A 121,896-nucleotide genomic window follows, 5' to 3' on the forward strand; every position below is an offset into this window, starting at 1 on the left:
TGGTTTTGGGGCTTCAAGGTCACACAGGTTCCTGTTGGCTGACATCTATAGTTTTGGAGAAATCCTGCAAAGTTTGGAAATGTTGAGGTCAGGATGCCATTGTGGGCCAGTGGGAGTGGCTGCATAGAGAGGCCATTTTCCATGGGAAAAAGAAGTCATTACCCCCGGTTCTGGGGATCTCACGGTGTCATTCTCTGAGGTGACTCTTAGCTCAGCATTGGAGCGAATCAAAACAAGAGACCTGTCCCATAGTGTTCTCCTGGGCTACACCAATTCTGCAACCCTGAAGAAATCCAGCTGTTACTTGAAGGCACGGCCTCACCTTCCTCTACTTCAGCTGCCCCTGCCTTCCCTCCTGGGGCAGGCACAGGCCTCTACATGGACTCTCTTGTGAACCTGACCCGAAGACCAATCCCTCAGAAAATTAATTCAACAGAACAAAAGTGTTGTAAATAGAGATAAGCCAATCTGAATTAATAATTAATAACTAAATTTATTTGCGATCGCTGTGAAAAACGCCAATCACTTGGTTTTAAAAATTTTTAAAGTTTAATAATAATAAAATGGTTATAAAAATAGTAATACAATTGGAGTAATAAAAATTTAGAGTTAGGACAATTACAATACAATAAAAAGCAAAGAATTTCAGACGTCCGGATGCTCTCAGGCACTTAAGCCACAACAAGCATGCCTTGTGAACAAAGGAATAACCTTAAAAGCAATAGCCTGTTGCATATACAAAACACTTCATGATTATGCATATATTTTATTTAAAACAAGAAATTCGTCTGGTACTTGTCAAAAAGTTTCTGTTAATCCCCAGGTGCCTTCGAGCCTAAGTCCGGCTTGAAGAAGTTCGTTTTTATTGATAAGGAAAGCCATAAATTTCCCTCCTCTGGAAAATTTAGGGGTTTCTGTAATTGTTATCATTGTGCGAATAATTCCTTGATTATCTCATCTCTTCCTTGAGCTAGTTAAAAAGTATCTTACATAGTATAGTTTCTATTTTAACATTGTGTTGTAACCTAAAAATACATTCAAAACACTACTTGAGAGAATTAATACAGCATAACTTTCCAACATTACACATATAATATTCATTGTAACATTTGCGAAAAGCCAATCATAAAATATGCATTTTTCACAATCGCGTAACAATTTAAAGTCCGAATTCGCCCACAGTCTACAGAGCAGCTCTGAGTGCAAACTGACAGAGTTAGTGAATCCGTCCGGTTTGTGCACCATTGTATTTTGGCAGAGGGTTTTATATGTTTTATTTTGCCCTCGGCAATAAGCTACTGCATATTCATGCAGTCCTCTCTCAGGAGGAGGTGTCCCCGCCGCTGATGTCTTCTTGGCAGCTGCTTATCTACTCGCGATATTGTCCAGATATCTCCAGGAAGGAGACAATAGTTGCTTATCTCTGGGACTTCATCTCTTTGTCGCTGCTCCTGGGATTGGGTCTGGGTCTGGCTTTGGCCCCATCTGTCTGGGTTTAGCTTGGGTATGACTTGATGGCCCGCTCGTTATTGCTGGCTAGGGCTTTCTAAATGCTAATTAGGTGCCCGGCAACTTAATCTGTGAACTAACTACAGTTTATTACATGCACCCCGAACTGCACGAATTACATATATAACAAAAGCATACCTCCTTCTCAGCTGGCTCAGCTCCCCGGTCCTGCTTTTTATGCAACGGCATGAACCTGTGCTTGGGAGGGACCACAACAAACACCTGATCGGGGAGGAGATGCCTCCTTCTCCTATCTCTGACCTAAGTGTACACAGGATGGAGTGGCCAGGTAACCTTTACCAGAGGTGCAAAATACAGTACTAGCTTCCCACATCTGCTACCTTTTGTGAAAAATGCGTATTTTATGATTGGTTTTCCGTAAATATTAAAATTAATATTATATGTGTTATGTTAGAAAGTTATACTGTATTAATTCTCTTAAGTAGCATGTTAATTATAGTTTTAGGTTATAACATAATGTTAAAATAGAAACTATGTGATGTAAGTTACTTTTTACTAGCTCAAGAAAGAGATGAGATAATCAAGAAATTCTTTGCACAAAGATAACAGCAACAGGAAACATAAAGAGTTACTGCCTCCTTATCAGAAAAGACAAAAAGACATTTTTCCACCTTCTCTCGGTCTTTATGGAACCACCAGGATTCAGGGGAAGAAGTTGACAAAAACCAGAAAAATTCTTAATTTGCAAGGAATTTATGCATCATGTATGAGATATATGAATATGCAACAGGCTATTGCTTTTAAGGGTTATTCCTTTGTTCACAAGGCATGTTTTTGGCAGCTCAGTGCCCAAAAACATCCTGACGTCCGTAATGCTTTGCTTTTTATTGTCTCGTGGTGTCCTAATCCTCATTGTAATAAAAAGGTCTTTGTTCATCAAAACGAACATTGGAAGAAGATAAGAATTTAAACTGAATAGAGAATTTCAGACTGTGAGAAGAGAAAGAGGAGAAAAAAAGGGGGGGGGGGCTTGATAAACAACAAGTATTCTGCTTAAGAATTGTGCAAATGCAGCTAGCATAGAAGACTGTGTAACTAACTATATACAAGCTAACTTTTAGGCCAAGGACAACCGGCAAAGAAGATAAGGAGCCTTCATCCCTATGACCACCAAGGGCAGAGAGAAAAAGGACCCCCTAGCAACCAATTGCACCAGCGCAGAGTACATCGAGAGAAAATATGTCAACCGAAAAGAAAGGGGGGACTATAAAAACAAAAAGGTCAAAGGGGGAAGGTGCGCCGTGGCAGTGGAGACTCCCCGTCCGCCCAGCGCTGTTTTTTTTGCTTAATACCACTTGCTTAATAAATTCTTGTTAATTGATTTATCTATAATTAGCCTCCCCAATTGAATTTGTCCATAACAGGGGGAAACAGTGAGCCGTTTGCGGAGCGCTGACTCCCCGGCTGCACCCAGCGCTGTTTGCTTGCCATTGCTTGCTGTAATCAATAAATTTCTGATTGACTCTCGAAAGGCTGAACAAATTATTCGCCTCAATTTATAACAGGCACCTCCAGCGGCTGCTCTGCCCCGATGCTTTCGCGTTCTCCTGCATTTCCCTGCAGCGGAGGGGGTCCGGGACGGGGGCGGATTGTGTCAGAGTGGAGACGGCGGGGAAGCACGGGGAGGCGGCGGGAACGCGGCGGGACGAGACAGGGACGCGGCGGGACGGGGACGGCTCGCTTGACCTTCCAAAGATGGCGGCAGGAGGGGCGGGGAAAGCCGGGGCCCCGCTCCGCCGCCTGCGCGCCGCCCCGGCGGCATTTTCCAGCACGTGGTCGCTTCCAGCGTCTAGAGAGGGACGCGCGCGGGGATCGGGAAAGGGGAGTGCAGCCCTGTTCCGACGCCGCTCGCCCCCCGCCCCCGGCCCGTGAGCGCTGCGACCGCGCCTCCGCCGCCCGCCGAAAGCGGCCCCGCCGGGCCGCCCTCGCCGCTGCCGTTCTTCTCGGTCATCGGGTCCCTTTGTTCTCCCGAATCTCCTTCACCCCTCCCCTCTATTTACAGACACCGCCCCGCTTGCCGCTCGCTCCCGCGCCTCGCCCTTCCCACGCTCGGCAGCCGTCCTTCCCCCCTCAGCCGGCACCCAGCGGCGAGGGGCAGGGCGCTGGCTGGGGGGGGCTGCAGTACCGCTCTCTGTCCACAAGGCGGCAGCACCGCCACCGGCCACAGCCGGGGGCTGCCGCTCGCCCGGAGGGAAGGGAGGCAGAAAAGAACAGGGGCGATCCCCTTGGAAAAATCCTGAAAAATAAATGGCCCGAAACCACCCGCACACAAACTAAAACACACTGCCTCTAACCAAATAAAACCCATCTGAAATCCTTTTCTTTTAAACTCTCTATAACTATCTTTTCTATTTATACTTTTCACATTCACATTTATCATGTCTATTGATGCATAATGTTATTTCAATTCTATGTTAAATCTCTTCCTATTACTTCTATTTATTTATATTTTATTTTTATATATGTCTATATATTATACTTTTCTATATCTGTATTCCAAAAATAGTTCTATGATTTAAAATAAAAGCCCTGCCTGTAACCGAATTCTATTTCTATAATATTAATGATAACTATCTCTTATTTAAAATAAAAATGCTGCCTGAAACCCTCCCTCCCGCGGCGCAAGTGTGGCAACAGCCCGTGCGCGCAGTACTGGCAAGGCCGCGGGAAATCCCGGCGGGGCGGCGCCTGCGTGGCGCGCGGGCAGTGCAGCATGCGAACCACGCGCCGCGATTTTCCCGCCTTTTAAATTTTTTTCCCTCGCCATTTTGAGAAGGTCAAAAGCGTCCCAGCCGAGCCACTCCCAAAATGGCGGCCGCGGGAGGACCTCGGTGGGGGGCTTCAGTACCGCACTCTGGCCACAAGGCGGCAGCACAGCCGCCTGCCTCAGCCGGGCGCCGCCGCCCGCCCTGGGGCTGCAGGCGGGGAAGGCGGGCAAAGAAGAACAGGTGCGACCCCCTTCAAAACATCCTCTGCAATAAATGCCCCAGAACATCCCGCACGAAAAAAAACACCAACAAAAAAAAAAAAACCCTGCCTCTAACCCAGTAAGAACCGAAATAAAAAACCTTTTCTTTTAGACTATAATTAAATCAATTTTATTTTTATATTTTTCATATTTATATTCACATTTTGATTTAGAATGTATATTGATGTACAACGATAATTTTATAATTTCTTACATTCATTCCTATTACTTATAATTTATTTTATTTTATATCTTCATACATATCTTAATATATTGATTACATATTTCTATATTTAGATTGATATTTCTAAAAGGTTCATATTGTTTATAACAAAACCCCTGCCTCTACCCAAGTCAAAACCTAAAAAACCCCCTTTCTTTTAAACTGTGTTTAAATTTTTCCATGTTTTTCGCATTTATATTGAAATTTGCATTGTAAATGTAGATTGATGTATGGTGTTATTTATAGTCTATCTTTTCCTATTACTTATTTTTATTTACACTTTATATTTTTATATCTATCTTTATACATTGATTATCTATTTCTATATTTAGAATTATATCAAAATAAAATGTATATTCATATTTGTTAAAATAAAAACCCTGCCTCTAACCAAATAAAAACCAAAAAAAGCCCTATTTTATTTATACTTATAATTTTTATAATAAAAACCCTGCCTACTACCAAACAGGAAATAAAAAATACCTTTATTTTAAACTATATTTGATTATTTCTATATTTATGCTTTTGATTTTTACATTTATAGGTTCTTACATATTATATTACAGTATATTGATGTACTAGATTTGGATATATAAAATATATGACATGTAATGTGGTATAATAAGACATATACGGTATAATATCCATTACACATATTGCATTGATTTCTATCATTTTGTAATTTTTTGTATTTTATATTTATATCTATCTACATATGTTAATTATACATTTCTATATTGATATCTTATATGGATTTGGTTTATATTTATAATCTATATTTTTATGTATTTATATAAACATACTCTAAAACACTCTATATCAAACATTATAATATCTTATGGTACTAGATAATATTATTTATGTAACATGTTCTATTTATATGTATTCCCTTTATATTTAAAATGGAAGTTTTATATTCCCATTTTTATATTTCCATATTTTCTTTCTTACATTGTAGTTATAGTTATAATTTTGCATTTAAAGTCCAATACCTAAATCTAAAATGCCAATACAAACAGCACCAAATTCCCATCAACACCGTCCAAAAATATTAGAATGGCTCCACCAGCCAACCAACTACCAGCAAAGAAAACCCACACTACACTCTTTCCACTAACAGTTCTTATCATATCACAAAAATGAAACAAAAATTTAAAAAAAACCTATAGAAACTCACACAGCAAATCACAAAAAAAGAAAAAAAAAATCCAACTGACTAAACTCCAAACCCTACAACAGACCCTGAACGTTACTAAAAAAAAAAAAAATTACCAAAACTCTACCGCTACCCTAACTCATTAAGAGAACCCAATACTCTATAAAATAAACACCAAACCAATTACCGATATAAAAAAATCTAAACCACTAAGAAACAAAAAAATCACCACCCAAATGAAGTAACTACCTAAAAAAATCCACCATATGAACACCCATGTTCCCAAAAATAAAACAAATAAAAACCAGCAACCAAATACATCAAACTACAAAAAATATAAAAACTTAAATTAACAACAAAAAAATATTCCTAACTTAATAAACCCATAATGCCTCAAACCATCAAAACTAAAATACCACCTGGAAATAATCACGAAGCCAAAAGATAAATGTAACCATACCCAATATCTCCCAAATTCTCTGCAACAACAAAACATACACGACAATCAAACACACTAAATGAATAAAACCTCTATAATACAATAAACACTAATGCAATTATCAATATTATAAGAACCTCACTAATTAACTACAGGACACTACCTCAAGCCCAACAAAACAAACACTACATACTCATGCTAATAAAAGCCACCACAATCGAATTAAAAACCTACTCTCTACTTCATGGTATGACCCATAAAAACCATTGTAAATCTTAAAACATATAACCTTTAATTACATTTTTACAACATAAAAATAGTCTTTAAAAATCCAACCAAAAAAATCCAACAAATCCCACCAAAAAAAAAAAAAAAAAACAAAAAAAACCCAAAAAACTACAACAAAACCCAATCCAAATAAACCCTTGTCATCAGCACCTGAACCAAGAACCATAACATTCAAGAAGTACACCATGTCCCTTAGCATACACTAACTACGAACAAAATAAAACGATACAATAAATTCCTAAGAACCACCTCAAAACCACTACATCAGGGAACTTTGGAAAATTAAAAGTCGCGCTCCTGGCACCGGGCGGAGCGCGGCCCCCGGCAGGAAAGCGGCTCCTGCGGCAGGCAGAGGCGGCGCCGCGCCGGGAGCCCCCCGCCCGCTCCCCCTGCCCGGCGGGGCCGGCACCGGGCCCAGGGGGCCCCAGCGGCGCCCGAGCCCCGCGCCCGGAGCGGCCGGCACCGGCCGGCACCGGCGCAGCGCCCGCGCCGCCTCTCCCGCCCGCCGGCCCGGCAAAGCTCCCCTCGGCTCCGCACGCCTCGCTCCGGCGCGGCTCCGGCAGTCCCGCGCCAGCCCGGCCGCGCCCAAGTCCCCTTCCACCTCGGCAGCTCCCCAGGCAACGCCAGCAGCTCCCGCGCCACAGCCTTGGCTGCCGGGCCAGGGGCAGAAGAAGCGCCCTCCAATGCAGCGGCACACCCCGATTCCAACCCTTCAAACGCTGCGAGAGCTGCAGCCTCCTTCAATTCAACCCCCGGAACTTACGCCACACTCAGGTGCTCGCCTCACTTCAACAAGGGCAAATAAATGTGTTCTCCCCTTCAGTTTCATCCCCTATAAGAGCAGAAAATAAGGGGTTTTCCTCAAATGATGGTAAAAGGGGGATTTTTACCGCAATCCAAACCCTTTACAAGGGGGGACAACACGACTACCCCCTCCATTTAAACCTTAGGATGATGAAAATGGGGGGACTACCCTCAAGTCAAAACCCAGCATACGACAACAGTATTTTCCCCCTTCCATTTAAAATAGAACACAGGGATTCCCTGTCACCTCGGGATACCCCTAACACACTGGAAAAGGCAGGTTTTCCTTCAATCAATACCCTCAAAACCACAAGTGAAAGGGGGTCCCTCCCAGTTCAAACACAGACAATAATAGAAGAGAAGTTGCTTCCCTCATTTTAAATTTCTTTTGTCCTCATAACCTTTTTTTTTTTTTTTTTTTTTTTTTTTCCTGGGAGCACCGGGGAGGGATTGGCAAGATGAAATTTAAAAGGGAAAGGAGAAATGGCCCCGCTACAAAGGCACACCGTCTCAGCTGTTTGGGTGCCGCTACCCGGCACAAAGGTTTGTCCCTCGGCACCTCCTTTGAACAATGCTCCAGGTATCCAAGTGCGTATCCAGGTGACCCCCCAGACCCTATCCGAAACTCTCACCGCCCTTCCATGAGACAACCCCGGGAGCCCCTCTCCCCCCAAACTCCTCTTCTCCAGCAGCTCCGTGCAAGAGTGAGCTGAGGCAAACTCCCTAAAACAGCCCCCGGCAGGAGCCGCCCCCTCATCATCCTCACAGCTCACACCTGGGGCTGCTCTGAGCCCTCATCATCCTCACAGCTCACACCTGGCGCTGTTGCCACTCTCCAACAGCGCCTCTCCCTGTCCAGCACACAGCCCACTTCTCACAGACACACACCAAGCAGAAATCCACTAGGGGTGTTGGCTTTTCTTAGTCCGTCTGGTTAGACGATTAAAACACGCACATGCATTGATGGTCATTGAGGGAAAGCTTTCCAGTGGACAAAATAGTCATTTTGGAAGCACACTTTGATACACCTTCAGAAAAAGCAGAATCAGCACCAGCTCCTAAGTCCCCTGCTGAGGAACCCAGCCCTCCTTGGGACATCCAAAGCAGCATACCTCGAAAAAGGAGCGGAAAAGTCAAGCTTGGAGCGGAAAAAGAGAACATAAGTACACCAGCCTTTCAAAATGCCTGCACACAGCAATAGTGGGAACCAGTCACATTTCTTCTTTCCTTGCATTCTGTGATGACATAAATATGAAGTACAATCACGTTAAACAAAAGGCAGAGCTAGGATTTTACAGGTCTTCATTTTGGCAGTCTGGATGACAAACACCTCTTCCAGGACTGCAACACGTTTTGGGGACTTGCAGAGAATGGAGGCAAAAGGTGCCAGAGAGCCCTTTCTATTCCCTTCAGCCCCTGCAGCTGTTCTGATGGTTTCAGGGCACTTGCTTGGTTCATTCCTAGATCAAAACGTTATGGCATTATTTTCAAAACTACTATCCATCCCCAGTCAGAGTTTCCTACATTCCTGGATACAAATGAGTGAATAGAGAGAGGGTTTATTTCCAAATGAATTTAACAATACATTCCTATTTTTACCAATACCTATAAAAACGAAACACTTGACAGGATTTAGTGTTCTACACACACCCCTCCCTGTGCATTTTGGGGCAGCTTTGGGTCCCTCTGGGGGACGGCACCCGGCATGACCCCCCTCATTTGCCACCCACCTGTTCCTCCACCGCAGGGTGCCTCCCTCTCCTAGGGACCTTGGGGTGCCCCAAATGACACCAGAGCCCCGAGTCTTCACACCCTTTTCCTGGCTTCCAAAGAAGGCACAGAACGAGTCAAACTGCCCTGGACAGCAGCCCAGCACTTGCTTCCATCCCTTTCCACATGTACATCCCCCCCGAAAGGGACTCTGCCGCAACAAGAAAGGGGAGCAGCCCCCAGAAGGGTTGAAGCTCCTGCCCAGCCTCGCTGTCACGGGCGAGGGGCAGAGAGAGGGAGCGGCAGAGACGGCGGGGACGCGGCACGGACGGCACGGCACAGAGCGGGGGCCGCTCTCAGCGCGATGCCGGCAAAGCCGCAGGTCCGGCGGGGCCGGGCGGGGTTTGACCGGCACGGGGGGATCCGCCGAGAGCCTCCGGCCCCGTGCGGGGACTCCCGCAAAGGCCCAGGGGCGCCGGGCTCCGGCCCTCTGGGCTTTATTCTCCGGCGCCCCGAGCACCGCGGCTGCGGGGAAAGAAGGAACGGGGCGACGGGAAGAGAGGAGGGACAGCAGGGCATGAGAAAGGGTAGGGAGGGAGGTCGGGCTGTGGAGGAAAGCGGGAGGGCAAGGGAAAGGCCGGGAGCGGGGAAGAGGGACAGAAGGGGAATAGAACGGAGGAGCTGGGGAGGGACAGGGCAGGAAGGAGCCGGGTTTGGGGGGGAGACGGAAATGGGGGAGACATAACCAAGGGGAATACAGGGAGGAGGAAGGAGGGGTAGGGAGAGGGACAGGAGGGGGAGCCTCAGAGAGCGCCGGCTCCACCCCGAGCCCGCCCCGGCGGCCCGCCCTGCCCGGCGTGCTGCGCTCGGCGGAGCTCGGCTCGGTTCGGCTAAACTCGGCTAGACCCGGCTCCTCGGTTAGATTCGGCTGTTTACGGCTAAACTCGGCTATTATCGGCTAGATTCGCCTTTTCGGCGCAGCTCGGCTCGGCTTGGCTGGAGTCCGAGCCGCTCGCTCCGTTCGGCAGAGCTCAGCTCGGCTCAACTGAACTCGGAGCCGCTCGCTCCGTTCGGCACGGCTCGGCGCGGCTCGGCCGAACTCGGAGCCGCTCGCTCCGTTCGGCGCAGCTCGGCTCGGCTCGGCCGGGCTCAGCTGGATTCGGCTCACAAATTTCCTCAGGGCAGCTCATTCTACATGAGACAAATTGCTGCCTCTAAAAGGCTCACAGGTCTTTAAAGAAATATAATTTTAACTCAACTCTCGGGACAGAGCTGATGGCTCCTTTAGGACAAGAATATTTACATGTAGAAGCAATTCCCTCCTTTGCATCTCGTTTTTATTTAACCCCCTCAAAATTCCATACATATCACAAGGAATGTGCAGTTCTGGTTTTCCTCCCATACACTATTTGTACAAAGGACCTGGACGCAGCACACAGTCATGATTCAATTTTTAAAAAAGGGTAATAAAAATAAACCAGGTCTGACATAAATGTCTTGAAGTGCCATTCAAGCTTTTTAAACCCAAAAAGACCGTCCTGATTCCTGAGTCCAGTCTTCTATTCATACTGGTTTTGGTATCATGAAACCATCCAGGCTCTCCAAGAAACATTAAATCATGGTGACTAAACCTCTGTCTTCTGGTTCTTTGCACTTATACCCCAGTGTAGGAAGCTCTGCAGCCTTTTTTTCCCGTCCTGTATTAGAGAGAGGATAGATATTAAGGGCAGACACATGCACCAACAGTCTCTCTGGTTCTTCAAAAAGATAAAAATGCCTGTAATAAAAATTACATAAGTAATATTGTCTCTCAAACTGTTCAAGAAAAGGGAAATTGGAGCTTTAATGGCCCACTGAGACATGTTGCATAAAATCTTCCCCCTGAGTTTGCACTCAGTAATAAAATACTGATTTTTTTGACCAAACAAGGTAGGTCTATATGAGAACAGCTCAGGAGGCTTTCACAGCTCACGGTGATGAGGACGGAGCAGAGAAGAACGTTAAAGATGAATTAATGCCCTGATGTAGCCAAATTTCTTTGCAGAGAGACATAACAGTTTCTTCCCTTTGTCTCCGAGTGTCTGAGTCATCCTGTAATTCATAATCTGCACTAGTGCAGATCAATCTGACAAGGCTAAGTAACATATCCGGCTCCTGTGCTCCAAGCCACATGTCTCCAATGTAAATGGAAGTCAGGAATACAGAAACAGATGTGGAAATAAAATGGGAGAAAAATCAGAACAGATATTCTTCTATTTCCCCACAGGATTACCAAGCCAAGCTGCTTGGTACCTCCAGGACTATGTTTTAAAAGAGTTCCCTAACTCTTTTCCTAGCTGGAAAATCTGCAGTGGCTTTGCCCATGCAAAGGCAATGATCCTACTCACAAGAAGGAACAAACCAGTTTCCTGTTAAATAAAACAGCTGGAAATCTGACCTGTCATGCTCTCACTGACCAGCAATAGGGATCAGCATCCAGGCCCACGTGGAGTTGGGTTTGGCAGACCATTTTCCCTCTTGGAATTATATTTCTTTTACACCTTTTGTTCTGTTTTAGTACCTGAAAGGGAAGTTTCTTGGAGGGAGTGGGAGTGATGTAGTGTCAGAAAACCTCAGTGTGACCACGCTCTGTTCTGCCCACCCCTGCCCCCATCCCACCAAAGACACAGCTTCTGTTTTGGGAAGCCATGAGCCTGGGTGGATATGGGAGAACTGATTTAATGGATTAAAAAAGTCATGGAATTTCCTAGTTTCTCCCACCACTGCCTCATAACTTGAGCGATAAGAACAAGACAAGTCACCTGTCTTGTCTGTATCCTCTTCCACCGTTGCTGATAGGCACAGAGATTTCACAAGCTCGTGGAAGGTGCTGGACAGGCCCTGCGCCTCCATGAGCTGGAGCATGATGGAACTGAGCCCACCGAGCTGCCTGGAGAGCCCAGCTGAGGTGCTGCTGGCCTGGCAGAGCCAGGTGTAAAGCTTGAAGAGGCTGTTCCTCAGTGTCTCATCCCTGAGCATCTCCTGCACGGCCGCCAGGTGTGGTAGGACGCGGTTCCGCAGCCACCTTGGCACTGGTGACACGTCCTGCTCCCCCAAGGGGGCTCTGCCCAGCCAGGGACCTCACCAGCCACTCAGTGACAAGATGAATGGATGCACAGGTGACAGCCACTGCCTCACCCCCAGGTTCACCGGCTCTGAGGGTCTCCCCTCCCTGTGTGGGGGGTGGTGCTGGGAAAACAGGGTCCCAGTGGGCAAGTATGGAATTCAGATGTTCTCTGCATTTCTCCAGCTCAGACACTTCCAGGTCTGCAGCAGTGTCATCTTCTTCCACCTCGTTCTTTTTCCAAGTGTGACGATACAAATGAGATGAGGTTTGTTGAGGTTTGTCCTTGTCTTTAATATTTTCTGTAAGAAGATAACCACCATCAAAACAAACATCATATACTCCAAAGGATTTTCCTAGAACAAAATTGTGCAAGCAAGGTGCTCTCCTGTGTTGATTCAGTCGTTAAAATGGCAAGTACCAGCCTCATTTAGCAGCCTCATGGAGCCTGCACTGTTCAAAGGGGCTCCAGGAGCTTCCAGAGACTCCAGGCTGGAACCCTGTTCCAAACTGGATCGCCCAGCCTGGGGACGAGAGAAGCTCCTGAAGCCTGCAGCAACACAACCCACACAGGCAGTAAATTACAGGCATCACTCCAAAAACCCTCTTCATGTCTTCCAGAGGAGTTTTAAAGGGTGAAAAAACTGTAGAAAAGCTAAAGCTTTTACAGAATCCCTTAAATACATGATACTTTCTTAACTGATACAGAACATTTAAACAGACCTACAGAAGCTTTAATGTGTGCCAAAAGCAGCTGCTGCTGCAGGAAACCAGCGTTGTTTTAAGACCTCCCACTCCCAAGTTCCTTGCACTTTTTGTTCACAAAGAGAATAAGAGAAGTCACACAAGTTCTGGGTTTTTTTCCTTTCTTTAAAACTGGTGACAACAAGAGACACCAACTATTAACTTTCACTTGCTTTACTTATTTATTGTTTTTACTTACACACACCTCTTTCAGATCCCCATTCACAGCTTTGAGCACAAAGCCTCCAGGCACTGCTTCTTCTCTTAAGATTTCATTAAAAATACCCTTTTTCAAAGCCTGACTCAAGATTTGCCACTACATTTCATTTTAAAGCTCTTTCCCTTCATAAACTGTGTTTCTGCAAAGCTTCCAAATTGTGTTAAGGTTCAAAATCACCACAAGGAAGATCTGAAAAATGCCTTTCCATTTCCTTTCCTTCTCCCTCAAGGTACATCAGTCTGACAGAAGGTATTAGTACTACTTCCACAGAGGTTTGCCTCATTTGAACTGCTGGTCTCTAACAGCTACAACAAAATATGCCTTCCTTGAAGTATTTCAGCACTTACTGAGCAATTCTTTGTTTCAGTACTTCTGAGCCAGGGCCTGCAGGTCCTCCTGCAGCTGCAGGTCTTTGCTGACAAGGCTCCACTTGTGCAGCAGCAGCTCCCTGCTGGAGAGGACGCTGTCGTTGACCGTGAAACGCCTCATCTCCCTAAAAGCCTCCACAACAACAGCATGTTATTCCAGCACAGGGCTGAGGGTGCCAACAACTCACTCAGCTTGGCCAGATCTACATTAGTCCTGTCAAAGGAAAACACAAGTGCCATGCATGCAAATTCATCACTACAGCTCTTAATCCCTACTCTCAGAATGGCCAGGAATTAGGGACGAAGGACTTGACAGCAACTGTGCATCACATTTTACTTTATTCCCCGTGTATTCAAACACCTAAATCCTCCTGTCAAAGAAATCTCATCCAAATTCACTACTCAACACACCAACTGAAGGTGAAAAAAGCCATCCATCTAGCAGAGATAAAGAAAGCCTCCTGGCCTTAATAAAGTTCAAACTGGACAGAGGATGAAATACAAACCAACTAAAATAAAAAACAAAACAAAGGACTTACCGAATATGGTTGATTAATGTGACCAAAACACACAGAAATTCATTTACAAGCTGAATTGGAAGAAGTTTCCTATTCTTCTGGGATTGATTCTTGTTTTCTCGATGTTGGGGAAGATGATATAGCAAAGCCCTATAAATATGATGGCCTGGCAAAAGAGTCAGAAAATACAGATATTGAGATGAGAACAAGATTTGAACTATCAAACCCTAATTACTAAGCAACCTGAAAACAATAATACAGCCAAGTTGAAAGCAATCCCCCCTTCTGATTAAACAATGCCCTTTACCTACAGGTAGGTCCATAGGTCAAATGGAATGTTCTGTCTCACCCCTCAATGTATGGTTCATCCCACACCTGTAACCCTCCCCTGAAGTATCAGGTATCTGTTGTAGGAGGAGGGGTTGGGGAAGGCAGTCTAGGGTTGCCATGGGAAACAGCAGTTGTATGAGTTCCCCACCCCCTTTGTAAGAGAATTGTACCCTCCCCCTGTCCTGTCAGTTATTGTTCAAGTCTGCCCCTTAGCCTAGAATCTTCTCTGTTCCATGTTTCCCCTTTGGTTCCTCCACCAAGAACACTCCTTTCCCTTTTTCCCACTGGTTAATGTTATATCTCCCCTCCCTTTAGCCCTTTCCCGATTGTCCCCTTGTACGCTGGACCCTCCTACCCTTATACAGTTAAAAGATCCCTCACCCCCCACCTCGGGGCTCTCGGAATCTGCCTCCCTTCTGCTTCGTGGTCTCCCTGTCTGACCCTTCTGCGATCCTTCAATAAACGAGCAGGATTTCAGCAGCCCGAGTGTCCCTCCCGTTCTTCTGGTGGATCCTCAGATGCACCAGCTATCCGAGCTTCATGCCGAGAGGCTACAAGCCCCCGCGGCTCGGCAATCTGTAACCCCATTGGCCCAAGTCCTGTCCCAGCCCACCTTGAAGCCCCCTGATAAGGTGCGGCCGAGGGACCGGACGCTCTCTTGGACCTTCCTCTTGGGACGCCCACCCTCTCTCTCTCTCTCCCGCCGCTTTCCCTGGGCCTGCCACGAGTTGCGGCTAGCAAGTCCAAGCAGGGCCCTTCACCCCTTATAATAAACCACATGTTCTAAAGACCTGGCTTCAGAGATCCTTCATCACCACCCATCCAAACCGTCCTGGAGCCCAGCAGTCCCCGCAGATTGGCGCCCAACGCGGAAGACCGACCCCCACAGACTGGCAACCACACGCGTCTGAAGGCCTCTTCAGCTTTTCTACCTGTGGGAGACTTCTCCATGGACGGTAACTAAATAACCAGTTGTAGCCTCCTAATCGGTGTCGTGAGCACGGCGTATCATTGCTGGGCAGCGTGAAAGCCGGAGCTCTATAACTTTGCCGAGGCAATCCTCGAGCACGGGGATTCGTTACCACGTAGCGAGTACCTGGAGCTCTTGGAGGAATTCGCCTGGCAATCCTCGAGCACCGGCGGCCGCTGCTGCGCGGCAGCTACCTGGAGCTCTCTGAGGAACCTCGCCGTGGCACCCTGCCACGTGCACCGAGCACAGGCGAGCACTGCTCTGCACTGCTCTGCACTGCCCGCACTGAAGCTCTGAGTGGAGTCTGGAGGTCCCGAGCACGGAAAGACGTTCCTGAGCGACGCCTGAAACCGGAGCTCTGAGGGGGACCTCAAGCAGAGTCCTGAGCCCCGACTGGAGTGCCTGGCCAGCCCCCCACGTCGGAGTTCTGACTGAGGACCCTGCCCCTGCGATATCGAGGTGAGCTACACTGGTGTAAAAATGGGACAATCCCACTCTGCCCCTGATTGGGAACTTAAGCATTCTTTACGCTGCAGTAACAGTGCGTTACCTAAGCAAGAGCTAAAAAACCTTTTAGAATGGACTCTAGTTAACTTCCCGAATGCGGACCGTTCAGCCGTCTTTACCAGAGACTTTTGGGACTCAGTTGGAAATAGACTCTTTAATAATATTTCACGCCGGGATTTGACTGGCGTTGACCTTCTCCCGGCGTGCAGAGCCTTGGTTGAGCTGTTCGCTGCACAGCAGAAGCCCGCGGCAGCCGCTCAGCCTGGCCACACTGTCCCTGAAAATCCCCTCCACACTGCCGCGAGTCCGAAGCGGGGCACGCCCCCCACCTCCCCCCCGCACCACGCGGCTGCGGCGTCCGCAGCCCCTACCCCCGCCCTCGTGGTCGCGGCACCCGTTGCCCCAGCCCCCCCACCGGACCCCGCGGCCCCTTCCGCCGCTCCCTCCATCCCCGCCCCCTCTATTCTGTTCACCCCTGCCGTTCCGGTTGCCGCGGTTCGCCCCACCCCGCTCCAGAGCCATCATGTCGGGCCCCTCCACTGCCTCCGCCCCAGTGAGCCCGCCCAGCAATGTAATCGCAGTAACATCTCCTGCTACTGACACTGCACCGGCCCCGCCCCCCCCTCCCTCCGCGACCCCGGCTGTACCCCCCTTCCCCCCCGCGAGTCCCGCCGCTCCTCCAGCCATGTGTTGTGCGGCTGTGGCCACTGCCATTGCCGGCCTCCTGCAGAGCCAGGTGGCCACACTTTTGCAAGCAGCGCGGGTCCCCCTTGCCGCCGCGGCGCTGGCGGTGCCTGGCATCCTGCCTGCACCCACCACTCCTTCGCTGCCGCTGCCTTTCGCTGACTCCGGATCTCTGGTGCTGACCACGACAGCAGCATCCACTCTAGAGTCATCAGATTTTGCCCCTGCCGACACGCCAGCAGGATGCCGCAACCCCGCCACAGCGTCCCTTTGCGCCGCGGGACGGAGCGGTCCAGCCCACCAAGTCGCCCCGTGCCTCCCGCGCTGTGGCTTCCCCACTGTTGTCACCGCCCCCCTCCGACATCCCCACTGCAACGGTCCCGTGCCCGGCCCCTGCCCCAGCCCAGCTTGCGAGCTACCAGTGGCTGAGTTCCGCGGCACAGACGCCGGCTGGCCCTCCGCGCCCTGTCCCCGCTCCGTGGCGATCCCTAGCCAGCCCTCCCGTTCCTGCCACCGCTGCGGCTATGCCAGGGACCACGGCCACCACCGGGATTGCGACAGCGGCCCAGCCCTCTGCCCCTGCACCTCCCAGTGCACCCCTGTCTGCAGCGCTGCTGCCGGCTCGGAGCACCGCGGCACTGCCACAGCCCGACCTGTCCCCATCGCGCAATGACGCCCCGGGGCTCCACAGTGCAGCACTGCCAACCCCTGCAGCCAGCGACGCCCTGGCATTCCCTTCTACGGCCACAGCCGTGGTCCCTGATGCGCTCCCCGAGGCGGCTGCCATGATGCCTCACCACGTGGATCTCGTGACACGCCCCCCGCATGCGCAGTCCCTGCGATCATTGGAAAACCTGCCTCACACCGCGACCCCGCCGCCACCCCACGCCGCCTCCACCATGCCTTTGATCCAGCCTCCCAGTTCCCACACGCTCCATGCTGCAGTCTACCCCCAGCCGACATCACTGTGCCCTCCCACACCAGCACCACCGCTCCCAATTCCAGCCGCAGGACACCAGCCCGCGCCGCCACAACTTCCGGGTTTACCAAATCTACAAGTGTATCCGCCCACACCACCAGCCCAGCCGGATCCTGTTACAGCCTCATCACAATTAGCCCCCACTGCAGCGCGCCTCGCACAGCCTCTGGAAACCCCAACGCTACAGCCACCATTAGTTCCTGCGCAACCGCAGCCTCCAGCTGCCCTTCACCTGCCTCCATCGCCACCGGGTACCGTGCCTCCTCCCCCCACGTCCCTGCCACTGCCACCGCATCCTGCACCTGACCCAAGCAGGACTGGACCACAACCAAGCACACAAACCGTGCAACGAGAAGGGGGAGGGTCGAATGTGACAGCCACTTTGACAAATACAGGACAGACAGAGAACTGTTTTGCATTTGCAAATGCCAACCCTCTTAATGCTGAAAAGTCACCACCATCAATCGCAAATTTAGAAAATCCCCAGAAAAGTTTTGATAATCTTCAACTGACAGAGTGGCATGAAATCACACGTGATGTTTGCAAAGAGGAAAGTCTAAACCCTATAGCAATGCCTGTGATATTCAGCCAGCAAGCCGGTGGTCCCAGAACATGGACACCTATCCCATCTCATGAGGTGAAAGAATTGCGAAAAGCAACAAAGGACAATGGTATCTGCTCTCCATATTTTAGACAACTGCTGAAAAGTACCTTGGAAGGACATACACTCACACCAAATGACTGTAAAAATCTTGCTGGTATAATTCTTACAGACTCACAGTATATACTATGGGAACTTAAATGGAAGAGACTGCTTACAGGGGTACTAAACACATATAGACAATGTACAGATGCAGACCTTTGTGCCCTCACCTTGTCTAAGCTAATAGGTGACCCACCTGATGACCAGAATGAAAATCAAGTGAATTTACCCAGAATGGTGTTAGATGACATCAAAAAGATGGCTCGCAAAGGTTTTTTGCAAGTTCAGCCTGCAGGAAGTTTTGAAAAAGCCTACAATCTAATTAGTCAAGAGTCATCTGAACCATTCACCTCATTTGTGGACTGGGTGATCCAAGCAGCAGAAAGACAATGTGGCGATGATATAGCCCGTCCAATAGTGATACGGGACATCATTGAAAATAATGCAAACGCGGAATGCAAGAGAGTCATCAAAGCCCTGGGAAAAGAAAGACCTACAGTGCCTGAAATGATTGATGCCTGCAACAAAATTGGGAGCCCACAGCACGTAGCAACAGTTTGAGTAAATGAACATGGAGAAACTCTAGGAGAGAAAATTGAAAGGGTTCTTACAGCACAGGTAGTGCAAGCAGAAGCACAGGCAGCACAAGCAGAAGCACGAGACCAAAAACTTACTGAAATCCTAACTCCCCTGCATCTAAGTTTTCAGCAAAGAGACAACACTGTGGCTGTCATGCAAGCTGCTGTACCTCCAGGACCTTGCTACTTCTGTAAAAAACCTGGCCACATCATGAGGGATTGCCCAGAGGTCACACGAAGTGCACAAGCCACCAAGCACTGCTCTATCTGCAAGAAGGGAAAGCATCTTGCCTGGCAGTGTCAATCCAGACAAAATATAAGTAGGAAATATAATCCAAAAAACTCCAAGGTGAGCGTGCAGCACCATCGCGCGATGAAACAAGTAGTGGCACCCCAAGCTCCCGAGGCAAAATTTGTGAATACCCTGACCCAGAAGCTCTTCGTTTCATCACCAGCACATTCCCAAGTTATGACCCAAGCCTATTACCCCCAGGGACATGGTGCACTCTGGCAACCTCCAAGCCAACAACCTTTTTAAAGGATGATGGCTATGATTATATTTCAACAGGATTACTGGGCCTTCACAACAAAGACAAGACTTTTTAGTTGTTGGTAAAGAAAGGAATAGCATCTTGGGACTGCTTGTTTTGCCTTGTGTAATGTCTGTTAACTGCAATGAAGAATTACTGGTGCTAGCCAATGCCTGCTACCCCCCATTGCATATTCCACCTAGAACCCCTATAGCTATTGCTATAGCACTGCCTATGGGGGACTATGGATCAAATGCCACCACGCTGTTTCCCAATTGCTTCTGAAAATCCTGAAGTTCTATGGGTTCAACACATAAGTCAGCAACGACCAATGCTAACTTGTGAATTGTCAAATGGTGGGGTTTGAGTTTACATCAAGGGCATGATTGATACGGGGGCAGATGTTTCTGTGATCTCTTCTTACTGTTGGCCAACAGACTGGAAGTTGGTCATTCCCCCAGGTACTCTCGCAGGCATTGGAGGTGTCACTCCATGCTTGCAAAGTGAATCTGTAATCAACATTACAGGACCTGACAAGAAGAGAGCATCGATCCGTCCCTATGTAGTGCAGAAACCCATCACAGTGTGGGGAAGGGACTTACTTTCTGAATGGGGAGCAAAAGTTGAACTGGGTTTTTCGTAGGGGCCACTAAAGCACTCAGCACCCTGAAACTGACCTGGAAAACTGACACCCCTGTCTGGGTCGACCAGTGGCCCCTGCCAGACAATAAGCTGAGTACCCTCAAGAATCTAGTGGCCGAACAACTGCAAAAAGGCCACATTAAGCCCACTAACAGCCCATGGAATTCACCTGTGTTTGTGATCCATAAGAAAACTTCTGACACTTGGCGATTGTTACATGATCTCAGAAAGATCAACGCAGTGATTGAGAATATGGGGCCTCTCCAACCTGGCCTGCCCAACCTTTCCATGATCCCGAGAAACTGGCCACTTGTAATCATTGACCTAAAAGACTGTTTCTTCAACATCCCACTGCATCCAGATGACGCTCCTCGTTTTGCCTTTTCCGTTCCAAGCACAAATTTACAAGAACCACTCCAAAGATATCATTGGCTAGTTTTGCCACAAGGAATGAAAAATTCGCCGACTATCTGCCAATATTTTGTGGCCTGGGTGCTGCCTCCAGTTCGTGAACACTTCCCACAGTCAGTTATTCTCCACTACATGGACGATTTGCTCATTGCAGCACCAACACAAAAACAAATGGAAGAGACCCGTAATTGTATTGTTGCTGAAATCAAAAAGGCTGGACTGGTGATATCCGAATCAAAAATAAAAGAGACTGCTCCCTGGAAATATTTAGGTTGGAAACTAACAGAACAGTCTATTACTCCTCAAAAGATACAAATCCGAACTGATGTTTGCACCTTGCAGGACTTATAACAGCTTTTAGGGGAAATTAATTGGGTTAGACCTGTCCTTGGAATCACTGCTGATGAACTTTCTCCATTTTTTGATTTGTTGAAAGGGGACAATGACATCAGATCCCCTAGATCTCTCACTCCAGAGGCTTACAAGGCCCTGGAAGACATTACTGATGCTCTGCAGAACAGGCAGGCGCATCGCTGTGCTCCTGATAAACCCTTTTTCCTTGCGATTTTAGGAGAAAAGCTGAGACTGTGCGGTCTCATTTTTCAATGGGATTCTTCTCACAAAGATCCATTGCTAATAATTGAATGGGTTTTTATTTCTTACAGGTCGCCAAAGACAATCCTCACACCTCTAGAAATGATGTCTCAAACCATCATCAAAGGCAGAGCAAGGCTTCTTTCTATAGCAGGTCATGAATTTGCAATTATCTATTTGCCCATGAAGAAAGCCTATTTTGACTGGGCAATGCAAAAATCAGAAGATCTGCTGTATGCCTTGCTCGATTTCCCAGGCACTTGCTCTATTCATTATCCAGCACACAAAATGATCAAAGCTAAATTATGTTACAAAGCCAAACCCCTGATCAGTGAAGAACCTTTAGATGCAGTCACTATCTTCACTGATGGGTCAGGGCGAACGCACAATTCGGTTGTTACATGGCAAAACAAAAATACTAAATCCTGGGAACAGGATGTTCAAAATTTGAAGGTTCCCCTCAGATTGTCGAATTGGCAGCAGTTGTAAGAGCATTTCAGCTCTTTCCAGAACCTTTCAACTTGATCACTGATTCGGCATACGTTACTAATATTATTAAGAGAATTGAAGGATCTGTTCTAAAGGATGTGAACAACGACAAGTTGTGTCTTTGGCTCACCTGTCTCTATCAAACTTTATCACACAGAATTAATCCTTATTTTGTTTCTCACATCAGAGCTCATTCTGGTCTTCCAGGATTCATGGCAGAGGGAAATGCATGAGCTGATGCATTGGCATCAGCAACGTCTGATGAGGAAGGTGCAGCAGGCATTGAAAATTCCCCCTCGGTGCTTGCTGCAACCACCTTACCTAACATTATTGAACAAGCCAAATTGAGTCATGCATTTTTGCACCAAAATGCACAGGCAATCAAACGAGATTTTTGCATTACCCTAGAGCAAGCACAAAACATTGTACGGGCTTGCCCAAACTGTCAGCATGTTCAGCCTCTCCCTTCTTCAGGAGCCACCAACCCACGAGGGTTGGAGAGCTTACAGAAATGGCAAACAGATGTTACTAAGTACCCCTCTTTCAGCAAAATTAAAAATATCCATGTCTCCATTGATACATTTTCAAATGCAGTTTTTGCCTCCGTACATACAGGAGAAACAGCTAAGCTTGTCTGCCAGCATTTTTCAGAAGCTTTCTCCTATTTGGGTGTCCCCCAAGAAATTAAAACAGATAATGGTCCTTCATATGCCTCACAAGAATTAGCTGTGTTCCTGAATGACTGGGGTGTTCGCCATAATTTGGCATTCCTTACTCTCCCACGAGTCAAGGTATAATAGAAAGAACACATCAAACCTTGAAACGCATTTTAGATCAACAGAAAGGGGGAGAAGACCAGGCTGCACATCAAAGGAGGTTCAATAAGGCTCTGTATGTTTACAATTTTCTAAATAGCTCTGCAGAAGAGCCTGACCACCCCCCCCCCCATTTACAGACATTTTTTTGAACAACAAAAAAGCAAAACTAAAAGAGCACCCCCCAGTTTTGATTAAAAATTTAGATTCAGGACAAATAGAAGGACCATAAAATCTTATAACATGGGGAAAGGGGTTTGCGTGTGTTTCCACAGGTGGAGGACTTAATTGGGTCCCAGCAAAGAACTTGAAGCCCTACCACATATCAAAGCCCGCTGACACCCTCACATCAGCCAGTACTTCCACAAGTACAAGCCGAGAAGCAAGCACCCAGACTTGAGCTGCGCAGAATCATCAGGAGAAAGTGATCTGCCAGGAACAGCTCAAGAAAAGAATGAAGTTTTATAGTTTGTGCGCGTGCATGTTGCTTTTGTTCTTTTGTTTTAGTTTTTGTAGTGAAGCTTTACCTGTAAGTCAACCAAAGACGAATGTCTGGGTTGCTTTAGCCAAGTCTGCAGGCTCTGATACCATCTGTCTTTCGGACACAAGCCCTGACAAACCTTTTTCAACCTGTTTAGTTGGAGTACCTCTTCCAGAAGGTTTTGATAATGTTACTCTTGACAAATACTGGCCATATGATGAGCATCATGTATCTCCAACTCCTAGCCAGAGACACCAAACTTATAATTCTAAAATTGATAAATCTGACCTTCAAGAGCTAGAAATTCTAGGCTTGTTAACTATGGACACCTGCTACTTCTTTCATTTTCTAGGTGAAGACGGCCCTTATTTAAACATTACCCCTTACCACCCAGTTTATAGCAATATAACTTCTTGGTGCAATCAAACTAAGCTTCTCATATATGATGAGCCTCACGCAGATCGTTTTAACAAACTTCCTATTTGATTTCCTAAAGGAATTTGGCTCATCTGTGGAGACAGGGCCTGGCAAGGTATACCTTCAAAAATAGATGGTGGCCCTTGTGCCATGGGGCAACTTACAATAATTGCTCCTAGTGTAAAAAGGGTAGTCAAAAAGAAAAGCAGGAGGATTAGATCCTCCTGGGGACATCAATATGAGAGCGACTGTGATAGTGATTTTCACCCTTGGAACTCAGGAAAATCAACTCTTATAAGTGTTTTTCTACCTCAGATAAGTTCCTCGATTGCATTGAAACAGTTAAACAAGTTAGGGTGTTGGCTCAGTAAAGAAGTAAATGCTACCTCTACTATAATCAGTGATTTGCTAACAGATGAAGAAGCAATGAAACATGCCACTTTACAAAATAGAGCTGCTATTGACTTTCTTTTACTAGCACATGGACATGGCTGTGAAGATTTTGAAGGATTATGTTGTATGAATTTGCCTGATCATTCTGTTTCCATTCATAAACAGCTACAAAATCTGAGGGAATTAGCTAACCAAATTACAACAGATAACCCATCCTGGCTAGACGATTTGTTTGATGGTTGGGGCTTTGCACCTTGGCTAAAGGAACTCGGTAAAGTAGGTTTGATTATTCTAATAGTGATAATTGTAGTTTTAGTAGCAGTACCCTGTATACTTCAGTGTGTGCAGAAGATAATGAGTAAGACAGTATCTAACATCTTAGTTGTTCATCAGAACAGGGGAGATGTTGGGGAAGATGAAATAGCAAAGCCCTATAAATATGATGGCCTGGCAAAAGAGTCAGAAAATACAGATATTGAGATGAGAACAAGATTTGAAATATCAAACCCTAATTACTGAGCAACTTGAAAACAATAATACAGCCAAGTTGAAAGCAATCCCCCCTTCTGATTAAACAATGCCCTTTACCTACAGGTAGGTCCATAGGTCAAATGGAATGTTCTGTCTCACCCCCCAATGTATGGTTCATCCCATACCTGTAACCCTCCCCTGAAGTATCAGGTATCTGTAACCCCATTGGCCCAAGTCCTGTCCCAGCCCACCTTGAAGCCCCCTGATAAGGTGTGGCCGAGGGACCGGCCGCTCTCTTGGACCTTCCTCTTGGGACGCTCACCTGGAACCCTCTTTCTCTCTCTCTCCCCCTGGGCCTGCCATGAGTTGCGGCTAGCAAGTCCAAGCAGGGCCCTTCACCCCTTATAATAAACCACATGTTCTAAAGACCTGGCTTCAGAGATCCTTCATCACCACCCATCCAAACCGTCCTGGAGCCCAGCAGTCCCCGCACTCTCTTGTTCCCTAAATTTATTAGCCGTAGAGTATGGAGTAAGGAAACATTTTTATTTATCACCTTGTTCTCCAGAAACCTGAAAAACAAAACAAAACAAACAAACAAACACCCCCCCCAAAAAAAAAAAAAAGGAAAAAAAGAAAAGAAAAGAAAAGAAAAGAAAAGAAAAGAAAAGAAAAGAAAAGAAAAGAAAAGAAAAAAAGAAAAGAAAAGAAAAGAAAAGAAAAGAAAAGAAAAGAAAAGAAAAGAAAAGAAAAGAAAAGAAAAAAAAAAAGAAAGAAAACCACATTTGAAAGGCAGATCCTTACCAGCAGCTGGTCTATCTCCTGCAGGGGACTATATTCTAGTGCACTTTTGGTGCACTTGCCTGAACCTGTCAGGTCACTCTGTGCTTGCAGAAGAGATTTTTTTGTCAGGGAGAGGCACGGGGAGGAGAAATAATCTTCTAGGCAGCTCAAATCCATTACTGTGCCACTTCCTGTGCAGCAGGTCCTGTGAAAGGATGGGAACTGAGGGTGCTTGAAATTTAAAAGCTAAAGACACCAGCACAAGGTGTCATTTTGCTTTGTCAAGGAAGTGATTTCCAAATCACAAAGCCCCCCCCACCATCATCTCTCCTACCACCACCTGAAAGCATCTTGATTCTGTTTTCAAAAACACAAGGGACACCTCAGAGTTCAGCAAGTTCTGCCAGTGCAGCCCTCGGTGCCCCTTTCTCCAGGTCTGTCCCCCTTGCTTTCATCCTCAGCCACGTCATTCTTCTACCGTGGACAGGAAATTGTTCCCATTTCTCCTGTACTTCTCTGGTTACCTTTTCTCTAAGCCGTGCAGGACCCACAAGAGGAAGCTGTGATCCTGTATCAGCTCATGGGCAGCTCTGGTGACACTGGCAGCACTTTGTAATATCTCCAGAATACATCTGAAACAGAGAATGCAACTTGTTCTTTTACAGCCAAGATCTTCTTTCTGGAACTCTTTCCTAAAAGTGTTTTCCCAATAACTACCAACACATCAGGATAGTTTGTGTTCAAATCAATCAGCAGCTGCCCCTCCTGTCTGGCCATCCTCATCCTGAAATGATATATTATTAAAAATACTTCATGACTATCACCAAATTCTTAGGATTCAAAATTGAACAGAATTGTTGGGAAAGCTCTCTGAGACCATGGAGTCCAACTTGTCCCATAGTAATGCCAAGGCCACCGCTAACACATGTCCCTCCCTGTATGCCACATCTATACATCTGTTAAATCCCTCCACAGATGGTGATTCCACCACTGGCCTGGGCAGCCTGTGCCAGAGCTGGACAACCCTTTCACTACAGAAACTTTTTGCTGATGTTCAACCTAAATCTCCCCTGAAAAAATTTGAGACTGTTTCCTGTGATAAATGGATGTGATTAATGCTAATAAAATTGTAATTATATCAATAATTTGGGAAAATAATAAGAAAAAATATATGTGATCGGTTATTAATAGAAGGAGGGTTCCCTTAGAGATGATTCTTGTGAGAAACTGGATATAGGATATAATGTTGGAATAAGAAGAATATCCAAAAGGAGAAACGGCCTTGCGGGGGAAAAACTCCCAACACATAATTGGCAGAAGTCAGGACCTGACTCCCAAACCAAAATTGGCACCAACTGAAGTTAAGACAACTCCCAGAGCAGGATCGACCTTGAGTATGAATAAAGTTGGGACCATTCCAGACAGGGAGTCTAAAATAGTGGTCTTATCTATGAAATAAATAAGGTTTAATTGGAACATAGTGCTTACTTATATAACACCAAGCTCAATGTGCATGCGCCACCTGCCAGGTTATCCAAAGGACATGTGAGGAAGACCTTCGGCCTTCCTCCAAGAAGACCCCTGAAGAGACCAGAAGACCCCATAGCAACAATGGGAGCATGTGCTGTGCAGTAGAATGACATAGATTTCAAGAATCGGAAATAGCAGGAAATTTATGGGAAACTATTAATGAATATGTATTATCATACAGTATATAAGTCGTGTTTGGATCCTTTTGCCTTTTGTACATGAGGCAGGATGGGAAGCCCTCCACATACCCCAGTCGATCAGTTTTTGCCTATGCTTTATCAGAAACACTGTCAAATTTCTTTTTGTAACTACTGAATTATATTTGATTGTATTATTTTATCTCAATTAAAACTGCTGCTAGATTTTAAGTTTGTGGTATATTAAATTAGACATATGGGACCTTATTCATAACATTCCCCTCACACCACTCTTTGTCTGTGGGAGCAGAGCCCAACCCTAACCTTACTTGCACCCTCCTGTCAGGGAGTTGTTCAGAGCAAGAAGTTCTCCCTTAAGCCTCCTTTTCTCCAGACTGAGTGTCCCCAGGTTCCTCAGCTGCTCCTTATCAAACATGCTCCAGGACCATTTCCCCAGTTCCGCTGCCTTTCACTGGACATGCAAAGAAGGGCACACACAAGGTATCCGGACCAAGAAAACTTGGGGAAAAAGGAAACATTAGAAAATGAAAGTGAAAATTAAACTCATTTATTGCAAGGGCAGTCAGGTCTCAGCGGGCTTGGTACGGAGGCCGCGGGTTAAACGATGGGAATTGCTTGGGCGCTCTGGCACTGGCCTGAAGTCACGTCCAAAACACATCCCCGCCTAGCGCAGCCGCGGCCAATTTATCCCGGCCCCCGCGGCCCCTGACGGCGAAGCGCCCCGTCCCGCGGGCAGAGTCCCTTGGGTGGGCGGGGGCGGCTGCGGAGCGGGCAGAGCCCCGGGGCCGGGCCGCGGTCGGAGCCGCTGCACGGGGCGGAGGGGCCGCCCCGGGCTCCTCTTCCCTCCCACCCGCCCCGAGCCGGCCCCGCCGGGCGCTGCAGCCGCTTCGTCTCGGGCTCGAGGCCCTCCCCCGCCCGCTCCGGACGGCGCCGGCCACCGGCAGGGAGGAAAGTGTGGAGAACGAGGACGGGGCGCTGACCGAACTTCCCGGGGAATCGGGATCCGGGCCGGCTCCGTGGGCGCGGCGGGCGGCGAGTGCTGGCACTGGGCCCCGTTTAGCAGAAGCTTCCTTTCCCTTCTCTTCCCGCACCGCCCCTCCCCACCCGACCGACATCGTGCTCTGCATCTGTATTTCAAACACTTTAATTTTAAAAATATTCTATTCAGTGCTAAAATAACTTTCCACTTCCACGCGCGGCCGTGCCTCCAGCTTCACCAGGCTCGATCACGGACTCGGCGGGACATGCAGTGGCAGCGGGGGGAGAGCGGGGCCGGGGGGGCAGCGGGTATTGGGGGGCGGCAGAGCCCTAGGGCGGGAGCGCTTCCCTGGGGCTCCAGCACCCTGCTGCTTCCTTCACCACCTCGGGGATAGCAGGTACCTAGGCCGGGGAAGGTCCTCCAGCACAGGGCAGCGGCTCGCCCTGCTCTGCCGGCTCCCGGGGGACTGCAGATTCCACCGGGCTGGAGTTGTGCCCCGAGGCAGAGCCGAGGCCGGTCAGTACCTGCCCTCCAGGAGGGGAAAGTGCTCCCCTCTCTCCCAGCATGAATGGCTTAAACTAGCAGGTTATTGCACAGCGTCCCAGTGGGTCCCTGACGGCTGCCCCTTCACTGCCCCCCACACCCACCGCCACCTGCTCCCACAACCAAGTGAACACATCACCCGGAACAGGTGGAAGGTGGCTCTCCTGTTCCCAGCACCCAGGGGAAGGGCGGGCAGGCAGGGGAGCCACAAGCAGGCAAACAGCATCTGCCAGTGTCCCAGGGACCATGGAGAGCAGGGAGCCCCATGGAGAACTACCCCCACACATGCAACCCACCCAGCGGAGACCCCCAGCTCTAGGGCAGGGAGCAGGGAGAGAAGGAGCCAATAAATAGAGGCAAATTTGCAGGTACTGGCAGCAGCCCCATCCATCGGGCAGGGCAGGGCAGGGTAGGGCAGGACGCACTTGATGCGAGTGGTGGGAGCCCCGACACTGGGGAAGGGGCAGGCTGGAGGGAAGCGCTGGTCCTGGTGGTGCCAGGCAGCTCTGCAAGGGGTTGGCGAAGGTGCCGGGCCAGGCAGGTTAGCTCTCCGAAGCTGTGTGGCACACAGAGTTCTGGTCAGCACAAAATCTCTTCAGAGGTGGCGCACTGGAGTCCTCCTCCTCTTCAGTTACCTGCAAGAGCCAGAGGTCACAGGCAGTGACACCAAGGTACGCACATCTAGATAAGGCTGTGTCACACCATGGGGACAGTCTGGGCTGTCACCTATGCACAGACCCCAGGGCACCAGGAATGGGAACCCACTCCAGCCCTGGAGCCTGCCAGAATCATAGTTTTCCCACACCCCTGTATTCCTTCCCTCACACTTCAACACTTGATCTGAACCACGGGATAAAGACCAAAGCTCAGGAAAACAGGAGATTCTGGAAGTTCCCAGGGGGCATTTTGGGACTGCAGAGCAAGTCCATCCACCAAGATGCTTCTGCTACAAGAAGCAGCAACAATGATCAAAGGGCTAATCTGGATCCATGCACATTTAGAGATGGCTTCAATCCCCCTTCCCTTACCTGAGTCTCAAGGGGGACTGGCTCTTCCTTTGTAAGAGTGGGAGGCTCATCTGCCACTTCTGAGGAAGGCAGGGAGGGCTCTGGGGAGAACAGATGGGTCAACAAAAATGCAGACCCAGCACCAGCTCAGTGCTGAGCCAGGACAGAACGCCTAGCTACAGAAGTCCCCAGTGCCCTGACAGTTTCCAGCAGTGTCAAGGCCACCCACCAGATCACCAACAGCCCTGGAGTGGCCTTTCCTGAGCCCACCCATCTGCCTCCTTTCTTCTTGGTCCAGCACCCACCTTCCAGGGTCTCCTGCCCCAGGGTAGGAGGCTGCGAGTCATCCGTGCGGAAGTCAGACGTGTGGGCAGGACTCATGGACTCACTCTGCTGAGGACTGGGGCTGGAGTTGGGGCTGCTGTCCACCTTGAGCTGATATACATCAGACAGGGAGCTCTGGTTGCTGTTCTCATCTGCAGAAACAGCACCTGGTGAAGAAGAGCACCTTGACACACGGGCACAGGCAGCCCAGGGCAGCACTGCAAGCTAGGGTCTTGCTGAGATGGCAGAGCATGCTCAGAGAGTTCAACAGGAGATTCACTGTTCCCCATCAGCCTAAGGGCTGTCAGACACAGGACTGAGTCCTCCAGAACACAGTGGGAATCATATACATAACTGGCCATGGGAGAGGGAACGTTCCTGCCCTGGGAATGAGAATGAGCACTGCCAAATCCCACATTTTGCATTTTGGGAGGGCCCTGGGCATCCAAGGGCAGGAATCTCCTGCTGTGTATTATGGCTTTGTTCCTCCTCTGTGAAGCAACACAAGGATTAATGCTCAGCACCTGTCTCCCAGTGAGGAAGCAGGCCTGACACACACCTTGCCAAACTGCAGAGCTGCAACATAACCCCGCCGCATCTCCTGGAAGTGCCAGCAAACTCCTGATTTTCCTTAGCCACACACAGAGCAGGGGCTGGGCAGATGTGTACATTCTACTTCAGCAGTGAGTCTGGCACTGCCGGAGCCTCTCCTGGCTGCACCACTGCCTAGACCAAGAGCAAGGCCAGGGACAGCCTTTGCCCCTTCACCCTAAGGTCCATGGAAATAACTGTTGGAAAAGCAAGCTTGGCTGCAGGGGCTACTGGCCTCTCCCCAGCAGAGAATGGAAAGGGGGGATCAGGAAACCCTACTCCTCCAGCTGGCTGTGAAGCTTCCCACAGAAGATACCAGAAACAGCCTATTAAGACACTCTAAGAGCAAAAATGAACAGTTTAGACAGAAACAATCCAGAAGTGGATCACCCCAACACCACAGCCCAACTTCATAGCTCTCTACTCCACGCCGGTGCTCAGAGGCAAGCACTGCTCTTCCCCATACAAGCAGCACACAGAAGCAGCAATGTCCCAGCTGCTGTACAGCCTTGGAGTCTTTCCCCACATTGAAGGGAGCTCAGCCAGACCCACCTTGGAACTCCAGAAGGAGGGAGGAGTTGGCAGAGGTGTCAGCTGGGAAGCCATTGGGTTCTCGGGCCGTGCTGCTACTCGATTTGGATTTCTCTTTCTTGAGGAGAGAAAGAAAAGCACAAATACAATGTCAGAGAAACACATGCTGCTCCAGAGAAGCCATTCCCCTTTCTGTCTCCAGAAGCCCAGAGGGATCTGCTCAAGCCAGCCTTTTCACTTGCCTTTGGGGGCACATTCCTAAGTGAGGGGCAAAACTCAGTCTATGAAGGGACTGGGAATCAGGAAAGAGAGGAGGAGCTGACACCCATCTAGGAAGACACTGAGTAAAGCAAATCCTTGGAGGAGTCAAGCACAGAGTCTTAAGGGAAGCAGGAGGGGGCTCAAGGGAGCTCAGGGGGCTCGACAGTTCAGGGGAGGCTCAGGTGGGCTGAAGGGGCTCGTTGGGGCTGGGGGGGGGCAAGAAGGCTTGACAGGGGCTTATGGGGCTTCAGAAGGGACTCGGTGGAGTTCAGGGTCAGCTTGGGGAGGGATTAGGGGCTTGGGGGCGCTCGGGGGATCTCGACAGGACAGGAGGGGCTCGGTGGGGCCTCAAAGGTGCTCAGCAGGGCTGGGAGGGCTCAGCGGGGCCTCAGGTGCTGGCTTGGGGAGGGCTCAGGGGTCGACTTGGAGGGGACTCAGGTGGGTTTGATGGCTCGGAGGTGGCTCAGGGGGCTTCGGTGGTCGGTAGGGCTGGCTTGGGGAGGCTCAGAGCTCAGCTTAAGTTGTTAAGGGAGCTAGGCTGGCTGTGGGCGGTGGCTGCCGGCTCGTCTCCACGCGCGGTACCCACCTCCTTACTGTCCGCCACTGGTACCCACTTGAATATCCGCAGGGACGTGTCACCCACCGTCACCCACTTCTTCTCCCTGCGAGACACAACGCTGACGGGCCGGACCGGGCCTGAGGCACCATGGCAACAAACCCCGCCATCCCGCCGCGTTCCGGTTGGCCCAGAGGAGCGCCCGTTCAGCACCGCGCAGCACTGCCCCCGCCCCCCGCACTGTGATTGGCTGGACTAACCGCCCATCACAGGCGTTTCTGTCCCCGGCCCGATCCCATTGGCTATCGCCCCCCCGCCCGCACCCGCTGGTTGGGCGCGCAGTCCCGAGTCGCACCCCGCGGTGCGGTGATTGGCTGCGCGCGGGCGGCGCGGCCCTCCCCCCCGCGGGCCCGCCCTCACCATCTGCGGACGCGCTCGATGGCTGCCATCACCTTCTTGATGTCATCCTTGGCGCGGCTGCGGGTCTCGGCCCGCACCGAGCGCCCCGACATGGCGTGCGCAGCCCCGCAGCACCGGTTCCGCCGCACCCGCCGGCGCACCCGGCCCCGCGCACGCGCCCTGCGTGGCCCGCCCGCGCGCTGCGCGTTCTGCGTCACCACGCCCGACACGCCCCGGCTGCTGCGCCTGCGCAGACGCACACGCCATACAGTGGGCACGGAAACGAGGCGCAGGTGCGGCGACGGTGCATCGCCATCTTCCTTTGGGCCAGGTCCCGCTGCACACCACCGTTAGATCACCCTGAGATCTCGGGCCAGGGGAATGGGGCCACGCTAAGTCCGCTGCACCGTTACACCACCGCCCCGTTCCCTACAGCAGAATCCCTACCGTTTTGTATCAACATTGAGCTTTGGCAGCTCTCTTGAAAAAAAAAAAAACAAACAACTAACCAAAAAAACTACCTCAACTCCACACAACTCCCGTTTCTAAGCTCAGGCAAACTCATAGGCATTGCCTTAGCAAATCAATTCCATGGGATACTAATGATCTAAGCCCTGGGGGAAAAACAACACAGGAGTGTGACACTGGGAGATGCCACTGTCCCCAGCCCTGTCCCACCATCACAGAGCACGCAAGGAAGAACCCGGGCACTCTTTTATTATTGCTGTTCACAGTTATTAAAAAAAAACAACATCCCCAAGGCAGAGCGCAGTTGCCTCCTGCTGTACAGGTAGCTTAGTACTTCTTGCCATAGATAGCAGCCAATGCTTTGCGAGCACTGGAGATCTGCTGCTCCAGCCTCTCCTGTGTGGCTTTGTTCCCAGTTTTTTTCAGCATGGCCTCCATCTCCTCCACCACGGCACGGTGCCCAGCAGTGTTGTGGAAGACACGGATAGCGCGGTCCCCACAGGACACGACATAACGGCCGGTGGTGTCAAACGCAAGGTCTGTGATACAGTGGCTGTGCACGCCAAGAAAACGCTCCTCCTCCTCGCCGCGCCGTGTGTTGTACACCACAATGTCTGTGCTGCCCGCCACAGCGACCGTGCGGCTGTCAGGGGACAGGGCAATGCGGCATGGCTCCAGAACTGCACACTGCCCTGTCAGGAGCAGATATGGGTCCTGCTGCTTCTTGTACTCCACATCTGTGTCCCAGAACTTCCATGTGCCATCCTTTGACACGGTTGCCATCCTGCAGCCAAAAGAGAGCACAGTGAGTGCATGGAAAAAGGGCGGCACCTCTTGCTCTGCCCTGCCCATGAACCAGGAATCCTCTGTGGAGAGAGATCTCTTGGGAAGGGTGAGTCTATACACAGATACAATCTGTGTTCTCTTTCCAAAACAAAAGAACCTACTACTACACCAGGCTGCTCCAAGCCTCTTCCAACACAGCCTTGAACACTTCCAGGGATGGGGCAGCCACATCTTCTCTGGGCAACCTGTGCCAGGGCCTCACCACCCTCACAACCAAGGCTTTCTTCCTAATATCCCACCTAACCCACTCTCTGTCGGTCTGAAACCGTTCCCAGGGGAATGGTTTATCTTGTCACTCCAGGCCCCTGTAAATAGTCTTTCTCCCATCTTTCTTGTCAGTTCCCTTCAGGTCCTAGAAAGCCACAATTACATAACCTGAAGCCTTCTATTTTCTAGGCTGAGCAATTCCACTTCTCTCCTCCATTCCTCATACCAGAGCTGCTCCATCCCTCTGATCATGTTGGTGTCTCCTCTAGACTGACTCCAGCAGCTCCATGTCCTTCCTGTGCTGAGACCCCAGAGGTGGAGGCAGCTCTGCAAGTGGGGTCTCACCTGAGTGAGCAGAGGGGCAGAATTCCTCTCCCCCTTGTTACCCACGCACTGTGGGATAAACCCAGCGGAGTTTCTGGGCTGGGTCATGTCCATCTCTCACCCACAAGCACTCCCAGGCTGCTCTCAGTCTGTTCATCCCCAGCCTGGATTGATACCGGGGGTTGCCCTGATCCAGGTGCAGCATCAGCACTTGGTCTTGTTAAACCACATGAGATTCCTATGAGCAGGGAATACACAGGTGGCACAAGCCAGATTTGGCTCCCCAGGGCAGTGTTTTACCCCCCACAGCTCAGTGGTGCAGCTGGTGAACCCTGGAAGAGATGAGCTTACATGTCCTTAGGGTAACTCAGAGCAGGTAACACACACATACCTCCTTGAGTCGTTGGAGAATGAAAAGGATTGTACACCAGCAGTGTGGCCTTTCAACTCAAAAGCCCTGGTCACCTCCCTGAAGTCTCCATTCTTATTAAAATACACCTCCCACACCTTCACATCGGGGGTAAAGCCACAGGATGCCACAAACCTGTGTGAAGAAACAGAAACAGAGACACAGGTTGCCTCTTACAGAGAACCTGAGCAAGGCAGGGCCACAGCTCTGCAAACATGTCCTGACTCCTGCACTCAAGCTGAATTTCCACTTTTCCCTGAAACCTGGCTGGTAAAGGGAACACTAAGGAAGGGCACCAGAACAACTCAGGAATGAGAAGCTCTTCGGTCAAAGTAGAAGAGCTAAATGCTTTTGATCCCCAAACTCCTCACGCCAGGAGCAAGGCAAATCAACCTAAAGCAGCAAGTGATTTTCCCGATAAACAGATTTCCCAGAAATAAAATCTTTATTTTTATAATTAACCTTTAAGAGGTCACAGACAAAATGCTGTTTTCTTTGCAGAGGCCGTTTGCTCTGTCCCACCCCTGCTACCTGAGGCTAAAGCTGTTCTCAGATTACCAGAACAGCAGTGCTGAGGCAGGATAGCCACACAAGAGTGCCTGACCCCACATCAGATCCATCTCGTGGGGGGACAAAATACCTTTTTAAACTGTGGAACCCTCAGAAAATTGCATTACAATAACAATTAACTGCTAATAGTCTGAACTGATGCCATCCTGTGCGAAGGAGCAGCCTGGAATCCTGCCTATCACTCACCTCCCACAGGGTGACACTGCGGCATAGGCATTGTTCATCTGGTTGGTGTTAATGCTGGCCAGGACTTCGCCCTTTAGGCTCCAGATCAGGATGGTGGTGTCACTGGAAGCTGTCATGATAAACTTTCCTGGGGAAAAAAAGGCAAAGATCAGGAAAGCCCTGAGACCTAACACTGCCACAGACTCAATGAAGCCCCAGGATAACCTCTCCCTGCAACTGGAGAAAACCACCAGCAGCACCAAAATCCAAGGAGTGTCAGTCTCCTAGGACAGAGTAAAGAGCAGTATCAGAAGACTCAGCTCTTGGTTATGCCTCAGTACTCCCTTGGCTCCCAAGCAGGCAGCAGGCAGCAGGCACAGAGCCCATGTGTGCCCTGTACTCAGGACCCTGAGCCCCACAAGCAGAGCTGGGAGCCCCATGTGCAGCCCCACCGGGCTGTGCCACAAACAGGAACAAACACTCCACCTGACCTGCATGCCCAAAATCAGCTTGAGGATAAGCACCTTTCAAGCTGTGGATTGCAGGCAAGCAACTGAATCCCAGTCACAACACCACGATCCATGATTGCTGGTTGTGCCCATGCTGGACTCCTGCTTGTTCCCATTTCCCCTTTGCCGCCTCAGCCCAGGCAGGGAGTTGCCTGTTTACCTTCCAGCTACTTGTTGCAAATTTAAGTTTTCACTTTCACAGCTCCAGTCTCAGTTAATATTTTCCCTGCTCCCCTATTACAGAGGTGAACTCACATCCACCTGCTTCCAACTGCCACTGGCACATACCTGACACATTAATCCATCAAGCCGTCACCACTAAAATGTAATTTCCACCCACCCACCCACACCTCTGTTCTAGATGATCCCAGAAGTTCAAGATAGACCATATTAACTCACTAGAGAGATTTCTGACTGGTTAAAGAGAGACTGGCAGCCCAGAGAACAGCGATCCTCTCAATATTGAGACCAGACCTCTTTGCAACAGCATCCCTGAAAACATAAATTAAGAAACTGTGCATAGCGGGGAGCTGGTTACAGGGATATTATTGGTGTGAAAACACCACCTTTTGGTTCAGTTGGTAGCAAATTAAGTAAAAAAAAAACCAAAAAAACAAATAGACTACAGAGTTCAGTACTAGTGCTGTACACAGCCCTGAGAATGCCAAAAACTCCAACACTTTGAATCCAGCAGCTACACAAGGAAATCAAAGCTGATCTGGAGAGGTGAGCAGCTCATTTCCATACCTGTCTCTGCAATCCCTATGTTAATGACAGGAGCCTTGTGCTTCTTTGGGAAGTCCCCAGAAGTCGCAGTGAAGGTGAAGCTGCCATCATCCTTCTTGGTCATCTTGTAGACACGAATAGTCTCAGCATTGGCCAACCAGACAATGAAAGCCCTGTGGAGGGACAGGCTGTGAGCCCCAGCTCAGCCCAGGTCACTCAGGGGCACCTGGGAAGAGGGATATGCTGCCAAGTAAAAATATTTACAAGGGCACCAAGTTCTCTCCCTGTGTTGGTTCAACTGCAACACTGAATGAAAAAGAATGAAATTTATTATCCACAGCAGGAAACAAGATCCCTTCCTCTCTTTCTAAAAGAGACCACTTCAAAAAGCCAAAACACATTCTTCCACCAACTTTCCCACCCAGCAAGACCTCCCCTAACCACCGGAGAGACTCAGCAGCACATTCCAGCTGCAGAGTCAGCTGGCAGTGACCTCAACAGATACCTTTCATGGGGGCAGCAAGCTGGGCACAGGGATATTTGCCCTGAAAACCACATTAACCCACCAGGAGCTGGACTAGATGATCTCCAGAGGTCCCCTCCATCTCGAACTACTGTGATTCTGTGATTAAGTGCCAGCTGCTCTCAGGAAAGGCCATGGATCAGTGATACTGTGATGACCCAGTGAGAGATGCTGCCTCCACCCATCCCAGAGCAACACCACTGATCCCACCACAGCTTGGCTGTGAGACTGGCGGCTCTGCAGGACATCGCAGTGCCAGTACAAGGTCCGGCTGTACCGTGAGTCAGGGCTGAGGCGGACGAGCTCGGCGTGGTCCAGACCTATGTTGGTGCGCAGGCAGCGGTGCTCCCGCCCTGCCAGGTCCCGGGTGCTCCACAGCCGCACCGTGCGGTCTTCAGAGCATGACGCCAGGTACTTGCCGTTGCTGCTGAAGTCCAGGCAGGTGACCGGGCTGCTGTGGCCCTGCAGACAGAGAGTGGTCACGGAGGACGCGGGGGGGATGGGAAGGAGCAGTAGGACACCAGCACCTGGCGGGGGGGAAGAGGGACACCGGCACAAGCGGGACACCAGCATCGAGAGGGACACCTGCACCGACCCCGGCAGGACAATGGCACCGGGGGGGGGGGGGGGGGGGAGAGGGGCACCGGCGGGACACCAATATCGAGGGGGACACCGATGCCGAGGAGCACACTGGCATCAGCACCGGGAAGGCGCCGGCCCCGTGCACACGCGGTACCTTGAGGGCAGCCACCAGTAGCCGGTGTGCGAAGTTGTGCTGGTGCGGCTTCTCCCTGCGAGCCCTCACCGCCAGCTTCGCCTTCCGCGGCTCCTCCGGCCTGGCGTGCCCGTTCGCCCTGGCTCCTGCGGGAGCGGAGGGGTCGGTGGGTACGGTTCAGCTACGCTCCGCTCCGCGCTGCCCGGTGCCCCACTGTCCCCACGGTACTCACCGTCCTGCGGGGCAGTGGGGGTCTCCCGCGGAGCAGAGCGGTACAGCGCGACCGCCAGAAGCAGGACAAGGATGAGGACGATGAGGGCGCCTGGTAGCCCCGAGCCGCCGAGCGCTGCCGCCACCTCCATATTCCCGCCGCCGCGTCAGCGGCCGCTACCGGGGGGGGGGGGGGGATTTCCGTGTGCGTATACGCGGCCCCGGTAATACGCGGAGGGCGGCCCCTGGCGGTGGTACTGCACCCCTCGCCCCGGCCGTCGCCCATTCAGCAGCGGATATCCCTGACCCCCTCCTAGGCCCTGTTCTCAGCCCCTGCCTCCCACAAAGCCCCGTAACCCCCCCCCCCCCACAGACCCTCTTCTAACACACTCCCCCAGCACCTGAGCACCTCAGTCCATGCCTTCCACGAAGCCCGGACTCCTCTCATCCTACCCCCAGCTTCTACGTGCCCCCCCCCCCCCCCCCCCCGGTCCCTGCCCTCATGCTCCCCAACCCCGGCTTCCCTCCAGTCCCTGCTCCCCAAGCCCCGGCCATCACCCCCCGCCTGCTCTTACCTTAACCCCGGCCCCTGCCCCCGCCAGCCCCTGCCCGCACCTCCCTTCACCACCCCTCCCCCCCGCCAGCCCCGGACCATCCCCCCCACAGCCTCTTCCTTCACTTGCCCCCAGCCTCGGTTTCCCTCATCCCTCAGCCCCTGGCCCCCCTCCCAGTCGCGGCTTTCACCCCTTCCGGTATCACCCCACTCAGGTCTCGGCCGTGCCCAAAGCGGCCCCGGGGCTGAAGAGCCACGCGGAGTCCATGGCACAGCAAGTCCTTTATTGTAGACGGACAGGGCGGGACAGCCCTCGTGCAGTCCCGGTTCCCCACGCCGGTGCCCGTGGGACGCCCTGGAGTAGTCAGATGGAGGAGGAGGCGCCGGGACGTCCCAGCGCCGCCACTGCCCGCGCCGCCTGCTCGGGGACACGGGCCGGGTCGCTGAGAATGGCGGTGGAGATGCTCAGCTGCCGCAGGGAGCTCAAGACGGCTGCGGGGATAGGGGACGGGGGCTGGAATGCGTGACTCATCCTGGGGAAGACGGCGCTGCCCGGCCCCGCTCCAGCCCCCGGAGTGGTGGGATTGGTCCCTTCCACAGTCCCAGCAGAAGCGGTGAAGGGAAACCCACCCTCAGGGGCTTTGGGGAGGGCTGAGCCTGCCCTGCCAGGACAAGGGGTTGGGGCACTTCCGGCTCAGCTGGGGCGTGGGTGTGACAGGAGCACGGGAAATCACTGAGCAGGAGCCCCAGGACGTCCCACAGATCAGCCCTGCCATCCCCCAGGACACTCCTGTTCTTTTCCCCTCTGCCTTTCCCTCCGTCCATGCCAACCCAACTTGGTCAGGGTGCCACAGCCAGGCACAGGGCCACCTACTTGGCCGAAGGGCTGGGAGGGAGCAGTGCTGGTCCAGCCAAGCGAGGGATGTTTGGGTGAGGCTCTCCATGCTGGCTGTGGACACCATGCCATTGAAAGACTCGAAGAGGGGCCGGATGATGATACTGAACTGTTGGGATCAGAAGAGTTAAGGACCAGCTTTGCTATGACAATGGTCTCACTCTTCCCAGGTGTGGGTGGGCATCACCCTCCTATCGCAGCAGGGCAGACTTTCTTGTCTGGACATGGAGCAGAACTGCTGGGACAGCAGGACAGGCCATGGAACAGACCTGCTGAGTGCCTTCCCAGCATAGCATCACACCTGGCACTAGCCCAAACTGCTGGGGTCATGGCATAAGTGTCACCTGGGTAGGCAGTGCGAGACATGCAAAACCCCTGTCATGACTGGGGCTACCAGAAAAGGTTGCTGAGACACAAGACGTCCTCCAGAGCAGGTCAGGGAACCAACTAGAAAAGTGCTCAGGGGCAAGGCAGGACACCACTCTGTCCCATAAGCTCCCCTAATGCTTCCAGCCTGCAGGGACCAGCGTGGTGATTTTGTGCAAGTAGTAATCCACAGAGATACCTCCACCACAAGCATGTCCTAGAGCCCATGTTGGCTTTATAATACCCCATGTCCTGAGGAAGGAGCTCAGAAGAATGCATCAGAAGTAACCTCTGCCTTGTCCAGATGCCCTGTGCTGGATGGGACTATGGGCAGCAGTGCCTTTCATCACTCTGCCACTTGGGATTTCACAGACCTCACAGGCTCTGCCAGTGAGTCCCAGTGTGTCTAATCCATGCTCACAGAGGAGCAGATGCAGCCCTTTGCCCACAGGTTCCTTGGCCCTCGATCCTCTCCATCCCTGTGTTCCCAGGGTATGGCATGCAACCACCAAGACCAAGCCATCATGTCCACAGCTTTGTGTCTGGACCTTTCTTAATCCATGGCTGCTGCCTCTCAGAGCCAGTTCCCATGTCATCAGGAGCAATTCCCTCCATAAGCTTAGCTCCACTTCCCTTCTTCTTGATGACCATTTATCCAACTGTTTCTGATCTCTTGGAGCAGAATATCCCTCCTAACCACAGAATACCAGCATGTTCCCACCATGTGACTTTGGCTGGGAAACATCTCCCTGTGGTCCCCAAAGCCTCCCGAGCTTGAGAGACCTCAAAGACCCAGTAGCAGCAGATGAACCAGAGCACCTGGTGTCTAGTGGAGGGTGAGACGGAGCAGCAGGCACTGACCCCAAAGGATACGATCCAGAACTTCCAGTTCTGCAGTGTGGAGGAGCGAACATATTCATCAAACATTCTGCGCAAGTGGTCAAAGCGCTGTCGCGTGATGGGCACCCCTGTGGCTGGCAGCTGCTCCTGGCACAGGCTGCGGGGCACAACCAGTGTTGTGGGGCCATGTTTGGGAGGCTGGGAAGCTCAGCAGGAGTTGCCAGCCAATGTCCCCCTCCCAGGGCAAGTGTGGGACCTGGCCCTACTCTGTCCTGCCTCTTGAGCCTCAGCCCTCCCACAGAGAGGGTTTGAGGAGGGACAGTCAGCTGGGAGGTGCTCCAGGGAGACCAGCCATGTCCTGCTGCTATCCTGGCACTGCTGCTTGCTCTGCCTGGCTACCCCAAAGCAGGCAGTGCTCCCCCATCTTCCCCAGCCATGGCTCCCTTACTTGATGGAGCCATTGAGATCCTCGATCTGCTCCCGCAGACGCTGTGCCTCATCCTGCAGAGCTGCCCGCTCCTGCTGCAGCTTGCAGATGTACTCGGCTGTCTTCTGCAGGGTGGTGGCCTTGCTGACCTGGGGGGCCGTGGGGTGAGAGGGGAAGGGGTCCCAGACTACCCTCACACAGCCTCACTGTGTGCCTGCTGTGTGCTCTAGCCTCCTGCACCACAGGCTGGGGCGCAGGAGAGGACCTCTGTGCTGTGGGTCACAGCAGGGATGCAGTGTCTCTGGGTGACGTGCCGTGTTCCTCCATGCCCAGGGCTGGCCCTGGGTACTCACCTTGATGCTGGGCTGAGCACTCAGTGTGCTCACCAAGCTGTGCAGTGTGGTGAAGCCAAGCTTGATGTTGAAGCGTCTCTTCTGCTCAGCGGAGATGTGTGTGATGCGGCGGCTCTCCAGCTGCAGGTCAGCGCCGTCAGGCACCTCCCAGCAGCAGGGACAGCATGGACCACCAGCCCCACTGGGGACAGGCTGGCCCAAAGCTTGAAGTGAAGGTAGATGGTGTCTTGTGGGGAGGATGAAAGGGGGGTGCATATGAAGCTGGCAGCTCTTGCCATACCTTGCTGGACTCGGGCCTTCCCGGACGGGACACAGGCTGGTGCAGGGAGATGCCAGTGCTCTGCCTTGCAGTGGGTCCTGGGGAAATCTGTCTGGGCTTGGGCCAGTCACTGCCTGAAAAAGGGAAGGTGCTGCTATGAAGAATGTGATAGCAACAGTACTCATGACAAGGTGATGTCTCAGCACCTGGGACGGGCAGAGAGGGGCATCCCACAGTGCTGTCCCCACCCCACAAGCCACCCCACTCAGCTGATGGGGATGCTCCACTTCAGCCTCCAAGCACACATTATCCCAAGTCCCTCTCATTTTACAGCTGTTCAGAAATGAGAACATTTGGGATTTGAGATTTTAAATTCCCAGCATTTCTTGGGGTTGAAATTGCATGGAAAGAGTTGCGAGGGGAGCAAGGTTGTGGTGTGCAGCACCAAACTGGACTGGGAACAACACCAGAGCCTGGTTTCCAGCAGCCGTGCTGGTTACTGTGGGTGAAAGCGGATGCTTCTTGCTCCAAAACCAAGCTCCGGGGTTTCAAAACCACAGTCCGACATTTTGCTCCATTTTTGTCTTTCCCTATTTCTGCTTTTGCTGCTGGAGAAAGAAGCAGGTGAAGGGGCACAGAAGGAATCCTCCATGCTCAGCAGGATAAATGGAAATAGCCAGGATTGTAGCCAAAATGAAAATTCCCACAGCGCTTTGTCCAAGCTCTCTGCAGGAGCCCCAGTGCCCTGTGGAGCTCCTTGGGGTGTTCCAGACTCACCACAAGCTGAGGTAGGGGACAGCTGTTCTGCCTTGGGGACTTGCAGGGGGCCCAGCTGTGTGCCCACTGTGTGCAGCAACACTTGGGAAGGGCTGGAGCCAGGAGCCAGTCCTGGGCTCATCTGGGCCATTCTGGAGAGGAAGGTGGCAGGGACTTTGGGGACAGTGCTCTGCTGTTGGGAGAAGACAGAGGAAGGGGATTTGGGGGATGAGCACCCCATGCACACCAGGTTGCACGAGGATGTGCAGCCCCTGCCACCATCTGCAGGGGCAGCCACAGTGCCCCAGAAAAGGGGCCCTGCAAACGGGATGTCTCTTACCTCTGCCTTGGTTGTTTTACAGGAGAAGAAACTCAGGCAACTCCTGTCATCCCCAGCCACCCAGCCACGTGCCCCCTCCTTCCCTCCATTTCTGTCCAGCCCACACCAAAGTGTGACCTCCAGAGCCCATCTCCACCTCTTCCCCAGCAGCCCGCAGAAGGCAATTCCCAACCCAGGGGTTTTTTGAGTGCTTACCGGGGAGACAGGGGTCGTGGGCATGAGTCCTGCACCCATCGGGCAAGGGGTATCCAGCGCCAGATCCTGCTTGGCTGAGGGGTAGGGAGCAGATGGGCACTGCTGTGTGGGGCTCTTGGGGCTGGGGTGACCTTCCCTGCCCCAGGAGACAGCTAGTCCCTCCCTGCACCAGAACTGCTGCAGCCCCTTCCCTGCTGGATTGCCCCAGAGAACAGGGATGCACCTCTGGAGGAGGAGTCTGTTCTCCTCACAGGGGAGTTCGCAGGAGCTTCAGGCAGGCAGGGAGCCCTAGCCCCTCCTCAAGCAAGCAGAGGGCCATAACTGTGCACAAGGCACCTGTCTTATTACACCCACAGGTAGCATATTAGGCCGGACACCAATGACCCCCCAGCCTGTTGTGCCAACAGGGCCATAGAGACCAAACTAGGGTCACAAGAACTTCCCAGCAGTGCCTGTTGCCCAGTCCTGGGGCCGGGCCACATCTCCCTCTGAGGCCACTGAAGCCAGGGCTGATCCCTCAGGCACCTGGGTTTGGAACTACCCCACTATGCGGACTGCCATGTGCCCTGCCCAGTATTCCCTGTGTTGCAACCCCAGGGAGAAATGGGGTCCCCACTCTGATCCCCACAACAGCATGCCCCCCACCTCACTCCTGTGTCCCCCCACAGCCCCCCAACCCTGTTACCTGTGGTCAGGAGCTGGCTTGGGCAGGGGTTGGGCTCAGGCAGGTGGGACAGGGGGTGTCCTGGCAGCCTTCTTGCCTTGGTGCCACTGGGCTTCACCTTGGGCTGCCCACCCTCACCCTGGGGTGGCCCCTTGGGGGGGGTAAACCTGGGGTTGCCCAGCAGGGCGGGGGGCAGGAGCTGGGAGACAGCAGGGCTGGAGTACCCCTGGGGCCCCATGCCTGTGGCATAGCCCAGCCCTGGGACGTAGGGGGCAAAGCAAGGGCTTGAGAGAGGGGAGGCAGGGTGGGTAGCAAGCGAGGGGTCAGGTGAACTGCTGTAGGGGAGCTTAGAGCGGGGAGCTGAGGCGGGGGAGAAGGGGGGTTCCAGGCTCAGCAGTGGTGCCCGGGGGGATGGGATGGGGGGGACATAGTGGGGTGCTGGTGGCTCCAGGCCAAGGCACTTGCCAGGGAAGTCGTATTGCAGTGTGGGCTTGTGTCGGATCTGGGGGCTGAGGCTGCTGGGTGCCACGTCGGGGGGTTCGGGGGGCAGGGGGGCCAGGGGCAGCTCAGAGCCCAGGAAGGCGCTGTGGAGGCTGAGCTGGGAGGCACCACTGGGCTGCAGAAGACATGACAGGGTCAGGGTGGGTGACTGGTACACCACCAGTAAGCCAAAGGCTGCAGGCTGGGATCCCACTCACCTGGAGGAGGGTGCCGGGTAGGAGTGGGGCCTCGGGGCTCACAGGCAGACCCCGAGCACCCATCAGGGACCCCCCACTGCTGAACAGGGGCTCAACCATGGGCGAGAAGCAGGATGGATCCTGGTAGCCCAGTTGTGTCTGAGATGAGGGTGGCCGGTGGCTGGTGAAGATTTCTGCAGAGTCAAGTAGACACACAGTGACCGGCATAAGTGGACCTGCCCGGAGGGGAGGGGGACACCCTGGGGCATGAGGGGTGGAACCATACCCAGCTACTGGCATTCTGCACTTTTTGGGGCCAGGGCAGCTCCACTCAGGGCTAACAAGTTCTGTGCTGCCCACTCCAGTGCTGCTGTGCATGCAGTCTGTGGCTAACCACATCCCATGGCCTTCCCGAAGCTGAGCCGCGTGACCCTGCCGCGACTCCCGCTCCCTTCCTCTCTCCTTCCCACAACCCTGGTCCTTCCGCAGGCCCAGACACCACAGCACAAAGGGCTGGCCCCACACTTTTGGCAGCTGTCTCTCTGGGCACATCAGCCCCATTAATGCCTTGGCTCAGTGCCTGTGTCAATGCTGGTTCTGGCATCACCACAGGGAGGGTTTTTCATGGAGAGGATGACTGTGGGACACGGGTGGCACTGCTGGATGCTTCCCTGTAGGATGGAGTAGGAGGGTTCCCTAGGTTTGCTGCCTAGCAGCCCCTGGCACAGGTGCAGTGCCTGAGCAGCCACTGGAGACAGGCACTTGCATCTCCTCTGGGAAGCACCCAGCTGTGCTCTCCAGCCCTTGGCTGGCACTGGCAGTGCCAGCTCCAGGCCCTGCTGCTAGTTCTGCCCGCCTGGTGTGTACAGCCATGCTCAGGGCACCATCTGTGGTCCAGGCTCCAGCACCTGGGGTGCCCTGGCTGGGACCCACAAAGGCCTAAGACCCTGCTGAATCTACACCAGAGAGGCAAACATGCCAGCACAGTGGGATGCCAGGGGGCTGGGCATGGTGATGATTCCAGCACGCCATACACTGCCATCTGAGGGGAACGCTGATGTGAGACAGGACAGAGCCACTGCTGAGATGTCCCAGTCAGCTCTCAGACTGCCTCTTACCCCTGCCACAGTCATGGTGAATCCCTGACAGCACATCAGGGCCATCCCTGCCCCTCCACAGTACTTTGTGTGTGCCGCCATGCTGCCAGGCAGGAGCTTGGCCTTCCTGGGATGCAGTCCAGCCCCCACATTGCCCCCACCTCAGCCATGCTCACACCAGGATGTCCCTGCCACCAGCACTGAAGCTCTGCAGGTATTTTTAGGAATTTGCGGTACCCAATCTGCCAGATCCGACTGTGCCTCTCACCGTGCCAGACCCTCTCACTGTGCTACAGGGATGGAAGGTGGCTGGCAGTCCCTGGCAGCCTTGTCCTCCCTTTCCCCTGCCCCTTCCTCACCCCATAGCTCTTGCCCATGCTCTTCCTCACTGTTGTATTGCCCTGTTACACTCTAAGCAGTGCGGCATGGCCAGGGCACAGCCTGCACAAGGGAGAAGAGCCTGCGTGGTCAGCAAGGCTGACCTGGTATCCTGACCTTGGTATCCTGCTCAAACTTGGGGATGCTCTCCAATGTGATTGGGCCTTCCCAACCCAAAGACCCTTCAGCACTTGTCCCAGGCTTTGGGGAGAGCCCTGCAGTGCAGCAGAGCATTGCCACCCCATGGGACGGACAGCCCAGCCCCAGTGCCCAGCACCGATCCTACCTGGAGCACGGTGCCAGCAGGGCACAGGGCCGGACTGCTCCCTCGCCTCTGCCATCAGGACTTGTCCATCTGCCTCACACCGCGCTCCAGCACCCGCTGCAAACACGAGATGCTTCCTCATTTGGGGATTGGTTTGCAGGCACTGACTGACAGGCACTGAGCTCTGCCACACCACCCCACACAATGACAGCCCTGTGATCCCATGGTGCCTACCCCACATGCCTGCCCTGTGTAGCTCTGCACGAGGCTGCAGGGTGATCCTTGCTCCCAAGTTGCCTGCCCTGCTGAAAAAGTGAACTTTTGGGACATAATTGGGTTGGTTGGCTGGCACCCAGCACCCCAATCTCCTCCCCCAGCTCTCCCCACAGTCCCAGGGGTACAAGGCACACACAGTGCTCAGATGTAACATGTTATCGCCCAGGGAGCTGCTCCATCCAGGACAAAACTCCCACCACCAGGTCTCCAAGCACCCTATGGGATGCTGCTCTGTCCCAGGACACACTAGCCTGGCAGACCAGGAGCCACAGCTAGACTTGGGACCCTCCCCAGCTCCAACAGTGTCCCTGGGCTGAGGCACTGGACATGGTCAGAGCAGGAAGGGATGTTTCCTTCTAATGTTGTGGTCTGCAGTAAGACCCATCCCATTGCCAAGAAGCACCCTGAAGTAAAATGCAGGCCTTTTCCCAGGAAAAAAAGCCAACCTAACTGATATATTGGTTCAGAAAGGAATCACTGTGATCCTGCCATCTCCTGCTGAGCTTGAGGCCATGCTGGGCCCTCAGAGAGGTTCTGGAGCTGCTGCTGTGACACCATACGGGACCTCTCAGGATAAGGAACACTTACCAAGTGTCAATTTGACCCACTTGGAGCTGTCAGCTGTCACCTTCTAGCAACTGATGCCCACTTGGAGCACCAGGGGACAGAAGGTGAAGCACCAACCATGGCAACAGACCCTCTTCCCAGCATACCTCACTCTGATGGGATCTGTGGTTGGAATGAGTTGAGAGGGTGCTGGCAGGAGTCTTCCCACCTCATCTATCCCAAGAACATCCATTCCAAGGGCACACATGCCACCACGTGCCCTGGCACATAGATTGCCCATCCTGCTCCCTGCCAGCATCTGGTCTTGCAACACCCCACAGCCATATGGCGCAAGTACCCTTTTTATCTCCTCCTGGAGGAAGTGGAGATGGGCCATGGAGCTCCAGGCTGCTCACACAGTGGTCTGGAGATGCTGGTGCTGCCCAAGGCCACTAGCTATAACTGGGTAGCCAGCAGGCTCCCACATTGTGCACAGGCTACCAGCTCTGGCATGTTAGAGGGCAAAGCTGGTCCCCAACAGTGCCTTGCTCTGGCATTTGGGGACACTGCTGTGACCAAGACATGTCCCAGATGACTGCATGGACATTTCACAGCTCAGAGCCTGCATGGCAGCATGGGGCAGTTTGCCACTGCCCACTTGCTGGTGTTCCCACAGCTGGAAACCAGCGCCAGATTTGTCTTTGGGCAGCCTGGCAGGGACAGTGACTTGTCCCCAGCGGATGTAGCACAGCCCTGTGCAGGGTCCCAGCTCCAAGCCAACCACCCAGGCTGGCTGGACAGTGGGGTGAGGAGGACACTCAGCAGAACTTACTCTCTAGAGGTTTCCTCTTCCTCTGGGGGACAATTGTCTTTCCTCTATCTGCAGCCAAAATGAGGGGCTTTAGCACTCCTAGAAATAACTTCTTTTTGTAGAAATTCCCTCCCACAGCTCCTGGCCAAGCCCTTCCTGACCTTCTGTGGCTCTTTCCAGGGGTAGGTAAGGCACAACAAGGCTCTGCCTTCAGCCTCTGCCCATCCATGCTGCTTTTCCCATGCCATTAGATGTCCAGTGCTTTCTGCCTGTCTCAGCAATTCCCACTACTGCCAGGCCAAACCTGTGACACCCCCCCCCCCCCCCCCAATTTAGGCAGTCACAGCATGCAGGGCTGGGTGGGATGTGGTACTGCATCCAGGCTGCCTCTTACCTGATATGTCCATGTCATCCAGGCTGGGCTGCAGGGGTGCCAAATCCGGCTGTATCATGTCAGCATTCCCAACATACGCTGGAAGAGGACAGAGCTGGAACATCAAAGTCCAGCCACTGCATCCCCGAGACCCACCTTGAGGGCTGCTCCCACCACTGCCTTGACACCTACCTGGCTGCCACACCTCTATGTCACCCCAGAACCACCCTGTGTCACTGCACCCTGCCCTGGGCAGGGAGATAAGTTCCTACCCTGAGGAGAGCCGGGGCCATCCCATCCTATCTCACCACTGTCCATCAGCACCTCTAGGGCCTCATCCAATTCCCAGGAACCCCAGTGAAAGGCTGATCCTTGGCACAGAACCTGGCTGGAGCTGCAGATGCCCGAGGGACATGGCCAGGTAGGGACAGCAAAGAGTGGCCATGGAAGCAGGACCTGCCCTGGGGGCTGGGGCAAAGTCCTTCATGGTGCTGGTGGTCCCTGGGGAGCTCAGCCCAGAGACAGCACATCCTGGTGCATAAGGAACCACAGGAGAAGGAGATGATCCCACCCTGCCCAAACACTCCTTAAGCATCCCCTCCCCTGGTGGATCCTGTTTGGGCAGAACAGGAACATCCCTTCCCCCTGTCCCATCAGGGCAGATGCCAGGGCACCCTGCCTGCCCAAAAGGACATGGCTGGCAGCTCTCAGGGGCTAAGCCAAGAAACAGCACCTGGATTCCTCCTCCACACCCTGCTGAAGCATGGTCTGCAGCACCTACCATCTTCGGGGAGCACCTGGTGGGTGCTGGGCATCTGTGTCATGGTGAAGAGGGTGTCAGATATGTCTGAGAGGAAGGTGTCCAAATCGAAATGCTGCCTGTTCCCACGGTCCTCCTCCTCATCCCCAAGCAGCATGGGCACTACGTTGCAGAAGAGCTGGTTGCACCATTTCTCCGTTGGCCTCCAGACGTCCTCATCCTACATCAGGTAGAGCAAAGGAGCCGAGTGGATGCCTTTCATGGGTAGGGTCCATGTCTGGCTCCCTGGCTGCTCCCCTGGCAGCTCCCATGCTCCCTGCAGTGTTTGCTCCCTCCAAACCTTAACACCTGGCACATTGCTACTTCCAGAGGGTGAATCCAGCATCCCAGGTGCTTAGCATCCCATTCCAATGGGCTTATCATGCCCTGGGGCTTTTCTTTGCCCTTTTGCCCAGTGCAGGGGTCCAAACTGTGTTCCCCTTTCTCCCTCTTCCCACCCTTCCTCAGCAGACTCACCCGCTTTGGACTGGAGATCCCTCCCTCCCGTGTGGCTTTTCGGAGCTGGAAGGAGAAGACAGCCTAGGTCACCCCCCAGGCAGGGAGAGCTCAGGGGGCCAGCCAACATCCCCCTGCCATGCTGGCAAAAGCCTGTCATGTCCTGCCCTGTCAGCCATGGCTCCAGGTTGGTCACACTCTTCCATTCCACTGCTGGCACTGCCACAGGATGGGGAGCAGCACGGGCAGAGCCACTCACCCGCTTCTTATAGTAGATCCTCCATTTGTGGTACTCTCTCATCACCACCTCAATGCGGCGTTTCCAGTAGTTGCCCTCCAGCACGACAGCCTAGGGGGCAGGACAGGGGGTCGTGGCTGAGCTCTCTGGCCCCAGCACCCCACAGCCAGACCTGCCTTCCTTGTGCCTTATCAGAAACACCTCTTCCAGCAAATCTATGAAATGCAACATGTCCCCAGATCCCCACTGTGTCACACAGACCGTCGTGCTGCCCCAGAGAGCTGCAAGGGACCCTGCCCTACCTCTGGTTTTCGGTGCTCATAAGCCTCCATGCCTTCCAGAGGGGTGACGAAGCCGCACACAGGGTTTTTCCTCCGCTCCACATCTGCACAGGGAAGAATACAGCTGGCTGTGTTCCATGCCCCATCCCTATCTCTGCACCTGTACACGGTCATTCCAGTGCCAGCTCCATCCCACTGGCACAGCCTGGCATCTGGCAGACAGAGTGGGGTCCGGTGCCCATACTCACATTGGATGTACCATGCTCTCCAGATCACATTGTTGAGTCGAATTTTATCCCAGCAAAGCAGCCGCAGCCCCTTGAAATTCTTCCACTTTGGCGATACTAGCTTCCCACTGAAACACCAAGCAAAGGGGAGGCTGAGGGGCACCACCTTGAAAGGTGTCCAGGGGCCACCAGCCTGGTGGTAGGTCGGGAGCAGGTACAGCCACATGACTCTGCTGCAGGTGCTTGCCAGGCACCTGTGGGAGCACCCAGTGGAGCATTCCAAGCTCCTGCACACCCTGGGAGCAGCACAGACCTAAACCCTGAGCTTCACAGACCCACAGAAGGCTTCTCAAACCCCTGGATTAAAGCACAGCCCATTGAGGCATTGATTCCTTGATGTTTGAGCCCCAGCTTTGAGGCGGGATCCTGCTGCCCCTGACCAAGCCAACTGTGTCCTGGCTCTGGAGGACAGGAAGGTAAGTCTCCTGCCCAGGTGAGATGCATGGTGACATGTACTGTAGTGGCTCTTGCCTCATCATAGTGTTTGGGCAGCTAATTCTGACCCTTCCTTTAACACCAGGCAAGGCTTGGAAATGCTGCCTTCAGCTGGAGCAGTCAAGGGCAGCCCTTGTGGAGGGTCTGGGAAGGCAGGACAACACTGGAGGATGTTCAGGATGTTAAGGGACACTTGCCTGTGCTCCAAGACAGACACAGAATGACCCCAGCCCTGACCTCTTCTCCACACCGATCCCCACAAACCTAGCCCCCCAGCCTGAGCTGGGCTCCCTGCTTCCCATTTCCTGGTTCCCAGAGGCAGCTGTGTTTGTTCTGCAGCTCATCGTACTGGTGGTGATGTCCCTGATGGGACCCGCAGTGCAGGAAGCCTCATTTCACTCCTCGTCTTGTTTCCATCCAGCTGAGGAAAACAACCCCTCACGTGCAGCCGCCGAGGGGGTCCTGAAGGTCCTGCTGCCCCAGGAGCTCTGAGAGGGAAGCCAGGGTCCCTCTGCCTTACTTTGGGGTCCATTTCACATCTCCAACTCTCCCAGCAACATGGCGTGGCTTCAGGGCAATGCCAGGTGCTCCAGAGGTCCCTTTGAGAGCTGGCTGCAGGCTGCATGGCATTCCTGCCTGGGAAGCCATGTCCCTGTCCAGCAGACAATTTGTACCCTAAATATCTTGGTGCTGCTTTGACTCCTACTTCTCCTTGGTACATGCGTGGAGCAGGAAAGGTGGAAGCTGAGCTGGTGTCAGGGTGCTGTATCCCCTGTTCCCAGCCTCTCCAGGTGCCACCTGGCCGTGCCCCCAGGGAGGTGCTGGGAATGAGAGTGGTGCATGAAGGCTCTGACTTGTTCATTAACCTCTAAGTGCTCTCAAATAATGATTTTGGTGGGTTCTGTTTTGACCTGCCTTATAATCTGCCTCTGACAGAGGGGGAAGACTGGGGACCCCTACAATTCCAGAGCCTGATGCAGGGATGTGTCTAGGAGCAGGTGCAGGAGTGGATGGGGATGGTCTCCCAAGGGAGACCCAGTCTGACACGTGGCCCCCGGGGCTGGGGAAGGACCTGTGACTCCAGCTTGCAGAGAGTTAAGGCTGACACTGACCACTCTGCTATCATCAGGATTTTGAACTTTCCCCAGGCGCACATGGCAAACAGCAAGATGGTGCCAAGTGGAGGAGCCAATGGAAGAGACAGGATTCCTGGGCACATGGCCAGATCATGCTGGTCAAGGCCATGTTCCTCACTCACAGCCAGCTGAAAAGAGCAGCCGAAGCCTGTGGGACACACCTTGGCCTCGTGTGAGGCCAGTGGGCCATGGCTAGGAGTTGCTGTGGGGCCTGGAGGCAGCAGATGCCTTTGAGCTTTACCACCAAATGCCTTTTCCCCCCCCCCTTAATGATCCTTTCAGTTTTGGGGCTTAACAGGCTGATCTTTGCCCCCTGCTATGCCTTGAATAGGGCCCCACCCTTCCCTGCAATTATCTCCCCTGGGGAGATGGATGCAAACTTCCCATTGAACCGTAGGAAGGTTACAAGGTGCCCCAAACAGGTTGGGGGTCCTGCTGCCCTACACTGTCAGAAGGAGGGGGACATAGATCCAGCCACTGGCTACAGCGTGTTTGTGGGATAGGGTGAGGTGGGCTGGCACCCACCAGTGGCAGGTACCACCTGTGGCAACAAGGCTCAGCCTGGGTCCAATACTGGCATGGGTCCAGCAGTACCTTGTTTGGTCTATGACTCATTTACCCATCCAACAGTTTCAGGTGTTGCAGTCTCTGATTTCATGGCAACATGGGTACTTTCCTCTTCATCAACAGCAAGAGGAGCTGCTGTATGAAGAGAGGAGTGATCTGGAGAGATGCAGGGCTGCACCAGCACACCAGCCCGGCCCCTCTGCACAATCCTTGAACAGGATCAAAACCTAGGGGAATGATAGAAGAAAGAAGTGCAACTCCTTGCCATGAATTACAGCAGAACAACAGTGCAGCGTGGGTAGGTTTAGCCCAAGCACAAGACCACTCATCAGACCCCCTAGAATGGAGGTCTTCTGCAAGAAAAAAATAGGGTTGAATGATGAACTCCAGTGAGTGCATCCCTGGAATCTCTGCCTGGTGTTCACTACCCCTGTGTAAGCATTTAGGGCACTGTGAGTTAGAGAATCAATAGCAGCAGTTCCACTTCTCCCAGGGGAGACACAGGCTGACAAGAAGATGAATTAGTAGGGAATTGGCACACAAAATACCTTGTTTTAAATCACAAGAGAGGCTGAGAGTATACTCCAAGTCACTTCCCAGTCTGATATCCCTGCTTGTCAGATCTCCTCTCTGGAGCACAAGACAGATGTTGACAGGTAAGACCATGAATGACTGCAGTTCACATCTCCCAGTCTGCCCCCAGTTTTCCTTCCTTCAGGAGGATGTTCCCCAGATCAGTGATTCCGAACAGTAAGTCACAGGAGGGGGTGTGAGCCCAGCCATGACACTGTGCAGGTCACACTGTGGCGATGTAGAGGATGAGCCTTCTCATACTAAGGCCAAAATGTCAGCAGCTCCTGAAGGAGCTCAGCTCCACCCTCAGATTTTTGGGTAATGAGATGCAGCTAGGTGAGCTGCAGGGAGAAACAACATTCTAGGGAAGGATTCAAGGAATGCAGGATGTTGCAGGAGAAGGAGTGGAAAAGGATCATTAAGCAGGAAGCTGCTCTAAATGTCCTGGAATATAGGTAAAAAGGAACTGCTTCATCCTAGCCTTAGGAGGAAGACCTCAGAGAGGGGAGTTGCCTCTCTTTCGGGGATCTGAGGAAACAAATTACTGCTGGAAGCAAACCTTGATGTGGAGAGAGCATTTCTTTACCAATGAGGGGTGATGCACAGTCCTGCCCATGGAAGGAAGATAAGTCATATCCTCAGAATGATTGCTTAGGCTGAGACAGGACTGCTACAATATCTGTGAAATGCAGAGGAGGAATGCTGGAGAGGGGAAGAATTCCAGCTGTAACCATTGAAAAATATTTAGGGAAAGTTTAGTGAGTTACCTTTGAAATGGTGTGAGCCCAGACAGCAAAGGATGCAGCAGTCACAGCTCACCCAGAGACAGGATAGTTTTCCCCTCTGCTCCACACTGCTATGGCCAAATCTGGACATTGTCACATGTTGGACATCTGTGACATGATTGGACATATGTCCAATCATGGACAGAGAGGGAGGTTTACAAACTGGAGTGATCCTGGAGGAGGATATCAAGGTGATTGGGGACTAGTATATGTGACAGAAGAGGACTGTGAGGGATGTGTTTGTTCAGCCTGAAGAAGGTGAAGAGAGAATTACTGCCATCAGCTGCCCTAAGGAGGAGACTGAGCCAGACAGTTCTCAAACATGCACTGAGAAAGGCCAAGGGGAAACAGACATAAGAATTGGAACAGGTAAACTCCAAACTAGAGCCAGGGACAGCAATTCCCTATGGGAGAGGGGCAGCTCTGAGCAGGCTGCACAGGTGGTGGGGTCACATCCTAGGGCTCCATCTGTCAAAGTGATGGCCCCGAGCAACCTCATCTGGCTTTGGATCTAGTCCTGCCCTGCATGAGAGTTGTATGAGGAACTCCACAGTTGCCTCCCAGGTGACAGCTTACAGTGGTTTCTCCTTGGTTAGGAATTTAGTCTGAGCTTAACTGTGGGTGCTCTCCTGAAAGCTGGAGGATATTGGGCTGGTGACTCCAACTGAGGCTGTGTTGCCTCTGGGAACCTGGCTGGAAGGGGAGGTGTGAAATGGCAGGTGATGTAGAGCAGCATCAAATCAGACAACACTAAATGTAGAAACACACCAAGAACACTTAACTCCATTTTTCCACCCTGATACCTTTCTCCAGCTGCTGCCTGCAAGTGCGTCAAAAATGTATTAGCAAAAGAAAGGCTAAGTGAGCCGGGGTTGTCCAGCCTGGACAACCTTAGAGACCTTAGAGCCCCCCCCCCAGTGCTTAAAGAGGATCCAAGAGAGCTGGAGAGGGATTTTGGTCAAGGGCCTGGAGTGACAGGACAAGGTAGAATGATTTCACAGTGTCAGAGGACAGGGCTAGATGGGATATTGGGAAGAAATTCTTCCCTGTGAGGGTGGTGAGATCCCAGCACAGCTTGCCCAGAGAAGCTGTGGCTGCCCCATCCCTGGAAGTGTCCAAGGCCAGGCTGGACAAGGCTTGGGTGAGCGTCCCATTACATAGGAGCCAGTATCTGCACTTCCATGCTCAGCGCAGGAAGGAAATGAGCCACTGAGAGTCCAGGGAGTGGGGAAAACTGGAGCAATAGAACCCTGACTGCAGTGAAATGGCCAGCCCCCAGTCACACACAGTACTCCAACTGTCAAAGCCCTTGTACCCTGTCTGTTTCCACTCTGCCTGGGAGCTCCAGAGCCCAGGGGCACACTGAAGCTGCCTTGCACCTCATGAGTCTACAGTTTGAGCACCCTGGTGTGACAGTGTCTGTTTTTCCAGCCTCAAAGCTGCAGGGCTCAGGTATGGAAAGAATGGGGCTGGGAGAAGAAAAGACAGCGAGGCCACCAGTGTCTCTATGACCCCTGTTTGTGGCACTCAGGGGTGGCCTGCCCAACCAGGAAGCATGATACTTACCTGGGTCACCCCATGCTGAGGCTCCCTGTGCTCCCAGAGAGCACTGCCTTCCCCAGCCCCTTGGAGCAAAGCTATGCTGTGCTGGCTGCTGGCAAACTGGGATGATCCCATCCACCACTTGGGATATGGTGATGGGTCAGATGTACACAGCTATGTGGGAACTGGTACCTTTGGAGTGCTGTCTCTGTGCCCAGCATCCCCAAGGATGTCCTGGCAGTGACCACATTCCCTATTGCATCGAGCACTCAAGGACTCTAAGGCAAACCTGAGAGCTCAGCCACTGGATGAGATCCTGGATGAGGTAATAGGCACCTCCTTCAAGGCTGCTTTGCTGAGGTTTTGCTTTCACGTGGTAGAACATCATCATCTAGGTTTTCACATTTGGACATTTTGGGAGAGCTATACAAGTGGTTTGACACTGACACCATGCTGATGCCACGCTGGAGAGCACTCAAAACCTTGGGGCTTGGCAAAGGAGGGGAGCTGCCTCCAAGAATGTGGACTGTGGCCATAGGAGACACATTGCAGTCTGTCCTGTTGTCACCAAAGAGCTGTCACTGGTCTTTGGCAATTTGTGTGGCAGAGGAACAATGCAGGCACCCATCTGATTTTGCTGGTGAGAAGCAGGAAAGCTTTCAGGAGACCTTGGACAAAACCCATGCAGCCATCCAGTCCCAAGTGCTACTGCATGTCATGGAATAACCTCAGAACACAGGGACAGAGTCAAGGACGGAAGGCAGGACTCCTGCTCTGGGTTGGATTGCCAAAGAACTGAGCTGTCCACAGGGTCACTGCTGCTCTACAGTGTGCTAGGTCTGGCCATGGGGGAAGTACATCTGGGCACAGTGACACCAGATCTCATGGGAAAATGGAGGAGAGTCAAGATACACATGGAACAGAGAAGCTTCTCACCTGGCTCCACAGCCAACAACCCAGCATCAGCTCTTTCTCCCTGAAACTTTCCAGGATGGCAATTTCTGAGCATATGACACATCACAGCCCATGGAGAAGAGGAGGAGGAGGTCAGATGGAAAAAAATTCCTGGCTGGGGAATGGGGCTCAGCTAGCCTCCTGCCTTCAGCTAGCTGGGGGTGCGTAAGACACACACAAGGGCTCTAGGACTCACCTGTACTCCAGGCTCATGCACTCAAAGAGCCGGGTGAGGGTCGGGTCAATACTCCGGGGATCAGCCAGCTCGGGCTCGGCACGGTGGTGCCGTCGCCGGGGCAGTGAGTCGCTGTGCGGGCACGACACCATGAAGTGGCCACTGTGGATGACCTGGGAGTAGTTCTGTGCTGCAGCATTGGGTCCTGTGCCACCCACAGCTGCGTCCTCTGAGTCAGAGTCAGAGTCGGAGACGGGGCAAGGCCCAACCGGAGGCTCCAGGAAAGGTCCCGGTAGTCCCACCTGAGTTCCTGCCATTCCTGCTGCCTACTGGGGAGCCCTTATGGATCTGACCCAGCACTGTGATCCGTGTCCCGGCTGAGCTGAAGCCCTACAGACACTGCACTGGCATCGAGCACATGCTGAGCTCCCCAGTACAGAACACTGGCACCACGCCTCCTCCTAGGCACCTCCTCCACGCAGCCGACAACACCGTCTGTTCCTTGCTCCAGGGTTCAGCGGTTGGTTCCCCAGGGCGGATTCGCTGCCAGCCTTATTTATAGTGCTGGTGGCTGATCCCGCCCATGGCAGACCATTAGCAGGACACGTCCAGTGGCCACCAAGCACCAGAGCTTCAGCTCCATGCCACTGTCCTGCTCCAGCAGTGTCCTAACAACGCCAGCTTTTACATCCCCCGCACACCTGGGGAGGAGCACTATGGGTCCCCTTCCCCCCCGTTGCTGTGGCCAAGGGTTGGCTGGCAGTCGGCTCTGTTTACCTGGAGTTAATCACTGATCCTGGGTGCTGGTGGAGAGAGGAGCAGGCGGTATTTACCCAGTGCCTCTGCTTTAATGGATCTCCCTGCACTTTCAAGGGAACAAATACAGATTAAGGGACACAAACAGGTAAAATTATAGCAACGGGCACTCAGCTCAGCACGATGCAAGCCAAGGCACTGAGCCAAGTGCTGAGCTGAGAAACAGCCCCAGGAGAGCGTGATCCAAGCTGAGATCCAGCAGGAGAGGGGATACAAACAACAAATGTGAGAGAGAACAGATACAAGTTTGGGTATGGTGGGATTTACACACCTTGTTGTCATGTAATCCTTAAAATCAAAGAATCATCAAATCCTATAATTATTTGTGTTGGAAGGGACCTTAAAACTCACCTCATTCCACTCCCTTTCCACTAGACCAGGGACACCTTCCACAAGAGCAAGTTGCTCAAAGCCCTGTCCAACCTGGCCCAGAGTACTTCCAGGGATGAGGCAGCCACAGCTTTTCTGGGCAACTTGTGCTCAGACCTCACCACCCTCACAGGAAATAATTTTTTCCTAATATCCACTCTAAATCCACCCTGGATTGCCTTCACCTCTGAGGTTTCCTGAGAGAGGTGGGCAGGCAAGGCTTGATGCACCAACCCCTGCTCCATGACAGTGGATCTTTGATAAATACAGGATGTGGAATGTGCCATCCCAGCCAGACCTGTGTTGCAAGCATCTGCTCACTGACCTGAGCCACAGGACACAGCACATATAATTTCAGACTTAAACCACTTCTTTTCTCTCTGGTTTCTGGCAACTTCTTTCCCAGCCCCACATCCTGGAAGGAGCACACATGCCTGGAAAGCACCCAGGCAGAGATCTTAGTACCTCCTCTATGGCCACAGATAGAGTATAAATGGGTGGGATAAACTCAGAATAGACGGCTGCAGGCATTAGAACCCTAATCCAGTTTGTAGATGGAGCTGAATACTTTCCATACCACCCAGGTAAGTCCAAGAAGGGTCAGCAGCTATCCAAAGTATTCTCCAGAGCTAGAAGAAGAATATACACAAAAAGCTGGTTTGGACAGCTTCTACACTGGTTGGTGCAAACTTCCCTTTCAGACCATTTCTTCACTTGAGAACCATGTCTTCATTTCCCAGCCAGATTTCTGTGGGTCTGTAGCTTTCTTTTCTCTCTGTGATCCATTACAACCACCTCAGCCTGTCCCAAGCTGCCTGTCAGGATGTTGAATAGAGAAGTAATTTTAAAAGCACTGTCTGTATATATTTTAAAGCAGTAATGGGCATGTGAATGTCCTGGGAAACTAAGAATTAGGCAAGGCACAAAGAAACAAACATGTCAGAGATACAGAGGCTTTCTGGGCACATTCCACTCATGCTGTGCAAAAGAGACTTCCCAGGATTTTGACCAAAATCATTTGCCATCTGTTCACCAGTCCCAGGCAGACTTCAGTCCTCTGGGATAACATCTGTTTGAGGGAAACAGAGAAGTACATCAGTGAGGCTTTTATGAACATCACAACTCCCTCATTCCTGGTCCAGCAGCTCTCGTGCTGCAGAGAAGGGAAATCCCATGGGTAAAGGGCATCCAGCCTGGGGGAGGAGGTGACAGAACCTTAGTCAACCAGGGAGCAGAGCAGGAGTCCTACACAGGGGCAGGTAGGCTGCAGAGCTGAGGAATTTTGTAAAAGGCTGTTTGGATCCTAAAATGTGTGATGCCATTGGAAATGAGAGTCAGTGTTGATAAGGGTAAAGTGAAGCATATCCCTCACTGTACACTGGGGGACTCTAGATTAATGCCAGTCAAGAGCTAAAGGTAACTGTAAGCAGTTCCCTGAAAACATCAGCTGAAGGTTCATGAGTAATTAAAAAGTAAAAAAGGCTCCAGGTATTGCAAGGAAAATATTGCTTGCCCCTGTATAAAGCAAGCTCACAAGTGTGTGTGGCTTTGGTGCCTGGCTCAGAAAAGATGGAGAAACACTGGAAAAGGTCACAGAGATGAAGAAAATGGGTGGTCAGAAGTGAGAAGGAAAAGGATCAGGACTGTTAGGAAAGAGGTGAACGAGGTGTAGACATGGGTGTATTTGGAACAGGGAATGGTTAGAGGTGGTTCTTCATCACTTTTCAGAGCTGGAGGTTGGAGTGGATGAGCTCCAGAGGTCCCTTTGAACCCTGACTATTCTATGATTCTGTGTTTCTGGGGGCACAAGGCAAAGGAAGTGCTGGCATGTTCATCTCAGGATTTTGTGAAACCAAAAGTCCAATCAGACTTAATAAGGAATTGGATAAACTGATGGAGGACTGGAACCATTAAAATTCTTTGTGTGTCCAAAGCAAAGCTGACTGATGGGAACTCAGAGCTTGGAGCAACCTGGTCTAGTGGAAGGTGTCCCTGCCCATGGTAGAGGGATGGAACCAGATGAGCTTTAAGATCCCAGACAATTCTGTGAGTCCATGATTCAATATCTGTGCAATGAGGTTCTTGATGCTTTTTTCCTTGGATGGCCTCGCTCACATTCCCTGTGTGAACAGCTGGTGCTGACAGGATCTTAACACTCCATGCAGCAGTAGGACAGAGTAAGGAACATAGAAAAGAAAATTGCAGCCTGCAGCTAGATTCCTCATAGAATATTTCTGGGCTCTCCTTGTCTGCCAGACTTCCTTCCCACAGGAAGCTGCCTGGCAAACCCTGGGCAAGAGCACCCTCTGGGGACCAGCAGAAATGTAATGGTGATATTACACTTCTCAAATCCCTTCTTTTCACACTGACGTTGCATTTTATGTGGGTTTCATGATGGTGATGCATGCCGGGTTGTTTGCCCAGAAAGCGGAGCCTGCTGGAGAGGGTGGGCTCACTACACCCCATCTCTGTTACTGTGGGACAAGCTGAACCTCTCTGGAGAGAGCAAGAAAGGCCTGAGGACACACAGCAACCCTGGAGCTTCTAGGAAAAGTGAGGTATGACTTCAAAAAATCATGGAATAGTTTGGGTTGCGAGGGATCTTAAACATATTTCATTCCAACCCTACTGCCACGGCCAGGAACACCTTCCACTAGACCAGGTTGCTCCAAGCCCAGTTCATCCTGGCCTGGAACACTTCCAGGGATGAGGCAGCTTCTCTGGGCACCCTGTGCCAGGGCCTCACCACGCTCACAGTAAAGAACTACTTCTCAATATCCCATCTAACCTGCCCTCTGTCAGTGGGAAGCCATTCCCCCTTGTCCTGTTACTCCAGGGACTTGTCCAAAGTTCCTCTCCATCTCTCCTGGAGCCCCTTTAGGCACTGGAAGGGGCTCAAATGTCTCTTTCCCAGGCTGGACACCCCCAGTTCTCCCTGCCTGTCTCCAGAGTAGAGGGGCTTCAGCCCTTGGAGCATCTCAGTGGCCACCTCTGGACTTGCTTCAACAGCTTCATATCTTTCCTGTGCTAAGGACCCCAGAGCTGGAGGCAGCTCTACAGGTGGGTGATGCTGTTGAGGCAGGGACGGGATGAAAAGACTCCATGGTGTTCAGAAGGCTTAAAGAAGAATAATCTTTATTAGCAGGAAGTAGTGTTCCTTTTATAACCAGGATCGCTAAGGTGAAATATGATTGGTTTCAAAGTGAAAACCTTTCACACCATTGGTGCACTATGAATAGCACACAGTGGTAGAACATATCTATAAATAACATGAACAGAAAGAGAGATAATTGTTTCCATTCCTTCTCCTAACTTTCCCAGGCTAGGCCTGGGAGAATTCTCTCTCTTTTCTCTCTGACTGAACTGAGAACATCTACAGGTGGGGTCTCACAAGGGCAGACAGGGACAATCTCTTCCACCTGACAAATGTCCCCCTGGTTCAAGATAATGAGGGGACATGGTGCAAAAGAGATTTTCCTTGATCTTGCTGAAGAGACTCACCATGAGGATGGAATATCCAATGGAATTGTCTTTCCTGTCATGGAAGGGAATGTGGTGCTGGGAGCCCAACACAGGTGGCTGGCACTGTCCCTGAGCTGCCTCTCACCCTACCTGGATGCACAGTGGGTGCCCAGCCCCGGGGTGGGGGGGAGGCATCAGCAGAGGGTTCCTTTAATCATACATCTCCATGTGTATCTCAAGGCAAGAGAGTTAGCCAAGGAAAAAAACAAAAATATTTCTAAATGCAGCAAGAAATTCCCAAGTTTGACAGCGAAGAACATTTTATGTAAGTTATTGTCTCCTACACTGGGTTTAGTCTCCATTCTGAGCTGACAGATGCCTACTCCCACCTGTCACACACCTCATGACTCACTGCAGAGGAGCAGGAGGCAGTGGGAGGCAGGGAGAGAAATCCCAGGCAGACATGCAGTAAAACGACAGTGTAAAAAAATCACACACAAGCATGACAAAGTAATAGAAGATTTGTTATTGATGATTTTTATTTTCTAGCTCACATCTCTATATTGATTAGGAAACAGCTCTCACCTCCCTGAGCCAAAGGCACTCCAGGACTCACGTGCCACTGGAGGCAATTTTAGTACATAAATACCATGAAGGCTGGAAGCTGGAAAGTGTGGCATCTGCTGAAGGGTTCTGCCCTCAAAGATGAGGATGTGTCATAGAATCACGAGGGCTGGAAAAGCCCTCTACCTCAAGTCCAACTCTTCTACCAGCACTGAAGCCATCGTGGCCCTGGCTCAGGGAAAAGCTGAGCTGCAGTGGTAGAAACCCTCTAATACGTTAACCTCTTAGAGAACTTCAAAGGTCTGAAATAGACTTTCACAATTCAGACAGTTCTTTGAATACCAATTTATTTGACTAATTAACATCGATTAAGCCTTACATGCAGGAAGTTCAGAGTGGGAAGGTACCTGTGCACTTTAGTATCTTGAGCAAGATCTTCAGTAAAAATTAGGTAGTTTTCGTGAAACTGAGGATGCAAATTAACTGACAAAGCCACAGAAGTCTACTGGGTTGACTATTTCATATGTTGTATAAAGCACACTACCGATCTGGAAACTTCTGAGTTTCCAAGAGACTGTTTCTATTATTAATGTAATTAAAATTATCTGACTCTGAACTAGAGGACACAGGCATAGCTGCAAAGTAGAGAAAATCTACAGGAGGAAGAAAAAAATTGAAAATGCCTTATTTTATGCAGTAGTTACATATGACTAACCTCTGCAAAGACCCCGTGGCACACCCAGTTTGGTTTTGCTTTGTTCCAATTCTTTGAAGAGTCAGAATTAGCCCCAGGTTGGACAGTAAGGAAATGTAAATGCAACTAGCAGTAGGTGGTGGGTTTGATGAGGATGGCTGAGGCTCTGCAGTTCCCTGAGCACAGGTTGCCCCATGTCATGGCCCCTTTGAAGTTCAGACGCACAGAGTAACACGCTGAGTACCACCACCCACCCCCGGAGCTGGTGGCACAGTTCCCACTAGAAGTGTCCTGATCCCGATCTTTAGCAGAGAACTTCATGTTGTCGTGCATGGTGGTCGTGCCCTTGGAGGCCATGGCATCCTCCGCTGTCCCCGAGTGCGCTCCCAGCCTCAGCTGGTAGCCCTGGGACTCATCATCCAGGCTGAACAGGTTGTAGTCTGCAAACTTCATGTTATTTGAAGCATCCCAGATGACAAACCTGACCTGGTAGACCTTCTGCCTGGTGATCTGGTGGATGTACTCGGTGCCCAGCCAGAACTCGGTGTGCAGGTTCCCAAAGCCGTGCTTGTAGGTGCTCCAAGACTCATCCCAGCTGATTGGTGTATCTCTGTGGTTCCTCTGGATGACAGTCCAGCCTCCATCCTCCCTGTTCATCTCACAGTAGACCACGATGGTTTGCTGTCCTGTGGGCTGGATGATGTAGATGCCACTGGAGCTGCTAGCAGGGAGCTCACTGCAGTCCTTGGGCCAACCTGGGGCATGAGATGACACTGGAAGACCAACGCACAACATCCCAGTCTGCTGTCCCAGCAACCCTGGCATCCACTGCATCCCTAGGGTTGGGAAGGAGGAAACCTCATTCCCTTAGCATTGGACCCTGTGGATGGCTGTGAAAGCCCAGCTTTGCTGAGAAGAGACATTCTCTGTAGACTTGTGGCAGCAGAGTAACGGTAGCAAAGTAATGGCAGTAGAGTCTTCTGAGATCACAGAATCCCAGAATGGGTTGGCTTGGAAGTGACCTTAAAGCCCATTTTGTTCCACCCCCCCTGCCATGGCCAGGGACACCTTCCACTAAACCAGGTTGCTCCAAGCCCCATCCAACCTGGACTTGGATACTTCCAGGGTTGGGGCAGTCACAGCTTCTTTGGGCAACCTGTGCCAGGTCCTCACCACCCTCATTGTCTGACATTTCTTCCCCATTTGCAAGCTGACCCCACCCTCATTTGGTGGCCTTCAAGTTTGGAGGAGCATTTGGAGTTCTGCTGAAGCGCTGGTCTGGCTGATCCCAGGCTGACTGCCAGCCCACCGCCACTGTGCCTTCATTCCCTACACCCCTCCCTGTTCCCTGGGGCATGTGGGTACTTACTGCTCCGGCCCTGTGCCTGCTGAGGGTCAGCTGCCTGGTTCCGCTGGATGATCCCTCCAGCTTCATCTGCATCAGGAAAACAAGGAGTGAGAAGAGCAGCCCTGTGCCACAGCACAGAGGTAAGTCTACCCCCCACAGGATATTATTTCCAGCACCGACTTTTTTGTAGGGCATTTCAGTGATGCCACTTGGCTCATTTTTCTTCCTGTGTGGTAGTTTTTGGTTGGAAAAACTTCAAAGGCATCAGAGACTAGGAATGGGAATGCTGCAGCCATTAAGCAGCCGCCTATTTGCTCCTCTCAGCAAGGAACAGACAGCATATCCGAGTAGAACCGTGGAATCGTGAATGGTTTAGGTTGGAAGGGACCTTTAAAAGACTACCTAGCCCAACCACCCTGCTATAAGCAGGGACACTTTCCACTTGAACAAGTTGCTCAGGGTAGTAGTGATGAGTAGAAGGATGTACAGAGAGAGAAGGATTGAGAGGGAAATCAGACCATGGGTGGTCTCAGACCAAGATCAAACAGATGGAAGCTGTTGCTGTGAACCTGCTTTTCAGTGATGAAGGACTCATGTGTTCGTTCAATCCATAAAGAGCTCCAGAAACCTTCAGAGTGTGAGGGAGCTCACAGCTATGAGAACGATGCTCTGTTTAAGAGAAATCCCAGCACCCATCTCAGTAAGACTGTTTCTCTGAGAGCCTCTGGAATTGTGACCTCCATCAGTGGTGTGATGAAGTTTTGGGACCATTTAGCCACATGCAAGCTTCAGAAAGCATTTTGGGTTGTCACTTAGACAAAGTCTCTCTGAAGTTTCAGGGCTGTGAATGAACTATACAAATATATATGGGAAGAGAATACATAAAGGAAGAGAAACAGTCTGTCTAGAAAAAGCTGCCACATACAACCTTGTCAATAACAAAGAAGGTTGATTTACCAAATCTGGTGAAGTTTGGTTAATATATTAAGTTAGAGGAAGATTTGATCAGGATCCTTTTATTTCCACAAGACTATTTTCCACCCCTCCCTTTCTGTACAGAGGAGAGGGCTCCTGATATTTGGATGAACAGAGTTCGGGGATGTAAGACAGAGAACACATACCAGGAAGAGGCCCATAGGAACGGATATTAACGATTTCATCTAAATTTACTTTCAATCTCTCCAGGTTTTCAATGTGTAGAGCAAGAAGTGGGGAGAGCAGGGCCAGCATGGAGGTGAAGAACAGAGGACTGTAGTGATGAGCAGCTGGAAAAAGAAGATAAACAGTGAATCTGGGAATGTGAATCCTCTGGAGGAGAACTGACATGTTGGGTTGTGGGTATTACTGGTACCTAAAGATACTCAGGAGCTACTGCAGGAGGGATAAACAAAGCACAGGGACCTAAGACCTTGGAAAGACAGGCTGGGATGCCCAGTTGCACACAGAATTCATCCCACCCCATTCCACCCCATCCCACACTCACCCATGCTGTCTCTGTTGGGACCCTGTGGAGTGAGGAGCTGAGTAGGTCTGGTCTGGTGGCAGCATGACCAACCGTGATGTTATATAGGGCTCCTCGGTGAGGTGAAGCAGCTGATCAAATAGCAGTACTCATCCATTCCTGGAAATTTATGGTCTGTTTGTCCTCTGCAGGTACCTCTGCCCATGCACCATCTGTTGTGTGTCTGTGGTAAGGGTTCCCAGCTGCTAGGGTTCACACAGGATTCCAGGAAACCAAGAAAAGTTTCTGATAACACCTACCAGGACCATGGCCCCTGGGGTCAGCCAGCAGGTCAGTGGAGAGGACTTGCTGGTGCTGCCCAAGCTCTGGATGAAAATGGAGACTGAAAGCAGGGGGGAAGAAAGAAGAGACTCCAGCCTGGTGCTGAGGATTTACCAAAATACCTTGCACAGATGTGACCCAACAGTTGCAGCTGCTGCCTGATGCACTGGCTACGAGAGAATGGAGATGCTCTTTGAGATAGCACCCGGGCTGGGGAGATGCCCACCCACACACAGTGAGGGAGAGCAGGTCAGCAGAGCCCTCCTGAGCTTGTCCCTCAGGACATATGGGATAAGGGCGGGGAGTGTAGGGAAAGAGGCACTGTAAGACTACCAGGTTTTTGTTCAGAGCTGCCACAAAGTATCCAGGAGTCAGGGACCACCCCTGGGAAAGATTGTTGACCTTGGCCCCAGCCTTTGCTGATGGAAGGCACAAGGCATCTCTGCCTGCAGCCCAGCTCTGTTTGTCAGCGAGGTGAAGTAGTCAATCCAAACAGCAGAACTCACCTGTTCCTGGAAATTTATGGTTTGCTTGCCTCCTTCCACAGACACGTTTTCTCACTGAAGCTGTTGTGCTTCAGTGATAAGAGTTCTCAGCTGCTGGTGTTCACACTGAATTCCACAAAACCGACAAAAGCTACTGATAAGGATTTTTCTCAGGGTTGTTAATACTTACAGGGTTTGAAGTCAAGCCCTGTAGGAACAGTCTGTCACCTGGTCATGCCAGAAATCTCTGTTAGACATCCACCAGATCTGTCCACCTTCACCTGGTGCATCACTTGAGGGGATGCTGTGCTCTGACATTTCACATGGGATTCCACACACACTGAGCAGCAAAAGGTCCTCATCTGCAGCCCTGACCCTTGCTTTCAGTGCCATATATAACCAGGGACTGTAGAATTTGTCTTAGACACATTTCTGGCAGCCCAATGTCAAAACAGATGAGAAGGGTCTCCCCAGCCCTTCCAGCAGCACTCCCCATGCCACACAGGAGCAGGGGGAGAGCACTCTCTGCACCCACCTGGGCACCAAGTGCAGCCCCAAAGCCAAAGTGCCAAGCTGTGCCTGACATCCCAACCTGCGGGCATTGGGGTAGCTGTGGCTGCTGTTACCCCTCGTGACATCCTCATCCTACAGCTGTAAGGGAGGTCCCTGCAGCCAGGACCTCATGGTGAGCTCCTCCAGCACTGTGGACCCTTGAAGAAGCAGTGTCAGGGCATGGATGGCCTTGGAAGTGTGAGCCCAGACAGGGTATCTGGAGGTCACAAGGGAAGCTGAATTATGGAAGGAGGGAGAAGGGACTGAGCCTCCCCCAGATGGAGACTTGCAGTTGTCACCTGCTCCTCCCCTGCCCTCACTGTGGGACCTGCTGCTCAAGGAACCATCATCTCCCATCACAGAGAGTGTACTGGAGCCAGATGGACCCTCAGTGCTGGTGACACACAGAGGTACAAACTGTTCCACCAGGACCACAGCAGGAGCTGGAGGTCAGATGGCAGGTCAGGGGAGAGAACCTGCTGGTGCTGCCCAAGCACTGGATGAAAATAGGGACTGAAAGCAGAGGGGAAGAAGGAGGAGACACTGGCCCAGTGCTGAGGGTTTACCAAAACAGCTGGCACAGATGTGACCCAATAGCTGCTGCCTGAGGCACTGGCCATGAGAGAATAGAGATGTTCTCTCAGAGAGCACCTGGGCTGGGGTGATGCCTACCCACACAATGGAGGAGAGCAGGTCAGCAGAGCCCTCCTGAGACTGTTTTTCCCCCTCAGGACATATGGGATAAGGGAGGAATGTAGTGGAAGGGGCACTGTATAACACATCCTGTCAGAGAGCTCAGAGTTGCCACAAAGTATCTAGGCATCAGGGATAGCCCCTGGGAAAGATGGTTGAGCTCAGCCCCGGCCTTTGCTGATGGACAGCACAAGGCATCTGTGTCTGCAGCCCAGCTCTGGGACTGATGTCTAGGTGCTCCAAGACTCATCGCAGGAGATCTCTGAGCTCTACCAGTTCCTCTGGATGACAGTTCAGCCCCTGTCTGCCCCACTCATCTCACAGTACACCATGATGTTTGCAGTCCTGTGGGTTGGATGATGTTAGATGCTACTGGGGCTGCCAGTAGGGACCTCACTGCAGTCGCTGGGCCAACCTGGGGCAGGACAGAGGAGGATTGAACAAACCCAAGGCACAGAGCTGTGGCTGGTTCTGCAAGACAATACTAAGCACTACCTGCCCAAAGAGTACAGATGAGGCAAATCCCATTGTCACCTGAGCACACAATGCCCGCCTCCTTGTCGTGCCCACAGTTGTGCTCTCCCCGCGCCTGTGACGAGCACTCACTGAGGAGCCTCTCCATCCCATTGCAGGTAATGTTGTCCAGCCAGATAGTCCGTCCCAGATCCTGTCCCAAAATAAATGCTGCCCAGGGCTGTACTGCGTTCCCCCAGCCACACTGCCTACACACCACAGACACATCTGTTGTGTCCCAGGAGCCATCACACACCATCCCCTACACGTTGCTGTAGCAAACCTCTATCCATCCCAAGCACTGGTTGGAGCCATTCACAAATCCTGTAAGTCCTTGGAGAAAAAAAGCTCAAGGAGCTGTCAGTGTGTGGACACAGACACCATGAACAGGCTTGAGCAGAGGCAGGTCGGAACATGGCTTTAGAAAGGCAGAGTCAACATCAGATTGAGTGTGACAAGAGCAATTCAAGGAGGTTCTTAACAGGAGTTAAAAACGTTAGCAGAGTTCTCTAACTCTATCCTTTTTTCTCCCTTATATACATATGTAAGCATTGTGATGAGCTTTGTTACTTATCTTCCTGGTGTTGTCAAGATCTGCACATCATTGTTTTTTACCTGTACCTGGCCAGGTTTGTGATGTCACCCCTTGCCACAGAAAGCACAAGGTCACTGCAGGGACACAGGGATGAAACACAAGGACATTTGAGTTTGCCACTAGTAGTGGTAAAATCAAGTTCTCCAGATGAATCCTTGTTATTCCAAACTCAAGGATGGAAAAAACAAGATAATACAGATGCGGTCCCATCATCCTGGAGACATCTCCCAAATAGCCACTTGTAACACCCTTTTACTTTCAAGCCAGTGAATTTTTAATATGAACTCATGGTGAGTGCAGCCCCACAATGCGGATGCTAGGACTCATCAGCTTAGCAGAACAGCATTGGCTTTACAGCGCTGCAACACTCGACAAGAGCATCCTTTTCCCTGTGCTGATAGCTTGGAAATATTTTGAGGTCAAGGCTGCTTGTCTCATGAAATACCTTCCCAGGTGTTAGCCAGCAAAGTGACTTCCCTTCCTACCCCATCCTAATAATTTGTCTATGGCTAGAGGCTTGGCGGGTCTCAGACAGCCACAATAGCACCAATTACTGCCCTTTCCAGTTTCCCACACCACAGGGAAGAGCCTGCAGGTCCTCTCTAAAATTTCCTCAGGGGGAATTCAACAGTGCTGTGGTCCAGCCCCATGGTCCTGCAGTGACAAGTGATGGGTGGCCTAGGAGAGGCTCTGGTTCCTGGGGAATCTGAAGCAATTCTTCAGCAGCAACACAGACACCATGCCAGGAGGAGCGTAGTGATTTTGGTTCGCCAATTTGAGATTTTGCCAATTTTGAGACTTCCCAGCCAATACAGCAATGCATGTGGTGGGTTCAGTGCTGGCCAATCACCATGCACTCACTTCCTGCTGTGAGGTAGGATTAGGAGAAAGGCAAAGCAGGCACAAAACTTTAAAAGGATATAAAGAAAAGTTTATTAACAGTAACTAAAAGAAAGAGGAATAAGAATCAGAACAAACCCTTCAGGACACTTCTCCTCCCACCACAACTTTTTCTTTCCCACTGATAATGTAAAGAAACAAAACCTAAAACTTCAGTCAGTTTACCACCTCTAAAACAGTCTCTTTTCTGTTCACTTAGGGAGAGGAGTCCCTCTTGTTAATGTTGTGGAGGCTTCTCCACAAGAAAACAGTTCTCTCATGGCTTTTAATTTCCATGAATAGCAGCCGCCAGGGGAAATCTGCAATCATGAAATCCCTCCCATTTTAGAAGCTTTTCCCACAGCTGTGCTTATGGGCCATGTCAACTTATGGGGTACTGTTTTAAAGATGAGCTGTTGAAAGGCAAAGGTTCTCATTATCTATCTCTAAAATCATCTTCATCTTTGGGAACAGAGGTTGTCTTCTCTCCCTAGGGGCACAGAGTCTCACTCTTCTCTCTCTCTGTTCAAACTTCTCATAGATTACTACTTTATCATCTGCTTACTTTGGCATAGAGACCTTTGCTCAATATCAATTTGAACTCTTCATATCCCCATGATTTCATGTGTTACAGGGAAACAGAGTCTTTTCTCCATAGCTTTACAAGGGATTTCAGCCCTAAGGTTAAGGTATCTCCTCATCCCTCCCATCTGGGACTTAACTTCTTCACTGACCTCGATGTCTTCATGTTGTTCCTTTATATTGCCTGCATTTTGTTCTTTTCTCTCACTCAAGGGACGATTGAAGCACTGAAAGTTAACATCTTGCCCAAGGCCTGCAGGTGGTCACCTGACCCCAGCCAGGCTGGGTGCTACAGATGGCAGGAACTGTGGCTGGGGGGGTGGCATGGGGGCTAGGATCTAATCAGCCAGGCCAGAACTCAGCAGCAGCACGCTGGGGAAGGGCAGGGGGGGTGGCTTCTCCTTCCCCCTGCCCGGTAGTTGCAGGCAAACTTCTATGGTGGTAAAATCTTGGCCAAACCAGTCCGGCCAGGGCTGCTTCTGGGGGCTGGCGGACTCAGCTTGGCCCCAGGCTAGCAGCAAGATGTTAGAAATCGCAGCCATAGCCCAACCTGGCCCATGGCACTCCCTTCCCTGCCCAGCAGCTGATGGGAGGGGGCTGGCAAGTGCCCTGGGGGAAGGGGCCCAACACGCAGCAGAGGCTGCTCGGCCTTGTCTGGCCGAGATAGAGGGCTGGGCATGTTACCTCTTGTAGTAAAAAAGGCAACCCTGACTCAGGGAAGAAATGACAATGTCTGCCTCCAGATCAGAAGGCTGAAGGATAGCTTTATTAAAACTATACTATATTACATTAATATACTATTTAAAGAGAGACTATCCTATTCTACATACTTACTTTTTACTTACCTATCAACTGACTAACAAACTCATGACTGCCTGCTGACTCTGAGCCACAGCTGGATCCAACTGGTCATTGAACCCAAACAACCTTCACCAGAATCCAATCCAGCAATCACTTCAGGTAAACAATCTCCACACCATATTCCACATGGGGAAAACAAAGAAGCAGAGATAAAGATTGTTTTCTCTTCTTCTCTCTGTGCTTCTCCTGAGAGACAGAATTATGTCTCTCTGTCTAGAGAATGTGAATGCCACAACCTCTTTGCCAGCTGGAAGAGAAAGAGGAAGTTCCTAGGTTTCTTTCATCTTTAACATGTTTTTCACAGAATTGTGTCAAAGTTTCTGGTAACTAAAAGCTTTGCATCACTTCCATAAATGTCTCCCATGCAAAACCAGGACATTGAGGCACCATATCCCTCAGCTGGGGTCACCAAGCTTTCCCAAAAAGGGAAAATTGATGGAATAGCAGCTTGACATTGTCTCCCCATGGCCAGCACTGAGTGCTGCAGGCAGAGCTGTGGGAATGGGCCCTTGGATGGATGCCTCTGGCTTCTCTCAATTCCCCAGTCATGGAAACACAGTGCATGTGAAGGAGCTTCCCTGCCCATTCCCCAGCCTAAAAAAAGTGCTGGTTTTAGGCCAGAGTAATTTCTTACCATGAAGAGGACGGTAGAGAGAGGGGAGAGGACCCTTTCCCAAAGAGATCCTTGGGTACCAAAGGGAAGGTAGTCTGGTCAGACGCAAAGGCCACCCCTAGGCTCAGAAGCCTACAGCACCCTACTTTTTGTCCATATGGGTACAAAGGAGCTCCCAGCACATGCAAGATGCCCCATGGCTGTGATTGACCCAAGGCAGGATTTCCCCTTAAAGACATGCAACTGCGAGCAGGTGTTTCCTACTGGGAATTTGGGAGGATTGGAGTTGAGCTGTTGAGTAGGGTTTGGCTGTTGCACACTCTTGGTGCAGCTGCCTTTGCTGCAGTGCCAGTCCAGAACCCTTGACTCAGGAGCTACCAAAATGTGCTAACAGGGATGGCATTACCGGCTTGTCCTAGGGTGACTTTATTCCCAGTCATCTGTTCTGTTTATGCTGGATATTAAGTTCTGCACCTTTAAGACTGGTTTTGAGAGTGAAGGCGGGGGAAACAAGCACAGTTTGTTTTCAGAAACTGCTCTTGCTTCCCTGCATTCCCTCTCAGGGACTGCATTGTCTGCAGCGTGGACAGACAATTTTACTTTACTCTCCTTTTACTTTTTTTTTTTTTTTTTAGCTAGCTAAGGCAGAAACTGTGGCTTTTCTTTTTCTTGGAATTGATCAGCACTACTTTGGACTAAAAACCCAGAAAAACACCAGGAGATCACAACTGTGGCTCACCAGGGCTGGGATGTGGCATCTTCCAGTGCAGGAGGAACTGTTTAAGAGACTGAGCAAACAGAACTACACCCAAGAAGGAATTTCTGAATTTGCCATATCTTCAGAACAGTGAGAGGTTTTATTGTTTAATATTATTCTTTTTAATTTTTTTTATGCTTGTGAATAATTTGCTTGTTAAAGAAACAGGTTTTTTCCACTTTTCTCCAAGGAAATCTTTTCCCAAAGCAGTAGGGGGAGGGGCCACTTGAATATGCTTTCTAGAGGGACCCCTTTGGAAGTTTCCTCCCAAATTTGCCCTAAATCAGGACAGGCTCTGCTAGTGAAAGATTTTTGTGACCAAAAATATATAAGGATGCATATTTGCACCTGGGATGGCCATCTACTGCCTGAGCAAGACCACCAGCCCAAAAACTTGCTTCAGGCTCACATGTATGGAGTAAAGCCAGAACCTTTTGGTCCAATTCAAATGTTCACTGACATTAGAAAGGAACAAGATTACATCTAGCACCTACAGCAGGAGAGCTGACTCAGACAGACCTGGGATGTCATCACCAGCAGCAAAGAGAAGGAGCGTCTGCAGGTGTCCCATGGAATCTGCATCTCTTGTGTGTGCTATGAGCCAGGAGCCAGGAGCTGGGCGGTGCTCACTGCCTCACTGGGAGAAGGTCAGTGATGCTAGGGATGTTTGGGGACATTCCCTAGAAGCCTGTTGTTTTCCCACACCTGGGAGTTCCTCAGGTGCTGCTCTGCCCACCCCACCAGGAACCTGCCTGCTTGGCACGGACACAATGTCACCTCAGCATCAGGCAGGCAGCCAATTCCATTGGAAGTGATTGACTGAAATCAGCCAAGAAAAACAGTGCCAGAAATTTTATCACAGTCTCCTGGGAATATATCAAAGCAGCACCAGGCTCTTAATAGAATAAGTACCATAAGCTGTCCTGCACATAGAAGTAGTAATGGGGTATGGCTTTCTGCAGGAGATAGTTTGATATATCTGGGCCATTTCTAACTAAATCCTCCCTGAAGTCCCCTCTTTGTGGCTCTTCCAGCTCCTCCAGGATTAATCAGCTCTTTCCTTTTTCTCTGAAAGACACAAGGCTGCTTACAGCTCCAAATGCAAAGCTCTGTGGGAGCTCTCCTCTGGGGAGCATGAGTGGGGACAGCAGGGTGGCAGCCTTGGCTACCCACCCACAGTTGTGTCCTGCTCCCGAGTCCTGTGTTATTTATGGCAGCCCTTGCCAGCACCATGTCCTGGCACCGAGTCTAGTGTTGTGTAGTCCAGAAGGCACTGGGGTGATGGCAATCCCTGATTTTGGATCCTGGCAGCTACCCGGGGTGAGGGGAGAGGCATGTTATGACCCACGTGGCCAAAATCATATTTAGGATCAAACTGACCTTGGAGCACTTGGGGCAGAGTTGGCTTCTGCTGGTTCACAGCCCAGAGGAGCAGTAACTGGTAAGTCTGTATTGCCATGGGAAGGAGGGGAAAACTGAGAAATTGCTTGAAGTTGCAATAACACAAGAGAAAAGAGTTTTCAAGCACAGATCACAAGAACAGCTGACAGATCAGCAGAATGCTGTGCCCAGAGATTAGGCACATTGACTCCCTCCTGTGCTATACAAAGTCCATGACCCAGAGAAGGGGCCTTGCAAACCACTAGGTCAAACACCTCCAAGTGTATTTGGAAGCTGCTAAGAAGAGCATCAATGCAGTACCTCCTCAGGTGCCCTGAGGCCAGGCAACCCAGGGCAAGAGTCAGACTAGCAGCATGGCCAGCCTGGACAGACCCCTGCGTCACCTCTACCACCACTCGCCAGGTCCTCACTCCTCTGGGTCACCAACTCAATCTCGCTCTCTAAACACACGTGTACAAGACTCGCAAATCTGCTTTTGTTTCTGAAGAGGGAAAATCTGAGAACATCCCCAGGGACACAGCTTCACCTCCTACCTGTATTCAACTCATTTGCTCAGATAAATCCACTTAGTTCCACCAGCGTTTAACATGAGTGGAAGGTTATTTCAAGTGAGTCCAAATGCTTTTATTTCTTCTATGTACACTGCTGGTGAAGGTGAGGGAAGATGGGGACTGAGGGGAAGGGCAAGAGCAGTTAAGGGCTGTAAGTGAAGAGCGGGGGTGGGGTCGAATCGTGATTTCCATCATGTGCTCCCTGCTGGAATGCTAAAGGCACCAGCCATGGCTGAGAAGAGGCAGCCAGTAGTAAGGCTTCGTGACAGTGGGCACCATGCTCACAAGGATCCTTTCATCTGGCTGTGATTAAAGGCTTCACACCTAGAGGAGTTGGAGCTGCATGGACCTCACATCTTCAGGTCCTCTATGGTGATAAGTACTTGATAGTGACACCAACCCATTGCTGGACTTTGTGCCATCAATACACATCCAGGAACGCCTGCCTGCTGAGCAGAGACTGTTCTCACAGCTCACCACCCCAGCTTTGGTATCTCCCAGAACAGGACAGATCACCAGACCCTGCAAATGTGGCCACTTCCCTCCCCAGCAGAGCCAAACAGGCATCCCATGATGGGATTTTCCTCTTCAGGCAACCTCTGGTGTGTGTGGAGAACAGCTGCACACTGTCCAAATGCAGGAGTGCCATCTCCTGGGCACTGGGAGACAGTATACAACAGCCTTGGAAAATCATCCTGGAGTAACTCAAGAGCTCCTGAGGCTAAGAAGATGCTGCAATGGGCAGGTACCGCCCATGAAGACAAACCCAACCTTTGTGTGCCTCAGCAAGCAGCTGCAGGGTAAATGAACAGCTCTCTGGTCAGTGCATGATTAACCTGTGCCAGGAACTACATGCAATTTCCCAGCCTGAAAAATGACTGGGAGACACCAGACCTTTACCAGTCCTGTATCAGCACTGGAGGGTTGCCATGCCTCAGATCCCAATGGATTGCTTACGGAGGAACAGGCACATGGCTCCACGGTGGATGTGCAAGGACAGGCAGCTCACCCTCCCATCCCTCCCTGTGGTCCTGCCTCCCTCCGGCTCCCCTGAGGCTTCTCCCTGGCCAAGGACTAGCCCTGTGCCTGCTGTCCCCCTCCCTGCATGCTGCCATTCCCCAGGGTCAGACCCCTGATGTGTCCCCACACTGTCAGAGCTACAGAGTGGCCATATTCACTCAACACCACCTTTCAGGTAAGCATGTTCTTCCCACATTATACTGCTCCACAGGTCTGCTCCCCATTCTCCCTCGGTTCATTACACTCTAGTTTTCCTTCTCCTCCCCACTTTGCGCCACAGCCCAGAGAGGCAGACATACACCATGTAGAATTTCAGCTCAGGTACTCTAATTTCTGACAAAGTAACATGGAATGAAGCCAAGCTCCATGTGAAGTACCACAATAACCTGTTTCACTGGCTGTGAGCTGACTGTGCTTTCAAGCAGCTCTTACAGCCCCTTACAGGGGTAATGGGAATCCTCAGCAACCATTCTTACACTCACTGATGGATTTATGGCATTACATATCTGTTCTGGTAGTAAATAGAATCATAGACTCATGAGATGGGATAGGTTAGAAGGGACCTTGAAGATCATCTTGTTCCATCCAAATAATGGACAGGGACACCTTTCACTAGACCAAGTTGCTTCAAGTCCTGTCCGGCCTAGCCTTGAACACTTCTAGGGATGGAGCATAACTTCACTGTGAGCCTGTTCCATTGCAGAATACTACTACTAGTACCAACAACAATAATGTAAGAGTGAACACTTATGTTGCAGCATTACCCTTCTTTCCTGCCTGTTTACAATGCTGTGGAAAATACACTGGATTTCTGATTCAGGCAGACTCTGTGCTCTGTGTTCCATTATGCAACTGCTGTATTCCAGGGATACTCACAGCACAAACTTCTTCCCAGAATTACACAACATGTCACATGAGTGTGCACCCACGGAAGTTAAATGATTTTAATACTTCACCAGCAGAAATGATGGGATCCTCATTCTTATAAAGCAATCTAGTAAACTAATGATAATCTGATTATTACATCTACAATCTGGAGAATACTGTGTGAGATCCAGTTATTGTCCTGTCTTCTAGGAAAATGAATTACACCATTAATTCTGCTGCTCCAGAGCAGAACTGGTCCCAGTTCATACATCCATGTGGGCCAAATCACCCAGCATAAACAGCCCTTTACATGCAGGACGTAATCTGAGTGTCCATCTGCCTGACACAGTGCATGGTTAGACTGGGTATTGGGAAAAAATTCTTCCCTGTGAGAACGGTGAGGTCCTGGCACAGGTTGCCCAGAGAAGCTGTGGCTGGCCCATCCCTGGAAGCATCCAAGGCAAGGCTGAACAGGACTTGGAGCAACCTGGTGTAGTGGAAGGAATCCCTGCCCATGGCAGGGGTTGGAACAAGATGAGTTTCCCAGCGTTGCTGCTTCTCATCCTGAAGAAGTCACAACAGGGCTGTATAAAGCAGACCCAGTCCTCAGTGCCATGAACAGCACAAACCCAGGATCCCTAGAATGTATTTACACATTAAACACAAATCTGCATTCCAATCCCCGGGAAAGAGCTATGAGATTACAGCTTTTTCTGTGAGTGCTTTAGGCAGGCAGTGCTCGAGCTTCCGCCCCTCCAATCCCCAGTAAATGTTCATGCCACAAAATCCCCCCACACATTTCCTATAAAGAAAAAATAAAACCATAAACCCACAACTCTCGAATTTTTATCTTTCCTTCATTCCCAGGAGCAGCACCCACGTTTTGCTCGGGCCTCCTTCCCCATTGTCCTAACAGCACCCAGGCCGCAGCTCCTGCCTCTTCTTCAACCTCACCCGCCCCGGAGGCCGTCCCGCCGGAGCCGCCGCTCCGCTTCCCCACAGAGCGGAGGGAGCCGGCGCCGAGGGGACGCTGAGAGGCCGCACAGGCGGCGCGGCGCAGCCCAAGGCTTCCGCCGAGAGCGGCTGCGCCCGCCACACAACTCCCCGCACTCCCACAATGCCCCGCGCCAGACGCGGAGGACAAAGCCCGGCTCGCGGCCCCGCGGGGGTACCCGGATGGGCGCGAGGAGGGGCGGTGGCCGGAACGCGCTCTGATTGGTAGCCAGGGGACTGGAGGGGGCGGAGTGCGCTGTGATTGGTCGTCTCGCGGCAGGGGGAGAGGGCGGATAACGGGGGGCGACAAAATGGAGCCGCGCGCTGCGCCGCCACTTACATAACGCGACCTCTCACCCCGCCGCGCCGGCGGGGCGGGGCGAGGCGGCGCGATCGACCGGCTGTGCGACCAATCCGCAGCCGGCGGAGCGGGCGTCTAGCCAATAGACTGTCGGCGCCGCGGCGCAGGGGGTGGGCGCTGCGGGGCGGGGCGGCAGGGTAGGGGCGCGCGCGCGGGGCCGGTCCCGCCGCCCGCCGTGAGGGGGAGCGGAATCTCCCGCCATTTTTCAACCGTCCCGCCCGGGCCCCACCGGCTACCGCCATGGCGCCGCTACTCGGCCGCAAGCCGTTCCCGCTGGCTAAGCCGTTGCCGCCGGGGGAGTCGGGCGAGCTGTTCGTCATCCCCCACACGCAGGAGGCCTTCCGCACTCGCGAGTATCCTCCACACCGGGGCGCGGGGGGGTCGGGGCGGTGGAGCCGAACAAAGCAGTGGCGGGGTAGGGCGGGGAGCGGGACCGTGAGGGCAGCGCGGCGGGCGCTGCCCTGGGCTCGGCGGGGTCGTTGTTCCCTGAGGAGCTCCCGAGCCTGTTCCAGGCGGGCGGAGGAAGTGGGACAGCAACTCCGCGGGACTGGAGCGGGCGGGGAGCGGAGCTAACGGGGACCGTCAAAGCGGGCTATGAGAGCAATTCACGCACTCCTGGAGCTGGGGTCCCGCGGGCCTGGAGCCACTGGCACCGGAGGCTTCCGCAGTCGTTAATTTCTGGAGAATTAAAACAGCGGCAGGAGCTCTCGCTGTGTACATCCCGGGTTTTCGTTCTGAGCGTATCTCTTCCTGGGCTGCTTTTGCATAAAAAACAATTAATTTTTTTTTTTCCCTGCGTGTGACAGTCCTTGATCGCAGGAAGTGGCCCTGGGCCGGGCTGGTGACTGACAGAGCTGCGCGGCGGCAAAATTACTGTCCGGGCCCGCAGCAGGGCTGAAGGGGCAGGATCTCGGCGCTGTAACGTGCAGACTTGCTGCTTCAGAAGGCTGGGTTGGTGTTTGTGTGATAGAAATCAGGATCTGAGTTGCGAACTAAGGATTGGCTCTAAGTGAGAGGTAATGCGTGAATATAGGAAGGAGGTGTTGGCAGTGTGGAAGACAGAGGGGCTCCAGAACTTCCATAGCCCCTGTGTTAAAGAATGTCATGTTTCTGCAGTGAACAGAACAGGTAGAGGAAGCCTCTAGGAAGGATTAGGTGGTTTTTGAAGAGAAAATGCATCTATTGAGTGCAGGTAGGCATTGTTAATACACTCACTCCAGTAAAACAAGATTAGGTGGAGTGTTGGAGACTTGCTTTTTAACTGTGTTTCAAATGAAAACATGCAGTCTGTGATGCCAACCTGCTCTTTTGGTGTGTGCAAACTGAAAGTAGCTCAGTCATCCACCTGATCAGGCAGTTCTTTCTCTTTCCCTGTGAGGAGTGATCAGTGGTCAAAAAGATGAGTTTAAGCCTACATACTACTTTTATAAAAGAAGACATGGCTTTAAGGGCCATCTGCCTTGTCGGAACAGCACAGGGGAGTTCTGAGGCTCCTTCTGAGAGCACCATTTTGTTGAGTGGCTCTTGTGGATCTAGTGAGTAGGTGGAAAACGTGTTTCTGTGAACACTTGGGTGTTATTAAAATTAGGGGGGGGGGGGGAAATGCTAGTTTCTCATCCTCAGAGGGGAGGGTTTTAGCTGTAGGGTTCGAAGGAAAGAAGAAACCAAGACAAGCACTGAGTTTCTGGGGAGATGCTCTTTTCTTGGAGGAAGTATTTAATGGGGTGCTGTGGGAGGCAGCCTAGCATGTTCTAGAAAGTTCATCTTGGCAGACAGACGTCATGAGGCTAAAAAGAGAAACCAAGCAATGCTGGGTTTCTGCTTTGCCTTGTTTACAGTGTATAATATATGCTAGGCCAAAAGTGGAACAGAAAATTGCAAATGAGCCAGTGAGCTGGAGGGAAATGTTACCCAAGGAAGACTTGGAGGGTTTTTTTGGTCACTTCCATTTATCACAGATAGTGCTGAGGAGGAGTGGCTCTGGAAGATGGGAGGGGCCTACTGAGAGTGTGCCAGGAGGTACCTGAGTTTTCACATAGTGTTATTTATGCCAAGACCTGACAGAATATAGTCTCCTGAATTGTTTTCTATCTTTAAAAATTATTCATCAGCTCTTCCCCTAAAGACTGTGTAAGTTCTTGTACTGCACAGCTACAAGAGAGGCATTTGAAGGACATCAAAATTTCTTAAAGCTTTTTTTATTGTTAGGATTTGCAGCTGCTGCAGATTGGGTCACACAAAAAATGGAGACTGTGGTGGTGTGCATGAGGAGAGACATCTTCCCTTTGGGTGTGTGTTGTGGAAGTGTTTGCAGCAGTGGGAGTGGAATATGCTGGTCAGCAGAGTTCAGGTGTTTACTTGGCCTCTTTTTCCTTTGTAGCTTTATGCTGTTTTCTTTGACTGCCAAATCCTGCAAAAACCTTATAAGAGAAGTCCTGCTGTGTTGAACCCTTTGCATCCTGGCAAAGCCTCTGGTCTCGCTAATCTTGTGGGTGTGGGGATGGTGGATCGTGGGGTAGCCAGGGATAGATTCGTCCCTGCAGTAGCTCAGTGGGGTGTGCTCTGAGCTACCTGAAGTGTCAGGAAAATGCTTTGCACATGTACAGTGCTGTCACCAGTGCAGTGGATGCTGAACATCTGCAGTCTCCCAAATACCCAGTGTGTACCCTGGTGGACAGTCAGCTCAGCTGTGGGCATGTGGGTTTGCGCAGCATGGTTTGGAAAACTGGTGCCGGATCAGGAGATATGCTGAGTTCAGAGAGCTCAGCTGCCCTGGGCTGTTCCAGCCAAAGCTTTCCCTCAACTTCCAGTTTTGGGAAGCTGTATTGTCTCCTCTCTGAATAAAAGCCTGCTGTCTTTAGTTCATACTTCTGTATGGTATCAGCGCAGGGAAGAAGAGGAGTTGGGCCGGGTTTGGCAGGTTAAAGGCTGCTGCTCACATCCTCACATGTGATGCTGGCCAGACAAACTCTGCCTGGAAGGTGGCAGCACCAAGGTACTGTTGTGTCACACTCCCAATTGCAGAAGAACTTTGGCACACATCCTTATAAATGTATCCACATTTCTGGGAAGTTTACCTTCTTGGCTAATGTAAGTGCAGACAATTCAGATACAGTAAAACTTTTTTGGAGTTGATATTAGTGCTCTCCCAGAAATTACTAACTGAGGAAGAAGTAAACTTTTTATTCTGTCAGCAGTTGTTTTGTGCAGTGGTTAGCTTGCTAACTTTTAAACCTCTTTCTTTAAAAAGGTCCCTTTTTTCTACTGTAATTTTGTTTGTACTTTAATTTTGCCGTCTTTCAGCATTAGGTGATCTGCAGTGGGATGGAAACAGATGTGATATGTTAGCACCTACAGAGTGGCTAGTCAGTTGCTTCATTTAATATATATGTTATTTGTAGCTTTTTGGGCAATGTTCACAAGTAACTTGCGTCCAGGATTTTTAATTCATTCCTGTGTTGGGAATTTTTGGCAATGGAGGCTCCAGCTGTGTAGAGAGGTGGGTTGATTTTGGCATACCAGGGGCATGATGACTTGCAGTCCTGGATCAGACCTGCTGAACAATCTGAAATTTCTAGGGTTTGTTTCCAGTCTGATTGGAGAAGACAAACAGTATATATGTAGTGGAAAGTTTAAGCTATAGTAAACTTTGAAGAAATATCCTCCTGCATTTTGGCTTTGTGCTGGCCCCAGGAATTCAAAGCAGGACCTGACCTGGAGGTCTTGGCAGAGCACAAAGGTAGGGTCAACACTGTGGGACAAGCCTCGAGCCCTAGGTAAGGGGTGTGTCCAGGGTCAGTGTTAGATGAGCTGACCAGCTGGAGGTGGAATTAAATTACATGGAAGAGGCAGATCTGAGCTGAACAGGGAATGACCCTCTCTGTTACTTCTAAATTCCAGGCTTGTCTGGGAAATGTGAGTCCTGATATGGTAAGGTTAAGCCTGTTTTCATAGGTGTGAACAAGGGAAAAGTTCATAGGGAAAAGTCTCTTGGATCTCCCTACTGATATCAGAAGTTATGTTAGGGGAAAAAAATATGTCATTCAGTTATTCCACAGATACACAGAGGGAAACCAAGGGGAGAATGCAGAAGGATTGCTGGATGAAGCTGGAGGTGACTCCTGCTCCTGCATTTAAGCTCCTGTCTGCTGTGGGGATTGGATTTGGTTTTAATGCTGTTCTTTGTGGGAAAGGCACAGGAATAAATATTATTATGGTTGCAACTTAGTCATTATTAAAGTGATTAATTGAATCATAGAATCTCAGAATGGTTTGGTTTGGAAGGGATCTTAAAGCTTATCTTGTTCCACTCCCTGCTGTGGGCAGGGACACCTTTCACTAGACCAGGTTGCTCCAAGACCTGTCCAACCTGGCCCCAGGGCTGGGACAGCCACAGCTACTCTGGGCAACCTGTTGCAGTCCCAAGTTGCTGTAAATTCAAAGAAGATTCCTTGTTTCTTGTTTGATTTAATTTTTTATATTTCTTTTTCTCTCCTACCTCAGTATCACTACAATAGGCATCACAGTGGCACTCTTGGGCTGGTCAGTGGGACTTTGCAGATAAGCTGTGATTTTTTTTTTTTTTTTTTCCTTGCCTGTGCTCTGTCAGGTTCTCCTCCAGATTGGGGTGACCCCGGGAGGTGGTAAAGTCTCTCTTCTAACTCGTGCCTTCAAAGAAAGACTCAGCAGTCTTGTCCAGTCTTAAGGCAGTTTATTGCATGTTATCTCAAGGCACGCACACTCCTTGGCATTCTCTCTGACTCCTTCTCCCTCTGCGTCTCCCTCCGTCTCCTCTGCCCAAGGGGCTGGTGCCATCTTTTATATCACACATTACGTATTAAATGTTTATAGTTTTTCCCCAATGCCTGTCACCTATATTGAACAGTGACTTTCTACTCTAATCTGTGAGTGTTAACATCACTAAGAATATGAAGGATAGGAAGGAGAAAGAAGGAGGACAGGGCATGCCCAAATCCCTCCATCTTAGAACTTCTGACCCCCATGTACAAAACTCAGACCCCTCTGTACAAGGCTTAAAACCCCCCTGTACAGCACTTAAAAATCCTTCCTTTCACTTTGTGACTACTTCTATTATAATATCTAAACTTTTGTGATTTCTTGTTCTTCCGGCAAGGTTGGTAAGTTGTTCCATGGGTCACGTTCAAAACCACAGGGGTTCCCGGGTGCCTGCCAGGGTCTCAGAGGCTTCTGACCTGGACCTGGAACATCCAAGAGTGTCTGAGGGACACCTTGGGTTCCGACATCTCCCCCTCCTGTTTGTACCAAGAAAACTTGTCTTGCCACTTTGTCCATGACCCGCCGAATGCATAGAAAAATGCACGGCAGAACAAGCAGAAGAACTAGAAATCCTATAAGAATATAAAATGCTATTTTCAAAAGCTTCCTCTACAATGGTGAGAGACTAAAAAAGTTGATGAAATTATCCCACTAGGATCTTGTAACTTCTTGCAATTTGATGATGCTGTTTTGCATTTGTTTTATATTTTCGTGGATAGATTTCGAGTGATAAACAGAAAAGGGGGGAGGCAGGTGCAACACTTTATATGCGGTTGAATAAAGCTCTGTATGTGTTGAATTTTTTAAATGGCTCTTTCTCAGAGCCCACTCCACCAATTACCAGACACTTCACAAACAACACACAAGCAAAACTAAGGGAAAATCCTTTAAACATCCTGGAACATCCAAGAGTGTCTGAGGGACACCTTGGGTTCCGACACTGCTCCACCACAATGATCATGTTTCCTGCCCCTGAACCACAGAACCTCTTGTTTCTGTGAAAAATTTAGCATCTTTTAAACCCCAAGGAGGGTAAGAATGGGCCAGACGGCTTGAATAATAGTGGGGTGATAACTTGTCCGGTCTTTTCTTCTGCTGAGGAGCAGGAGACTCCAAAGCAGGACAAGCTGGGAGGCCATGGGATTTCTGCTGGATTTTGCAGTGTGCTTCAGGAAAAGGGAGTACTGTGGCAGACTCTTCTGGAGTTGACTCTGTTCCTGGTTAATATCCTTGCATAGTGCATGGTTAATATCCTTGCATTGATCACAGGGCAAGATTGCTGTGTCTGCAAGTTACCTGTGCATCAACACCCATAATGCAGCTGCTGTACCTTGTTATGCTTTACCTTGGAGCTGTGAGGAAACATTTAAGGAAATTTGCTTTGCTGGAGTTGTAATTCCTAATAGGAATCTTAAAAAAGATTTCTTGGTCACACTACAGTGTTCTTGAATGGCAAAAGGTGTGAGACACACCGAGTGCTGTGCTGTAGCTGGTGGCTCTGCCTGTGCAAGAGTGTAGAGCAATCTGCTGTTCCCACAAGGCTCTGCGAATCGTTGCTGGTGTGGCAGTGGGCTGAGCTGTGGCTGTACCCAGTGTGCTTTATGGTTCATGCTGGCTTTGCCACTGGAGGTCATATGCAGGAGAAGCAAAAGGTGCTTTTCTTGCTTCTCTTAGAATTTCTCCTCTTCCCATTAGAAGGCATGAGTTATTGATCACAAGGCAATTGATGTGGATTTACACCACACTGATAATTGTGCCTGTGCATGTTCTGTCCATAGTGAGTGTGAAGTAGCTGCTTTCTGTTTACCCTGACTATTAATGGCCACTCAGGTGGAACAGGGAGAGCAGCCAAAGATGCTCACAGCAGAGTAGCTATTGCTCTCTGCACCCCAGTGGCTTGCCCAGGCACCCTTTAATCATGTAATTCCACCTGGAATAACATAACCTTTAGGCAGGTTGTGACACAGGAGTGTCAGCACCTGAAGCGAGCCAACAAGAAAGACAGGGACTTTTTGCAAGATCATAAAGTGACAGGACCAGTGGGTATGGTTTCAAATTAAAAGAGAGTAGGTTTGGATTAGATACTAGGAAGAAGGTCTTTGCTGTGCGGATGGTGAGCTCCTGGCACAAGTTGTCTAGAGAAGCCGTGGAAGTGTTGGAAGGCCAGGTTGGACAGGGCTTGAAGTGACCTAGTGTAGTCCCTGCCCATGACAGGGGGGTGGAACAAGATTGACTTTAATGTCCCTTCTGACCCAAACCATTCTGGGATTCTGGGATTCCATGAAGCAGGTGATGTTGTTGGTGAGAGAGCTCCTCATGTTGGAAACTAAAGGAAAAAATGGCCTTTCTAAGGGTTTCAGTTTCAAATGGTTTAGGTTGTTTTTTGCTTTTGTCAAAAGATTGGGGTGATGGGTAGCCTGGTAATTTGCATCTGGATTTTGTAACACCGCCATAAGGCATTAGTAGTAGCAGTGCCACAACAGTTATTGCCAGGAATTTAGCAGCAATCCATGCTGTACTTCCTGCATGTGCCTGTGACATTGATTGTGCTGTTTCCCAGTATATCAGACTGGAAAAGCTGAAAAGTAAGTTAGCAATGCTGTGAAACCTTCAGCCATCTGTGTTCCCCTTGTGCAGTGCAGCTGAGCTATTGGTGGTGTGGAATCTTCTGTGCCAAGATGAGCAGGACAGGCATTTTGGCCTCAGAAAGCATCAACACATTTGATTTAGCACAGCATCCTCATGGTAGTCACGGGGTCAGACTGTACTGAGGCTCCCCTTAGCCTTTGTACACTCCAGTCATAAGAGTTTAATTAAATTTTACTGTTTTGTGCTATGGTGATTGTGCTTTCCACTGCATAAATCCTGTTTTCCTGAGCTGCCACTCGTACAGAGAGTACGAAGCACGTTTAGAGCGATACAGCGAGCGGATCTGGACGTGCAAGAGCACAGGAAGCAGCCAGCTGACACACAAAGAGGCTTGGGAGGAGGAGCAGGAGGTTGCTGAACTGTAAGTACTGGTGGAGATGTGGGTTTGTGCCTATTTTTAGGTGTTGGGTGTAGGAGTGGGCTTGGGAATGTGTGGCTAGTTTGTGAGGTGAGGTAAGGGGATCCGGGGATTCTGGAGTTGAAAGCAAATTAAGTCCAAATTTTAAACCATCACTAATACAATTGGGTAATTTACTTATTTGGTGCTGTATCTTGGTATTACTTCAACCAAAATAGTTCAGCATATGGCACCTGGCATATTTTAAAGCCCCTGGAGTGTTGGAAATATTTTAGAGGGAAAGATGACAAATCTTGAACAATATACTGTCAAAATAGAATAAAAGGAGTTGGTTGAAGTGTTTGAGATCAGCCAGGTCCGCACCTGTAATTATTTTCTCCAGATCTGCATTAGAGTCGTTGCACTAATTAAAAAAAAATGTAGTGAGATTTTGGGGAATCTGCTCTACTTGAAACAGAGTCCTTGTTCTGTGCAAATTGTGTTCCTCTGGGCTGCTGTGGCCCTGACCTCTTCTTCTAGCCCACAGGAATCCTTGGATGAGATCCAGCATGGCCCTTGTCATAGAAGTGAATTTTCTGTAAAGGTGCAAGTCCTTGCCTCAACCAACACATATAATTTACTGTATGATTACCAAATTGTAGGAATTATGCCAAACAAGTGATGTATTTCTCCATTCTGTCAACTGATGACTTGGACTTCTGTGACTTTTTTTCTCCTGGATATAAACTGTGGAGAATGTCCTAAGACACCTCCTAAGAGGTGGAATTTTCTGCTGCCTCTCTTCATGTTTCTGATCCATTGGCAAAGAGTTCACAGCCTTCTCCTAAGGAGAAATTCACCATCATTTGTGGTTAACCACAACCTTAAAGCCAACAAATAAGAAGCCCATTTCCTAATAGTCCTTGGCTGGTAGTTCTTTGAGTGGTGATGCTCTACTGCCTTCAGGCTTTGCTCCCTGGTGTTGTTGTTTGAGAGGGCAGGGGAAGTGCAGAGGCAGCTCCATAAACTTAAAATCCTGAGTCAAAACTCAGTGGTCTGCTGCTACTTTCTTTTGATTATCCATGTTGGATTGATTGGCCGCTTCTGGAAACATTAAGAAATTTCAATGAAATAGAAATGGGAAATTTCTCAATTAGAAATTTAGCTATAGTCTCTCTAATATGGAGGGGGGGGTGGGGTCTGGGAAGATTCTGTGAAATTAGATTTTGGTCTTGTCTCTTTGAAACGGGATGAAAAGCTTCCCAGGTAGTTTGTCTGCTTTAATACCTGACACTAAGATGGAAAAAAAAGTTCATTTAGACAGGTTGCTAAAGGGATAAATTTATTCATGGCAGTTGTAACACAGCACATACAACTGAGGGCTCTCAGCCACGGATCCTGGAGTTTGGGAAGATGAAAGTGCTTTGGAAAAATGGAGTATTTTTTTCCTCCTTATGGTAACTTGAAATGGACTTTTTAGCCAGAAGGCTTTATGCAACATATGCCTTAGTGTCCCTGCCAGCTTCCTGAGGTCAGCTTTTAGAAGGGGAAGAAGGGAAGTTTAATGTCGCAGTCCTTTCTTTTCTTTGAATGGAAAAGTTTGAAGATCATGACGTGTGAAACACACAAGATATTTTTCTCTAGCAAGATAATATGATTGTGTAAACCTGCCCCTGTCTTTACTGCGCTGGCAGCCTGTTGGGGGAGAAGGAAATACTAAATCTTTATCAGACTCTTGGTGTTACTGGAAACAAGCATTTTAAAGTAAATGAATGAAGCATAAATGAAGTAAGTGAATGAAGCCCCAGGATAATTGTGTCATCTTGATCTATATTTAATATCTAATAGAGAAGCAGTAGTAACCATCATGAAAGGGTTCACACTCAGTGCTGCTCTTCCTCAGTGTTCACAGTATTCCTTCTGGGAAGGACCAGGACAATTGGGATTTTCATGCCAGCTAACACCTGGGGAAGGGGGGGAGCAAAAAGCCCTTGGATGTTTGCCTGCTAATGGAGCATCTGCCTTGAAGGTCCTTGTGGCTGTTAACACAAGGAATTGAGAAATGGGAGGGTACTTTGCACTTGGGCTTTTATTCCCTTGAATAACAAAAACTCCTGTGCTTGCTCAGCTTAAAGGAGGAGTTTCCTATCTGGTATGAGAAACTGGTCCTGGAAATAGTCCACCACAACACTGTGTCGTTGGAAAAGTTGGTGGATGCAGCTTGGTTGGAGATCATGACCAAATTTGCAGTGGGTGAAGAGTGTGACTTTGAGGTAAGGATATGTTTTCCATTTTATCCTGTGCTTCTGCATAGGGCTAATTCCAGATAGCTAAAGGTAAGAGATGGGAAGAATATGTTAGCCGCTCAAGTTATTAGAAGGATGTGAAAATTTATTCTCTATAGAATCCCAGTGACAGGACCTGCTTTTGGATGGAAAGTGGTTCTGTAGTCCATACTTCGTGGAAGGTGTCCCTGTCCATGGCAGAGATTTGGGACTGGATGGTTTTTAGGGGCCCTCCAACTCAAACCATTCCATGATCCTGAAATAATAGCAAGCAAAAAATGACTGATATGTGTGTGCATGGGAAACAGATAAAATTGTTATACTGCTTAAATATGTGATGATCTGTTTATATATAAATGCATGATTTAATTAGAAGAAATTAAAAATTATCATCTGTCATAATCTTTTCACTTGACACACTGCCAGAAGGAACAGTAGTCTGAAACAAATGGAGCCTGAAGTCAAAGCTTAAAAATCTCTAAAAAGACCATAAAGATCTGAAAATTCCCTCTAAAACTGGGAATGTTGATGAAAACTCCAACTTTTTGACAATGGGGAGGAGTTAATGTGTGTGAGCAGTGTTTAAGACATAGTCTCTAAACTGGGGTTGCTGAGAACACACTTGCACGTTGTGCACATACTGTGTCCTTAGGCTGAGGATGCAGCATTGGAAAACACTGTGGGTTGGGAGTTTTGCTTTTAGGTCGTCTTAGCTGGTATTTTTCTCTTCTTCATAGTGTTAAAGCCCTTTAGCTCACCTGTTTTGTTCAAGTTCAATCTTCACCAATATTTCCGTGCAGGTTGGTAAGGAGAAAATGTTGCCAGTAAAAGTTGTGAAAATGCATCCCCTGGAGAAAGTTGATGAAGAGGCCTCGGAAAAAAAATCTGATGGAGCTTGTGATTCTCCGTCCAGTGACAAGGAGAACTCCAGCCGAGCAGCCCAGGACAACCAGAAGGAAGCTATGCTGAAGGAGGATGACAGCAGGAGGGATAGTATGAGTAAGTAGAGAGACAGCATGGCAGTAGGTAGCACCTGGCAGTGAGTGTTGGAGTTTGCTCAGTAATCAAATTTACATCTTGGTGCTGGGCTGTTAATGTCTAAACAGTGTTATATGGTGAAAATCCAGAAGTTATCCTTCTTAGTGGTGAATTTTTGGAGCATCAGTGCTGTTGGCTTTCAGCTCTTCTTGCCTGATTTAAAGGAAAAAAAAATGTGCTGTCATTCTAAGGTGTAATACTAAAAGCAATGCATGAAATGTATAAACATCTAAAGTATAACAAGTGTATTAAAAAAAAAAATAGGGGAGCAGCAAAGGTTCGTTCAGAGTTATAAAATTCTGGCTGCAGTGCTCATCCTCAGTGGAAACCTCCCTGTTTCTAAAGTGTGTTATTTTGGAGTCAGAGACAAACTCTTTGTCTCTGGTTATAATAAAAAATGAGGTTTTTTTACTTTTAGTTTATTCTCTTTCCAGTTTTCATATGTTGAAATAAAATCTTTTTTTTTCCCTAATAATTTGAAATAAAGCATCCTTTAAAACCTTGTTCCTCTTTCATATTCTCTTCTTGGTGCAGAGATAGGTAGTGCTGTCCAAAGCTTTTCTTGACTCTTGAGGAAGTATTGTTGGAAAAAAAACAACAACCTAACCCCCCCCCAAAAAAAAAACCACAAAAACGAAACAACAAAAACCCCACAAAAACAGCAATAACAAAAAAACCAAAACCCAAACAAACACATTAAGTTTGTCCTGTGTAACTTCTTAAAATGGAATTATAAGATTCTTTAAAACAGATCACAAAATGTTTTTTCAAACAAACCTATCCCGATCCCACAACATAGTTCTAACCTGGAGAGCTTTATTTTCAAGTCTCATAAATGAATAAACTGTTGGTGTTTGTAAATAGTGACTCCAGCATTCAGGAAAGTTGTGTAATCCTCTCCAATGTGGGGAAGAGGAAACTTTGAAAATAGGCCAGCAAGAAAATAATGAAGTCAAAAGTGGAAAAGAAGTCATAGCAAGGTCTAGTCCTGAGCTTAAAAATTGTCAGCTGTTTTTGATGGGTACTGTTACGAGCTGTTCTGATTTCATTGTAGTGTTCTGTATAATCAGAAAGCAAAAAAAGGTGTTTCAGAAACAATCTGGCCATATACACATCACTGGAAACAGGGGTTGTGCTTGGAGAGGGGCTAATGATGCTTTATTTATTTATACATGTGTTTTTTATTGAGTGGTGATTCTCTCGAGATGCCACATAAGAGGCATGGGAAGTACCTTTTACTTCAAAAATGCTCAGTGATCAGATTTACAGCAGCAATTTTGGATCTGGATGTTTAAAAAAGATTTACCATGATCCTTTGGGCATTGGTGTGTAGTATTCCAGCAGTTGTGGGCATTGCCAGTGCAGCACTCCAAGATCAGATACTGCATGGAATGAGGGTTCCTGCTCTTGTTTCAGTCCCTGACTCAGTTGGTTCTGGCCTGTATGTAGTCACCTCTGGAAGCTGGGACTGTCCTCCCCTTCCTGGGAAAGATGAACCTCAACATTTTTCACCTCAAGATGCTGGCAGAGTCATAACCTAAGCAGTAAATATGCATTCTTTTCTTTTCCTTGTACATATGCTGTTACTAAAAGGCTATCTTATTGCTAATGCTTTTATATTCTGGGTTATAACAGAACATAGACTCATAGTAACATCACTGACACAAATTCATCCACAGTGTGTTAATATAGTTACGTAGCATTTCTTACAGTTACACAGCAGACTATGGAAGTAGGCAATGTTGAGTTGCATCCACAGAGGCTGGGGGTTTCTGGTGACACTGACCTGGATTTTTTCTCTATAATAATGGTCACATGTGGCCATTGATGTGGGTTGAAGTCACTACACCAGAGTGAGTAACTGGAAGCAGTAACAGGCTCTGTATAACTGTGATTTAAGAGCTCTATGTGCCTGTGCTTGTAAGAGGGGACAGAGCAAACCTTGGCAGTTCTATTAATACTTGTGTCAAACTTGCTGGTTTTGTTGGAAGAGAAATGAAGCAGAGAAAGGTAGTTTCAGTCTCTCTGCTTAGGAGTCTGCTCTGCTTCAGAAACTAAAAATACGGCATTATACCAGCTTTGTTGCATCATATGTGTTTGAAGTAACTTTACATTTTTAGTTGCTTAGGGAATGAACTCTGGAAAATCTGCTGGAGCAAGGAAAGGCTAGATTGTCCTGAAAATTGTGCTGCTGAAGGATGGTTCTGTAGCTTGAGCTGGACTTGGAACCTGTACTACTCTGGACAATCCAAAATAAAGTGAATACAAGAGACAACACAATATAGATGCTTTAGACATACAGAATCAGCTGTGTTGAAAGGGACCTTAAAGATGGTCTCATTCCAGCCTCCCTGCTATGGGCAGGGACACCTTCCACTAGACCATTTTCCTAAGAGCTTCACCCACGTGGCTTTGAACTCTTCCAGTAGGAAGAGTTGTGATAAATGTATGTTTTATTACAATAGAATGCAACAATAAATGAAGTTGGCTTTTTAAAATTAACTTCAGGATGGAATGGATAGTAATTTCTTCCTCACCCAAATACCCAGGTGCTGTTTGATGGAATTCCATATAGCCATCCCTATTTGTGGAATCTAGACAGTAAATCACAAAAGAAGAGGTCACTTGGGTTTATACCATGTTAGGTATAATGATGCTGGAGCTTCAGTGCTTTATTATGTGATTCTGAGATCTATATTCTTAAGTTTTATTTAGGTTTAACATCTACTTTGATTCTCTATGTATTAAGTAGATTATTACTCTCATCCTTCATGCTTGCTTTATTGTTTTCTTTGAATCCTAGGAAGAAATTCTTCCCTGTGAGAGTGGTGAGCCCCTGGCACAGGTTGCCCAGAGTAGCTGTGGCTGCCCAATCCCTAGAAGTGTCCAAGACCAGGTTGGGCAGGGCTTGGAGCATGCTGATCTAGTGGAAAGTGTCTCTGGTCTAATGAAGGGGGGAGTGGAATGAGATGAGCTTTAAGGTCTCTTCCAACTCACACTATTCCATGATTCTGTGGTAGCCACAAACATAAAAACATTTGGAGATTGCTTTCTTCTTAAGACAAACCAAGTCAGTGATTCCTGCCATGGAACTATTTCAAAGAAGCCAGGGCTGTTTGAGGTGTTCCCTTAGCAGGTTTAGTGGTTGGGTTATATCTCCCCTTCATAAATCTTATAGACATTTTCTACCTTTGTGTAGGTGGTTGCAGCTTACTGTCTGCAGAGATGGATTTAAATGAAGATGGTCCTTTGTACTCTTTGAAAATAGGTGTTACCTCCTTAGTTCAGAACTGGTCTGGGCCTCTATTCCCAGCCTGTATCTTCCAGCTATTTCTAAAATCCATTTAGGTTATATTCCTAATGTTCTAGTTTAACCAAACACTGTACAGATAGCAAGAAGTAAGAAGTAGGATGCCCCATCCAGTGGTGGTCTGGATTTTTTTTTTTTTTTTTTTTTTTACTGTAATAATAAGACCGTGTCTCACCTTCTTTTATCAGATGATCGAGCACGTAGGTCTCCTCGAAAGCTTCCCACTTCGTTGAAGAAGGAAGAAAGGAAGTGGGTCCCACCTAAATTCCTGCCACACAAATACGATGTCAAACTGAAGAATGAAGATAAGGTGAGTTGTCTGCTTGCGTCCTTTCTATTATAACATGAATATGCAAGTTTAATTAATCACTGCCGGTGATTATGCAGCACAATGTAGTACTTTCTGTCAGAGTCATGGCACTGGAAGCAGGATAGTTGTCTGAGGCTGACCAGCCTGTTTCTATCTGTAAATTAGATTTTGTGCATTGAAACAGTTGGTACCGCACACACTCAGTCCCATAGCTTTATTGTGGTTGCTTTTAAGTGCCTCATCTCTGGTCTTGCAGTTCATGAAACCAGTGAAATCATAAGTGGCAGTTGTTGCTGTTGTCCTGACCAAGCTGCTCTGAGTTGGAGGTAGCAGTGCTTTGGGAAGCTCTGGGTGGCTGCAGCACTGCTCCGTGCTTTTTGTCTACCCTTTGGTAATTTGACAAGTCAGGCAGTGCTGACCTCAAAGAGTAGTATGTGCAGAGGTGCTCCTTTGGTCTCAGGAAAAAAATCAAACATGAATATGTAAAAGCTTTAAAGTCAGTGGTAAGCACAAGCTAGAGGAACATCAGAGATAAAACAGTGGGCTTTGGGAAAAAATCTGTATCATAAACTCATGGTTTTTACCTGTTTTAGCTATCTGATCCTCCTACCAATCTCTGTGTGTCTCAGTTCTGCAAATTCTGTTTGGTTTGAGTCTTTCCAAGAGAGCTTTGAATGAGCAAAGAGTTTTTGGACACAAAGCAGTACAATGATCATAGCTCCTTATAGGCATATGATCTGTATTTATAATGTGGTTAGAAGTTAGTCATTAACAGTGTGTCTGTTTGTTATCTCCAAGATCATCAGCAACGTTCCAGCAGATAGCTTAGTCCGTACAGAGCGTCCTCCCAACAAGGAGATCCTGAGGTACTTTATCCGTCACAATGCGCTACGTGCTGGCACGTGTGAGAACGCCCCGTGGGTTGTGGAGGATGAGTTAGTGAAGAAGTACTCTCTCCCCAGTAAATTCAGTGACTTCTTGCTTGACCCACATAAGGTAAGAATTCCTAGAAGTACCTGCTTTGCTTTGCCACACATTCCTTGGGTCTTGGCAGAGACCTCAGTGTGCTGGTTGGGTTTTAGAATCACAAAATCATTAGGGTTGGAAAAGCCCCCTAAGATCATCAAGCCTAACTGTACCCAGCACCAAGGCCACCACTAAACCATGTCCCCAAGTGCCAATTCCACACATCTGTTAAATCCAGAGAGAAGCAGAGCAGGAAAACCGACTTTTGAAGGTTGACCTTTTGAGAGGTGACATGGCTTGAACATCTGGAACAGTGGTCTGCTTAGAAAATTTGAGATGCAACTGCCTTTAATTTTTCTAATGGTTTACATTACTTGTCTATGAGTAAAGACATGATTTCCTGGTGTAAGAGAAACGGGAGAGTTACAGTCTTTATGTGGTAGTGTCAGGTATTGGGCCAAAGACCTGGATGCATGTGATTTCATTAGGCCTGGTTCATATACAGGGCTGCATTGAGTGATGGCAGATACTACAAATTTAGTACTGAATACATACATAGCATGAGTGGGTTCTTCCAGCCCTTAGTGCTAACCAGCCAAATATAATATTAACCAACTAAATACCATACCATGAAATGTGCTGTTTTAAAATTATCTTCTGGTGTAGAAAATACTATTTTGTCCATTCAGTAAACTCACTTTTTCATAGACTGTCAAGTGTTGTTCTAAAAGTAGAACATAAATATTTGTTCAGGACAAGGGGGAATGACTTCAAACTCACACAGAGTAGGTTTAAATTGAATATTGGGAAAAAATTCTTCCCTGTGGGGGTGATGAGGCCCTGGCACAAGTTGCCCAGAGAAGCTGTGGCTGCCTCATCCCTGGAAGTGTCCAAGTCCAGGTTGAACAGGGCTTGGAGCAACCTGGTCTAGTGGTAGTTGTTCGTGCCTGTGGCAGGGGTTGGAACAAGATGATCTTTATGGTCCCTCCGAACCCAGGCCATTCTCTGACTCTGATTATGATTGCAGAAGCCTGTTACCCTTAATGCAATGAGCAATTTCATTAGAAACAAACATTAAAACATGGGAAAAAATAATTGACAGAAAGAGATCTAGGTAACTTTTATTTACCTTTCAATATTTATACAAAATAATTCTTTGTTTAATTTAGTATATGGCTCTCAATCCCTCAACCAAGAGGAAGAGCTCTCGGTCGCCTGACAGAAAGCTTCCTAAGAAATCCAAAGCAGACGGATCTTCACTGGGGCAGCCACTGAGTCCAACCCTGTGGTGTCATGTGCATTTGGAAAAGTCTATAATTGGCTCTCCGCTGAAGGTGAAAAACTCTAAGAACTCAAATTGTACTAAAGAGGAGCTGGAAGAGGTGATGAAAATTGTGTCACCTACTAAACTTGGTTCTAACTTTCACATTCCAAAGAGGAGCCGACTAGGAAAGGGCAACAACAAATCCTTGGACAAAAAGCAAAGAGGCAAAAGGGTTCTGAATGGGCAGAAGTCATCAGGGAAGGCAAAGTCTCCCAGGAAAGGTTTGAAGACCCCCAAGATGAAAATGAAACAAATGACACTGCTGGACATGGCTAAAGGTACCACTAAGGTGTCCAGGGCTCCCAGGAATTCTGGAGGCACCCCTGGATCTTCCAGGAAACCCCAGAAACATCTGCCTCCTGCAGCACTCCATCTCATTGCCTATTACAAAGAAAACAAAGACCGGGAAGACAAAAAAAGTGCTCTTTCCTGCATCATCTCCAAAACAGCTCGTCTGCTTTCCAATGAGGACCGTGCCCGTCTCCCTGAGGATTTACGAGGGTTGGTACAGAAACGCTATGAGCTCCTGGAACACAGGAAGAGATGGGCCACCATGACTGAGGAACAACGGAAGGAGTACATGAAGAAGAAAAGGGAAAAGCTGAAAGAGAAACTGAAGGAAAGAGCAAAGGAGCGGAAGGAGAAGGAAATGAAGGAAAAACTGGAAAAACAGAGGAGATTTGAGGACCAAGATCTGAAAGGGAAGACATTGCCTACTTTTAAACTGGTTGATACTCCAGAGGGGCTTCCTAACACACTTTTTGGGGATGTGGCCATGGTGGTGGAGTTCCTGAGCTGTTACTCAGGGTTATTGATGCCAGATGCTCAGTATCCCATCACAGCAGTGTCCCTGATGGAAGCCCTATGTGCAGAAAAGGGAGGCTTCCTGTACTTGAACAGAGTACTGGTCATCCTCTTGCAGACCCTGCTGCAGGATGAAATTGCTGAGGATTATGCTGAGCTGGGAATGAAACTTTCTGAAATCCCACTTACGCTGCATTCCGCTTCCGAGTTGGTTCGCCTGTGCCTCCGCAAGTCAGATGTACAAGAGGAAAGCGAGGTCTCAGATAATGTAGATGAAAGTAAGGATTCAGCAGCTTTCGAGGATAATGAGGTACAGGATGAGTTTTTGGAGAAACTGGAGACATCGGAGTTCTTTGAGCTGACTCCTGAAGAGAAATTACGGATCCTTGGAGCGCTGTGTCACCGGATCCTAATGACGTACTCAGTGCAAGACCATGTGGAGGCCAAGCAGCAGGCCTCGGCTGAGCTGTGGAAAGAGCGCCTGGCTGTCCTGAAGGAGGAGAATGACAAAAAGAGGGCAGAGAAACAGAAGCGAAAAGAAATGGTGGCTAAAACGAAGGAGAACGGGAAAGAAGAGCATATGATGGGAAGAAATGAAAAGAAAAAACACGAAATTATGAAAATAGAGCACCGGATGGAAATCGAAGCCGATGATATGATCAGTGCTGTGAAGAGCAGGCGCCTTCTTGCCATCCAAGCCAAGAAAGAGAGGGAGCAACAAGAAATACAAATGAGAGGTAAGAAAAATTACCTAGTCAGTAGAGTGTTTGTGTGTTGTGGAATAACTTTATGGCAAAAATGACAGCCTGTTTTCAGAAGCTTTGTCTGGTTTTAAGGAATTTGCTCACTGGAGATTTATAATTCATCTTCTGTGGTTCCTGTGACAGCTTAAACTTTGTATATTTAAGAAAAACCAATACCTGCTTCTAGTTTTTTATCTGTGGGTGTCTTTTGTTCAGTACCTTTCTAATTATGGCAGGCCCATAGAGGTTGGGCAACACAGTATTTGTTTTGGGAACAGAAGATAACCAAAAATTTGTCTTATGTCCAAACATCATCTGGTTCTTGGGTACAGAGGAGATATTTCCTGCCTAAAATCAGTTCCTACTGCTGCTGCTGACCCTGCTGCTGTTCCCCTGGTCAGGTTGTTGCCAGCAGCCCTTCTCTCAGATCAGGATTTGGGCAATAAATCTGAGTTTAGTGTTTCTCACTTTAAAGAATTAGTTATGGAGCTGTATAAATATAAACTGTCCACTCAAACCTCTCTAAATCACGAGTTGTGACACCAGACCTTGTCTCTGTGTAAGTAGTGCTACTTGAGGAGTATAGATGTTAAGGGAGAACACTTCAGAATTACAGTTGAGGGGTTTTATTGGTTGTAAATGTGGATGCTGGGCAGACAGAAGTGGACAATGTAGCTCATCTAGGTTGTTATTTTCCTTCTGAAACAGTGAGGGATAAGCATCCCTCACGGAGTGTGGCTTTCGCACCTTAGCTGGAATGTGGGAGTATCTGTTCTGGGAGACCAAGAATCACGGAATGGTTTGGATTGGAGGGGACCTTAAAGTTGATCATGGTCCACCCCCGCTTCATGGGCAAGGACACCTTCCACTAGACCAGATTGCCCCAAGTCCCATCCAACCTTGCCTGGCACAGGTTGGCCAGAGAAGCTGTGGCTGCCCTATCCCTGGAAGTGTCCAAGGCCAGGCTGAACAGTGCTTGGAGCACCCTGATGTAGTGGAAGGTGTCCCTGACCATGGCAGGGTTGGAACAAGATGATCTTTAAGGTGTCTTCCAACCCAAACCATTCCATGATTCTGTGATATGAGAGTTTTTATCCAGGGCTTCTTCAACCCAGTCCATCCTTACAACTTAACTACTACTTCTATATATAGCCATATGGGTGGGGTTTTTTTTTTAGTTTTTGGTTGTTTGTTTTTGGTTGTTTTTTTTTTTTTCTTTGGTGTTTTTTTTTTTTGTTTCTTTGTTTGTTTTGTTGTTTTTTTTTGTTTGTTTTTTTTTTTTTTTTTTGTTTGTTTGTTTTTTTGTTTTGTTTTTGGTGGGGTTTTTTTGGGTTTTTTTTTCTTTGGGTTTTTTTCCTTTTTTTTTTTATGATGGGCAGAAAGTAAACTGAAGAGTGTATGGTCATAAAGAATGTTTAATAAAATCCCCAATAAAACTGCTTTTTTTACTCCCATGGTATAGTAAAATATTGATGTCTGGATACAATAAAGGAAAGCTAATGCTGCTCTTTGCTGATTCTAACAGTGAGGATGGAGAAAGAAGCAGAGGAAGAAAGAATCCGGAGGCATAAAGCTGCTGCTGAGAAAACTTTCCAGGATGGAATTGCCAAAGCCAAACTGGTGATGCGCAGGACCCCAGTTGGCACTGACAGGAATCACAACAGGTGGGAAAGGAAATGACCATGAGCTTCCACCTCTGCCCTGGGAGAAAGACTGTGTCAGATACCATCCTCCAGAAAGGGATTGATAGGAAGGGTGTATGGAATTGCAGAGGAGATAGAAGTGGAAAGTATTTGTGTATGTGGGACGTAGCGGCTGGTTACGTGTCCAGCTTTTTGAAGCCTTCCCATGGAGGTCAGGACCAGTGAAGGTTCAAGTGCTGGCATTGGGTACTCAGCAACCTTGTTACCATCTTTTTTTTTTTTTTTTTTTTTTTCTCCATGGTTGTTGGACAAGCATGCTCTTGGAATGGATTCTAAGCAAAGCTTTCCCTATTTCTCAGCTGGGTTAACATAAAGATATGCATGCATTCAGCTTTTAATGAGTTGAGCACACAAATGTTTCTCCACTCAATACAAATAAAAGTGTATGTATGTATATACAGTATATACTATACATATAGTATGTATATACTAGCCAGAAAAGGAGACAGGTACCTAATAACACACATTTCTTACAGGTACTGGCTGTTTTCAGATGAGGTTCCTGGCTTGTTTATTGAGAAAGGCTGGGTACATGAAAGTATAGACTACAGATTTACCCTTCCTCACCAGAAAAAGGAAGATTCGAAGAAGGACTACAGCCCTGGAGGTATGGTCTCTTGAGGGTATTTCCTCTGTTCTGACAATTCAAATGGAGTCATGAGTGTGAAAGAACTGTCTAGTCCAAGTGTTTTCATGGGGATACTCTGATTTAAGCCTCGTTTTAACTCTAGAAGCCTGCACAAAGGAGGTGCTGGTGATATTTCCATTCTACTGCTGCAGGTCTGGAGACTTGCCTGCAGTGTTCCACCTAAGGACCATGGCATACAGTTTCCTCTCCTTCAAAAAGCATGGTTGATGTCAGTTGGTATCATGCCTCTGGTTCACCCTGACCCTGCTGAGTTGCAGCTGCCAAATTCTTGCACAATTAGTTGTGCTGAAGAGTGAGGATGTCTTTCACAGTGCTGATATTCCGCTGCTGCCAAGAGTCCCAGATCAGCCTGTGGAACTGTTAGATACGCACAGCTTTGCTGATTGAAGTTGTTTTGGCAAACATCCCTCATGCACTTACTCTCAGCCTGCTCTTCACCTTTGCTAAATGTGCAGGTTAGGTGCAAGGGACTTGCTGAACTTCTAGTGCTTCTTCTGTGATTTTGCCTGGCTGACTTGGAGCCTGGGTCCTGGAGCCTTGCAAGCTTAAACAGGACAAAAATCTATCTGTACAGAAGGAAACTTAACAGTTCCGTGTGGAAGTAGTACTTGGGACAGAAGATCCTGCAATAATCTGACTCAACTGAGTTTCAGTCGTGATCATTTCTTGCTTTTGGAACATCACATTCTGGCCCTGAGTCCATCTACAGCAGTCCTGCATGGGAGATCTTATGGAGTTAGATCCAAGCCCTCACCTGCTAGGATTGTCTTAGACAAGGAGGAAACTAGACCTGCAGAGGAATAGAACAGGGCAAACCTACATTGAGATCCTTCATCCAGGTGTACCTTTACAGCCACCTGTGTCTTTAAGACTGACTGAGCCAGAGGTGTATCATTCCAGGCTCCTCTGTGGGTATATTTTCTTGCAAGATCTGTTTCAAATACTGACCAGCTGTGTTCCTGATCAACTCCTTGCTTCCAGCTGTTTTCTTCTCTCAGCTGCTGCTGCAGCCAATGGGCAGGATTTCAGCACATTCCTTTGGAAACTTAACAACTGAAGGCCTGAATGAGCAAAGATTTAAATTTATGTCAGAGTGTTATCTGAGATGCTCAGAAATAAAAATCCATGCTGTTTTTACCTCCTTTGGTTTTCAAAGTGCTTTGTCAGTATACAGCTAAAAAGTTAAACTAGTTTTATGTATTTGGAATAGTAGGAATGCTGTTCAGGAATCTTCCTGAGCCTGTGCTTTTCTTTTGCAGAGAAGCGGAAGAGCACAGGCAGTGATGGCCGAGGGAACAAGCTGCATCGCTCCATGCTCACCACAGACCTGCCTGCTGAGACCACCACTCCCAAGCAGGGCCAGAACTTATGGTAACACACTTTCATGGCTGCAAAGTACTCAAAGTGTAAAGGTCAAGGAGTCTAGACAGATTTCTTTTACTAAACCCTGCTACAAACCTGTTCCTTTTTCAGTGCTGAACAGTTGGGTTGTTTCAGCAGCTCCGCAGGCCTCTGTTGCTGATATTATTCCTGCTGATAGTATTACAGCCAGTCCAAGAGCCAGTGGAACCATCATTCAACCCAATCAATCATACAAAGCCAGTATAAATTAAGCTATTAAAATGCTTCTTTGATGTATTGCCTTTTAAATATTTTATTCTTCCATGTTGACAGCCTCTTATCCCTTTAATGCTTCCCAATGCCGAGCAGTGTCTTCTAAGTGAATCAAATCTACCTTTGAGCATACTTCATTGTAATCTGCTCCAGTAATTGGCCCTATCAGTGTCCTTAAAGAAATTCTCCTCTGTTGGATGTTGCTCTGTGTGGTAAGGAGTGCTCATCAGTTGTCCCCATGCCAGAAAACCCTGGCTAAGCTTCACCTGTTAACTACTGTGGAGCATTGTGTATTCTTTAGATAACCCTGAGGATAACTGTCAAAAAGTATGTGTTCCTGCAGCTCCCCTCTTAACAGTGTCTGTCCCACAGAGCTCCACTGCTGACACACAGAGTGGGGTTCCTTGGTCTTTGATAAATGGAGTTGAACTCATCTCCAAAGACTAGTTGCCAGTCAGAACTACTTTACTAAATGTGTACCTGCTCCCCCACCAGGACCCGTAAGAGAGACTGAAATTGTGGGTGTCTTGATTTGTCTGAACCATCAGCATTGGGTGCTGACTTGGTATTGCCCGGGTGCTTCTCTGTCATGGCAGCAGGTCATAGGATATCACAGAGTTCCTGTGCTTTCCTTCACTGCCCCATCCTCCCATGAGAAATCCCCACCCTGTTACCAGTCTGGGCCTTTGCACATCTTGCCAAAATTCAGGCAGTTGGTCTTTCCTGGGGAATGGGTCCTGCACAGGCAGTGTGATCCACAGGGAAGTCCTCTGCTCTTCCTACCTGCCTCATCTAACACCTGATCTTTATTGAGCAGAGATGGCAAGGTGTGTTCCAGGAGAAGGACCAATTCCATAAGGAAAACAGTAGCTTAAATTTACAGAGCGTATTGCTAACACTGAGGGCAACATAGAGCCAAATAGGATTAGTTAATTAACACAGAATTCCTTCAACTTTTGTGACTCCAGGCTGAACTTGAAAAAGCACAGTATTTGATCTGCTCATTCAGGTTGGCAACTCCCAACAACATTCTGAGGGAGATCAGTGTGGTGACAGAGGCAGGAGTGCTGTGTGGAGTAACCAGTCACAGCCTGGGAGGAGCAGCTCTTGGAACCATGTCCTGGACACACTCAGTGCTGAATTATATTCTGTCACTAAGAGCTGCTTTGTATGGAGTGACCATAATGGATGGTATTCTCCTTTTAGAAAAGAAAGCAACAAAAAGAATTAAGAAGCTTCTTTTTAAAAAAGCTTAAAGTGGCAGCCCGGTGCCCCAAACACTTTCAAAGAGTTTTGCCTTAGAGTTTCCTACTAAATGGTCAGAGCAAGTGCTGTCTCTTACCTTTGGGGAAAAAAAAAGGTTGAGGAAGCTGGAAACAAAACTGTAGCAGCAATAACAAAACATTTTGAGTTCACATCAGGATAAGGAAGCTGTTAAAAGTAGGAAAGCCTACTTAAAACCTGTGGTGAATCTCAGTGAAAGAAATAAAAAGAATGATAAAGTGAAGTACAGACTAAGGGCAAAAGAATTTTCTTTTCCCCTTGCAGAACAATCCTGCTTCACAAAATCTATTGTTACAGAGTCTGCCTTCGGAGAAGAGGGAAGCTCTTTGCCTGAGAGAATAATTGGCTAAGAAATACTAAAAAAATTACGGAAATACTCTAAACCTGTATGTTCAGCAGGGAGATGAGAGAGTAATGCTAGAGGAAACTGGGCAAGTCTCCTAAAGAGGTTTTCTATGATAGAGAAAAGAAGGATCAGGAAATAAAAGTAGCAAATGGCTGTTTTGAAATAGAGAGGAAAGTACTGCAGCTGAGGCACACAACTGGCTCCTATCAGCTGCTGTTGATCTGTGAATTGCACCTGTTCAAAGCACCAGTGGACAAATTGCTGAGAGAGGAGTTTATTGAGGAGTAGGAAGCACAAAGGTAATTGTCCTGGCACACAGAGGAGTCCTCAAACCAGCAGATGCTGCAGTCTAGAGGGGTAGGTTGAAGAACTGTCACTTCATACCTGCTCTGCCTTTTGGCCACTCAGACATCAGACACTGAGCTGTGTGTGGGGATTTTTTGGCCTGGCTGTTATGCCACAGTGTCCTTAATTTTGTTCTTTCCTCTGCTAGGAAGGACTTTTTAAGTGCTGACAGACACAGCACTTGCTGTTTTTTACAAGAGTCTTGTGTTTGTGTGCACTGTTCTGCCAGGCAGGGGCAGCAGTGCAGGTGGAAGATCTGAGCCAGGCACAGGCCTTGAGCAAGGGCACAGAGGCAGCTTCTCAAAGGACACATAACTCCTAATTGAGTGCTGTGCTGGCTGCCTCTCCCTGAGTGATAGGGCATCCAAAGCCATACCTGCAGCTAAGCAATAAGGTCTCTCAGCTGAAAGGCTGTTCCTTAAAGATCTGGAGCTCCTTAGAGTTTGTTTGCTAAGTACCTGTCTGACACCTGCCACCACTTACATGTAAGCATCCATAGAAAGCCAAGTGACAGGCTGGGAGCTGTTACTTCAGGGGGTAGCCAGGAACTAGAACTTTCCTCTGAGGAAATCCATATTCCTATTCCTGTAATTTCCTTTGGAGCTATTGCCATTGATCTGAAGGACTGCTCTGAGCATAAATGGTTGTGGAAGAGTCTCCTCCTTGGCTGCTTTGTGCACATTGTCCTGGACACCGTGAGGAACCCTGAGCCCACACTGAAGTCCTTGGATATCTGTGTTGTTTGGATACAAGGACTTGCCCAGCTATAACTCATAATTTTGGCATGTGCATAGGAAGTTTAATTTCTTTGTGTTCTGCTTTAAGTCGTGCTGTTTGTCTCTTTTCCTAGTGGTATGTGAGACATGGGATTGAGTATCCTCAGAATGCATATAGAGCATATGTAGCTTTACCCTTTTATCCTTTAGAGTGATGAGACTGTGAAATTAAACACCAAATTAACCCTGATTAGTTGTATTTTACAGTCCTGCTCCTTTTTCCCTTGAGGATGGTAGCTGGTAGGGCACTGATAAAGGGAGAAATAGATTTATACTTCTATCAAGAGTTACATAAACAGTATCTCACAGAAGTAATTCTGCTGTTAGTACTTTGTCCTGAAAAAGAAGAGGGTCCAGTGTTCAGTCCTAAAAGTGCAGCATCATAACCACTTGGTTACTTCTTTCTTCTCCAGACAGATGGACCACTCTCTCTGTTCACCTTGTTCTCCACTTGCACAGATGTTGATCCTTATTAAAAATCTCCTTGTTCTGGGCATGTAGGCTCCAAAGAAGTCTCTGTCCATACCATAGTGCTTGTGTTCCTGATCTTTCCTGCAAGAGCCATGGGGGAATCATAGCCTTGGCAGGAGACTTCTCGCTCATCCTGGTCAGAAAGGAGTTGAATTTTGGAAACAGTGGCATCTCTGCAGATAGCTGCCATTGTTCTTCATCTGTTAGGAATTTACCATGGTATGGCGGGTCCCCTCAGCAGACAATTTGAGTTAACTATGAGAGGGTGCTGACAGACTCCATTCTCATGCCTATAGTCTAAAGATGGAGTTCCCCTATTTCCACAAACACTACAAAGCAGGTACTGGTCCTCGGCTCCTCTAGTTGTTGTCCTCTCAATTTCATTGTTCCTTAGGCCAGGTTTTAGACCTTTCTGTGTCCCTTGTAGCCTGAGAACAGGTAGGAATATTCAGCCTGAGAGCTCCTTTTGACTTGATACTTGTGCCATTTGTGCGTGCTGTTCTGGTTGCTGACCAGTCTGTTGGCTTGTGCTGCCAGAAATGTCAGGAGAGAATCTAGGCTGTTCTTTAGGAATGCAGGAAGCCCATACATCAGGATTTCCCCCTTGTATATCAATTTCAAGACCCCCACCTGGTCTTGACTTTCCCAAAGGGTTCTTTCCTGTCCCTCTGGAGTGTGTGACTAACCTGTGCCAGGCCACATGAAGGGCACCAGCTGTCTTACCATCCCTCTCTGCAGGACTCACTTTTGCCTTCCCCATTTAAAATGCCAGCCCTGTCTTACCATGTCAGTGCTCCCAGCCTGGAAGTGGTTGAGCTCCAGTTGGATGTGCAGGTAGTTCCTACAGGTAGGGTATGTCTGGGGCTAGTTTGGGAAGCAGGAGCTGTGACTGCACAGAGCAGAAAGGGGTTACTAATCAAACTAACATGATGTCTATGTTTGTTTTGCAGATCAGGCTCAGGTTCAGGCTTAAGTAGATCAGTTCCCTGTCCCAGAAATCCTAGTTCTTACTCTCAGGGTGAACTGGAAGATTTAAGTACCTGTTGCAGATGTTCTTCCTTCCCTGTCCCATATCCTTTTCAGCAGGAACAAAGTTGTACCAGGGCTTAACTCTGGCTTTCTTAAAAGAGTGGGAGCTGCTTTCTGCAGCTGCCCAGCAGCCTGTGTTGTCTTCTCACAAACCCTACATGACAACTGTTTCCAGTTCCCTTTCCTTTTTACAGTTTTCCTTTTTACAAAACAGTGCAGTGACTTCCCCCCTTTAATTTGTCTCCATGGGAGAAAGCAGGGAAAGCTCAGGCATTGTCATCTTGAATATTTTTCTAGCTGAATTCCATGGTGTATGGTGATGTCTGATGTTGTTTTATCACGACCTGGGCAACCCATCTCAAGGTGTCTGGGTAATACTCCTGTGCTGTGTATCTGTAGAGCAGATGGTTTGGAGTGTGGTTTATGCCATTCCCAGGTAGTGACAGATTCTAGTGGGTGAAGGATATTTGAAGCTGCTCTGTCCTCTTCCACAGGGAGAAGTACAGAGAGTAGTGGTGCCCAAAGGTTTTGATCTCAGGGTGCAGAGTGAGGATGCTCCACAGGGTCAGATGTACTGAAGCAGATGACTGGCTAAAAAACATCCTGCTTCCATTGTTGAACAATCAATCCTATGTTCTATTAGCGTAATGAATTTCCTAGCTGAATGCAAATTGTGAAGCCATTGCCCTAGTAGGACCATACATAGAATTATGAAATACTTTCAAACATGGTATTTAGTAAGTATTTCTACCAGAAAAATAAGCATTGTGGGCACTGGTATTTCAAGAGGAGCCACAACAATATCCTTCTCTAGTTGTTGCTTGACTCATCTGAGCTTGTGCCCAAGAAGAAAGATTAGATCTGGAATCTTTTGGTAAGGCCCAGAGTGGTCCTTTGCAGTTGTTTCCAAATAAGGTTGATTCTCCTATCTCTTGTCTTCCATCTTCTAATGAGCAATCCTCTAATAGAAGATAGGGAATTAGTCATAGTTTCTGTAAATGACCTCTGAAGCTCAAGTTGAATCCACATCTCATCACATGAAGAGTCTCCATGGTTTCCTGGAATAGAGTTGGAAAGAAAAGAAGGAAAGCGCAGAATTTCAGGTTGTCTTAAATATCATTTAAATGTACAACCCAATATGCAAACGTGATTGTACTTTGGAATTGAAGAATATCTTGATTTAGAGAACTCTGTAAAAGTAGTTCCCCTTTTAGATTGGGCTAACTGCTGATGGCCATCGCTGTCATCAAGGATTCCTGAGCAGGAAGGTTTCAAGCTGATCAGTATGGTTTTCAGATTCTGCACTTGAGCTTTCAAGTTTGGGCAAGCTTAGAGAGGAGGACTTATATGCACTTGCAGAGACAGAGCCTGCACAGGCACACAGCTCCAGCAGCAGAAGTTGTGGGATCAGCCAGGACGTCTTCTTTTTATTCTGGGGACTTCTGGTTAATGAAAGAAAATATGATTAAGTTGCCATGCTGTCAGTGCGTAGTGTGTTAGTCTCTTTTCTAGTACATCTAACACAACATTCAGATCATTTAAATTAACTGCAGAGTAGTGAATGGAATCCCTGGGATAGACAACTAAATTCAAATGCCAACATTTTAATAAACTTAATGGGGAAAATAAATCTATAAACCAGTTTTGTGTTTATTTTGATTCTGTTTTTCTTACCCTGACATTGGCTACATTTGGGGACCTTGAAACAAAGCCAGCCTGAGTCAGAATTCTTCTACCAGCATTCCTGGAAGTGTTTCACCTTGCTCCATGGGGTCAGGATATAGGTTACCTCTTATCCCTACCTACTGATCGTTGGGAACTATTTAGAAGACGAAATTGTATTGTCACAGAGATACCCTAGGTGATCTAGGTGCATTTTTCTATCTTTCAGGTTTCTCTGTGACAGTCAGAAGGATTTGGATGAGCTGCTGGATTGCCTGCACCCCCAAGGAGTAAGGGAGAGCCAGCTCAAGGAGCGCTTGGAGAAAAAGTGAGCCTGCTCTTTGTTTTTCTATGTGTGCCTTCTCCAAGTCAGAGCATGTCATTGCCACAGCAATCCTTGCCATTCCTGGGGCAGCATCCCAGGCTGGGCTTTGATTATTCCTATGCTGAAGATGGAAGGACATTCAGGTTGAGTAATTGCTGGTTTTCTTGGGCAGATTCTTGATATTCAACACTGAAGAGTGAGGAAGTTCTGCCAGTCTTTAAATTCCTCCTTGAAACCAGGAACAAAGGCAGTGCTGGTTGCTCTGAGCCAGAACTGCCACGTGCTTTCATGTGTCTTTCAAAGAACGTCCTGCACTGGTGGAGCTCATAGCTCTCAATGGAGACCATTGTGCCAGAGCCTGCCCAGCTCCCAGGGCAGTGCTCTGCCTGTACTCAAAGGTTGGGTTTGATTTTCCAGGTATCAGGACATCACACATTCGATCCATTTGGCTCGGAAACAGAACTTGGGCCTCAAATCTTGTGATGGCAACCAGGAACTGCTGAACTACCTCCGGAGCGATCTGATTGAGGTTGCAACGCGGCTGCAGAAGGGAGGCCTGGGATATGTTGATGTGACACCAGAATATGAAGCAAAAGTGAGTGAACAGGCAAAGTACTGAACAAGACAAGTATGAGATGATACTTTCTGTGGAAGGTCTTCAGTCTTTTGTTCTCCTCAGACAAGAGGAGCAGGAAATCAATTTTCTCATTTGTCCTTTAAACAATTATTTCAAGATTACACAGCTGATGGCTTGAGGTGTAGGCAGGTCATAATGTTGGAGTTGAGTGTCCTGTTCAATTGTCCTGTGTACATATTCTTACGGCAGACTTCTTTATGGAGCAAAACTCCATAGCCGATTTTTATCTTCTACATCAAAGCCAGCATGTCTTGTTGAGACAGCAGCAATATGCTGATTCCATAACCAGGTGTGGCAGGTAACCACACTGCATTAGGTACCATGGGTGTCCATTTGCAGATGCACTTAAAGCAGCAGAGAGAGTAATATCCAGCTGTTACGGGGTCATATGCTCTTCCAACAGGTGTACTCGCTGGAGAGCCTAAAGGATTTTGGAGAGTGTGTGATTGCGCTCCAGGCTGGCGTTGTTAAGAAGTTTCTGCAAGGTTTCATGGCCCCTAAGCAGAAGAGAAGGAAACACCAAGGAGAGGATTACATTGCCAGGGCTGAGGAGATAGATGAAGACAAGAAAATGGCAGAAGAAGCCAAGGTATTGTTCACCTCAGGGCTCCGTTTTGGTCTTGCAGTAGAACTCTTTGAGCAGTAGCAGTACATTTCCTGGGGTACTAAATCTTGAGCAGCTTCCTCCCATTTCAGATTTGTAGTTGAGTGTGTTGGTGTTTATGGGGCCAGGTGTTGCCTGTTTATTTTGAGGAGTAAATGTATGGGGGAAATAAAAATAATAGGGAGTTACCTAATTTTCTCTCTGTGAATAGGAAATGGGTCAAGTTCCTTCCATACAGTTCTGCTTAAATAAGAGTATATTATGGAGCATTTTCACAGAACTTAATAGGTGTTGTATCTGCCAGAGAGGTCTGATGGTGCTTTGGTCCACAAAGAGAAGGAGAGACATGTTGGGGTTCTGGTGACTTCAAGGGAGTGAGATTCAGGTAAATACCACATTAGGCAAAGGGAGATACAAGTTGTTGGATGTGTGGAAGCACTTGGATATATGTCTGGGCAAACAAGCCTCCTGGGCAAGCCTCCAGGAGAAAAGTGGTATTGTAGGTCTAAATACATATCCTTCCTAATAAAAGGGATAGAGAGGAGCTGCAGAGGGTTGGGAAGGGTACTGCAGGCACTTGTGGTGCACCAGCGTTTCACCATAACAGGGGTTAGTTCAGGGGTAGTTTCTGTACACTAAGTTGAGTAGGACATTAATGCCCTGTGACAAGACTTTCCCCACTGCCCTCAGCTCTGCCCTGACTGATCACTGACTTCAGCAGAGGCAACAATATCAGAATTGGATCAGCATAAGTACTTGAAAGTCCCAACTTAAAAAAAACAAATATTTCTTCATCTGTGGTTACCTGAAGGGAGCAGGCAAGAAAGGTGGAGAGAGACTAATTTACAAGAGTATGTAGTTGACTGGACATGGGGAAATTACTTCATACTGATAGAGAGTGGGATTAGAGTGGATATTGGGAAGAAACTCTTTCCTGTAAGAGTGGTGAGGCCCTTGTACAGGTTGCCCAGAGAAGCTGTGGCTGCCCCATCCCTGGAAGTGTTCCAGGCCGGGTTGGATGGGGCTTGAAGCAACCTAATCTAATGGTAGGTAGAGGGGGAGGGCAGGGGAGGTTGAAACGAGATGAGCTTTCAAGTCCCTTCCAACACAAACCTTTCTGGGAGTCTGTGACTGAGATTGGAGGTAGTTTTTTTGGTGTGGATCTGTGGGGATTTTTTAAAAACTCCTGTCACTATATGCTGAATGCTTGTTTGAACACCAGGTCTTTACTAAGCTGTGCTATTGCTATGTTAGTGGGATAATGTGGATAGGTGCTAGAAATTTTCACATTCCTCAGTTGTCCTGAAGTATTTAAACTTTGCTAATTTTCAATCTTCAATCCTAAATGCAAGGGTAATGGGAGGATGCTGTATCCTGAAAGCTCACTGTAAAATTGGTGAGGTTTGAGGCAGAAAGGATTTGGATCAGCACATTTCCTGTTTCTACAGCAGCACCATATTGTGCCTTACTCCAATCTGCCTTAGAGCTATAACCCTGAAGGCTGTACCTGTAGGGCATACTCAAGATAGCATCAGATTTACTACAACACAGTCCCAATATGTGATTGTGCAGGTCTCCTCCCTGCAAGCACTGGCTTTAGTGTCATGCCAGTCTGTCTGGAGCATTTATTTATGCAGTGCAGTGCTTACTATCTCGTTCAGACTTTTCTAGACCTTTGTGGTGGTACAAGCAATGTTTTTGGGGTTATTTGTTGGTTTGTTTGGTTTGGCAATTTTTTTTAACCTCAGTTTATCTGGAACAAGCTTTCTTTTTGGCAAAGCAGAAAACCTTTACAGATGACCTTGAAAGAGCAGCCTACTTCTTAGATACAGTTATCTGAGGAAAATCCCTGACTACCAGGCAGACTGTTGTGGAGAAAAATCTACTGCATAGGCTAGGAGTTATGAAGCCTTTTGAGCCAGAACTGCACTGAGAGCACATAAGAGGTAAAATACAGCATAGCCACACTGGAAAAATACACTCAATGTACTTCCAGACTTTAGAGGAAGAATTGCAGCCCTGTGGTATGGGTATGTCTCATTTTCCCTGTGAGAAACAAATTAGGGCTTAACAGGCAAAGCACCCGTTTGCTGACATAATTGTCTGTATTAAGGGTTCCTGCTGGCTCAGCTGCATTGCTGGAGCTCACACTGCTGAGTGGCAAAGGATTGCAGTGAGACCTGGCTTGTGGCTGCTCCTGAAAATCAGGCTAGTGCCTCTGTTGATGTAAACATTCCCATTTCCAGTGGCAGTAGCAGGGAACATGTGACCTCTTTGCAGCATGACATTGCATCACTACAGCGTGAGAAAAGTGAAGAATGTGGGTGGATTATCACCCGTGACCCATGTTCAGTAGTTCATGCAAGGGGAGAGTCAGTCTGCACCTGCAGACAATCCCTCAAAAAGCGGCTTCACAACCAAGCAATTCCAGTTTCAGCTGTTCCAAGGGCTTTCAGCTCAGGGTGCCAGGTGAGAGCCTTTATATCTAGAGGCTTATCTACCTTTACCAAAGAAGGTGTTTTCTGTCACACTGAGGTTGACATGTGACTGAGGACTTCTTTTATTCTGGGGGTTGCTTTTTGGTTTTTTTTCCCCTGCTTGGTTGCTTCTATCTGGTATGGAGGGGATTTAAGTAACTTCCTCCAGTCTCCCATTTTGCCTTGTTGGCAGCTGGAACTCCCTTGGTACTGGTGCTGTTCAAATGCCACAGTCTCCTGATGCTTGGGAAGCAAGGCTAGAAATCTGTTAAATTCCACAGACCTGGGGAGAAATATCTCAGCAAAACTTGCCAACAGCTTTTGCAGATTTATCTTGGCCCAGCATGTTAACAGGAAAACCCATGGAACAGTTTCTTGGAAAATCAATTACACCGTATGTGAAGCACTTCAACAATGTTCTGCAAAGAAAGAGTGCAGAGCTGTGTAACCTCCACAGTGGGCTGGGCAGCTTTACATTTGTCTCCGGTGGTTCTCCAGGATCCACACCAGCAACAGCAGTAGGGATGTTGGCATTTCAGAACAGTTTGTGTGTTTTTCCAAGCATCTGATATATGCTGTGCTTCCTCAAATTCAATCAGAGGAGAATGTGCAACTCTGCAAAACTCTCAGGTTTTGTTTGGCTCCCAAATTGCTGTCAGCTGCAGAGTTTAGATTTTCCTATCTGACACTTCACTGTTTGTTTTTTCATTCTCCTGGAGTAGAAGAACATTAACTTAAGGCCTATTACATCCCTGTCATGTCTGGGCCATCGCCTCACTGTTGTAGAGCACAAGATTACCATTGGAGAGGGACAGGGCTCTGGATAACTTCTGTCCTGCTGCATTTCGGATTTATCAAAATGGTGTTTCCAAACCTCCTGAGCTGGGTGTATGGTTTCCCATCGGCCTTGCTCTGTGCAGACCCTGGCAGCTGCCCTGGTGCAAGCTCAGCTTTGATGCTGTCATCCTCATTCCCAGTTTCTGGGATTTCAGATGAACTGAGGCCATAGTGTCTCTGGGAAGAAGCTGGTTTCATATTTGGCAGTCCAAATGCCTGTGCAGTGTGATTGTAGCTGGTGGCACAGGGTTCCCTCTGCCACCTGAGCAGCTCAGGGACCGCACTGGTGTTGCTGAGGTCCAGGTGCCTGTGTGGTACCCACTGGAGGGCAGCACAGGCCACTTCAATCCTCTTTCCACTGTGATTGCCAGCTGTTCCACAACTTTCCTCCCACATTTTACAATGTTAGATTTCTGCCTTTTATTTTCTTAGCCTGGTGATTATTTGGGTTAGACCTTCAGAGCAAGAATTTAATGGAGTTCACGTAAGTTGATTCAGCCTGCCCGTGAAATGCAAAACGGTTGACTGTTATGAACAAACTGTTTGATCCAGGGAGACTGGATATGGATAAACCACAACCAGAACTGCTGAGGTAACACAGAAGGAAAGAAATATCAGAGTTGAGCTTTGGTTATGAAGGGTCCCAGCTAAGGGATATAAAAACAAGTTTAGAATGAAGGCAGCTGTGTCTGTGCATTGTTTTAAGATGTTAGGTCTGTCTGCAGGTTGCTTCAGCCGTGGAGAAATGGAAGACAGCAATCCGTGAGGCCCAGACCTTCTCCCGTATGCATGTACTGCTGGGGATGCTGGATGCCTGTATCAAGTGGGATATGTCAGCAGAGAATGCCAGATGCAAAGTGTGTCGCAAGAAAGGTACGCATTCCTGCCCACAGAATTCCTGCTTGTGTAACAGTTGGATGCTGTCACCTCTCTGCTGTGCTTAGGCAATGACCTCTCTGCTGTGCTTAGGCAATGTGTCCTTGTAGTCTGTCACTGACTATGGCTGTATTTTAAGTTCTGAATGTCAGGATTTACAGTCAGCAGCATTGACCTCTCAGAAACATTTGACCCTGACTCCGGTAAACCATTCTTATGTAGCCAGTATTGCAGAGCTGCTATCCCCTGGATATTTAAGGTACTTGAATGAAAGTCATCTACAAATCCTTCTGGGAACATTTGCGCAACTGTCCATTCCCTAGTTTCATTTTTGGAATGGTCTTTGGGTCTCTGAGCCTTGTCAGTTAATCCTGTCTTTTAGAAAAGGAGCAAGCAAAGAGAGGTTGGGAAAGTTATTATGGGGAAAGTGAGGTGGGATATTGCTGCTCTGAGGCCAGAGTGGGAGCAAAACTATTCAGTGAGCTGGAGAGGTCACCAAACAGGTGATGAGGGGATACTTTCTTTGTGTGCACTGTAGAATGAAGGACTTTAGAGTCTTCCAGGTGGAGGGCGAAGTAGAAGGGGTGTCAGCAGAGACCGGGTACTGGTATTTGTTCTGCCATAACCTTTCCTGTTGAATGGGAGCCTGGAGGAAAGAGCCTGTTGGTACATTCTGCGTCACCACTTTTATATTTGCTGAAACTGTAGTGGGAAATGAGGGCAGGCAGAGCTCGGGGGACTGCTGGGCAACTTTTGTTTACCACAAAACTTGTCATCCATCCCTTTAGAGAAGTAAGGGCTGAACTGGTGCAAAATCTGCCTTCACTGCAGAACCTCAGGGGTATTCCAAACCAGTGCCAAAACTATCCTACCTACTGTTGAGAGGAGCTTCTAGGCAAAAGTAAGGGGGGGGGGGGCACTCACCTGAGACTAACACAGTAGTTTCACAGAAGTTAAGAACCGAGATGTTAGAGAAAGACAAGCTGGCAAGCCCTCTGCACTTTCTTTTTCCACTTCAGTAAAGGAAAGCTGGCTCAGGATTGTTTCCCTGTTTCCCTTCATCAGTGGAAGGCACAGAGAGAGACTAGTCCTGCTGCATACTGATTTTCAGTGTAGCCTTGTCAACCTGAGTAGAAAGAAGATACCCTGTAGGTTAACCAGACTGAACATAGAACAAGAATAGCTCCGTTTTTAGCTTACAGCTCTGGAGCCCTGTTTGCAGCAAACTTTTCCCCATGTTTGTCTGAGTGGAACCTCTTTGGCAGATTTCTATCTTTGCCTTCAGTGAAATCTTTGCAGGGCAATGGACTTTGCATTGGTTTTGTTTGTTTTTAAATGCTGCTGTTCATAAATATAGTGGTGGGACAGAAAAAAGGATCCCCAAAGAAGGTCATAAGAGAAAGGGTCCCTGCCCTCAGAGAAGACTCTGCACCTTTCTCTTGCTTAATCCTGCCCTCTAGCACTGCAGCAGCTTCTGCCTCTCGGGTTGAGTGAGGCTATGGCCTTGTTACAAGTGAGCTGCACTTTCCTAGGTGAGGATGACAAGCTGATCCTGTGTGATGAGTGTAACAAGGCCTTCCACCTGTTCTGCCTGCGGCCAGCACTCTATGAGATCCCAGACGGGGAATGGCAGTGCCCAGCGTGCCAGCCTTCGACGGCCCGGCGCAGCTCACGAAGCAGGTGAGTGACCTTCCTGCCCGTAGCCTTGCCACAGCACAGTCCCAGGCCTTTTTTCACAAGACCCGGACCAGCCTGGGGCAAAGCCCCTTTAGAAGGTTTGAAATCACCCAGGTAAAGCAGCACTGGAACAGAAGAAAAGCAGTTTCAGGATGTAAGTTTAGTGCACTTGTGTGTTGTACTGATGCATTACAAGTTCATGAGTTTTAATAAATAAGTTTGGTTTGGAAATGAAAACAGGCAAAACACCCACCGAAATTAGTTGCACCAAGGGTTGTTTTCCTTTGAGCATCTGGTAGGGTTGTTTCTTCATGTAGTAGGTGGCTGCAATTCTGTGAGTCCCTGGGCTGGGTTACTGCAGTATTCTTTCTTGTAAGCTAGAGCAGACATTACTCCAGTCTGCAGCTCAATTCCTACTCTGCTATGACAAGTCAAAATGCCATTCTAATGGTTTTCTGTACCTGATAACCTTAGCAAAACAGGACCACCTTATAATGTGACAAAGGGAATGTGATTTGAGGAGGTGTGGCAAATATGAATAGTTGCTTCCTGACAGCATGGGGTTAGATTGGTTTTTTAAGTTGCAAGCTGAAACTTAAGCATTTTACAGTGAGTGTCATTTGCTGGTGGTGACTGTGCTGCATATCCCCCGTATGTCAGTGAGGTGAGGCTGTCGAGTGGCACCTGATACAGAAGCAGCCACCAGATCCTCCCTGACAGAGGAGCAACACAATAGAGGTGTGCCAGCCGGTACTGTGCAGCTGGTGTATGGCTTTAAAAGTATTACTTACTCCCTGGACACCGTTTAAGAGTTCATCAGGCTTGTACAGAAATGACAGGGCTTAAAGACAGCTGCTGTAGCCTGAGTTCATAGTTACTTTGATGTGGCAGAGTCACCTGCAAGCTGCTCAGCTCCTGGCCCAGAGCCATCAGGTGGAGAACACCTGTCCTGTTTTCTGCTTTCTGCTCTTGACTTCCTGGCTGAGAGAGGAAAAGAATGTCAGCCTGACAGATCTTTTACCCCCTGTGCTTTGGAAGTTTTATTCCTTTAATTGCTTAAGCTGAAGATCCTCTTTCTCCAGGGGATTTAGACTCCCACAGCAGCTTTGCCTGTGTCCCCTTTTGCCTGTGCATGCTGGTTTTTAATGGTCTAAATGAGACCCCACCAGCAGTGCTTCATCTAGCTCCAGGATCCCAGCATAGGAAGGACATCGATCTATTGGAGCAAGTCCAGAGGAGGCCACCTAGTTGATATGAGGGATAGAGCACCTCTGCAATGAGGGAAGGCTGAGAGAGTTTGGATTGTTCAGCCTGGAAAAGAGAAGGTTTTGGGGTGACCTAATTGCAGCCTTTTATTACCTGAAGGAAGCCTGAAAAAAGATGGAGAGAGACTATTTACAAGGGAGAATGGCTTCCTTGACATTCTTCCTGGCCAGAAAGCAGGGTTAAATTGGATATTGATTGGGAAGATACTCTTCCCTGTGAGGGTGATGAAGCCCTGGCACAGATTGCCCAAAGAAGCTGTGACTGCCCCATCTCTGGAAGTGGTGGAGCTTGGAGTAACCTGCTCTAGTGAGAGGTGTCCTGGCCCATGGCAGGGGAACTGAAGCAAGATGAGCTTTAAGGGCCCTTCTGACCCAGACCATTCTATGATTCTGTGAATGATTGAACAGACGCAGATGAGAAGCTAGAATGTGCTGGGCAGGGAGTTTGTGTGGCTTCTGACTTCAGCACATGAGGAGCTTGACATTCTGTTCACCAATCTGTTTCCCATAGTGTAAGGAAACCAATCTATTTCCTTAAGTATAGGGAAAATATTCCAGGAGGAAAAAGAGCCCCTGTTGAAACTCTTCAGGCTGGGCCTGCAGACCTGGGCAAATAGCAAATCATCCTCTCAGGGAGGAGTAATTACACAGCAATCACAGTCTTATAATCCCCTGCCCCATGGTCATGGTGCCTAGAATACCGAAAAATACCTAGATTCAGCTCTTGGGAATTTTCAGCTCAGATGTTTAGCTGAGGAATTGCCCTTTGAGCTGTAGCTATAACTTGATATTCTGGAGTACAGCAAGCAGGTTTTGGCTGAGCCTGGTGTTGTTGTACAGCCCAAACAGTACTGGGGCCACTGATGCTCGGGCTCTTGTATCACAAACACATACACCTGCCTTGTTCTAGGAACTACGCAGAGGATTCTGCTGAAGATGAAGGTGAAGAAGGTGAGGAAGCTTCTGATGAACCAGATGCTGAGGAGGAAGAGGAGGAGGAAGAAGACTATGAAGTTGCTGGACTAAAATGTAAGGCTTTGACCATGTAGGGAAATAACAGAAAAAAGTAAACCTCCTGCCTTCAGTATCTGAAATACTGATTCTCTTTGGGACTTGTGCTTTTCCTCATGCAGACCAAGTATAGGCCTGGAAGATGTCACAGGGAAAGGCTGTGGCTGTGCTGTGGTTACCTGAGGAGCTGGAGTAAACCCATGGCCATTTGTGATGGGATCAACACTAGCAAAGATTGAAACTGCTCACGGCCCAGTCACTCCTTGGGGACACTGATGACACTGTTCTGAAGGCTGAGAGGGATCAGTAGAGACCAGCAGTGGGCTGGGGGGCTCAGCAGAGCCTGCAGAGTGGTGGGATTGTCAGTCTCTACATGTATGGGATTTGTTGTACACTGGAAGCTGTTTAATTGCTTATGGGAGCTCTCACCACAGCCCCCTCTCCTTTCTTTTCTTTTTCCCACCAGTTCATAACCCCTTGAGTGCAGGACTTCTAGTGATTAGGCAGGGAGGCATTTTGAAATAGGAGGACTAGCACTTCCTCTGTTTATTCCAGTGAGAAGGCACAGTGCTCCAGGTGTAGTGTGGCCTGGACCCAGCAGCACCCTTAGATTGCATACAGAGACCACTTGGGATGCTCCCGGGGCAGCTGGGAGGAATAAAAGACTGTTTTCTAGACTCCTCAACGTCTGCTTCTTCACCTAAACATATTCAATATGTGTATCCACTTTGGTTTTAGGGGAGTTTGATTCCAGTCCCAGTTAGGCAACTTGCTGCACTGAAAAGCTCAGTCTGGGAATGGCACACTGCTAGCATTTGCTTTCTGTCAAACTGTCCTTGACTGACATAACATTAAATACAGGTTGTCTTAAACAGGGCGGATGGAATCCAGAGACTGGGACTCGGAGGATTATCCCATATTCTTTTCAGGGTTTCCATCCAGGCTTGAGCCTTGATTCCCTTACTTTATTCTGGTTTCAGGGAGGCTCACTGATACCATGGCTGTGCATACTGCTTGTTGTTCTGCGGTGTATCCATGTCCACACTTGGAGTGTGTTTAGCCTCTGTTGCATGGCCAAGACAGGAGCTGAGCCAAGCTTTCCAAACAATAGCAAAAGAGGGTTACAGTCACTAAAAATAAAGTGCTAAATGCAACCCCTGGCTTTAGAGAGCATTAACATGGAAAGGTCACCATGGAAAACTTTTGTTTTAATAGAGAAATCACATTGATCCTCATGGTGTTTATCCTGAGGGATCTAACCTAGAATGTTGGATTTTCAGACATTTAGCACGTGCTGCACGCTTGACACACAAGCGGAGTGACAGCAGGTGGACGTCCTGCGGCCTCGCTGCACGCCCAGCATGATGATTTATGGGACAGGGCTGGATCAGAGGCTGCAGCTGAGGTATCCAGTGTTCTGGATACAGCTCAAGGACTTGGGATCAGGTGGAAGGGCTTTGACTTGGGAAGGCAAACACATTCTCCTCGTACAGAGGGTCATGGGAGAAATTTAAGACAAGGGAGTGCGTCAGCATGCTTGCATTGCCACCAGTGTGGAGCTCTGAGAGGCAGACTCACACAGGCAAGTGCATTTCTGTAGGATGTAGTGTGGCAGCCCCGAGTCTTGGGGAATAAAATCCCATTGTTTCCCACTTGCAGCACATGGAGCAGCTCCCAGCTGTGGTAATTTGACACTCCCCCTGCACATAGTTCCCTTCTCAGAGGGGCTTATCCCACTGTGTGGGCCACTTGGAAAAGCACCCATCCCCAAAACTGAGGAGCAAAGGGGCAGCAGGAAACTGAGGAAACTCCAGGTTTTTGCTCCCAGTGCTTTCAGAGGGTTTATTGCTGTTTGAAACAACTGTCTGTCCTTGCATTGCTTTCCTGATTTTCCCTCAAGCCTTGATGTGTGGGGGTCTCTTAGTGCTGCAGGCAGAGGGGTTTGCTGTGACCTACAGTGGATGATCCAGGAGCTCCCAGGTTTCCCTTGGAGCTTGAGGATCTGCTCTGTGTGAGTACCCTTTTAGCAGCAGGCTGTTGCTAGCCATGGCCTCTTCAGGCAGGTGGTGATGACCCACAGAGATCCCCTCTGTAGAAGGTGTGAGTGTAGCTGAGATGAGGCTAGGTGGTCCTTGCCTCACCAGTCTGAGTGAGGCTCAGCCTAGTGTGGGAGGCAAAGGATGGTGTCTGCTCCCAGATGCACCCAGGCCTCTAAGCCCATGGCTTATCTGTTTCAGTGAGGCCCAGGAAGGCAGCCCGGGGCAAGCAGGGCTCCATGTACTCCTTGAGGCAGGGAAGGCACCAGAGGAAGAAGCAGACGCTGCACCCTGTGCGGGGACCCCGGCAGCGCACGGCACCTGTCAATGGTGCAGACATCGATGAGCTGGTAAGAGCCAAATTTCTCCCTGGAGACCACTCACATTGTGAGTTATAAATCAAACAGGTGGCATGCTTCCTCCCGTCCCTTGATAGAGAAATACCCAGAATCCTAGTGGAAGCCCGGGTTGGGCTGGGTTAACAAAAGATACATATCCTTAAGGGCCTGCTGCAGACAGAGCACAGATATGCCAGGCATCCCTCCCCAGCCGCTTTCACACATTGTCCCCTTGAGCAGCAGGCAGCCTGCAGCTTGTTAAAGGGTTTTAAATAGTATCCATATGTCTCTGCAGAGAGGTGGGGGAACTGAGGGGGTCCTGGATGGCCAGGGAATGCCAGCAATGCTGGACCCTTGCTCCCCAGCCTTGGCCATTTTATGACAGTTGTTGTCTGTATGGTCACTCTCCAACTTCCAGAACATAATTTGGCTGGTTTAGGTTTCACTTGATATTTAAAGAATAAAGCCATAGGCTCCTGCACAGAGCAGTCTGTGCGTGCTGGGTGGGGGGAGCCATAGCGACTGTCTCTGGGGAGCAAAACGCCATAGGGCATACGTGAGAATACTCCAGCCCTACAGCCACGTCACAACGCCCTGCAGATCTGCCATCTGTCCCATGACCAGCACTACTGGTGCTGGTGTGTCCGGTCACTCTCCTTGCTCATGGACTGTGGGCTCACTGCTGCTTATGCTGGGTCTGGGGGACTGTGCTTGTGGTCTGTGTTATACACTGAAGGGCAAGCAAGCCCAGCATAGACAGCCACAGCCAGCACAGAGGGATATTCCACTGGGGAAAAATCTTACTGGAACAGCACACTGGCTCAGAGAAGAGGACTTTGCCATGATTTATCACTTGTCCTGGGAAGAGACTGGAGCTGGGTCAGAATAGTGAGTACCCTCTGCTGTGGAGCCTTCCTGTCATTCAGTGTTTCCTCAGCAGTGATGTCCCATGAGCTGTGCTCTAGGAGCTATGGGGATGTCCCCGTGCTGGGTGTGACTTGTTCGGGGTCTCTGGGCACATGAGTGACCTTGTGCTGAGCCTGCATGGGGACTGCAGTGCTCGGGGCACCAGCTGCTCCCTGGGATTTGAAATGGCACAGTCAGCTCTGCCAGGGCAGAACAGCAGCACAAATGCTTCTCCGTCTGCCTCGGGTGCTGCCCACTGCAAGCTCAAGAGAAGGCAGGGAGAGGGAATTCACATTCTCCATTTGCTGGCATTTATTTTTTGCCTGCTTGTTGTGTCCATATTGTCTTTGAACTTATTTTGAAAAAGCCACCTGCTACCAGAGGAGAGCTGGGCAGTTTATGAGCTGTTCCCATCAAGCTCCTGAATGGGGCTGCTGTCCTGAACCCAAGCGGCTGCTGCATGTCATAATCACAGAATGGCCTGGCTTGGAAGGGGTCCTAAATGCATCTCATTCCAACCCCTCTGCCATGCGCAGGGGTTGGCGCCACTAGACCAGGTTTTGCCAAGCCTTGTCCAAGCTGTCAGTGAACACTTTCCAGGGATGGGGCAGCCACAGCTACTCTGGGGAGCCAGTGCCAGCCTCTCGCCATGTTCAGAAGGAAGAAATGTCCTGGCTGTGCTAAGAACGAGTTCCTTTGGCCTCAGGGCTGTTAGCTGAACTCCAAAGCCTGTAGCAGTTCCCTCCTTTTACCAACACCCTTTGTGTGGGCAGGTCCTTCAGACAAAGAGGACAGCGCGTCGCCAGAACCTTGAGCTGCAGAAGTGTGAGGAAATCCTCAGCAAGCTGATCAAGTACCGCTTCAGCTGGCCTTTCAGGTGAGGGCAAGTGGCGTCTTCCTCCTCTGTGGGCAGGACTTGCCACAGGCTGTGTGGGGATGTGGGCTGGCTGTGGTGCAGTCCTGCCAGATCCACCTGGGAGACTTAGGGCTCCAAAAGCAAGTCATATCTGGGAAGAAGCTGCTCCAGAAGAAACCACCGCGTTCTCAGTCTTCTGGTGGACTGAAGACATGGTGCCCTTCTGAGGTGGCAGGCAAGGGGCTCATGTGGGAGGTAGGTGTTCTCTACTGCCCCCAGGATTTATGGAGCACCGAGGGAAGGTATGGACCTTTCCCATGCCTGAACCAGCTCCCTGGGCTCCTGTGCTTCCCATTCTTGTGCCATAGGGCTGATATATCTGTAACATTGTAGAGGTGATGCTTGGGCATGTTGCACCACTGTGGGGCTGCAGGTCAGGAGTGCCACAGGGGTGAAGGGGAGGCGGGACCCCACTTCTCTGCAGTGGTGTCAGGGTCGGCATTCTCTTCCTATCCCTGTGGCCCTTCCTTTGGCAGGGAGCCAGTGACCACGGAGGAAGCTGAAGACTACTTTGAGGTCATCAGCAACCCCATGGACTTCCAGACTATGCAGAGCAAGTGCTCTTGTGGTAATTACCGCTCTGTGCAGGAGTTCCTCTCTGACATGAAGCAGGTGTTCTCCAATGCTGAGTGCTACAACCAGAACGGGAGTCACGTACTGTCCTGCCTGGAGAAGACAGAGCAGTGTTTGATTGACATGGTGCACAAACACCTGCCGGGCCACACGTATGCACGCAGGAAACGCAAGAAGCTCTCTGCCAGGTGCCAGGGACTGGAGGAGCAGGAAGGGGACAGTGAGTCAGAGCCCCTTGAACATTCCCGGGGGCGGAAAAGGAAGAAATGAGGGATGGGGAGGCTAGGGGGAGAGCCAGAACTGGAGCAGACCTTCTGGTGCTGCCAGGCAGTTGGATGGGTTGTCTGGAGGAAATTGAGAAGCAGCGGGGGCACTTCTCTAGTAATCCAGCCTTCCCTTGGGCCCATCCTATTTTTAATTTTTCTGCAATTTCCTCAAGTATTTGGTCATCCATTGAGAGATGATGACTTAATGCTTCCTCCAAAATCTACAAAGCTCTTCATAAGTCTGTCCTGACAGGAAGGGAAGGGGGGAGGGCAAGGGGAGGGCCTGGCCAAGCTTGGCTGGGCAGAGAAACACCAGCCTGCTCCAGCTCGGGCACTGTCGGTTTCCTGGAATGAATCGCTTCCTTGCCTCTGCAAGCAGCCAGAGCGTGGTGGGACCGTCTGATGCCAATCATGTGTGCACACCAGCCTCAGGCTGGTGCGGGGCGGGATCGTGTTGCTCCACAGAAGGACTGGGTGCCATCAGGCCAATGGGCTGCTCAGGCTTGCCTGTATATATTTATATGGTGTTAATTCTGAGCCCTGGTTCCAGGCTGTGTGGGGCACGCAAGCACTTAGGTGTACCGCAGTCTGGCTTTCACCAGCATCCCAACACCACTGCTCTGAGGTGCTTCTGCTTTCCCCTCTCCTTGGGGAGCAATCCCTGGAGGTCTCAGTGCAAGGAGGGCTCTGAGCTCAGCTCCCCACCTGTACATGTCAAGGGGAGGCTCCCTGCTCACCTGGACCTGCATGCAGTCATGCAGCCCTTTGGAGTGCCAGCAGCAAACTGGAGAGTGTGGGTGTCTGCGCAGCCCAAGGAGAGCTCCAAGGCTAGGGGAGCAGCAGAAATGTACTCTGTAACTTTTTAAATTAATTTTTAGTTGAAAGTGGCTTGTTTCTAGCTTTGATCTTGTACAAAGAACACCTGTAAGATACCCTTGTCTTGCTTTGGCACATGTACAGTTTATATAAAATCGTGTTTGCTTTATATTTTCCCCCTCTTTAAAACTCATTTTCCTACCAGTAAATAGCAGGAGTTACATCAGGGGACTTTGTGGGGGGAGAGGGAGATCCTAGTCCCTCTCAGCCACACTCTCACGACATTTCGTAGTAACACCCTTGTTCCTGTGCCATGGCCCAGGACCAGCTCCTGCTGCCCCAGATGCTGACTTTTCCCTAAGAAGAGGGTTTGTTTTCTCATTCTCTCTTCCTCTCCATCATGACAGGTTTGGATCATACAGTCAGGGCTTGAACTTCTTATCCCAGAATTGTTTGATGTGGAATAAATGGGCCATCAGGCTGTTCAGTCCTGGTTTTGTAACAGAAAAGCAGAAGCAGCTCTTGTAGCTCTTGGATTTGAGGAGAAAAGAATCATCAATTACAAATTGCAGCCTAGTTTTGTGAATGTTTTAGGTTTGGGGTTTTTTTAACAGGTACTTGTTTTCAGTTCTGGACTGTCAATGACTGCAGATGAGGCAAGTTTCCAGCCCCTTCCCTCTCCTCAGCCTCACTCCCTGCCCCACAAAATAGCACTGACATTTGTATCTCGCACATCCCTTCAGAGGCTGTTTTGTCTTGTTTCCTAGAGAACACTTCCTGCAGGTCCTACACAGTGGAACCTTTGGAACTGCATGTTTTCTAAAAATCAGTGTCATTTGGGGGGAAGGGGTTTCTGTAAAGGGCTGTACTTGTAATAAATTGGAAACTTAAGAATAAACATTATGTACTTGTGTTTGTAAACGTGGCTTGTGTGAGTTCTTTTTTGGTCCTGGTGTGGGATTGTCTGATATGGCTCTCCTCTGCCTTCCTAGAGCCACCACCAAACATCTCTGGAGCACAAATGGAGCTGTGGCGTAAAGGAATGGTGAGTCAGGGTCAGATCAGCTTCCAGGATGGTGCCAGTGTGTTGTCGCCCTCCCCAGGGACAAGGAACAGAGCTACGTTCTGCCTTCCCCCTTTGTCCCTTGTCCCCTGCAGGGTGCCAGTGTGACACTTGTCCTCCTGTTCCATTCAGGGTACCCCTGGAGGGACTACCTCCAGGTGATGGTGAGCTGGATGTCTCTGCTCTTTTGCCCTAGCACGGCCTGACTACCCCCAAAGCCTCTTCCCTCACGTTGGGGTGTGTTTTGCAACCCGAGCCATGCTTGAAGTAAGGATTATTGCTGCTGTGTCCCAGGCCACTGTCTTGATCTCCAGCAACCCAGCAGGGACACTTGGAGCTCCAAGGGCAGCACGCTGGAGCAGTGACATGCCAAT

At 49.3% G+C, this 121,896-nt stretch overlaps 5 protein-coding genes across 23 annotated transcripts; 1 reads left to right on the top strand and 4 right to left on the bottom strand.

The window, feature by feature from the left end:
• Positions 1-27,664: 27,664 nt before the first annotated feature.
• BCL7B (BAF chromatin remodeling complex subunit BCL7B) lies at positions 27,665-31,925 on the bottom strand. 3 transcript variants are annotated; one of them, XM_053961090.1, is made up of 6 exons: positions 31,749-31,925; positions 31,359-31,434; positions 30,533-30,629; positions 29,371-29,541; positions 29,087-29,166; positions 27,665-28,693 (listed from the first exon to the last, which is right to left on the bottom strand). In XM_053961090.1, exons 1-6 carry the CDS (start codon positions 31,838-31,840, stop codon positions 28,601-28,603), a joined length of 609 nt encoding a protein of 202 aa, XP_053817065.1. In that variant the 5' UTR covers positions 31,841-31,925; the 3' UTR covers positions 27,665-28,600. The 3 variants fall into 3 exon arrangements, with proteins under 3 accessions (XP_053817065.1, XP_053817064.1, XP_053817066.1); XM_053961089.1 differs by having other exon boundaries at positions 29,371-29,556; XM_053961091.1 differs by having other exon boundaries at positions 29,371-29,556; positions 31,781-31,894.
• A 501-nt stretch (positions 31,926-32,426) lies between these two features.
• TBL2 (transducin beta like 2) lies at positions 32,427-38,213 on the bottom strand. 2 transcript variants are annotated; one of them, XM_053961087.1, is made up of 8 exons: positions 38,159-38,213; positions 37,422-37,576; positions 37,211-37,335; positions 36,752-36,936; positions 35,973-36,124; positions 34,738-34,864; positions 33,964-34,116; positions 32,427-32,979 (listed from the first exon to the last, which is right to left on the bottom strand). In XM_053961087.1, exons 2-8 carry the CDS (start codon positions 37,549-37,551, stop codon positions 32,523-32,525), a joined length of 1,329 nt encoding a protein of 442 aa, XP_053817062.1. In that variant the 5' UTR covers positions 37,552-37,576; positions 38,159-38,213; the 3' UTR covers positions 32,427-32,522. The 2 variants fall into 2 exon arrangements, with proteins under 2 accessions (XP_053817062.1, XP_053817063.1); XM_053961088.1 differs by lacking the exon at positions 38,159-38,213 and adding an exon at positions 36,216-36,257 and having other exon boundaries at positions 37,422-37,634.
• Positions 38,214-38,221: 8 nt separating this feature from the next.
• Positions 38,222-56,274, bottom strand: MLXIPL (MLX interacting protein like). Of its 14 annotated transcripts, none has more exons than XM_053961084.1 (19): positions 55,720-56,274; positions 49,493-49,599; positions 49,266-49,348; positions 48,985-49,074; positions 48,747-48,791; positions 48,252-48,450; positions 47,492-47,569; positions 47,119-47,166; positions 45,486-45,581; positions 43,746-43,918; positions 43,513-43,663; positions 42,384-42,457; positions 41,870-42,041; positions 41,114-41,226; positions 40,834-40,977; positions 40,502-40,629; positions 40,075-40,210; positions 38,827-38,956; positions 38,222-38,444 (listed from the first exon to the last, which is right to left on the bottom strand). In XM_053961084.1, the coding sequence occupies exons 1-19, from the start codon at positions 56,013-56,015 to the stop codon at positions 38,317-38,319; spliced, it is 2,391 nt and encodes a 796-aa protein (XP_053817059.1). In that variant the 5' UTR covers positions 56,016-56,274; the 3' UTR covers positions 38,222-38,316. The 14 variants fall into 14 exon arrangements, with proteins under 14 accessions (XP_053817059.1, XP_053817047.1, XP_053817054.1 ...); XM_053961072.1 differs by having other exon boundaries at positions 41,870-42,038; positions 43,069-43,663; XM_053961079.1 differs by having other exon boundaries at positions 40,834-40,914; positions 43,069-43,663.
• A 5,012-nt stretch (positions 56,275-61,286) lies between these two features.
• Positions 61,287-64,487, bottom strand: LOC128798140 (fibrinogen-like protein 1-like protein). Its single transcript, XM_053961396.1, has 4 exons — positions 64,435-64,487; positions 64,073-64,216; positions 62,973-63,038; positions 61,287-62,358 (listed from the first exon to the last, which is right to left on the bottom strand). The coding sequence occupies exons 1-4, from the start codon at positions 64,436-64,438 to the stop codon at positions 61,730-61,732; spliced, it is 843 nt and encodes a 280-aa protein (XP_053817371.1). The 5' UTR covers positions 64,439-64,487; the 3' UTR covers positions 61,287-61,729.
• A 12,122-nt stretch (positions 64,488-76,609) lies between these two features.
• On the top strand, positions 76,610-121,380 carry BAZ1B (bromodomain adjacent to zinc finger domain 1B). 3 transcript variants are annotated; one of them, XM_053961625.1, is made up of 19 exons: positions 76,610-76,810; positions 84,148-84,264; positions 86,369-86,513; positions 87,326-87,524; positions 91,062-91,183; positions 91,982-92,179; positions 93,319-95,014; positions 96,546-96,684; positions 97,200-97,330; positions 98,632-98,743; positions 105,129-105,227; positions 105,642-105,819; positions 106,265-106,450; positions 110,505-110,652; positions 112,188-112,335; positions 114,508-114,626; positions 116,846-116,994; positions 118,662-118,765; positions 119,281-121,380. In XM_053961625.1, exons 1-19 carry the CDS (start codon positions 76,698-76,700, stop codon positions 119,645-119,647), a joined length of 4,470 nt encoding a protein of 1,489 aa, XP_053817600.1. In that variant the 5' UTR covers positions 76,610-76,697; the 3' UTR covers positions 119,648-121,380. The 3 variants fall into 3 exon arrangements, 2 of the variants coding, with proteins under 2 accessions (XP_053817600.1, XP_053817601.1); XR_008434374.1 differs by lacking the exon at positions 116,846-116,994 and having other exon boundaries at positions 119,281-119,367; XM_053961626.1 differs by lacking the exons at positions 116,846-116,994; positions 118,662-118,765; positions 119,281-121,380 and adding an exon at positions 114,731-115,285 and having other exon boundaries at positions 76,611-76,810.
• Positions 121,381-121,896: the final 516 nt, after the last annotated feature.

This window comes from Vidua chalybeata, chromosome 20, assembly GCF_026979565.1.
Source record: "Vidua chalybeata isolate OUT-0048 chromosome 20, bVidCha1 merged haplotype, whole genome shotgun sequence".
NCBI lineage: Eukaryota > Metazoa > Chordata > Aves > Passeriformes > Viduidae > Vidua > Vidua chalybeata.

Excerpts from the sequence above, each read along its gene's own strand:
- BCL7B (XM_053961089.1), bottom strand. The coding sequence starts at position 31,840 with ATGTCGGGGCGCTCGGTGCGGGCCGAGACCCGCAGCCGCGCCAAGGAT. Across the intron at positions 29,557-30,532 it reads CCTCCTTCTGGAGTTCCAAG|GTGCTGTTTCTGCAGATGAG; the intron begins GTGGGTCTGGCT and ends CTTCTTCACCAG. Across the intron at positions 29,167-29,370 it reads GGGGCAGGAGACCCTGGAAG|AGCCCTCCCTGCCTTCCTCA; the intron begins GTGGGTGCTGGA and ends TGTTCTCCCCAG.
- TBL2 (XM_053961088.1), bottom strand. The coding sequence starts at position 37,551 with ATGGAGGTGGCGGCAGCGCTCGGCGGCTCGGGGCTACCAGGCGCCCTC. Across the intron at positions 36,125-36,215 it reads GGAGAGAACTTGGTGCCCTT|GGCTTTCATTGTCTGGTTGG; the intron begins GTAAATATTTTT and ends GTCCCTCCACAG. Across the intron at positions 34,117-34,737 it reads GCAGTGTCACCCTGTGGGAG|GTTTGTGGCATCCTGTGGCT; the intron begins GTGAGTGATAGG and ends TTCTTCACACAG.
- MLXIPL (XM_053961071.1), bottom strand. The coding sequence starts at position 56,015 with ATGGCAGGAACTCAGGTGGGACTACCGGGACCTTTCCTGGAGCCTCCG. Across the intron at positions 47,570-48,251 it reads CCAGGTGCTCCCCGAAGATG|CGTATGTTGGGAATGCTGAC; the intron begins GTAGGTGCTGCA and ends GTCCTCTTCCAG. Across the intron at positions 38,445-38,826 it reads CCTCCCAGCCCTTCGGCCAA|CCGTCTTGAGCTCCCTGCGG; the intron begins GTAGGTGGCCCT and ends CTATCCCCGCAG.
- LOC128798140 (XM_053961396.1), bottom strand. Across the intron at positions 63,039-64,072 it reads TTCCTATGGGCCTCTTCCTG|ATGAAGCTGGAGGGATCATC; the intron begins GTATGTGTTCTC and ends TTCCTGATGCAG. Across the intron at positions 62,359-62,972 it reads GCAGGCACAGGGCCGGAGCA|GTTGGCCCAAGGACTGCAGT; the intron begins GTAAGTACCCAC and ends CTCATGCCCCAG.
- BAZ1B (XM_053961625.1), top strand. The coding sequence starts at position 76,698 with ATGGCGCCGCTACTCGGCCGCAAGCCGTTCCCGCTGGCTAAGCCGTTG. Across the intron at positions 87,525-91,061 it reads CAGCAGGAGGGATAGTATGA|ATGATCGAGCACGTAGGTCT; the intron begins GTAAGTAGAGAG and ends TTCTTTTATCAG. Across the intron at positions 95,015-96,545 it reads ACAAGAAATACAAATGAGAG|TGAGGATGGAGAAAGAAGCA; the intron begins GTAAGAAAAATT and ends TGATTCTAACAG.